At 41.1% G+C, this 144179-nt stretch overlaps 1 protein-coding gene across 7 annotated transcripts; it reads right to left on the reverse strand.

Annotated features, from left to right (window-relative positions):
• Positions 1–10316: 10316 nt before the first annotated feature.
• On the reverse strand, positions 10317–88178 carry anxa11.L (annexin A11 L homeolog). 7 transcript variants are annotated; one of them, XM_018240295.2, is made up of 16 exons: positions 87972–88178; positions 87255–87392; positions 61880–61925; positions 59773–59867; positions 51089–51496; positions 50666–50750; positions 50280–50374; positions 49384–49497; positions 47682–47772; positions 45209–45288; positions 23869–23925; positions 21439–21532; positions 19789–19884; positions 15519–15577; positions 12242–12364; positions 10317–11217 (listed from the first exon to the last, which is right to left on the reverse strand). In XM_018240295.2, exons 3-16 carry the CDS (start codon positions 61899–61901, stop codon positions 11131–11133), a joined length of 1506 nt encoding a protein of 501 aa, XP_018095784.1. In that variant the 5' UTR covers positions 61902–61925; positions 87255–87392; positions 87972–88178; the 3' UTR covers positions 10317–11130. The 7 variants fall into 7 exon arrangements, 6 of the variants coding, with proteins under 6 accessions (XP_018095784.1, XP_018095780.1, XP_018095785.1 ...); XM_018240291.1 differs by having other exon boundaries at positions 61856–61925; XM_018240296.2 differs by lacking the exon at positions 87255–87392.
• Positions 88179–144179: the final 56001 nt, after the last annotated feature.

A 144179-nucleotide genomic window follows, 5' to 3' on the forward strand; every position in this document is an offset into this window, starting at 1 on the left:
CAAAAACCTGCTCAATAACAATCTGCAAGTCCCCCTGAATGAAATGATACCCCCTATGTATGGATACACATAGAGACACAGCCACCAAACACCCCAAAACAGGGACAATGCATAATATTGGGGCTGCGAATTTATATGAGGTTCTCAACTTTTCTCATCCTAAACTGCACCTTTTCTGTTAAACCCCCACAAACCATATATTTTTGAAAAGTACACTTCATTAGATATTCAAAGGTGCCATTCTTACTTTTCTACACGGAGAATTGTGGCCGCAGTCCTTCGTAGAAGTCCGAGACTTGGCCTGAAATAAAGGAAAAAAGATATACAAAGCTAGATTTCTCCCTAAGTATCCATGGTAACTACCAAAAACCTGCTCAATAACAATCTGCAAGTCCCCCTGAATGAAATGATACCCCCTATGTATGGATACACATAGAGACACAGCCACCAAACACTCCAAAACAGGGACAATGCATAATATTGGGGCTGCGAATTTATATGAGGTTCGCAACTTTTCTCATCCTAAACTGCACCTTTTCTGTTAAATAACCCCCACAAACCATATATTTTTGAAAAGTACACTTCATTAGATATTCAAAGATGCCATTCTTACTTTTCTACACGGAGAATTGTGGCCGCAGTCCTTCGTAGAAATCCGAGACTTGGTCTGAAATAAAGGAAAAAAGATATACAAACTTAGATTTCCCCCTAAGTTTCCATGGTAACTAACAAAAACCTGCTCAATAACAATCTGCAAGTCCCCCTGAATAAAATGATACCCCATATGTATGCATAAACATAGAGACACAGCCACCAAACATCCCAAAACAGGGACAATGTGTAATATTGGGGCTGTGAATTTAGGTGCATGTATCCATATATCATCTGAAACTGTCCCTTACTGATGAAATAACCCCCAAAAACTAAGATTTCTTGAAAATAAACACCTTCAACTATTCAGAGATGCCATTCATGCTTTACTGCGTGGAGAATTTTGGCCACATTCTGCATTGTAGAACTCTGCTTTGGTCTGAAATAAAGGAAAAGATAGTATACAAAGTTAAGATTTATCTCCCAGGGAATTTTGGGACCACTTTATGGATCTGCATCTGGGTGCTACTACCCCAAAATATATTTCACTCACCTATTCGGATATTTTGTAGTGGAGTGTCTTTGAGTTCCATCTGTCCTGTGGTGTTACGATACAAATTTCTTTGCTTCTTCCTACACTAATTCGCCAATGACAAAATCTGTACCACATTTACAAATACATTTTCCAACAGAAACCATAGTAAATTTGGCCCATAAATTATGCAAGTGTCCTAAGAAGTTTAGGAATTTAGGTGGCAACAATGAGGATTGGGGCATTAGCAGCTGAAATACTCACAAATCCAGAGATACCTAAATCTAAAAAACAAATGCAAATGTTGCTCAGAAATACAGACAAAACTATAGATAACTGCGCTGATAGACGAGCTTTTGAGGTGCCAGTAAAATAAAAGACTTGTAGCATCAGCATTAGAGATGCACATCATCCCACGTATTCATCATGCACCACAAGTTCTATCGTGTGCCCTCTCGCCAACCAGCACCTCATTTTGCTATTTACCACCAGCGCAATAGAAGTGCTATCCATAACACAACTGGTCTAAAACACCATTGCTCAACACAAAAGCTGAATGCCTAGACTAAGAACAATTGGAGTAGACACTCGCACACCCGTTGTGCAGGTATATAGCTTTGCTCGGTGCACAGTGAATGGAGGATACGGTGGCCTCCTAGTAACGTCTTGTATCTGCAGGGCAAGCCCTAGCAAAGGTTTTTACTGCGGTGGCACCACGGCAGTAAAAACCTTTGCAAGGGCTTGCCCTGCAGATACAAGTCTCGCGTGCTAGTGTGGTTTTTTGATTTAGACTAAGAACAAACCTACATACAAGTTTTTACTGCTACATTGCACTGCTCACCCAGTGCCAAATCCTATATAAAAAAGATCAAAGATCACTACTATACAGAAAAAAAACTGTCATTGTTTGCCTTGTCAAACTTTTTTTTTTTATTAACAACATCTATACCTAGTTATAAGCGAAGTAGGGACCTGCCAAAATGTTAGATCTCAATAGGGGGGCTTGAATCTGAAAAACCACTCCACAAAAAAAAAACAAAAAAAGAAAAGTATCACTCTGCCAGCACACCTAAACAGCTACTGCTAGCATGTGCATAAAAACCTAGAGCATGCCAAGTTTACTATACAGATTTACTAAATCCTTTTACCACCAACAAACCCAGAGAGCCCTAACCTACCAACACAACACAGAATTCAAGCCCTCTCGTAGTGTACCACAGTGTGGTACACCTCGAAACAGGGTTGGAAACACAAAGCAGGCTTGCTAGGACACTTGGGACAAAAATACCGCACACCTTTTCTAACACCCCTGGAACGGCAAACCTTACAAGCTCTCTGGGCATATCTTTTATTAGGAGTTGGTGGAATTTGGTCAATGAAATGCTTACCCACCATTCGGGCAACATTGTCATTGCCAGGCATTTCTGGAACCTCCTGTACATCACCAAACAAAAGGGCAGGGAGCAGCTGCAGCAGATAATTGTAAAAACTCAATTTTGGGCCTGGTACTGCCGTTTTGTAAACGACATAAGAATTATAAAGGGCCATTTGGATCATATAAATTGCGGCTTTTTTGTACCAGGCCCTGGTTTTTCTGGTGGCGTCGTAATAAGTTTGGATTTGGTCGGTTTTATCGACGCCACCCATATGCTTACTATATTCTTTACAACAGAGTGGCTTTGATTTTGCGGGCCTATCACCACTTCTGTGTTGGACAACTACACTCTCATTGTGGATAGTAGTAAGCATAAAAACATTTTTGGTGTCTGCAAATTTTAATGCCAGGAGCTCATCGCTTCTTAGAGCATGTACTTCTCCACGTTTCAATTTCTTATCCACCAGTTCCTTGGGCAGTCCTCTGCGGTTACGCCTAACAGTGCCACAAGCTGGGGTGTCCAACCAGTAAAGGGTTCTGAATAAGGGGATGCTTGTGTAAAAGTTATCCACGTATAAGTGGTAACCTTGGCCCAACAGTGGAGTAATGAGCTCCCAGACAATTTTACCACTGACAGTCAAGTCAAGGGGACAGCCGGGGGGGTCCAAATTAGTGTCCTTTCCCTCGTAGATCATGAAAAAACTAGTATAGCCCGAGCTGCTTTCACAGAGTTTGTAAAATTTCATCCCATATCGAGCACGCTTACTAGGGATGTATTGGCGAAATTTTAGGCGCCCTTTGAAGAGCAAAAGGGACTCGTCCACACATTTATTTTGGGAGGGGGAGTAGACCTCTGTGAAGCACTGAGACAGGCTATCTATAAGGGGCCTCAATTTGTAAAGCCTGTCGTAACCGGGCTCATTAGGGGGAACAGCCGCTGCATTGTCGTTAAAATGAAGAAACCGCAGTAAAATTTGACGGTTTCTTGGCATAACGGCTGAAAAAAGAGGGATGGAAAGGACTGTAGTGGTATCCCAGTATGAAGCTAAGGTGTTGCGTTCTACGAGTCCCATTGCCAATGTGAGCGCCAGGAATCTTTTGATTTCATTTACAGTAGTGGGATACCACGCCTGGGCTCTTGAATACCCTGGTATAGGGTGGCTGGCAAGATACTGCTCAGCGTATAAATTTGTGTAATGGACCATGTCCTGTAGGATGGCCTCTGTGATAAAAAGATTGAAGAAATCTAGGATTTCAAAGTTAGTGGTGTCCACCTTGACGCCCGTGACTGCAGTGAATGGGGGAATTTCAGGGGCATAATTACAGGGAGGCCCCCACACAGGCGCTCCAACTGCTGCATCACCACTACCCTCACCCTCTTCTACCTCCATGGGTGCATCTGGCACACTGCCACCAGCCTCTCCCTCTTCCTCTACTTCTTCAGCAGTAAGTGTGCCGCCACTACTAGCCTCTGCGCTAATAGTGCTGCTATCACCAACCTCTGATTCATCAGTAGAGTCATCAGATGGGACATACTCCGAATCAGAATTGCTAAATTCCTCTGAGCTGGAGTCCTCACAATACCTAGCCGCTTCTGCAGCGGTATAAAACCGTTTGGCCATTGTGCCAGAAAAATACAGACCACTGCAAAACTAGTAACAACTGCAAAGCAAGAAGCTCCTAAATCCAATCCAGCAAGATTTGACCAACTGCTAATACAAACAACCAGAGGGAAAAAAAAGGCAGTAAGATCTGACCAACAGTTAACCACTGCTAAAACAAACCAGAAGAAAAAGGAAAAAAAAGAAGGCAGCCAGATCTGACCAACAGTTAACCACTGCTAAAACAAACAACCAGAAGAAAAAGAAAAAAAAGAAGGCAGCAAGATCTGACCAACAATTAACCACTGCTAAAACAAACCAGAAGAAAAAGGAAAAAAAAAGAAGGCAGCAAGATCTGACCAACAGTTAACCACTGCTAAAACAAACAACCAGAAGAAAAAGGAAAAAAAAGAAGGCAGCAAGATCTGACCAACAGTTAACCACTGCTAAAACAAACAACCAGAAGAAATAGGAAAAAAAGAAGGCAGCAAGATCTGACCAACATTTAACCACTGCTAAAACAAACCAGAAGAAAAAGGAAAAAAAAGAAGGCAGCAAGATCTGACCAACAGTTAACCACTGCTAAAACAAACCAGAAGAAAAAGGAAAAAAAGAAGGCAGCAAGATCTGACCAACAGTTAACCACTGCTAAAACAAACAACCAGAAGAAAAAGAAAAAAAAGAAGGCAGCAAGATCTGACCAACAGTTAACCCCTGCTAAAATAAACAACAAGAATAAAAAAAAAAAAAGAAGGCAGCAAGATCTGACCAACAGTTAACCCCTGCTAATACAAACACCAAGAAGAAGAAAAAAAAGAAGGCAGCAAGATTTGACCAACAGTTAACCCCTGCTAATACAAACAATCAGAAGAAGAAAAAAAACTAGAACTTGAACTCCTTCCAGAAATCTACAGAATAGATTACAGACAAGACACTGCACGTGCCCAAAATCAAAAAGAACCTTTTGGGGGCACTAAACAAGCAAACAGGGCAAAGGAACAGTCTGGAATAAAATCACCCAAAGCACTAAAACCAACAGCTATTGGAATGAAATCGGGGGCCAGAAACCTAAACCAACCAGCATCACTGCAAACACAACTTTTTTTGGGGCACTAAACAAGTAGCAAAGGGCAATGCAAATGAAAAACAGAATAAAACAACAAAATGTAATAAAAATCAGCTAAAGCAATAAAAACCAACAGCTATTGGAATGAAATCAGGGGCCAGAAACCTAGACCAACCAGCGTCACTGCAAAGGCAAACTTTTTTGGGGGCACTAAACAAGCAGCAAAGGGCAAAGCAGAATAAAACAACAAAATATAAGAAAAAAAACTAGAACTTGAACTCCTTCCAGAAATCTACAGAATAGATTACAGACAAGACACTGCACGTGCCCAAAATCGAAAAGAACCTTTTGGGGGCACTAAACAAGCAAACAGGGCAAAGGAACAGTCTGGAATAAAATCACCCAAAGCACTAAAACCAACAGCTATTGGAATGAAATCGGGGGCCAGAAACCTAAACCAACCAGCGTCACTGCAAACACAACTTTTTTTGGGGCACTAAACAAGTAGCAAAGGGCAATGCAAATGAAAAACAGAATAAAACAACAAAATGTAATAAAAATCAGCTAAAGCACAAAAACAACAGCTATTGGAATGAAATCGGGGGCCAGAAACCTAGACCAACCAGCGTCACTGCAAAGGCAAACTTTTTTGGGGGCACTAAACAAGCAGCAAAGGGCAAAGCAGAATAAAACAACAAAATATAATAAAAATCAGCTAAGACAATAAAAATAACAGCTATTGGAATGAAATTGGTGGTTAGAAACCTTGATCCACCAACGTCACTGTAAAGGCACCAAACAGCAAATAAAAGTGAAAATGCAATATAATAGATATAAAACACAAAGCAACAATGAAAATGGTAAAAAACTGCAAAAATACAATAAAATAAAGCAGATAATTATAGAACAAGAGTAGAAATAAAGTTTTAGCAAAAAAAAAAACCAACTACTAAAGAAAGCAAAGAAAGAAAGAAAAGAAAAGAAGTATAGGGGAAAGAAAAAGTGTAGAAGTGTGAGTGTGTGTGTGAGTGTGTGCTTGGCAAAGATGCCTGTAAGTGTGTGAGTGTACAAAAGTGTGCTAAATGATAAAGACAGAAGAAAAAAATATTCAAAAAAAAAAAAACCAAATTTAGAGAGATTAGAAGGAAACAAGTAAAATAAAAGGTGTAAGGGTGTTGTAGTTCAGCTCACTGAATCCAAGGCAGGCAATCAAGGCGACCAAACCAGCAGGAGAACCGCAGGAAGGCAGCAGGAGGGCTCCAACAGACACAAGTGCGCAGTAGGAGTGAAAGGGGAGGCGTCAGGAGGGCTGGATTTATTTGGGCAGCAGGAGCGCGTCACAGCCATGCGCCCTGCGTGCACCCTGCGCTCCTATTGGTTCCAGCGACGATCGGTGGGGAGACCGGTGAGTATGACCGGTTTTGCTCGTTGCCTAGGGGTTCTGCCAGCATCTAACGTGCGCTTGCGGTTTTAAATGCAACCGCTGCGCACTGGAACCCGGAAGTGCTGGAGATCGTAGAATCTACGATCTGTGGCACTTTGGTCCTTTGATCAACAGAACGTAGATTCTACGATCTGTGGCACTTAAAGGGTTAAGTATCAAATGTAAGTTATGCACCACTGGGCTATTACACTTACCTTGTCCCTTTATTATGTTGGCTTTGAAGAAGCCAACATACTGATCTACTAGTTCAGCTCGTTCTTATTCTTATTATTAGCGCCCCCCCCCATTTTCTAAACGCTACTCCTCCTACAGTTTTAGGGGTACAAGCGCCAAACTTTCCACACCTATTGGCCTTATAGCAAAGTACGTTGCTTGTGCTTTAGTAAGCGATCCCACACACTGCGCCCGTGCGGCGGACCACTGAAGACGCCTTTTTGTGTTGACTTTGACAGGGAAAATTTTCAAATCGCTGCCGCTCGTACAGTTTTGAAGCTACACTCCCCAAACTCGGGCCGCATATTGTTGGTGCCACCCCAAATAAAAATATGTATTTTGGGGGGCACCCCAAAGTGGGCGGAGCTACCAACAGCCAATGAAATTTTAGCAATTTTCTAAACGCTACTCCTCCCAGAGTTTTAGGAGTACAATTATGAAACTTTGCACACTTGTTCGGCTCATACCCGAATAGGTTGCTTGTGCTCTGTTAAGCAATCTGACCCTCCGTGGCCCTGTGGCGGCCCCCCAAAGACCCCATTTTTTCCCATAGACTTTCATTGGAAAATTTGAAACTTTTGCCACTCGTACAGCATTAAAGTTACACTCACCAAACTTGGGTCACTTAGTCATGGGGTCAACCTGAAAAGTTCTGTCACATTTCGGGGACTCCAAAAAGTGGGCGGAGCAAAAAACAGCCAATCAGATTTTCCCTATTGACTTCAATGAGAAAATGTCAAACACTGTCATTCCCACAGTGTTAAAGCCAGAGACCCAAAACTTGGCACCATGGGTCACTGGGGTTAAAATTTTGAAAAGTGGGCGGAGTCTACCACAGCCAATCAAATATTAGCCATTTGTTTAAATGGGAAAAGTTAAAACTGTCGCCGCTCTTAGATTGTTAATGGGAGGGTCCTCAAACTTGGCACAGTCGGTCACAGGGGGACTGGGATTCAAATTTTAAAAGTGGGTGGAGCCAAAAACAGCCAATCAGGTTTTTGATTGATTTTAATGGTACAATTTGATCTGCTTCAATTTTCACAGTTTTAAACCAGATTCTACCAACTTTGTGTACTCTCTATGCATCAGGGGCGACTGGCCCCAACACCTCTTGCGTTTCAAAGCCAACATCTTGTGGTTTCTTCAGAAACAACACCATCTAGTTCTCTTTGTTTTTTGCTTTTATTCACGATAACTACATATCTTTGGAGAAGGTTTATAATGTCCACATGCTTCAGACTTAGCTGGTGCCAGGGAAGACTGCAGTATGGACATAATGTATTGTTCACCTCCCCAACCAATGAATGAGGGGTAAAAGGAATGGCTCTACAGTGAATAGAACTGTGAGACTACAGATTGCATTGGACTTGACCTCCTAGAGAATTTGACATTCAGGGCCCACTCTCACTGCATTTACATACAGACAGTCATACATATTACAGGTGTAACATAAGACTAAGGTGGAAATTAAAAAGTTGGAATTATTCTCGGCTGGGGCCCACCAGAAAATCCTCTGGTACCCTGCCAGGCCAGCCTGACTCTAGTACAGCTTTTTAAAGGATATATACAGCTTTCTAAAGGGAAAGTTCATCTTTAACATTTAATATGTTGTAGAGTGACCTATTCCAACCAACATTTTAAATTGCCTTCATTAATTATTCTGTGTTATTGTTTTCAAATTATAAGAATTTCTATTTCCATCCTACATGTGAAAAAGATATCTAGTTGTTAGGGTCACTAACCCTGGCAACCAATAATTAAGGACAACTGAGTTGTTGTTCTTCTCCCAAAAATAAACCAATAGAAAAATTATCAAAATCCAAAAGCAAAAGAGGTTAAGCAGGTAGCACTACTGGCTTGCAGTGTTGGGATCCTGAGTTCAGTTCCAGTCAGAGTCCTGCAAAGAATTTGTATGTTCTCCCTGTCTCTGCATGGGTTTCCTCAGGGTACTCCAGGTTCCGTTTACTCTCTGAAAACATATAGGCAGGTTAATGGGCTCTTAATAAAATTGGCCCTGTTCTTTGTGAGTGTGATAGACTGTGATCTCCACTGGGGCAGGGACTGATGTGAATGATGTGTAATATCTGTAAAGCGCTGCGGAAATGTACCAGCACTATATAAATACCAGGAAATAAATTATTTGTCACCTTGATTAAATCAAGAGTGTAAATGCCCTTATGATTTTTTCAAGAATCATTCTAGGGTTAAATTGGCTTTGAATTCTAGAGTAAATGGTGAGACAGAATTATCTCATGATGTTGTTCCAATTAGTTTTAAAAGGAGGTACTCTCATTTTTATGTGAAAACATCATTGAGAAAATAAAGATAAATAGAATAAAAAAATTCGATCTACGAGAGGAATTTTTTTTTTGCGTCAAAAGCAAATACTATTTGCATCTCAACATTTGAGTAATCTGCCCTTTACAATACCACTGTAAATATCACATCAGATTTTTTTCTTCAGATATGGATCCATTTGAGATTTGTGATATTTTGAGTACTGTATATACTCGAGTATAAGCCGAGTTTTTCAGCATCCAAAATGTGCTGAAAAAGTCTACCTCGGCTTATTCTCGAGTCAGTGGGCAGTAGCTGAGATTGCAGTCACTTTTAATCATTGCTATACCAACAGTTCGCTTGGGGAGAGACTGCAATATCACACAGTGCCCTCTGTTGGTTATATGAAAGAATAACAGTGACTGCAATATCACACAGCGCCATCTGTTGGATATATGAAAGAATAACAGTGACTGCAATATCACACAGCACCCTCTGTAGGTTATATGAAAGAATAACAGTGCGCCCTTTGTTGGTTATATGAAAGAATAACAGTGACTGCAATATCACACAGCGCCATCTGTTGGTTATATGAAAGAATAACAGTGCGCACTCTGTTGGTTATATGAAGGATTAACAGTGATGGCAATATCACACAGCGCCCTCTGTTGGTTATACGAAAGATTAACAGTGATGGCAATATCACACAGCACCCTCTGCACATGGTAGTGGGACAGTGGGACAATGCACACAGTAATCCATTTGGCAATTCTCTGTCACCATCAACTTTGCAAAGAAGTCCGGTTGATCGCTGGGGGGGTCCCTTTGGCGGAATGTGCGCTGCTGGGAGACAGGACTGTAGTTGTGTCTAGGCTTATACTCGAGTCAATAAGTTTTCCCAGTTTTCGTAGGTAAAATTAGGTACCTTGGCTTATACTCAGATCGGTAAAATGTTACGGCCACAAATGGGTTTACAGAAACAACACCTATAGGATACATTAAAATGGATTTGTTTTAATTTATTTATAAACTGTCCATATTATGTGCAGTGCTGTAGAAAAAGTGATATATACGGAACATATAGGGATATATATATCTATATATATATCTATATCTATATATATACAAAGCAGTATCCCAATCTGTGACTTAGTCCACCGTGGACAAATCGGAAGTCTGGACTTTTTTGTTTAATACTTTATCCCAACAAGTTTGTGTAAAATAAATGGTGTATTTATTAAGCATAGTTGTTATCATTACACTGATCAACGGCATGCATTGGCTCACAAAAATAATCCATAAAACAAATTCAGCAAAAGCTGTTGGCATAAAAATTGGTGTAAACTAATATGTAGATAGCAGAAGCCTCAAACATGGCTTTTAAAGATGGCTTTATTTGAAGACAAAAATGTATAAAAATATACATTTATGCACTCTTTTTCAAGCTTCAACTTCATAACAAACTGCTCTCCCTCTGGGTCCAAATCCACCTATTTTATGTCCCTGATCTGCCCATTCCCTGCCCTGTGAAGTCATTGCCCCACCCCCACGATATCACTGCTCACCTCCCCCCAATGCTGGCTGATATCTTTATTGGTAATACTTAGCAACCCCTACCTGTTACGCAAATTTGTGTGAATTTGCATGGTTTATTTTTTTGACACAGCTTTAAAAACTTGCCCCACAGACACAGATTAGATGAAAGTGGACCATCCTAGAAGCAACTCATATATACTGAATAAGAATTGGCTCAGAAAATGAATTTAAATCTGTGAAATTAACCTATTTATAATTGTACATGTATGTTACACATGCATTATAAAGCTAGTTTCTAAACTCCTAGGCAAACAGCATTGTATCCACTTTGCCTAGACTCTGGACTAGCTACAGTGATATTGCATAGATTACAGTATAGCCAGGGTGGAGTTGAATGCCCATGAATAACTAAATGGTAACTGCAAATACACCCTCTGACATTTCCAAAGTAAAACAAAAAAGGACAAGGATTTTTTCACAATATAGAAGAAAGAATTAACAAATATTTAGTCGTTCCCCCCACAGAGTTTTAGCAGAATCTTCCTGTAGTCTCCAGATGTGTCTCCCTGTGAGAAGATAAAACTATAAATACATTCGGTCAAAAAAGATCCCCTCCGCATTGATGACATAGAAGACAGAAAACTCAGAGTTATGGAATGAGATGATTGATTTAGCGTCTGTTACAGACAAACATTTACTAAAACATATAGCTTCATTATTTAATAAATTAACATTTCAGATTTCTCAAGTTCAAATAAACAGATGCTGTAGTATATAGCTTTAGAACAACAGAAACACAACCTAATGTTTTTACATGCTCACAATGATTTTTTCCATGATAATTTTAATGTATCCTTTTGCTTCTTTCTAACCATGCCACAGTACTGTCTTTAAACTGGGTACAAGTGAGTCTAATTTTAATATGAATTGCTGAAGTTAAACCCCACTTTCAGGGACCTCAACCAAAGTAGTTACAGACAAACATTTACTAAAACATATAGCTTCATTATTTAATAAAATAAAATTTCAGATTTCTCAAGTTCAAATAAACAGATGCTGTGTGGTATGTAGCTTTAGAACAACAGAAACACAACCTAATGTTTTTACATGCTCACTGATTTTTTCCATGATAATTTTAATGTATCCTTTTGCTTCCTTCTAACCATGCCACAGCACTGTCTTTAAACTGGGTACAAGTGACTAATTTTAATATGAATTGCTGAAGTTAAAACCCACTTTCAGGGACCTCAGCCGAAGTAGTTACAGACAAACATTTACTAAAAGATATAGCTTCATTATTTAATAAAATAACATTTCAAATTTCTCAAGTTCAAATAAACAGATGCTGTGGTATGTAGATTTAGAACAACAGAAACACAACCTAATGTTTTTACTTGCTCACAATGATTTTTTCCATGATAATTTTAATGTATCCTTTTGCTTCTTTCTAAACATGCCACAGTACTGTTTTTAAACTGGGTACAAGTAAGTCTAATTTTAATATGAATTGCTGAAGTTAAAACCCACTTTCTGGGACCTCAATCGAAGTATAAAACTCAGTTGCCACATACATAATTCTGTATATTGATCCTATCTTGTGCCTTACCGTGATATCTGTGTAAAGGGATTTGCCATACATCCTTTTATATTCCGTACGGATATCAAGCAAGTCTACCTCACTACGGGAAACCATGATACGGATAAGAGTCTTGTCCTTTGTGCCAGCACCCTGAAGGAATAAAGCAGATATAATTAATAGAATAGAAAAATAAAATCTAAACATTAGGATATTAAAATGCCTTGTGTTGTTGGTCTAAGACTTTATTTGGACAGTTATAAATGATAAATGAGCCCAACACATTCTAGAAGAGGTTTGGCCCCACTGCCAAATGTTCCTTACCATTAAATGTGAAATTAAAAATAAATATTTAGTATTCTATAGACAGAAGTAACTTAAAGGAGAACTAAACCCCCGTACCAAAAAAGTCCGCCATAACTGCCTGGCATTGCCTCCCCCCCTCTCCCTATACACACCAGCAGCTGTGGTTTTAAAGAAAGTGAGTTTAGCCATGGTTTCAAAAATCAAAATTCAATCTTTGATAAATAAACCTCCACGTGTAAAAACCACAAAAAACTCTAATACAAAACTTTGGCAAGTAAAAGCAGTCAAGGTTAGAAGTCAATTGGAGTTTTGCTAATCCTGTTGGACTATTTTTTAACCATTCAGATTTTAGATGTTTGTGGAGATTTTTTTCGCTAGTAATTGTCTGAAAAACTCAAATTTTTAGAGCTTTGGGGGCGTGTCCTGATGGTGAGAGCAAGAAGCCTTTCTGTTGAGCTCCGGTGCACCAGCCCAATAATACTCACTTAAACACCCGCTCAATGGGGAAAACACACAAAACCTTACCTCCCGGATCAACCCCTAAACCTTTTGGGGTGAAAAAGACCAAGGACGTTGAAAAATTCTTTGAAAATCAGCCCGACCACACAGAGGCCCTGGGGGTATCAAAGTTTCTAGAACTGCACCTGGGCTAGAATGGTCGCGGACTACCTCCCACTATACACTCCAACTAAAGTTTTCTCTGGGCATTAAGGAACTATGGGATCGCTGAATATGCCAGCTTCTACTTCCGCCTGAAATCAACAAAGCTAGCTGCTCCCTTACGTTTATTATAGTTCATGTTATAGCTATTTCAAGTTTTATTGAGTTTTTTTCTTCTTTTTTTTAAATCCCATGGTTTGTTTATAAATATGTCCTGGTGATCACCTTTACTTTTGAGCACTGCACTCCCACTCCCAGTAGACTAAGACCACTGGGATACAAGGCCAAGTGGATAATCTGGCTTCCCTTTGCCATAGTGCCTTACTCAAGCTAGATCTAAATACTGGTGCACTGGAGTACTATCAACCCAACCCACTGCACCAGACACACCACCCCCTCTTATACGCACCTATTACAACCATACCCGCCCACAGGGGACTGTTCCATCTACCCTCCGTAGGCGGAAGTGTATATTCTCCCACTGGACTCAAGGAGGGCTCTCCCTACCCTGGCACTCTCTCCCTCTTTACCCTCTCTATACTTTCTGATCTTTTAAACTCTTCTTTTACTTTCTCTCCTCCCCTTTCCCCTTCTTCTCCTCTCATTCTCCTACCCCCAATACTCCTTTACCCCGTACTCTCTCATTTCCCTCTCTTCCTTACGACCTACATCATGCAATCTTGTCTTAACACAAGAACACTGAATTTTAGGCTGTACCCCTCTCAAAATATTGAGCCTTAATGTGAATGGCCTCAATACCCCACACAAGAAAATTCTTATCTCCTCAGAAATGACACATCACAAAGCTGTGGCCTCTCTACAGGAAACCCATTTTAAAGCTAACAACACACCCAAGTGGTCTAATAAATACTATCCAGAGATGTCTTCAAAATACAATATCACAAAGAATGCCTAGGCCCTCTGCTCCCACATATAGTTAAGGCCTTCAACGCATTACAACAGGGCTCACAATTTACACACCACTCACTTGAGGCACATGTCTCTATATTACTGAAACCAAACAAAAACTCTGAGGAACCAGGCAGTTTTAGGAAAATATCTCTCATCAACTTGGACATAAAAATACTAGCCAAAGTCATTGCAACTAGGCTACAAAACACCTAGGACAATTGATAGATGTGGATCAGGTGGGAAGAGAAGCCAGGAAGAGAAGTCAGTGACAACACAAATAAAATGATTAATATTCTCCTCTGTTCGCTTGTCTTGCGAAATTCAGGCAGGGGACACGCATTTGTGCCTGGATAAATTCACGCTACAATAGACCTGTAGCACAGGTGAGAATCAATGGCACCCTATCAGCTTACATCCAAATAAAAATGGCACTGAACAAGTATGCCCCCTTTCCCCCTCACTTTTCATACTGGCCCTAGAACCCTTTTTAGCTCAGATTCGAGTCTCCAGATGTTACGGTGGACATGGAGAATATTTCAGATCATGTCTTAGAGAGGCGCTACTTAATGTAGCCAAACTCCATATTCCACTTAAGTGGAAATCAGTCACTCCTCCTTCACCCAAGGAATGGTTGCTCAAGGTCATTGAAATCTGCGAGATTTGAGAAACTATTTTACCTACACAGTCAGGCAGAGAAAAGACTTTAGGGATACCTGGCTTAGGTGGTTTCTCTTTAAGGAAACAGACAAATATAAACTTAATATAGGCACTAAGCTAATAAACCAAGTTGGCGACCCTGTTATGACTGACTAACTTCAGCTTTCATAAGAAGTCCAGGGTAACATAGAGTAACCAATTACTATAGCTTGTCTAGACCTCCCACACTTATCATATGGGTTTGAATTTGCATAGCACAAATGTTATGTGGTTCAATTATGTACCTGATATTATATTTGTACATACTACATTCTCATTTTGTCAGTGATGGTGTGTACTTTCCCCTGCCCCCCCCCCAGTTCAATAAAAGCTATGATGCAAAACATCTTTTAGAGATATTCATGCCGTACGCGGTTTTAGAGAAATAGTTTGGTTGTGGTTTCAAAATTTTTTAAAACCACTAAAATTTTAACCTTCAATAAATGGGCTTCCAACTATACTGCATGCAGGTTACTAAGGCAGACACAAATGTATATGGAATTAAAGTTAAATAAAGCTAGAAATAGTGGCCCACATCCCTCAATAGACTGCTGACAAGCAACACAATCTGTTCAAGATACATTTTGTCAGTAAAATATTCAAACTTTGATACTGGCCTAGTGACCTATAGCAACCAGTAAACTTTCAACCTTTACAATAACATAATCTTTATTTAACAGTGTTTAATTCATACTGTAATGATATAAGGTGTGGCATTCCCTATTCAATTTACCTTCATTGATTTGTAGAGGCGCTCGGCGAAGAAGGCAGGTGTATTTTTTAGACACTTTACTGAAAAAAACAAGGTAAAACACATAAGCAACACAATTGCTTTGTGATAAGAAGAAAATGTTCATCTTGTAAATGACCATAAATGGAGGTAAAATACAGAGGGTATGGAATTCTATTACAACTTGCCTAGTTGTACTCATATGTATCTTCTAAATATAGGTTAAAGGTTAGTACTGAATCATTCTGGTAAAAAATGAATATTCTTGTAACAACACAAAAAACCAACGGCGTAACACAGACATTTTTTTTTAACAAGTGGGATCAGGATTTAAATTGCAATATGAATATTTAGTATCTACACTGGTGGTGCTCGCTTATGACTGAAGGTTCATCAACAATACAAATTATGTGTCAAAAATACGGTGCTTATAAAAAAAGTATTAATAGAGCACTGAATCAGTGTAAATTTAATTTTGTTTTTTTTACAGAAATAGACTCTTTCCTGTCAAAATGAAAACAGATCTTATTTTATCCTGTCACATTTTTTGCAGAGACAAACTAGGCTAACACAAGTAATTCTAATCACTGGGGACAAGCAGCAACAAGTCGGATGCCTTTGCATAATAACCCTTTTTCTTGCACAGGCAACATGCTGATTAATATATCCAATAAAATAAAAAAACCCTGCATCAGCAAAAGACTGGTGCTTACTGAGCCCTTACACAGAGTCTATTAAAAACAAGCAGATATTAGCTATTAATCTATTATATAAGTTATTGAATCGTACCTAGGGCAGATTTTAACAGAAAGAAATTGTTGTTTATATTAAAGTTAAATAAAACATTTTCCAAAATAAATCTGGACCAGACTTTGCACCAAAAAATTAAATACATATGGCACAATTCAAGTGTATTGGGCTCTTGCTTTATGCAGTCTTTCTAGGTTGTATATTCTCAATGTGCTTGTGTAGTCAGCAGCTATTCTAGGTCTGGAGCAACCCGAGGTGGTTCCTACGACACCCCCCCCCTGCGATTACCTTTCCTGTGCTGGAGGGGGTCTGGGGGCGCATCACTAGTGCAAAGAGCACAATTGCACTGTCTTGCTCTAGAAAAGCAGAACTTCTGGTTTAAAAAACAGAAATTCTGCTCTTAAAAGTTACCAGGAGCAGCTTTTGCCATCCCTGGTAATTTGGTGCTGCAGCTTGAGGTGCGTTTCTCTACTCGCCTGATAGTGGGAGCACCACTGTGTGTGGGTTTCCTCCACATACCCTGGTTTCCTCCCTCATTCTGACTGACCATATAGTTTGTGAATGTGGTAGGGATCTTAGATTTATAAGCTATACTGGGGCAGGGACTGATATAATTGGTATAAAATTTTTGTACACCACATATGGAATATAATAAAGAATATAACCATTTTTTTACTACTGATTACAATTCAACAATGTAACCACTAGAATTCTCAATAACTTTCTTATTAAAGTAGAATTAAGCCCCCATATATTATAAAACACAAGATGTAAATTTTCCATGTTTAAAACAGATATGAAAAGTTTTTAGGTACTGTATGTGCATACCCACTTTTAACAATACGGGGCACATTTACTAAGGGTCGAAGTAAATTCGAAGTGAATTTTCGAATTCAAACACTTCGAATCTCTAAGTAATTTTTGGGTACTTCAACCATCGAATAGGCCAAATTCGACTTCGACTCGAATTGAAAAAACTTTGAATATTCGACCATTCGAAAATCGAAGTATTGTCTCTTTAAAAAACGTAAACTTCGACACTTCGCCACCTTAAACCTGCCGAATTGCTATGTTAGCCTATGGGGACCGCCTAGAACCCATAGCCAACAAGTTTTTAGAAGTCAAAGTTTTTTTTGGAAAATTGTTCGTTTGTTCGATTATATTGTTCGAATTGTTCAATTCTAAGGATTTAATTGATCGATCGAACGATTTTACTTCGATCGCATATGGTCATATTCGATCAACAAAAACTTCGACTTTGAATATCGTACTACTGCAATTCGATGGTCGAATTTCGAAGTTTTTTCACTTCGAAATTCGACCCTTAGTAAATGTGCCCCTACATGTAGCACAATAAGAAATTCTATTAGTAAATCATAATATTGTTTGGCATACATGTTAAATGGAAAAAAAATGTCTTGAAATATGCCAATAGGTGTTGTAGAATAAATATTTCTGATTAGCAGGTTATAAAGACAGAAACACTGCACTCTGATCACTACACATGTGGTAATTAGGAAGTGAAGCATATACAGCTTGGAAAATACTTTAAAAACAGACTTTCCTTCCATAATAAACTGCACAGAAGAAAAAGGTAGGCAGAACATATCCACAAAAAATGCAAGAAAAACACAGTTACACACTAGTTCAATATAAGATTATGAAATGGAGCTTGGGTGGAGATTTTGGGGATTACCAGACATCTGAGAGCTTTCAAAAACCAGGCCAAGAGAAAAACAATGAGTATTAGTGTTAAAAACAGTCAATATAAAATTATTTGCAAATTAAATGAATGCAGCAACAAATCAGACACAGGCTTGTGGAGCATAAAATGTATTATTCATTTTATTTAGATGTAGTACAAGTGAGTAACTTTGCCCTAGTCACAAGGTGCTTACACTGAATAATGCTGAACCCAGTCTAGTCACTTATCCAATTAAGCATTCCTCATCTTGATCCTCACACATGCAATTTCCCTTATCACAGGTATACAAATCGACACCATTTTCATAAATGTGGTCACTCGTAACCTGTGAAGAAGTCACTTAGAACATATTTATAGTTTAATTACACAGCATGCAGATAGGCCTACTACAATAAATGATGCTTTTAATATAGTAAAAACTAACTATTAAGGCACAGATGTTGTTCTATTTGTACACTTATGTAAACCAAAATAATGATCTTTTTTATGCAAGGAAAGATAACTGCAGACATTCTATGCAAATAGGGTAGAGTCAAGTTGCTGGCCAGTGTGCCAGGGCTGGTGACTCACTGCTTGTGTGCTAAAATAAGGGAAAAAAAATTTAAGCACACAGGTTTAGATTTAGGGTAAGGCCAGGCGAGGAGATTCGGGGAGATTTTGTCGCCTGGCGACTTATGGCCACGTCTTTTGCGCGACTATCTCCCTGAACTGCCTCAGCGTCTTTTCCCCATAGGCTACAGCGCAAAATTGCCTGCGCTAATGCACACGCAGCGATGCGTTTTCAATAGTTGCCAAAAGTTGCCTGAGGCTACAGCGCAAAATCGCCTGCGCTAATGCACACGCGGCGATGCGTTTTCAATAGTCGACTATTAAAAACGCATTGCTGCGTGTGCATTAGCGCAGGCGATTTTGCGCTGTAGCCTATGGGGAAAAGATGCTGAGGCAGTTCAGGGAGATAGTCGCGCAAAAGACGTGGCGATAAGTCGCCAGACGACAAAATCTCCCCGAATCTCCTCGTCTGGCCTTACCCTTATAGTACTCTCCTCAAAGACAATGGGGCAAATTCACTAAGATTCGTAGTTGCTCCAGGCGTAACTTCGCCGCACTTCGCCACACTTCGCCAGGCGTAGTTTCGCCAGCGCTCCGCAAATTCACTAAAATCCGAAGTTGCGCACAGGGGTAGCGTAAGGTTGCGAAGTTGCGCCAGCGTTGATTCGCTAAGCGAAGCAAATAAAAAAAATTTTTTTGCCCTACACATGTGCCCACTGTATAGTTAAGTTGCCATGAGTTAGGAAATGTAGGGGGGAAGGAGGGGAGCCCCAAAAAATTTTTCGATCTTTTTCAGCCTATCACCCATAATATAGAAAAAACGCCAGCGTTTTTTGGGACTTAGAAAAAATTTGAAGCAATCCCTATCTACTTTATTGCGCTTCGCCTGGTCTGAGGTGGCGAAGGAAGTCTAGCTTAAAAGGTAGCGTTCAGTACACTGCGCGCGTTAGTGAATTTGCGTAGTTACGTCCGTAGCGAAAATTCGCCAGGCGTAAGGGTGCGAAGTAACACTAGCGAATTTACGCCAGCGTTCGTTAGTGAATTTGCGAAGTAACGAAAATGCCCAACGCTAGCGAATTGACGCTAGCGTTAGGCGCTTCGGCGCTTAGTGAATTTGCCCCGATATGTTATTTTAACACAAATCTCTGAGCCTAGATTAGCTGATAAGATAAAAAAAATACGGAGAAAATCTACCAACTACCATCAGAAGTGCAAAGTGTGCCCCTGTTAAGAAAATAATGGCATGAATTGTGTGTGACAGTAACTCACCAACTGCCAACATTCCACTTTCAAGGTTCCCAGACATCTCACGACAGATACTTTTCTCAATGTCCCGATTGCACATACGCTGGTATTCTGAAAATACTGAGGAGAAAAATAGCAGATGTAGAAATCACACATTTTAACATGCACAAAACTACATTTTGATGTGTTGATCTCTAAGTTCACGTGTAATAAAAATCAATGATCCTTCTACTATAAAGGTGCCGATACATGGACTGCTAAAAGCTGGACTGAGTCAGCAGCTTATTGGACAGTGTATGGGGCCCTCTGATGGACCTACCCAACTGATATCTGGCCTAAACTCTTTCACTTGGCTCCTTAATGCGCCACTCCTGCCAATGGCCAGCATTTGCCATCGTGATCCAATCATTTGCCCTTCAGCTCAAGATCATCCATGTTAAGGTGGGCATACTAGGGAAAGAAACCCATTAGTCTAGAGACCTTGCCACTAGCGGATATTGTGGGGACAGATTTATCAAAATGTGAGTTAGGAGCTTAATAAATAAAATCTCACCCACGTTCTATTCCTTCCTATGGAATTTTTAGAATTGCATCTATAAATGGTTGAAAGTTAGAACTGACCACTTTATAAATATGGTTTTAATAATCCCATAGGAATGAGTAGAATGTGGTTTACTTTTCATTTATTAAAGGGCACCCGTCACCCAAAAAAATAATTCCAAACCCTATTTTATCATGTTAGTCAAGCAACATGAACTTTAACTACACTGTAAAAATGATTTGAATCTTGTTTCCTTCCACCTGGGAATTAATAATTATAGCAAGCAGAGACATTTTGTGGAGACTGTTATTGAGACATCATCTCAAAATCTTGTTTGTGCACCAGATCGGGGTGACCTGATGTCTATCCCCATGCACCGGTTACACAATTAAATGGTTAAGAGAACAAGGGGAATGTGGGGAGTGCAGTTACATCTAGTAAGTGCTGAATGGAAAGTGAAAGTAATTACCTACCCCACCTCTATGCCTCAGGCATAGAGTAGGGGCAGACAATATTTGACAGCTGAGATTTTAAATGAGTTTACAACAGTTATGAATGCTTAAAAATATATATATATATATATTTTATTATACAGCTTTTTATGTCGGAGTGACAGGTCCACTTTAAGCTATAAACTCACATTTTGATAAATCTGCCCCTAAGTGTATCACCAGCTCTGATGAAGGAAGGTTTATACCTTTGATCTACTAATTTGGCTGATTATACTCTTTTGTACCAGATAAATAAGTAAAATGTCATTAATTACTTTTGTGTGCAAGCACCTTTTTGGTCTTTTGCTTATAATATACAGTCTTTAGGCAAGGAAGTAAAAGTATAACACTCTATCATATAGGTATGGGTCCTATTATCCAGAATGCTCGGGACCTGGGGTTCTCCTGATAAAAGATCTTTCTGTAATTTAGATCTCCATATTTTGTCTATTAAAAATTTAAACATTAAATAAACCCAATAGGATTGTTTTGTCTCCAGTAAAGGTTCATTATATCTTATTAAGCCACAAGTACAAGGTACTGTTTTATTATTACAGAGAGAAAGGAAATGTTTCCGGATAAAGCATCCCATACCTGTACTATAAAATTCATGAAATACTACAGATATATTTTCAAAATTACCTGCATTAAGGTGTGCCCTGCTGCGGGCACACAGAATGGCATTAAATTTGGATTCGTCAGTCCCCAGACGATTCTCTCCAGCAGCATACAAGTCCTGCACATAATAACATGTGTCAGGGGAAAAAATGTCTGGCTAGTGATTACTCTATTTTCCTAGTGTACATAAATCAAATTAGATTATTTCAGAGAATACTGTTATATATTCCATAGGGCTGCATAATCATAATCACTCAAACCTATCAGCAAAAAAAAAAAAAACATACAGTATATATGCGCGATACAGGTTTATGTGTGTGTGTGTGTATATATATATATATATATATATATATGGGATTTTAATATAAACAAGGGAAAGTTGTGCTCACCACTATTTTTTAAAACCATTAGGCAGGGGTGCAATGAGGCTGTGACCACAAAATACATATAGACAAATACAAGAGTCCTCTGCACTCAACCCATTATCAATATATTTAAGACAGAGACATTTTGTGCATACTAATACTGAAAAATGCCTTACCCTTTAAACAAAACAGGGATTGTTTGTCCATATATTGCAATATATTGAAGCTGGCCAACTACGTCAAAGTCATCCCATATCTGGCCAGTTCTATGCTAAATTTTATCTGATTCATTAAGAATTCTATTGCTTCATTATACATTTTACAAAGGGACTAAGTTTTACCTGCAACTTACTATCTACTTTCAAAGTAAAACTCCCAAACTTGGCTGCCCTTTTATTAGACACCAGTGGGATCACCTGACTATAGCTGGAAATATATTGCAATACATGGACAAACAATCCCTGTTTTGTTTAAAGGGTAAGGCATTTTTCAGTAGCAGTATGCACAAAATGTCTCTGTCTTAAATATATTGATAATGGGTTGAGTGCAGAGGACTCCTGTATTTGTCTATATATATATATATATATCTATATATATATAACAAACAAGGGACAGTTGTGCTCACCACTAATTTTTAAAATCATTAGGCGGGGGTGCAATGAGGGTGTGACCACAAAATACATATGGAAAAATACAAGATTCCTCTGCACTCAACCCATTATCAATATATTTAAGACAGAGACATTTTGTGCATACTGCTACTGAAAAATGCCTTACCCAACAGGGATTGTTTGTCCATATATTGTTTGTCCAATATATGGACAAACAATCCCTGTTGGGTAAGGCATTTTTCAGTAGCAGTATGCACAAAATGTCTCTGCCTTAAATATATTGATAATGGGTTGAGTGCAGAGGAATCTTGTATTTTTCCATATATATAAGGACTTGATATGTGTTGTATATTACTGAGCACAAGGCAAAGGTGCTGTCCATTTATACACATAAACATATGTGTGTGTATGTAAAAAGTGATATTCTAAGAGAATTTGCAATTGGTTTTCTTTTATTTGTAGCTTTTGAGTTATTTAGCTTTTTATTCAGCAGCTCTCCAGTTTGCAATTTCAGCAATCTGGTTGCTAGAATCCAAGTAATCCTAGCAACCATGCACTGATTTAAATGAGGGAGAACAGGAAAGGGCCTGAATACAAAGAGAAGTAATAAAAAGTAGCTGTAACTATATATTTGTAGCCTTACAGAACATTTGTTTTTTAAATGGGGTCAGTGACCCCCATATGAAAGCTGGAGAGAGTCAGAAGAAGAAGGCAATTAAATCAAAAACTATAAAAAATAAATAAATAAGGAAGGCCAATTGAAAAGTTGCTTAGAAGCGGCGTTTCTATAACATACTAAGTTAACTTGAAGGTGAACCACCCATTTAACATACCTATGCTCAAACAAATTCAGTGCAGTCACAGAAGAATGAAACAGAGAAGCACAAATGCCAGTGAGAGAAGAACAGCAGTACTTTTGGTGAAATATTGTAAAACTGTAGTGTCTCGTCTGTGTTATGTAGTTTTCATAAGTGTGCAGTGTATATTTTAAGTCATATATTAAGTATTTATTAAGTCATTTTAAACCCCCCTCCCCCCAAAACAACAATCTTTAAGCAGATCTTAAAAAATCGACTACAGGCATTTATAGTTTGCAATTTAGTACACCGTCTACTGAACAATTATATAGCAAAATGGGATATTTGATTCTTATTTTTGTAAAATTCATGTTTACTCAGGACAGTACATAGTGGCCTTTTTATCCTGAAAATAGTGCATAATTTTAAATTAGATTTAGAAAAAAATTTGAATAATTATTTTACTGCAATAACATTTAACAATTCCCTTAAAACGATTGCAAATGAATTAAGGTATACTGGAAAGTTACTTTTTCTTTTTATGAGGAAAAATTGTATTATGGCCTGATGAGGCCTTAACATACAGTAGCTACAAATACTTTGCTGGCTCTTTTGAAAAAACAAGAAAAACACATCATTATAATTACTCTCATTATGACAACTGTTTCTTTTATAACTCACCTGCACATCCCGTTGGACTAATGCCATGTCTACATTGTTGCTTTCATCTCGATTTCCCTGCAAAGAAAACAGTCACAGATCAGTACTTATAACACATAAGTATTATAATTATATTTATATAATTACTTTTAGGGTCATAATCAGGGCAGGTTTAAGCGGGTAAAGTTGGCATCTACCGAGGGCCCACTTGTTTTGGGGGCCCACTGCTGACTGGCAAACTTTGGGGGTTTTTTTACAAATTTTTCCCTCGTCCGATCCACTCTCCTTTCGCATCCCCGCCCGCCCGGTGTAAAGTTGCCAGCAAAACGTGGGAAACTGTCAAAAGTATAAATAGGCGGCGAGGAAGCACCACCTGCCACAGTCCAGAGAGGGAGTAGGAGTCGAGCATCATGTCAGCGTGTCACACACTGTGCTGGCCTGTTCCTATACAGCTGCACCTGCTGCACTTAACTGATATGAGCCAAGCCCAAACGGCCAATCGTCCTGATCTCCTACAGCGATACCGGACCGCACACCGTCACCGGGTGGGGAATCTTCTGCTGTGGTTTGCACAGCACACTCACGACAGCCAGCTGCTGATCCAGGTCCAGGCACGCACACTCATAGAGAGAGTCAGTCTCGCACCTTCTACATCTATCCAGATCCATTCCTAGGAGTGGTGAGTGGCGAATCTCATGAGTGCCCGCCAATTTTGCCACAGACTTCACTTTGCCACAGACTTCCCAATTCTGCTGCTTGACATTAAATATATTGTTGTCCCTACTGTCTGTCTGTTCAGCAGAGTCAGCTCACACTGCTAATGCTCTGTTTTTTTTTTATTACTCCTCTTTCTATTCAGTCTCTCTCCGATTCATATGCCAGTCACTTTTTTAAATCAATGCATGGTTGCTAGGGTAATTTGGGCCCTAGCAACCAGACTGTTGAAATTGCAAACTGGAGAGCTGCTGAATAAAAAGCTAAATAATTAAAAACTGCAAATAATAAAAAATGAAAACCAATTGCAAATTGTCCCTGAATATCACTTTCAACATCATACTAACAGTTACTTTAAAGTTGAACAACCCCTTTAATAAACAGGGAGTTCCACTACCTAGAGTCATATGAAAAAGTTTGGGAACCCCTCTTAATTCTTTGGAGTTTTGTTTATCATTCGCTGAGCTTTCAACTTCCTTTTAATATACAACATGTCTTATGGAAACAATAGTATTTCAGCGGTGACATAAAGCTTATTGGATTAACAGAAAATATGTAATATGCATCATAACACAATTAGACAGGTGCATACATTTGGCACCCCCACAGAGATATTACATGAATACTAAGTTGAGGCTCCTTTTGCAAATGTAACAGCCTCTAGACGCTTCCTATAGCCTTTGATGAGTGCCTGGATTCTGGATGGTGGTATTTTTGATACAGTCCCTGAACTAGCCACACAGCCCCACAGCATGATGGAACCTCCACCAAATATGACAGAAGAAAGCAGTTTTTCTTGGAATGCAATGTTCTTTTTCCTCCATGCTTTTTGTTATGACCAAAAAAATAAATTTTTGTCTCATCAGTGAAAGCACTTTGTTCCAAAATTAATATTGCTTGTCTAAATGAGTTTTTAAAAAAAATATTATTATATTTTTTAAATTAATAAACAGACAGGTTTTTCGTGTCATAAGCCTGGAAGCACTGCATCAGATCTTGTGTTTTTTCTTTAGATAGTGTTGTAATGTAGCTCTCCCATGTTTCAAAAAAAATAACCAGTTTTTCCTTTTGCATAGAGGCTTCAATGCAGTCCATATTAAACATGTGAGACAGTTTTGACATAAAGAGAGAAATGGATGGGGGCTGTGGTTTGATCCTATAATGAAGAATATTTTTTTCCCCACTGCTGTGATTATAAATAATAGTATTTTACTGCCTTTAGTTAGTTTGGATGGGAGTCTTGTTGTGAGACCTGTGGCCCATTCTGGGGAGATTGGAGTATAGTTTAAAAGATTTGCATTAGAAAAATCTCTCATCTCTCTCCAGAATTTCTTGATTAATGGGCAATTTCAGAGGGCATGGAACATATCAGCACTTTCTTGGTTGCATTTTGGGCATTTGCTGTGTTGCCACAATTTTAGTTTATATAATTCCTGAGGGGAGTAGTATGAACAGTGACATTTTTTAAAAAACATTTCTCGGTAAGTGCCTTTATGTTGCTGAGCAGTGTCTCCAGAACGTCCTCCATTCTAGGTCCGCCAACCATTGTGTCCATTTTCCTGCACCCTCCTTTCCTTTAGTATATTCGTACAGATCAAAATCTCTCTTATAATATTGTGAAGTTGTTCCCTTGCCTATACATCCCTTTTCCAAAAGTCTATCAAGAGGATTGTTCCAGTCTAAATCTGATAATTAAGTGCATTTCCTGGCCATCCCCCCGTCGACATGGAAATATATACTTATGGGTAATCTCCTACTGCTTCCCAGCCTGGACAGAAGAAATGGTTAATCTTTAAACCACATAAAGCCCACCCCTTCCTATTCCTCCTCAGTCTTTTCTTCTGTCCCAGCCTAGGATGCAGTAGGAGATTGTTCCCTCTGTATCTCAGGCAGGAAATCGTACTCACATCAGATGACCAGATACAGTTCTTAGGAGATTCTCTGTATCTGAAGCCCCTATCCTGTATGGCAACGGCGTTGTCTGGAAGGGGAGGCACGGCAGGGCTTGAAGTTTGCCGCATTCGCGGCTCCGAGTTGCGCTGGTTAGCGCGATGACGTCATTATTCAGCGACGCCTAGGATTTAAATGTCTGGCGCCAAGTATCAGCGCCGCTGCTGTTGTTGCCGTTTTTTGCCGCACATGCAAGATGGATCCAGCTGCCCCTAAGAGAGCCCCTTCCAAGATGTTAATGTGAGTACCTTCCGCATTGGATTTCAAAAAGAATCTCCCCTAAACCGTGGCTTATACTGTGCCCTTATTTTTATAGTGCCCCTGCTCCTGAAGAGCCCAGTAAGAAGAGGGACAAACAGGATGCTGATAGGAAATGTCGGGCATGTGATAATTTGGCTATGAAGAATAAAAGATTCTGCCAAGACTGCTTTGATGAATACCTCTCTAGGCAGGTTAACCCTTCGGTGGCCAGAGAGTCCTTGCAGGATATGCCTGTTCCTTCTACTTCTGCCGCTGTGCCTAATCAGCAATCTTTGATGTCTTGGATTAAAGATGCAGTGTCACAAGGTCTTAAAGAGACAGTACTCTCTACCCCAGACTTATCCGTATTTAATAGAGAATCCTCTATTCAAGAAATTCTATCAGATATCAGTTCTTCAACTGATGAGGAAAATGCTGAGGATGAAATTTCAGTATTTGACCAAAAGCATCTAGGTCCACTTATTAAAGCTATCAGGCGTACTTTAAATCTGGAGGATCCAGGTCAGCCTTCTACCTCCCTCCTTTTCTCCAAAAAAGCGAAAATGGCTTTCCCTATTCATAAAGAGGTGCAAGATTTAATCCATCTAGAATGGGAAAAGATTTCTAGAAGAATTCCAGCCGAGAAAAAGATTGAGAAATTATACCCTTTTTTGGATGATATTCAAGATATTTTGAATACCCCTCCTTCGGTTGATGCTCCGGTAGCAAGGCTATCACGGAAGACCGCGTTACCCATAGATGATATATCAGCTTTTAAGCATCCTATGGATCGCCGCATGGAAACTGAATTAAAGAGGTGTTATGTGTCGGCTGGAGCAGCCTGTAAGCCTTCTATAGCACTAGTGTCGGTTACTAAGGCACTCTCCTTGTGGGCGGAGAATTTAGAGCAGGCGGTTAAAGATCGGATTCCCAGAGAAAAGATTTTGGAAGGTCTTGAAGACTTCAGATTGGCTTCTAATTTTTGCCTTCAAGCATCTCTGGACTTAGTACAGTTGTCTGCTCGCTCAATGTCTTTTGCTGTAGCAGCTCGAAGAGCCCTCTGGGTAAGGTCTTGGGTTGCGGACACCGCTTCCAAGAATTCACTCTGTAAGATGCCCTATGAGGGTAAGAAGTTATTCGGCAAGGCCTTAGATGATATTATTTCAAAATCCTCAGGAGGTAAGAGTACCTTTTTGCCGCAAAGTAGAAGGTTTCGTGAAAACTTTAAGAGGAGGCCAGAAAATTCCTTTCGAAGAAGGGAGGATTCTAGAGGATTCAAGTTCGGAAGAGATTTTAAAACCTCAACTTGGCGCTCAGGTCAGACATCTTTCAGGTCCAAGGTCAGGCCTCCGAGATCCCCAAGGTCTTCCTCAAAGGCTCAATGACGGTCTCTCTACCCATCCTCCTGTGGGAGCAAGGCTTTTAGCTTTTCAAGGAGTATGGGCCAAGGAATGCTCAGACGCGTGGGTAGTCGCTACAATTCAAAGGGGCTACCTTTTGGAAGTTTCTTTAAAACCTACCTTAGACCATTTCGTTGTCACAGACGTACCCAGGGATCCAGAAGAAAAAGAATTTCTTTTTCATTATGTTCGGCAACTGTTGATGAAACAAGCAGTTGCAAGAGTTCCTTTTCAGGAGAAGAAAACAGGATTTTATTCTCCTCTTTTTCTAGTCTCCAAGGCCACAGGAGATTTACGTCCAATTCTGGATCTCCGAAGAATAAACGAATTTCTGAAATATCAACCGTTCAAGATGGAAACGTTATCAACCATAAAAGCAGTTATTCAGCCAGGAGATTGGCTAGCATCCTTGGATCTAAAGGATGCCTACCTTCATGTGCCCATTGCTGTAGAGCATCAAAAATATTTACGGTTTTGTCTAAACGACCAACACTATCAATTCCGATGTCTTCCGTTTGGGCTAGCAACATCGCCCAGAACCTTTACCAAGATCTTGGTAGTAGTAATAGCCAAATTAAGACAAGAGAAGATAGAGATCTATCACTATCTGGACGACTTACTTCTTGTAGCCCGAGATCCGAAGATGTTATCTGTCAACCTTCAGAGAACCAAAGTAGTGCTGGAGAAATTTGGCTGGATCATAAACACTGCCAAGAGTCAGCTGGTACCAGTTCAGAGGATGATCTATTTGGGCGCTCAAATAGATACAATTCTGGGTATGGTGTCTCTTCTGTTACTGAAGATCCGACATTTAGTTCTGCAGGTGAGTCAATTCCTGGAGAATTCCTACACATCAGCAAGGAAATTCATGAGTCTCTTAGGTCTCCTCACCTCGACAATAGGTTTGGTGAAGTGGGCCAAGTGGAGGATGAGACCAGTTCAGCTTTCGTTCCTCAAGCAGTGGAATCCTGTTGTACAGGATTGGTCTCGATCAATTCGAATCACCAGGGAATGCCGACAATGCCTTGCTTGGTGGAGAGTTCCCAGCAACCTTCGGAAGGGATTTCCTCTCGAGGAACCAGTTTGGTTGGAAATATTTACGGATGCTTCCGGTCTAGGTTGGGGAGCTCACCTTCTGGATCTTTATGCTCAGGGAGTTTGGAGCAAAGATCTCTCCAAGACTCCATCCAATATCTTGGAGATCAGGGCAGTTTTTCAAGCACTTCAGGCATTCGAGAAGATCATTCTCGGTTCCTCGGTGAAGATCAGGTCGGACAATGTCTCAACCGTGGCATATATCAAAGGCCAGGGAGGAACGAGGAGCAAGATTCTTTTCAGAGAGACGGCACCGATCATGCAGTGGGCTCAGACTCACCTCCAGAACCTTACTGCTCAACACATTCCAGGTGTTCAGAATTTATGGGCGGACTGTCTGAGTCGTCACCATTTACCGAAAGGAGAATGGGAGCTGAAGCAGGAAATTTTTCTCTGGATAACATCTATTTGGGGTTGCCCACAGATAGACCTGATGGCGACAGATCACAATGCCAAACTTCCGATATTCTTTTCCAGAGCCCCTTGTCCAGGAGCAGCAGCATTGGATGCCTTCTCCCAAGATTGGGAGAATCTCTTTGCTTATGTATTTCCCCCAATACCGGTAATACTGAGAGTCTTACGGAAGATTTCATATACGAGAATGGAAGCAATAGCAATTCTCCCCAATTGGCCCAGGAGACCCTGGTATCCTCTGTTGAGGCGCTTATCAATTGCGGATCCATTACCAATCCCTCAGACCAAAGACCTGCTACTTCAGGGCACCTGGAAACATCCCAACCCAGTCTGTCTCAATCTAACGGCTTGGAGATTGAGAGGACGATATTGAAGGAATACGGCTGTTCTAATTCAGTCATTGAAACCCTTATTAGGTCCAGGAAGAATAATACCAATTCAAAGTATCACAAGGTTTGGAGAACCTTTAATTCCTGGGCTACAAATAAATGCCTCGATCCTTTTAAACCTACTGTTGCAATTATATTAGAATTTCTTCAAGAAGGTCTTCAGAAGGGATTAAGCCTTAGCACCTTGAAAGGCCAGGTTTCAGCTCTGTCAGCGGTTCTGGGGAGGAGATGGTCCAAGGAGCCATTAATACAGAGGTTCTTTCAGGGAGTTAAGAGAATTCGACCTCCAACTAGACCTATTTGTCCTACTTGGGATCTTCCACTAGTGCTGAAAGCACTGTCGACTAAACCCTTTGAACCTCTGGAACAAGTATCACTATTGTTACTTACCTTAAAAACTTTCCTTTTGGTCGCTATTACATCAGCCCGTAGAATTTCCGAACTTCAAGCTCTTTCAGTAGATCCGCCTTACACCATTTTTCATGAAAAGAAGGTGCACCTTCGACCAGTTTTCAATTTCCTTCCTAAGGTTGTGACTAAATTTCACATCAATGAGCCAATTATTTTACCTTCATTTGAAAACCCTACATCTTCTCAAAGAGAGATTTATCGCTGGATGTTAAGAGATGTTTGGAAATATACATCAAAAGAACAGAGAGTTTCAGAAAGTCAAGAATGCTTTTTGTTATTCCCGCCGGGAAAAGGAAAGGAGAACAAGCCGCTAAATCAACTCTAAGCTCATGGATAGTCAAGGCTATATCAAGGGCATATAAGGAGCAGGGCAGCTCTCTACCTAAAGGAGTTAAAGCTCATTCGGTTCGTGCTGTAGCAGCCTCTTGGGCAGTGGAGGCAGGAGTCTCACCTGAAGAGATATGTCGAGCAGCGACCTGGGTTACGCCCAATACATTCATTAGGCATTACAGATTGGATGTGATGTCTTTTTCGCAAGCCCAATTTGGGCAATCTATACTTTCTTCTGCCTCTTCTGTATAATAAATTAAGCAGCATTATATCCCGCCCCTGTTTTTATTCTTGATTGCTTGGGTATAACCCATAAGTATATATTTCCATGTCGACGGGGGGATGGCCAGGAAAGGAGAAAATTGATTAATACCTACCGGAATTTTCTTTTCCTGGCCATCCTCCCCGTCGACATGCCCGCCCTATTGTGACTTTATAATTGACTGAGGAGGAATAGGAAGGGGTGGGCTTTATGGGGTTTAAAGATTAACCATTTCTTCTGTCCAGGCTGGGAAGCAGTAGGAGATTACCCATAAGTATATATTTCCATGTCGACGGGGAGGATGGCCAGGAAAAGAAAATTCCGGTAGGTATTAATCAATTTTCTCCTATCTTTTTTGTGTAACTTTGAAGTTGCATGAATGGCATGTTATGGCAATGTACTATTGGAGATTTTTCCCATAGTGCTTGAAAAGTTTCAGGTTTTTTAGATTGTTTGTTCACTGTATGTTTTATGGCTGAGAGACCCTACGTTTTCCATCTCTCAAAGGGGTATTAGACCCGACCCTTTTGAAATTCGCCATTCACATTACCAGTACATGTAGAGAATGATGGGAATTTAAATTATGTTTAGTTCATAGAGTATGCCATACCTGCCAAGTAGACATTATTAATGGGTTAATTAGATGGCCGCTCCAGACTCACCCCTCAAGGGCCAATGTCCTCTACTTGCTCCACTCCGAGTCCAGATTCTAAGCCCCCATCTATCTATTGACCAATTTATTAAATTAAATTTGTAACATGGTAATTAGGGGGGGTGCCACAAAAATGGGCGTGGCTACACGCGACACAACTTTTTGTCCCTCTTTTGATTTTCAAAATGTTGGGAGGTATTTCTAATATCCTTTTCATTTACAGTAGGGGGTACATTATCCCTTATAAAACATGAGTGATACTCAGAGTTCCCTGTATAACTCAGTCTGCAGCCTTGTTTTAGTCAAAGCAAAGCATTGGTAACAGCAGGCAGCTACAGAGCTCCTCTCAGTCCAATCAGCAGAATCCTTCTGAAGATTTTTCAGCGAAAGCTGTTATCTTGATATCTGCCTATTGTTCAATTGACAGGCTGAGCATACAAGGCTCTGTTTACATTACATCAGCTGGTAGGAGGGAGGGGGGTGATATCACTCCAACTTGCAGTGCAGCAGTAAAGTCTGCCTGAAGTTTATCAGAGCACAAGTCACATGACTGGGGGCTGCTGGGAAAATGTCAAAATATCTAGCCCCATAGAAAATTTCAAAATTAAATATAAAAAAATCCGTTTGCTCTTTTGAAAAACGGATTTCAATGCAGGATTCTGCTGGAGTAGCACTATTAACTGATGCATTTTGTAAAAAACATGTTTTCCCGCAACAGTATCCCTTTAAGGAAATGACACTGTTTGACCTATAAGCCTAGGGATTTGGTTCCCTAAAACTCGTAAGGCCATGTTGATCCTGTAACTGTTGGAATAAATTCTCTTTTATCCTATCCGGAGTGCCGCCTATTTGCTTTCATTATTAATGGGTTTGTTCAATATGTCCTGTAGGATTTCCTGTTTATGCAAGTGGAATACACTGGTTAGATTTAGGGGATTTGTGAAACCCCATGCGCTGTCAGCTGCTGCAACTTCAACATGCTAATACGTGTTTTTTTGCCATTCCAGAAAAAGTTTTAAAAAAGTGCAGTAATTTCTTTTAAATCATTTTGTTTTAGCATAAATGGCAGTGTTTGTAAAGGATATAACAGTTTTGGGAATGCTATCATTTTGATTAGGTTTGCCCTGCCTATGTACAAAAGAGTGTGGTGTTTCCAGCTGTTAATTTCATCCTTAAGTATGGTTATTACACTTTTTATGTTTAAGTCATATTGTTTGTGGTAATTACGTGGGATTGTTATTCCCAGGTAGTTTATGTGATCATGTGCCCATGTTAGTATATAAGGTTTGCTCCACGCTGGTATTTTGTTGCTATTGAAGGAAAGTGTTGTTGATTTTTCAAAATGTATTAGGAATCCTGATATGTCGTATTTCTTCTAGGATAGCTGGGGGAGAAAGTTCTGGATTTGATATATAAAGAAGCAGGTCATCCGCGAATGCTGTCATTTTAAGTTCTGTTTGGCCAAAGGTGATACCCATGAATGCCTGCATGTTTTGTAAAATTCTCAATAGGGGGTCAATTGACAGGTTAAAAAGAGGGGAAAGAGGACATCCCTGTCTGGTACCCTTAAGCATTGTAATGGGGTTCAGATTGGTATTATTGACAATGTCAGGAATCAAGGCGAGTCTGAAGGTATGAGCCTCCCCCACGCTTCCCACTGAGTTGCGCCCTGAAGGTTGGTACAGGACGGTCCCAGATAAGGAATAGCAGGAGTGCTAGGTGAGCCCGCAGAAATAACAGTTCGTAATAAGGACTCAGCACTTATCTGCAGTTGAAGAAGCGAAGTCAGGAACAGACCGGGTCATACACAGGAAACGATCAAGAAACAGGTGCCAATTGAGGGAAATCCAGTAGAGTAGTCAGGGAAGCCGAGGTCGAGATCAGGAGAAGCAAATACAGGAATCCAGGGATAATCAGAAGAGTAGTCAGGAACAAGCCGTAGTCGTAATCAGAATAATCATCAGTAGAAATACGCTTTGTGTCAGTAGAGATGATCACCTCGCATTGAGCCTAGGCCGGAGTGACCTTTTAACCCCAGGACGCATGTTGGCGTCAGAACGTGCGCCTGTGTCAGAACGCGCGCTTGCGTCTGAACGCGCGCGCGCATCAGAACGCGCGCGCGCATCAGAACGCGCGCGCGCATCAGAACACGCGCCCGAACTAGCAATAGGCGCCGGTGTGAGGATATTGGCCCGAGGAGACGTCGGCTCAGCTTGAGCCAGATCTGCAGGGACCTGACATTGCCCCCCCTCAATATGCAACCTCCGGGTGCATGTGGGAGCCGGCCTGTCAGGATGAGATTTATGAAACAACTCAATAAGTTGAGGAGCATGTAAATTACTCACGGGTTCCCAGGAATTTTCTTCTGGAGGAAAACCTTTCCACTGGATCAAATATTGAAGCCGACCTCGCCGGAATCTAGAGTCCAAGACAGCCTCCACTTCAAATTCCTCGACACCTTCAATAGATACTGGAGCTGGAGGACTGTGATCTCTCCCCGAAAAAGTGTTCTTCACCACTGGTTTCAATAAAGCTACATGAAAAACAGGATGAATTCTGTAAGTAGCTGGCAATTTGAGCTTGAAAGTTACCTCGTTCACGCGTCGAATAATGGAAAAAGGACCCAAAAATCGTTGACCCAACTTCTTAGACGGACACGGAAGTTTGATGTGCCGGGTAGACAACCACACCAGGTCTCCAACTTGAAACTCAGAACCCTTCCTCCTCTTACGATCAGCAAAAACCTTGAAGTTGTTCTGTGCATGAGACATTGCTTGTTGAATTCTTAGGGTATTATCAAGAAGAAAAGAAAGTCTCTCTTGAACCGCGGGCACCTCTATTCCCTTAGGAAGGTTAGGAAGCACGTGCGGATGGAAACCATAATTAGCGAAAAAAGGAGTTTGCTTGGTGGAGGAATGAAGAGCATTATTGTAGGAGAACTCAGCCAACGGTAAAAGTTCACTCCAATTGTCCTGGAGGAAGGACAAGAAACAACGGAGGTATTGTTCCAACGTCTGGTTAGTCCTCTCTGTCTGCCCATTGGATTGTGGATGAAAAGCCGTGGAAAAGGCCAACTTGATTTTTAGAGCTTTGCACAATGCTCTCCAAAATTTAGACGTAAACTATACTCCCCGATCTGACACAATCTCATCTGGAACTCCATGGAGCCTGACAATTTCTTTAATAAACACCTCAGCCGTAGAAGATGCAGAAGGTACTCCGGAGAGGGGAACAAAATGTGCCATCTTGGAGAGTCGATCCACAATTACAAAAATTGTATTGTATCCTTGCGAGGGAGGAAGCTCTACAATAAAATCAACAGAAATGGAACCCCACAATCGAGTAGGCACTGGTAAAGGACGTAGCAACCCCAGAGGTTTAACATGTGAATCCTTAAACCGAGCACAAGTCTCACAAGAGGATAAGTAATCTTTGCAGTCCTTAGCCATGTGAGGCCAGAAGAAAAATCTCTGAGCAAGATCCAAAGTCTTGACATATCCCATATGACCCGCCAATGGGTGATCATGAAGTAATTTTAGAGTCTCCAAACGAAGCGATTCTGGAATGAAGACTTTGTCTTTCAAAAAAAATAACCCATCACAAACTTGTAACTCCCCGTGTGGAGATAAAGAAGAGGACGCCTCCTTGATCTTTGACAAAAGTTCACTCTGTAGAAGAAAGAAATTCTGAGGACGTAGTATCGTATCCGGAGGAAAAGGATCCTCTTCCTGACTGTGTAACCGTGAAAGAACATCAGCTTTCTTGTTCTTAGAGCCAGGCCTATAAGTTATATGGAAATTAAAACGAGAAAAAAACAATGCCCACCTGGCTTGTCTTGGCTTAAGACGTTTGGCGGTCCGTAAATATTCCAGATTTTTATGGTCTGAAAAAATAATGATCGGGTGCAACGCTCCTTCCAACAAATGACGCCATTCTTCAAATGCTGCCTTAATGGCCAAGAGTTCCCGGTCAGAAACATCATAATTCTTCTCCGAAAGGGAGAGTTTCTTAGAAAAGAAAGCCACAGGATGAAGAGCGTTGTTATTGCCGGTCCTCTGAGATAAAATAGCACCAATAGCAGTTTCAGACGCATCAACTTCCAGAATGTATGGCAGGTTAGGATGTTTTAAGACAGCAGCAGATGTAAAAAGATGTTTCAATTGATCGAACGCCTCTTGTGCTTGTGTAGTCCACTGAAAGTGTTTAGTGGAACTAGTTAAATCTGTGATTGGAGCGATGATCTTAGAAAAGTCCTTAATAAACTTTCTATAAAAATTAGCAAATCTGACGAAACTTTGTACTGCTTTCCGGGAAGAAGGAACAGGCCAATCTAGAATAGCGGACACATTCTTCTTGTCCATGCAGACTCCATCAGAAGAGATCACAAACCCCAGGAACTCCACTGAAGATTTGCAAAATTCACACTTCTCCAGTTTGGCGTACAAACGGTTAAAAACTTTCTTAGTTGAACCTCATGGTCCTGTTCGGAGGAAGAAAAAATTAAGATATCGTCTAGATAGACAATCAAAAATTGATCCAAAAAATCTCTGAAAATATCATTAACAAAATGCTGAAAAGTAGCGGGAGCGTTGCATAAACCAAATGGCATAACGAGGTACTCATAATGTCCAAAACGTGTTCGGAAAGCTGTCTTCCACTCATCTCCTTGACGAATCCTTACCAAATTATATGCCCCCCGCAAGTCTAATTTAGAAAAAATCTTAGCCCCACGAAGGTTCTGGAATAATTCAGGAATAAGAGGTAACGGATAACGATTTTTTACAGTGATCTGATTTAAGTGTCTGTAATCAATGCAGGGACGTAAGGAATGGTCCTTCTTTTCCACAAAGAAAATACCCGCCCCTGCAGGTGAAGTGGAAGGACGAATAAACCCCTTCTTCAAATTCTCGTTGATATAATCTTTCAGGACCAACAGTTCAGGCTCAGACAGAGGGTAGATGCGTCCGAAAGGAATAGGAGCCCCAGGAAGCAAATCTACAGGACAATCATAAATTCGATGAGGAGGTAATGTGTCAGCTCCCTTTTGATCAAAGACATCCATGTAGTCCTGAAGAAATGAAGGAATAGCCTGAAAACGAGGATCTTGAGGTGAACACAAGGCAAATGCTTTAGAAGTGGTTCTGGGCATGATGAAATGAGAAATACAAGCCACAGACGAAAATTGCAATAACCCAGTGCTCCAATTTATTGAGGGATTGTGTAATTTCAACCATGGGAAAACAAGAATTAAAGGAAAAAGAGAAGACACCACATCAAAAGACAAAGTCTCAATATGATTAGAGTCAGTAATAACAATAAGTGGTGTGGTCTCTAACATCACTGGTCCAGAGGAAAGTTGGGAGCCATCTGCTGTCCTTACAAGAAACGGCTGAGTCTTGGGTCGGGTCGGAATATTGTGAGTTTTAATAAACTCTGTATCGACAAAACAACCACAGGCTCCCGAGTCTATGATGACCTTACTCTCTAGGAACCCTTGGGGCCACTGTAGAGAAATAGGAACAATGAGCATAGGCAATTCTCGAGAGATGGAAGATGAGGATGGAAGACAGGTTGGATGAATATGCTTACCCCCTGGCCGGGTAGGACAGTTCCTCAGGAAATGACCAGAAAGACCGCAGTAAAGGCATAAATTGTTCTCTCTTCTGCGAGACCTCTCCTGGGCTGAGATGGCTGTTCTAATAAGTCCAATCTGCATAGGTTCAGGAGCACTTGTCATAGAAGCAGGGGAGGAGATGAACGACGAAGTTGCAGAGACATGTGGAGACAGAGGGGCCTTAGGTAATACCCAGGATGCTCCAAAAGAAGGTGTTGCAGCTCTCTCTGCGCGTCTCTCCCTTAGACGACGATCAATCTGTACACACAGATCAATCAAGGACTCCAATGAATTAGGTATTCCTACTCTGGCTAACTCATCCTTCAGAGTAGGACTCAAACCCAAGCGGAATTGATGTCTGAGGGCCTTGTCATTCCACTCGGTGTCGGTGGCATAAGTACGGAAATCCGTCACATAATCTTCTATTGGGCGTTTGCCCTGACAAAGAGTCCTGATCATAGTTTCAGCAGACCTCTTAGGATCGTCATAGATCTGAGCCATAGCTGAAAAGAATATATCCATACTAGCCAGTAATGGACTTTGGGTTTCAAAAAGACGATGAGCCCAAGTCTTGGGTTCTCCGGACAATAGGGACATAATCACTCCCACCCTGATTTGTTCTGTAGCATAAGATTGACTTTTCAGGGAAAACATGAGTCGACAGTCATTTTCAAAAGCTCTGAATTTAGCTCAATCTCCTGAAAAGCGTTCAGGAAGTGGTATCTTGGGCTCGGGCGTCGGATGTGTGGAAGAAGAAGCTACACCCGGAAAAGCAGCCAGAACTGGGGGTCCAGGAGGAAGAGCAGCAGCAACAGTCATGTCTTGCATCTGGGTCTGCAGTTGTTGATAGCCCCCTTGTAAATCTCGAACAGCCCGAGTAAGGCCAGCCAATTGCTGAGCAACGATTTCTAAAGGGGAAAGGGCTGGTTCTTCAGACTCCATGGCGAGGTGATACTGTCAGGAATCAAGGCGAGTCTGAAGGTATGAGCCTCCCCCATGCTTCCCACTGAGTTGCGCCCTGAAGGTTGGTACAGGACGGTCCCAGATAAGGAATAGCAGGAGTGCTAGGTGAGCCCGCAGAAATAACAGTTCGTAATAAGGACTCAGCACTTATCTGCAGTTGAAGAAGCGAAGTCAGGAACAGGCCGGGTCATACACAGGAAACGATCAAGAAACAGGTGCCAATTGAGGGAAATCCAGTAGAGTAGTCAGGGAAGCCAAGGTCGAGATCAGGAGAAGCAAATACAGGAATCCAGGGATAATCAGAAGAGTAGTCAGGAACAAGCCGTAGTCGTAATCAGAATAATCATCAGTAGAAATACGCTTAGTGTCAGTAGAGACGATCACCTCGCATTGAGCCTAGGCCGGAGTGACCTTTTAACCCCAGGACGCATGTTGGCGTCAGAACGTGCGCCTGCGTCTGAACGCGTGCCTGCGTCTGAACGCGCGCGCGTAAATGCGCGCTCGCGTCAAAACGCGTGCCCGCGCCTTGAGCGTCAGAACGTGCGCCTGCGTCAGAACGCGTGCCTGCGTCTGAACGCGCGCACGTAAATGCGCGCCCGCGTCAAAACGCGCGCGCGCATCAGAACACGCGCCCGAACTAGCAACAAGTGCCGGTGTGAGGATATTGGCCCGAGGAGACGTCGGCTCAGCTTGAGCCAGATCTGCTGGGATCTGACAGACAATTAATGTGGTTTGAGGGTTGGTGTAAATTGCCTTGATATAGTTTGAGAATGTGTGCCCAAACTCCCTATGCTCCAATATGTTTATTATGTGTGACCATAAAACCTCATCGAATGCCATCTCGGCATCTAGGCTTAACAGCATGTTATTGGAGTGGCCTTGTGGAGATAGAGTAGATTTAATAATTGTTGCTATAGCTGCCTGGATTGCTTTGATAGAATGTCTGCCATGTAAAAACCTTAGCTAGTGTTTTGTAAGTAATTCTGCCAAAAGGCTTTGTAGGAGATTGTCCATAATTTTTGCAAGTATTTTAGAATCACTATTCAAAAGGGAGCTGGGACGATATGAAGTGAGATGTTCAGGGTGCTTCATTGGTTTAGGAAGGAGTATTGTAAATATGTCATTAAAATGAGGGGGAATTTCTGAATTTTGGAGAATGGTGGTGAATAAATCTGTTAATACTGGTTGTGTCTGAATTTTTAGGATTTTATAGTATTCATTGCTAAATCCGTCAGGCCCAGGGGATTTTGCATTGGAAAGATTTTTGATTGCATCACCTACCTCTTGTGTGGATATACTAGTATTTAGCATATCTATTTATTCTGAGGTTAATTTCGGCAATTTAACTTTGTTAAGAATAGTGGCGTCTGTAAGAGTAGTGGGTGTATTAATATATAGCTCTTTGAAATAGTAATGGAAGAGGTTATGGATCACCTTCAGCTCTGTCGTTCGCTGTTGTGTGTTGGGGTTGATAACGGCCAGAATGTGTTTTTGCTGTTCCATTGGTTTGGCTAATCGAGCCAGAAGATTTCCCACCTTAGTAGCTGATCTAAAAAAATCTATTTTTATTATAGTCTATTTTACAGGCAACATAACTGGTAGTGACATTCTTGATAGTTTCTTGTGTTTCTCTATATTTGGTTTCCATCTAATTTGTTGGATAAAGTACAAAATCAGTGTATGTCATTTTAACCTGGTTGTGTAAGTTGGTGTAGGTCTTCAGGAAGTCCCGTTTCATATAGGATATTATATGGCCTCTAAGGACGGCTTTGGAGGTCCCCCAGAATAGTGCATAGCCATCATAATGTTCTACGTTATCGTCCTTGTAATTTTCCCAAGAAGTTACAAGGAAGTCTCTGAACCATTCGTTTGTGGACATATAAGAAGGAAATTTCCAAGAGTAGCAATATTTAGGTGGTTTGTTTCATTTTAAATGGACAGGGACATGGTCTGAAATAGCTATTACTCCTATGGTAGCCGACAGCGCATGGAGGACCAGACCCTCCGAATGGCATTTGTGAACGTGGGAAAAGTAGGTATAATATTTTGTGGTGGGGTTAAGAATGCGGTAGGGATCTACCAGGGACCAGTGGGTCATCAGATAGTTTATGCTCTCTAAATGGTGGGGTGCGAGTGAAGTGTCCCAAGCTAGATCTGTCTGATCCTTGATCTATGACTCCAACTATTACATTTCCAATTGCATGATCTGCAAGTATTTGCACTAAGTGGACGTAAAAGGGGTGTTTGGGTGCACTAGGTGCGTATATGGTCTAAATGAGCTTTTGCATACAACAAGCCCCTCATTTGTGGTGTGAGTGCAGAAAGGGCTTCTTTCTCATCACCCTGCCATACAGATGTTCTTTGTGCAAATTGCGCTGAAGTGTAGAACAATGTACAGATACACCATCTGCAGCAAGATGTCCTTGCAGGTCTTTGGAGGTGATCTTTGGGTTGTCTGTAACCATTCATACAATCCTCTGCATATGCCGCTCCTGTATCTTTCTTGGTCTGCCAGACCTGGGTTTTACAGCAACTGTGCCTGTGGCCTTCCATTTCATGATCATATTTCTTACAGTTGAAACTGACAGTTTCAACCTCTGAGATAGCTTTTTGTAGCTTTCCCCTAAACCATGATACCGAACAATCTTTTTGCTTAGAGGATACCATGCTGTCACTCTTCAGAGGAGAGTCGAAAAAAAGCACAACTTGCAATTGGCCACCTTAAATACCTTTTCTCATGATTGGACACACCTGCCTATGAAGTTCAAGGCTTAACGAGCTAATCGAATCAATTTGGTATAGCCAGTAATCAGTATTGAGCAGTTACATGAATTCAAATTAGCAAAATTAAAAGGGTACCCAAATTTTTGCACAGGCAGTTTTTCATTGCTTCACTAAAAATCTTTGTTAAAAAAACACCCCTGGGAGTTTCTTTCCTGGGAAATGAAAGACATACCACTGATATCTATTTTGTTCCCAAACTTTTTCATAGGACTGTAATCAGATTTATGTTTTCTCAGAATTGCTTCTCTCTTGGCTCTGCCTTACTGCCAATAGCACAGATAAAGTCACAGAGATTTCTGTTCATTGCCCATGTTTTAGTAATCTAACTTGCTTGTCTGGGATCAATGGAGTGTTCATTGGCCATTTCTACAGTGATTATACTGCAGCAGCTAGGGTTAATATGCTAATTATCTATTTTTTGTAGTACCGGTAAACTGTCAGATCTGCGTTTAATATACTGATTATCCATTTAATTCTGGCATGACTGAATTATGTTTTGTTAAATGGGTGTGGTATTTGTGGCCAAAAGTGGGCATGGTTTCACAAAAAAAATCAGGGGTATAGGGTCCACCAGTTAGCTCTTTGCCCAGGGCCCACCAAGGCTTAAACCTGCCCTGGTTATAATTATAAAAATCTGAACAAAAATGCAGCTGTGAATCAATTTGACCATCAAATGTCCAATGCCAAAAATGAAAAAAAGGCAGTTCAACTTTAGCACCATTAAAAACAAAAAACACTTCTCTTCAATCCTATGGGATTTTTAGAATTGTATTAATCAAATGGTAAACTCTAACTTTCACTCAATGATAAATAAGATTATAAAAATCTCTTTTATTCTTAAACTCTTAAATGTTGCCCTAAGCATTGTTAATCAGCCAAAGCTGAAATTAATTCAAAAATTTAAATAAGCTTGTGGTACCAGTATCCACTGCGCTCTGTGTATATAGTTTTTCTTGTGCTAGTACAGACTCACTATTTAACGTGCTTAAGGTACAGTATCAGTACAGACTTCTTCTCGCTATATAATATACTTGCTAACAATGTTTCCTCTAATTTCTTCTCTATTTTGCTCTCATTTTAAACTTGTGTGCACATTTTTAAAATCAATTTGCACAGGTCAGAATGGATGCAAAAATATCAGCCCCTGTTTTCAGCCCATAAAAGAGTATATATAATTCAGACTTCTGATACACGACATTTCCCCCATAATAACTTGAACAATGAGACGTGTACATATAACTATAGTTATTTTGTATATGTCCCTTCCAGGTTCAAAATATAGATGGGATAAGCAAAACAATTTTGTCCCACCAACCTCTATGTTATAGACCACAAAGACCAGTCCTGGCACATATATGCACTCTTGTACCCTGAAGTTGAGGTGTAAAAGTTTATTAAGGCTTATCATCAAGATAAAAAAAATTAACTCTTTTAGATCTTTTTCAAGTTAGATAGAACTTCATAGAAAGGTGTGTCCAATCATGACAAAGGGTATTTAAGGTGGACAATTGCAAGTTGTGCTTCTGTTTGACTCTCTGAAGAGTAACAGCATGGGATCCTCAAAGCAACTCTCTAAAGATCTGAAAACAAAGATTGTTCAGCATCATGGTTTAGGGGAAGGCTACAAAAAGCTATCTCAGAGGTTTAAACTGTCAGTTTCAACTGTAAGGAATGTAATCAGGAAATGGAAGGCCACAGGCACAGTTGCTGCAAAACCCAGGTCTGGCAGGCCAAGAAAAATACAGAAGCGGCATATGTGGAACATTGTGAGAATGGTTACAGACAACCCAAAGATCACCTCCAAAGACCTGCAAGAACATCTTGCTGCAAATGGTGTATCTGTACTTCGTTCTACAATTCAGCACAGTTTGCACAAAGAACATCTGTATGGCAGGGTGATGAGAAAGAAGCCCTTGCTGCACTACATCAAACACAAACAGAGTCGCTTGTTGTATGAAAAAGCTCATTTAGACAAGCCAAAGTCATTTTAGAACAAAGTGCTTTGAACTGATGAGACAAAAATGTAGTTATTTGGTCATAACAATCAGTGCTTTGCATGGCAGAAGAAGAACACCACATTCCAAGAAAAACACCTGCTACCTACTGTCAAATTTGGTGGAGGTTCCATCATGCTGTGGGGTTGTATGGCTAGTTCAGGGACTGGGGCCCTTGTTAAAGTCGAGGGTCTGATGAATTCAACCCAATATCAACAAATTCTTCAGGATAATATTCATGCATTAATCACAAAGTTGAAGTTACGCAGGGGTTGGATATTCCAACAAGACAATGACCGTAAAAATACTTTGAAATCTACAAATAAGAAGTATAATATTCTGGAATGGCCATCACAGTTCTCCAAATTGAATATCATCATCGAAAATCTATGGAATGTTTTGAAGCAGGCTGTCCATGCTCGGCAGCCATCAAATTTAACTGAACTGGAGAGATTTTGTATGGACGAATGGTCAAAAATAGCGCCATCCATAATCCAGACACTCATCAAAGGCTATAGGAGGCGTCTAGAGGCTGTTACATTTGCAAAAGGAGGCTTAACTAAGTATTAATGTAAAATCTCTGTGGGGTGCCCAAATGTATGTACCTGTCTAATTTTGTTATGATGCATATTGCATATTTTCTGTTAATCCAATACACTTTATGTCACTGCTGAAATATTACTGTTTCCATAAGGCATGTTATATATTAAAAGGAAGTTGCTACATTGAAAGCTCAGCCAATGAAAAACAAAACTCCAAGGAATTAAAAGGATATACAAGATATACAATAAAGATATTGCGGGAAAAAACATGGCAAACAAGCATGTGACGAAAAAGCAAGTGTGCATATCATTAAAATAAATAAACATAAGAATGTGTATAGCCTAGGTGAGGTACATGAAATATCCTTAAAACGATCTTCTAATCGTTCTAGCAAAAATACACAATCAATTAACATTTGGCGATGTTGCCAAGAGTGGGTAATAAAACTCTTGGAAATAAAACAATGTAGCAAGTGGACACACTTTGCGACAAAGTGTAACATTTTCTAACATGTTTTTCACAATTTGACATATGATACGCTGAGACTCCAAAATTACAGACAATTTGACACACGATACGTATGCCCCCGACCAGGTTTCACCTGCCAATAGCAGTGAGCTGGTATTGCAATAGTAAAAAAGTTTCAGGCGTATTTTTATTTTTTATCTTGATTTATTTTTATTTTTCAGTTTTTGGTTCAACTTTACATAAAGATGTGTTTACTCTTTAACTTGACATCCGAATTAACTTGGTTTCCATACATCAGCAATGGGAGTGTAAATGGTTAATAACCCCACAGTATAACCTTCTGGCGTATAGGATCAGGTAGATTTGAAGTGAAATTGTGTCTCTTCCCTATTTTTTTTTCTTTATTGTTATATTTACAGGAAATGTTACACACTCTGAGCTTTGTGACAAAGTGTGTCCACTTGTTACATTGTTTTATTTCCAAGAGTTGCCAAGAGTTTTATTTCCCACTCTTGGCAACATTGCCACATGTTAATTGATTGTGTCCTTCCCTTTGTAAATCTTTTTGTTTGTTTGTTGCTTTTTCATCACATACTTATTTGCCACGTTTTTTTACCACCATATCTTATATTTATTCTGATGTTTGTGTTTCCGGGACACTTTGAAAAAGGCTGGCCGAAACGTCAGTTGTTCATCTTAATAAAATAACTCTTTTTCATCACAAGTCCTGTGAGTGCGGCTACTTTAAAAAAATAAATAAATATATATATATATATATATATATATATATATATATATATATACACATACATATAAAGCATGGATTAGTACAAAAATTCTCAAGATATGGTGCAGCAGATTAGGGTGAATGCTTCTTTTTATTCCTAGGTGTGATACCAATACCAAGCATGAATTCTAATTAGAGTGATATTTGGCATGACTACTGATTTCGATTGATGCCCTACACATATTTACAATCATGGAAGCTGCATAATACAACATTATTGCTATACATCTGTACTCAATGAAGTAATAAGGGCCTGATCAAATCCTGGACCACAAAAGGGGCTTTGGGCCAATTATGAAAAACAGTGGACTACCGGCATACAAATTGAACAGTAAGAAGACCAAATCATACCTGAGTCAGTGAAACCAGTAGCCGTAGGAAGTGACCAGAAGTGTCGCTTTTAATTGCTTGTTCCAAAGTTTTCTTATATTCTACATGAAAAGCACAGCTCTATGATATACAATTAAAATACACAAATAACCTGTACAAATTATCCTTATAAACAATAATTAATGATGGTATAAAACATGTTTTTGTGTCATAAAAGAAATAATGTACCCCTATTTTAAATAAAAAGATACTAGAAGTCATACCAAAGTTCCATTATCTGTATAAAGTATTATGGAATCCCTTAGTGATTTTACAATAGGAGCTATATTATTTCCTATATAAATTGATATATGTATTTCTTCATTATCTATACCTGCCACTTCATCCACTTGGCCAGTCTGGCTCACTGGGACACCAGGAGAAATCCTGGTGGGCCCCAGTCCAAGTAGGCACACTGTCTATTCTGGGTGTGCATTGAATGAGGTAAGCGGCAGGGCACCATGTCTTTGTGGGCTTCTTCTGTTGAGGTTATGCATATGCAAGGGGGTGGGTTGAAGGCAGACCATATTGTCTTTATAGACCTGCTGCCCAACTGGAGTGTGTGGCGGCTTGTGGTGGAATTGATGGCAGGGCAGAGAGGTCCATCTCCTACAGGTGACTGCTAGTGCACACTGCAGCTCTCCAGTTTGCAGTTTCAGCAATGTTGTTTCCTAGCAACCATGAATTAATTTGAATAAGAGACTTGAATATTAATGAAAACCGATTGAATAGAAAGATGGCTAATAAAAAAGTAGTAATAACAATAGATTTGTAGAATTACAGAGCATTTTTTAGATGGGGTCAATGACCCCCATTTGATTAGATGTGAATGGGTGAATCTGACCCATTTCGCTTCGCCGAAAATTTGCAAAATGCCAAAAATTCACAGAAATGCATTGGGCGATGGGGGACAACATTTTTTGACACACTACAAATTATGGGAAAATTTTTGATGCACAAGTTTTTTCACCAATAAAAGTCTAAGTTTTAGCGGCGAAACTCAGCGAAATTTCGCTCATCACTATTGAAGAGTCAGTAGAAGAAGACATAATTAAAAAAAAAAATAATGAAGACCAACTGAAAAGGTGATTATAACTGGCCATTCTATAACATAGTAAAAGTTAACTTAAAGGTGAACCACCCCTTAAAGACAGAAAGAAAATTAGATCAAATTTATCATAATGAAAAATATTATTGGAGCAGCTAAGGCACAAATAAGATTAACAGGGTTCAGAAAGGCATCTGCCTAGGGTGCCAGAACACGAAGGGGCCAATTCATTAACTTCGAGTGAAGGAATAGAAGAAAAAAAAACTTCGAATTTCGAAGTGTTTTTTTGGCTACTTCGACCATCGAATGAGCTACTTCGACCTTCGAATCGAAGGATTCAAACTAAAAATCGTTCGACTATTCGACCATTCGATAGTCGAAGTACTGTCTCTTTAAGAAAAAACTTCGACCCCCTAGTTCGCCACCTAAAAGCTACCGAATCCAATGTTAGCCTATGGGGAAGGTCCCCATAGGCTTGCTAACTTTTTTTGGTCGAAGGATAATCCTTCGATCGTTGGATTAAAATCCTTCGAATCGTTCGATTCGAAGGATTTAATCGTTCGATCGAACGATTATTCCTTTGATCAAAGTATTTGCGTAAAATCCTTCGACTTCGATATTCGAAGTCGAAGGATTTTCATTCCCCAGTCGAATATCGAGGGTTAATTAACCCTCGATATTCGGCCCTTGATGAATTTGCCCCCTAGTTCCAGCACTGGTTGCTGGGTACCAGGAGTTTTCAGCAGAAGGTCACTGACCAGGGTGGTGGGCCCTCAAAATCAGGTTCTCCAGTGGGACACTACCCCAGCTAGTCATTGCAATTAGCCAAGCACACATTGTAGAGACATACAAATTTTTATTAAACTAGACTAAATTCAAACATGCTTAGAGCACTAAATTTTGACCATGTTTGCTATTTATTCAGTGTTATATATATTTAGAGGTTTCAGATATACTAGCAGGTTTGTAGTGCTCATAACTGACTTTTGGCTTGAGGGTCTCAGTGACTTCAAGGTTAATGGGATACGCAGACAAAGTTTCATAGCATATTGTTTTTGTGTTGTTTTGTGTTTGAGCCCCTCACTTCTAGTCCACACTTTAATTTATATGGAATTACTAAAGTCTGATTTTACTTATTGTATACTTTTATTTTCTTTCATGGATATGCTTATGGCTGGGTAATAGCAATCACAAAGCTCAAGATCGCCATACATTGCTTCCCAATGGCACTGCATGTAGACCAGAAACTTTTACAGAAACAGCTTACTGCTATCCTCTGTGTTTTGACTGACACCACCTGTTGTTACAAATGGCACTTATGCCATATTGACTAAAACAAATGTTTTAGTTACCCATGTGACAAATTTCAAGCAAATATCCCTCTTTTCCCACTGTTTCATGTTGTACCTGTTTTGTACACAGCACATATTTCATGTATTTCTGCATTGCTCCTGGAAGCCAGAATCTCAATGAGACATTCTTCATCTGTGCCAGCACCCTGTGTAAATAACATTTTAAGATGTAGTGAGGGACGTCAACATGATTATTGATTATACCAACAGCAGAAAAGGGAAAATACATACATATCTCAGAGTGAAAACTAACATTGCTTTTGGTTTTCATTTTTTTTTTGTATTAGGAATTACAGAAAAAATATTTGAAAGATGCTTTCTCACATGTAATTCAGGCATAAAGAGAGGCTGGGATTGTAAAAAGTAGAATGTCAGCACAGAATGAGAATGATAAACAGGGATAGGACTATTTCCAACTTGAAAGGATCATTTAAAGGTGAACTCGAGTGATTGTGTGTGAATATTTATTTTTATCAAATCAATGGTTATATCTAATTTTGTGTATATTTTTTTTTTGTGTATATTAATGAAATGGCTAAAAAACAGCCTTTACCCTCTACCCTTTGAGAAAGCTTTCCACTAAATGTTTCATCATTACTCCTGTAGCGTGAGTGAGGGGTAATGTTATGTAATACGAAAAGCATGCTGGCTCCTGTTTCGCCAACATCTCATTGCAAAGGTTTGACCCTCTACTATTTTGGGAAGGCTTTCCATTAGATGCAGGAACATTATTGGTGGGATTTGCTTACATGCCTAAGTAAGAGGTTGCCCACTAGTGATGGGAGATTCTGGATGACTTACATAAACTTTTCAAATTATCCCACAGGTGTTCAAATGGGTTGAAGTCAGAGCTCTGCACAGACAGTTAAGAACTTAAATCCGATCTTAGCAAACTAATTCTGTACCAACCTTACTTTGTCCATCCTGCTAAGTTTTTCTAAATTGTTACCATAAAGTAGGTAGCGCATAATGCTCAAAAATAGCATTGTATGATGTAATGGCATCTGTGTTGGCAATGATATTTGAGTATGGCTCAAATAGCCAATTCCAATAATAAAAAGGTGTCAACATACTTTTGGCCACATAGTCTTGCAGCCTGCTTTCAGCTGAACCCTTGAGATACCAGTATTAATGCCTATTTCCATGCAATAGCAGTTGCAAGATTAAGTCAATTATTTTGCTCTAAGTAGGCTATGAGCCAGAGACAACTTTTACACCAGGAGTGCCCATATTTTACTAATGCGAGGTCTACTTTTAGTGATGTTGTCCCATTATGATCTAAATCCATAAAATCATTGTTGGCATTCTATTCCATGTAAAAAATTACTTAAATATTGATTTATGAGAAAATGTATTACTATATTAATTTAACATAATAAATATCTGAATGAAAAGCATGAAATAGGAGGGTGATTTTGACAATCTGTTTGTTGACAGTGTCTTGAGATCCCGATCTACCTTTTGGACTCCCCTGTTTTACATGCTGTGTGCCAGGCAATACTAGATCAGACTATGCATTTGTCAAAGGTGGTTTAACGGTGCATTAAAGGTGTAATCAAACATATCATAATTATACACTATTCATCTATGCAGCAAAACTCCTTAACTCCCTGTGTTTTCTAAATGCAGTGCAATTCTAACACATTGCAATGCTAAAATTAAAACAAATATTTTCATAATTATGCAAGGTAACTCTTTCAGAAGTATGTGAATTAGATAGATGTCTCTCTGTGACAGATAAGTGGTTCAAGACAAACCTTAATTGCCTCATGTATTTCATGTGCATCGTAAAGAGTTGGAGACTTTATCATTGCCAGGATTGTCTTCTCGAAATTTCCAGAAAGCTCCGATTTTAAATCCTTTGTTAAATCCTATCAATTTAAAATGAAAAATGAGGAACACTTTGAACCAGCAAACCTTATGTGTTTCACAATGCAGATCACACAGTGGACATAGTTATTCTGAGGCCTGTACAAAATGCCTAATACTGTCTAAAACTAATAGCTGGTTAACTCCCTCAAACCTGGCTATGAGGTTTTTACTTTTGACACATTGGAGGTATGCAGTAACTTTCACAGTTTGCCATTGTCCAGTAACCCAAAGCAACCAATCAGTAATTATCTTTTATGGATATGCTGCACGTGTGGATTTTAGCACATAATAAACAAAAAAATTACTTTTTGGGGTGAAAAATGGCGACAGATCTTAATGAGCAGGAACTGATGATTAAACAAAAAGCACTCATTCTGGGAATGAAAGTAGTAGATATTGCTGGCATGCTCAAGTGAACATGAATAGTTTGGTTCCTCAGTCAGCTCACAGTTTATAGATTTCTAAATGTGATAAACCAGGGATTGTTCTTCCCTAAAATTTCTGTGCAGCATAATGTTATATTAGTGGTACATGCTGTACTCTATAACAATTAAATATAACCATTATCATAACTAGTATATATTTTCAATTAGTGTGAGTGAAAAGGTACTTGGTCAGCACAAACGTTTGTTCACTTGGCTTCAGCAAAGATTTAAGAAAATAAATAAGGAAGATCCACTCTTGTGCAAATGACAGATGTTAATAAACACAGTATGATTTACATAAGCAGCACTTAGTCCATTCCAATTAGAAATTTGCTTCTGACCCTGCAAATACTTACCTTTCCATAGGCGGTTTTGAAAGAGAGGCTGATCTGTTGTCTTTGTTTGTTAGAACGACTCCCCAGACACTCAATAATGGCCTGCTCATCAGTTCCTGATTAGTAAGGAAGTATAACATAGTACATAACTAGTTTACTTATTCACAAATCTACATATATATATATTTGATAGGGAACCATGATGATACAAATGAAGAATGGGACAAACATACAGAGATCCAATGGTGTTTAAACATTTTGTATTTGATATTATGAACTGTGCTGACCCCCTGTTAATGAAACAAATGTATTTCTCCAATTAAAACATTGAAGCAAATTACATTTTAAATGCCATTCTTTTGCCATAAATTCTAATTAATGTTTGCATTTCCTTAAATGTGTCTTACCAAAGCCTTTCATGGCCTTCCTAAGAACCTCAGCATCTCTTAGCGCATCAAAGTTTGGAGCATCTGTGATGGTTCCTCGTTTCACCTGAAGCAATTAAGTATTAAAAGGAAAGTTATGAAAAAAATGAGACAGGAAAATTATTGATTCCTGACCTCAGGAAGCCAGTTAGACTTCAACGGCAGATGAAGTGGGATTACAGAGAACAACAGTTACTAAAACATATTGAATACGCTATTCATTTATATTAATTATATACATATAATTGTATATATAACATTATGTAATTCTACACTAAAACAATTATAGCAAATACTAAAGAAAGGTATATTTATCATGATTGCCTGATATATATTTACCTGAATACAACTCATTAGACATAAATGTGGAAACATTTTCAATACAAATTAGATGCCATCTATTACCTTTCCAAATGAAGGTGTGACAGTAGGTGTTGTTGAAGGTGGCATACCAGGAGATGAGTAAGAGGGCCCTGATTGATTCATTGCTGGGCATTGAGGATAACTTGGTGTAGGCTGCTGTCCAGGGTATGTCATTGGGGGTTGTCCAGGCATAGGCATCTGGGGGTGGCTGGGTGTTGGAATGGGTTGGCCTGGCAGAGGTGCTGCTGGGTATCCTATGTTATACCCAGGCATTCCTGGCTGTTGGCCTCCTCCTGGATAATGATACATGCCATAGGAAGGAGCCTGAGCTTGCCCAGGCATTGATGGTGCTCCATATCCACCTGGAGGTGCTGGGTAGCCTCCACCTGGAGGGTACATCCCCTGTTGTTGGCCCATTCCTCCAAAACCAGATGGCGGAAACCCTGAAGTCTGCAACAAATAAGGTTTTTATTTTTTTTTAAAAAAATGATTCATGCTGTTAAGGTGACGTGAATTTAATTTTTAATGGTTAGAGGTAAAAGCATAAATTAAAAAGCAAAATTTCACCTTTAAGTTAATTTTTAGCATGTTATATAGAATGCCCTATTCTTAGCAACTTTTCTAGTTGTCTTAATTTTTTATCACTTCTGAATTAATTGCCTTCCTATTCTGCCTCTTTCCAGATTTCAAATGGGTGTAACTGTCTTAGAATTTGTCGTCATCATGCTAAAATTTACTTTAACCCTTTGCCTGCCAAGCACGTACATGGTACGTTCTTTAGCAGCTGAGCTTTCTCTCTGCTTCGGCAGCTTTTGCCGCCTCCGCAGAGAGTGGGGAGAGAAGACAGCCCCCTAGGCAACGAGGCTGGGGGGCTGTCAAGACGATTGTCGCATATCCGACTTCAAAGTAGCAGACGCATCGCATGGAGTGTCTGCTACTACACTGACCTGCTTCCTGCCTGCAGAGCCGCCCAAGCACTTCCTGCTGTTCAACAACTCTGCAGACATGCTGCCAGGACTCCTCCAGAGATGACAGCAATCCTCCTGCTCCAAAAACGGTAAGTGCACGTTTTTTTACACACTTACCTGCACTTACACATACTTACAGTACATTTATACACTTACACACACATTTTAGTAAAGATTGGTATTTTTATTTTTTTATTTTTTATCTTAGCACACTTGGTCCCTTTTGTACAGTTATTTACACGTATTTAAATGTATTTGCACACTTTTATTAGTGCACAAATATGTATACACAAACCAGTGGGGTTTTTTTTACGTATTCATTGTACTGTTATCTTTTGGGTTTTTTGCTTAAAAACGTGTTATTTTGGCAGCGTGACTATTGGATAATCGATTTTGGCCACTAATTACACTGTCGGAACAATTATTTTGTTATTGCATTGATTTACGCTATTTTTGTGGTTTTATTGCAATTTTATCCCTGCATTATTGTTCCTTATGTATTTTTAGTATAGTTTTGCTGTTTGGTGCTTTGGTATGGAAAGATAGATTTTACTTACATGTGCTTTCCAAAAATATATGGGTTTCTGGGGGTCTTCTTACAGTTTGGGGGTCTTACAGCACATAATGCATAGTTGGGGCTCTCTTTTCTGCAGCTAAGTTGGCTAGCGTGAAAATTCATATGCACGTTTTTCATTTGGAGTCCGTACACGGCACATACTTTGGTAAATCTATGCATATTGGGCATCAAACTATTCATTAGACCTCTGATGTCCATATTTAGAGTGATTTTTCTTTGTACGTAGAACATTGTGTGTGATAAATGTGGCAAACTGCAAAATTTTTAGGTGATTTTAGAAATTCCTAAAAACCATGTAAATGTGTTTTAGTACCTGAAAAGACAGACCATATGGGTGTCATCGTTTTGGGGCCCCTATATGACATGTGCTTGGGTACACCTATACATATTGGACATCAAACTGTTCAGAGGACCCTAGGCTTTCATATTTGGGGTGAGTTCTCTTGATATCTAAAAGTATGTGAGACATACAATGCTGCAGGTTAGAAAACTTGAGGTGATTTTTGGAAATGTCACCAAAATTACCAAATTTAGGAATGGTTTGTGGCTTGATACTTTGGAGTACAAAGACATGCATACCCAATTTGGATTCGGGGGAATGTGTACTTTCCGAAAATATGTGGTTTTTGGGGTGAACTTACTTTCTTCTACCTTTGCCCCCCCCAAAACGATGTTATTGTGTTGATTTTGCAGTACCTGAAATGACAGACCATATAGGGGTCATCATTTTGGGGCCCCTATATGCCACATGCTTGGGTACACCTATACATATTGGGCATCAAACTGTTCAGAGGACCCCAGGCTTTCATATTTGGGGTGATTTCTCTTGATACCTAAAAGTATGTGGGAAATACAATGCTGCAGGGTGGAAATTTTGAGGTGATTTTTGGAAATGTCACCAAAATCACCAAATTTAGGAATGGTTTGAGGCTTGATACTTTGGAGTACAAAGACATGCATACCCAATATGGATTAGTGGGGAATGTGTGCTTTCCAAAAATATATGGTTTTCTGGGGTGAACTTACTTTTTTCTACCTTTGCCCCCCCCCCCAAAACAATGTAAATGTGTTCATTTTGCAGTACCTGAAATGACAGACCATATGGGCGTCTTCCTTTTGGGGCCCCTATATGCCACGTGCTTTGGTACACCTAAACATATTGGACATCAAACTGTTCAGAGGACCCTAGGCGTTCATATTTAGGGTGATTTCTCTTGATATCTAAAAGTATGTGAGACATACAATGCTGCAGGGTGGAAATTTTGAGGTGATTTTTGGAAATGTCACCAAAATCACCAAATTTAGGAATGGTCTGCGGCTTGATACTTTGGAGTAGAAAGACATGCATACCCAATTTGGATTCGGGGGAATGTGTATTTTCCGAAAATATGTGGTTTTTGGGGTGAACTTACTTTCTTCTACCTTTGCTCCCCCCCCCCCAAACGATGTTAATGTATTGATTTTGCAGTACCTGAAATGACAGACCATATGGGGGTCATAATTTTGGGGCCCCTATATGCCACATGCTTGGGTACAGCTATACATATTGGGCATCAAACTGTTCAGAGGACCCTAGGCTTTCATATTTGGGGTGATTTCTCTTGATACATAAAAGTATGTGGGAAATACAATGCTGCAGGGTGGAAATTTTGAGGTGATTTTTGGAAATGTCACCAAAATCACCAAATTTAGGAATGGTGTGCGGCTTGATACTTTGGAGTACAAAGACATGCATACCCAATATGGATTCGTGGGGAATGTGTGCTTTCCAAAAATATATGGTTTTCTGGGGTGAACTTACTTTTTTCTAACTTTGCCCCCCCCCAAAACGATGTAAATGTGTTAATTTTGCAGTACCTGAAATGACAGACCATATGGGGGTCTTCCTTTTGGGGCCCCTATATGCCACGTGCTTTGGTACACCTATACATATTGGACATCAAACTGTTCAGAGGACCCTAGGCGTTCATATTTGGGGTGATTTCTCTTGATATCTAAAAGTATGTGAGACATACAATGCTGCAGGTTGGAAATTTTGAGGTGATTTTTGGAAATGTCACCAAAATCACCAAATTTAAGAATGGTCTGCAGCTTGGTACTTTGGAGTACAAAGACATGCATACCCAATTTGGATTCGTGAGAATGTGTACTTTCCGAAAATATATGGTTTACTCGGGTGAACTTACTTTCTTCTACCTTTGCCCCCCCCCCCCAAAACAATGTAAATGTGTTGATTTTGCAGTACCTGAAATGACAGACCATATGGGGGTCATCATTTTGGGGCCCCGATATGCCACATTCTTGGGTACACCTATACATATTGGGCATCAAACTGTTCAGAGGACCCTAGGCTTTCATATTTGGGGTGATTTCTCTTGATACATAAAAGTATGTGGGAAATACAATGCTGCAGGGTGGAAATTTTGAGGTGATTTTTGGAAATGTCACCAAAATCACCAAATTTAGGAATGGTGTGCGGCTTGATACTTTGGAGTACAAAGACATGCATACCCAATATGGATTCGTGGGGAATGTGTGCTTTCCAAAAATATATGGTTTTCTGGGGTGAACTTACTTTTTTCTACCTTTGCCCCCCCCCCCCAAAACTATGTAAATGTGTTGATTTTGCAGTACCTGAAATGACAGACCATATGGAGGTCTTGATTTTGGGGCCCCTATATGCCACGTGCTTCGGTACACCTATACATATTGGGCATCAAACTGTTCAGAGGACCCTAGGCGTTCATATTTGGGGTGATTTCTCTTGATACCTAAAAGTATGTGGGACATACAATGCTGCAGGGTGGAAATTTTGAGGTGATTTTTGGAAATGTCACCAAAATCACCAAATTTAGGAATGGTTTGCAGCTTGATACTTTGGAGTACAAAGACATGCATACCTAATTTGGATTCGGGGGAATGTGTACTTCCCGAAAATATATGGTTTTCTGGGGTGAACTTACTTTCTTCTACCTTTGCCCCCCCCCCCCAAAACAATGTAAATGTGTTGATTTTGCAGTACCTGAAATGACAGACCATATGGGGGTCATCATTTTGGGGCCCCTATATGCCACATTCTTGGGTACACCTATACATATTGGGCATCAAACTGTTCAGAGGACCCTAGGCGTTCATATTTGGGGTGATTTCTCTTGATACCTAAAAGTATGTGGGAAATACGATGCTGCAGGGTGGAAAATTTGAGGTAATTTTTGGAAATGTCACCAAAATCACCAAATTTAGGAATGGTTTGCGGCTTGGTACTTTGGAGTACAAAGACATGCATACCCAATTTGGATTTGTGGGAATGTGTACTTTCCGAAAATATATGGTTTTCTGGGGGTGAACTTACTTTCTTCTACCTTTGCCCCCCCCCCCCAAAACAATGTAAATGTGTTGATTTTGCAGTACCTGAAATGACAGACCATATGGGGGTCATCATTTTGGGGCCCCGATATGCCACATTCTTGGGTACACCTATACATATTGGGCATCAAACTGTTCAGAGGACCCTAGGTGTTCATATTTGGGGTGATTTCTCTTGATACCTAAAAGTATGTGGGAAATACGATGCTGCAGGGTGGAAAATTTGAGGTGATTTTTGGAAATGTCACCAAAATCACCAAATTTAGGAATGGTTTGTGGCTTGGTACTTTGGAGTACAAAGACATGCATACCCAATTTGGATTTGTGGGAATGTGTACTTTCCGAAAATATATGGTTTTCTGGGGGTGAACTTACTTTTTTCTACCTTTGCCCCCCCAAAACTATGTAAATGTGTTAATTTTGCAGTACCTGAAATGACAGACCATATGGGGGTCTTAATTTTGTGGCCTCTATATGCCACGTGCTTGGGTACACCTATACATATTGGGCATCAAACTGTTCAGAGGACCCTAGGCGTTCATATTTGGGGTGATTTCTCTCGATACCTAAAAGTATGTGGGAAATACGATGCTGCAGGGTGGAAAATTTGAGGTGATTTTTGGAAATGTCACCAAAATCACCAAATTTAGGAATGGTTTGCGGCTTGGTACTTTGGAGTACAAAGACATGCATACCCAATTTGGATTTGTGGAAATATGTACTTTCCGAAAATATATGGTTTTCTGGGGTGAACTTACTTTTTTCTACCTTTGCCCCCAACTATGTAAATGTGTTGATTTTGCAGTACCTGAAATGATAGACCATACGGGGGTCTTACTTTTGGGGCCCCTATGTTCCACGTGCTTGGGTACACCTATACATATTGGGCATCAAACTGTTCAGAGGACCCTTGGCGTTCATATTTGGGGTGATTTCTCCTGATACCTAAAAGTATGTGGGGCATACAATGCTGCAGGGTGGACATTTTGAAGTGATTTTTGGAAATGTCACCAAAATCACCAAATTTAGCAATGGTTTGCGGCTTGATACTTTGGAGTACAAAGACATTCATACCCAATTTGGATTCGGGGGAATGTGTACTTTCCGAAAATATATGGTTTTCTGGAGTGAACTTACTTTTTTCTACCTTTGCCCCCCCCAAAACGATGTAAATGTGTTGATTTTGCAGTACCTGAAATGACAGACCATATGGGGGGTCTTCCTTTTGGGGCCCCTATATGCCACTTGCTTGGGTACACCTTTACATATTGGACATCAAACTGTTCAGAGGACCCTAGGCTTTCATATTTGGGGTGATTTCTCTTGATACCTAAAAATATGTGTGAAATACGATGCTGCAGGATGGAAAATTTGAGGTGATTTTTGGAAATGTCACCAAAATTGCCAAATTTAGGAACGTTTTGCAGCTTGGTGCTTTGGAGTACAAAGACATGCATACCCGATTTGGGAGAATGTGTTCTTTCCGAAAATATATGGTTTTCTGGGGTGAATGTACTTTTTTCTACCTTTGCCGCCCCCCAAAACTATGTAAATGTGTTGATTTTGCAGCACCTGAAATGACAGACCATATATGCAACGTGCTTGGGTACACCTATACATATTGGGCATCAAACTGTTCAGAGGACCCCAGGCTTTCATATTTGGGGTGGTTTATCTTGATACTCAATAGTATGTGGGACATACGATGCTGCATGGTGGACGTTTTGAGGTAGTGGAGGAAGTTTTAAAGCTTGGTGCTTTGGAGTAGAAAGACATGCATACCCAATTTGGATTCGGGGGAATGTGTACTTTCCGAAAATATATGGTTTTCTGGGGTGAACATACTTTCTTCTAACATTGCCCCCCCCCCAATCTATGTAAATGTGTTGATTTTGCAGTATCTGGAATTACAGAACTGATAGCTCAAATGGGGTATCTACATTTTAAGGCCCCTATATACCACATGTTTAGGTAATCCTATACATGTTGGGCATCAAACTGGTCAGTGGACCCCAGGCTTTCATATTTGATATCATCATTGATACCTAATGATGTGTGGGAGATATGATGCTGTAGAGTGGAAGCTTTGAGGTAATTTTTCAAAAAATTCACCAATTTCTATAAAACATTATAACTTTAGGAAACAATTGCAACTTGGTAGTTTGGAGTACAATGATATACTTACCCATTTTGATTCACCAGAATCTGTTCTTTCTAATAATAGGTAGTTTTCTAGGGTAAACCTACTGTTAGTGGAATCTTTGAAATCAGAAGTATGCCGTTTTGGGAGCGGTGCTTTGGAAATTTGGTAGTGTACTGCTTAGAGATTTTGATCTATACAAGTGAGAAATCTCCATAAAACTATATATATATTTGGTATTGCCACATTCAGGAGACATAGACCTTTCCAAATCGGCTGTGTACTCGAACATAAAATAAATGATGTTTCTGATATATATGTGATTGTGCTTTGTGAAACATGATTTATTTCATTTTATTAGACACTTAGAAGCCTATATTTTTTTTACAGAAGTAGAATTACATCAAAATTCTTGCATATTTTGAAACTTCAGGTAGTCCTGAAAAAAAACAATACATATTGTTTTACTGGGTAAACTAAAAGACAGCCCCAGGAAAGGTCCTTAAAGTGAAAGAGTACAAAATGTCTAAAAACTGCTTGGCAGTAGATGTTCGCATCTAGGACAAAACGGCTGTCAGGGAAAGGGTTAAAGGGGTGGTTCACCTTTAAGGTAACTTATGTTATAGAATGGCCAATTCTAAGCAAATTTTCAATTGGTTTTCATTATTTATTTTTTTATAGTTTTCTAGTTATTTGCCTTTTTCTTCTGGCTATATGCAGCTTTTAAATGGGCGTCGCAGACTCCCTTCTAAAAAACAAATGCTCTGTAAGGCTACAAATGTATTGTTACTGTTACTTTTTATTACTGATCCTTCTATTCAGGCTCTCTTCTATTCATATTCCAGTTGAGAACTTCCCACACCAGTCAGTAGAACTGAAGAAGCTGCTCGGATGAGTAGTGAAACATCTTCAATGATTCAGCAAGTCCAGTTGTTTTTAGAATTACTTATATTAGATACTGCAGTCTCTTATTCAAATCAATGCACGGTTGCTAGGGTAATTTGGACCCTAGTTACCAGATTGTTTAAGATTAATAAAAATCTAAATAAATCAAAAACCTTCAATAATAAAAAATTCAACAAATTGCAATTTGCCTCAGAATATCACTCTCTGCATCATACTAAAAGTTATCTCAAAGGTGAACAACCCCTTTAAATTGGAACTACCCCTTTAAGCAAAGATACAAAATGACAAAACATTTATTGTTTATGAATTAAGCCTTTTAAAAAAACAAATCACTTTACTTCATTAGTTGTGCTTGACTAAAGCCAACGTGTCTAATGAGCAATGTAATAACCCAGGTGCTAAACAGCAACAGTGCAGTTGTCAAAAGTGACCAGTCAGAAGTCAGCTTTAATCAATCTACTAAAAGCTAGAAAATGAAAGCGGAGGTCTACTGACTGCTGTATAAAAACTGGTGGAATTTAGCACTCATGTTAGTAAATACCCAAATCTAGTTTAAATACATTGTAAAGTGTGTAACCCTTTGTAATCAGTAGATCATAAAATATATTTCTCTGACATGATATTACCAGAGTAGCAGGCTTCAGGAGAATGAAACAGTCCCTTTACAATTTTATACAAGCTCCTCTTGAACAGTTGTGAAAGCTGAAGCAAAGTCAACGATAGAAAAAAGTATTCATGGTTCTCCTGCTCTGTCTCATATTTCACTCACCATGTACTGCTGGGGATTACATTGCTGAGAGAAGTTTGACATGTTATCCAGCCCAATAGGAGGAGGGTTGACAGGAGTCCCCCATGGGTTATTACCTACAAAAGGTACGAAAGAAAGGAATAGTGATGGACAAAGTAATAGTAAATTATTTTTAGTCTCATTTCAGAATACACGCTTAGTTTCAGATAACAAATTTTACTCCAGGGATCTAGCTTTGTACCAAATATCTTTCCTACATACCATCAGTTTGCAGCCACAAACATTGCAGCGATGTGGGAGGGTCATTTGGCTTCTGTGGACTCTTGTCACAGGTCTCCAAGTGGGCCCCACTAGGGGAGTAGGGCCCCAGGTTCAGTTGCATCACCTGTACGCCTAGGAGTTAGGCAGCTGGTATCTGGGTGCACTACCATATACACTAAAGTGTGAGATGATCAAGGGTACACTTTCAAGGATCAACATACTCTTACCAAATGGCTAGCCTGCTGGTACAGCTTACCTATATGGCCACGTGGTATCTGCTGAAATATGACAAAGTCTGGAGTAATTGCATCAATGTTAATGAATAGTTTTCAACCCAGGGTTTAGAAAGACACAGTACTTTTGTTGAGTACAGTTTGATATTATATACTATGACTTTGCTTATGTTAGGTGCCTCTACCCTCTTATTTCAAGAGTATGCAAGTACCTTTAATAATTAGTCCAGATTTACATTTGTTGGTTCAAGAATAAAATTCAAATGGTAGAGTGAATTATTTGCAATGTAAACAATGTAATTTAGAAACAAAAAAAGTAAACCATAAAAATCAGAACAGAACTCCTTTAAAGACTTACAGAGAAAAAAATAATTTTACCCCACTCAAAAGTACACCCACAACAAAGCTATTTTTGCTTAAATCTTATGATAATTCCATAAGATAATGCTACATAATATTTTTTTTTTTTGTCAACAATACCTTTGAGTGCATCTGCTTTGCAATGAGAAAATACACTGTATTTTTAACTTTTACCCTTATAAAGGCTTTTTTTTTTTTTTTTTTTTTTTACATAAGATTCATGCGGAAATACCTATGTGCAGGGAGTAGGTTGAATGGATTTTCTAGAAAAGCTCAGCATCTACAGTGTAATTGGATAATTATGTAAGACACATGAAAGGTTACATAATAAAAGACACTAACCCTTTAATGTAATAGAAGGCACTAAAATTCCCCAGGTACTGCAACCCATAGCAACCAATAAGATGCTTGCTTTTAAAGGAGAACTAAAGCCTAACTTAAGAGGTAGGCTAGAATTTTTGTACATTATTTTTTGGGTTTCTGTACCAGCCTAAGGCAACCCCAGTTGCCTTAGCAGTGAAAATCTGTGCTTCCAAAGATACCCCAGTAGCTCCCGATCTTTTTTTCTGCTTATTCACTGCAAATGCTCTGTGCTGCTGTCAGTTACTGAGCTTAGGGTCCGACACAATATATTGTATATACAGAATAGAAATGTCACAATATACTGTAAGGCTGATTAGTACTTAATACAGATAATTACTACGTGGCAGCAGAGAAACCAGTGCAATTTGCATCAGAATGTAATAATCAGCCCTGTAGCATCAGCTTATATTACAGACAAACCTCATTTTCTGCTTGTAAATTTGCGATGACCCCTAAGCTTAGTTCTCAACAGCTGCTCAGAGCCCACTGAGCATGTGAGTGTCCAGACACTTTCCAAGATGGTGACCGCCAGTGACAAGTTTGAAGTCCTGGATCATTGCTGCTATTGAGATGCTGAAACTTTAGGCTGGTGCAATAAGTTTAGTATCTTAAATATTGCATTTTTAACCATATTCATTTTTATGGTTTAGTTCTCAATTAAATAGGTGGCATGTAAATTTTACTTGCTGAGTGGTTGCTATGGTGTACTGCACCTGGGCAAATTAAGGGGCATATTTATTAATGTTGGAGACAAACATCACCAGTGATAGCTTTTTTTATCTTATGATTTGGCATCAGTCTCAAATAAACTGAAACTAGGTATGTATCTTATTGAAAATATACAATTCTAAAATACAGATGCGAAATTTAAGAAAATGATTTCTTACTTGTGGGCACTGATGGAAACCCACCTGGGTATCCTGGGTAGCTCATTTAGCTGGGATTTGATAGTCCTTTCTGAAATTATAAATTTATGTATTACAGAAACATGTAACCAAAGGGTTGTATATAAATTATATTTTAAAAATAAAATATTTTCTTTTTTTATAACCTGCATCCACACAGCAGCAGTTACACAAACTCCTTCCCCCACTCCACCCCACTTTACCTGAAGGTTGATAATGGACAGAAGGGAAATTTTAAGCTAATACATTCATACATAATTACAGTTACAGCTTTATACATAATACTCTCAGAATACATGGCAAAATAAATACAATGCTTCTATAAGAAATATCAAGCCCCTTTGACATCAGGACATCTCGAATTTTTAGAGGAAAAAAGCAGCAAAATCTGAATCTGAAAAAACTGCAGCTAAAACCTGTTGAATTCATGTAAAAGGTCCCTTTAACCATTTGAAGATGTTTTTTGCCTACGATTCTCAGGTGTTTTGGGGTGTTTGATGCTGGTTTTTGGTCGAAAACTCGATAAATTTTAAGCCTATAAACCTGAAAATTTTAAGGTATTCATAAAATCTTGAATTGTTTGAGTTTTTTTTTTTTATCCGATTTTTTCGAGTTTAATTATTAGTAAATTAGCCAAATTCGTGGATGGGAGTGTCAGGGAATTGTTACATAACCCCTAGGGTTCCTAATCTACATCTGTTACTTTCTATTTTTCACAAGGAATTTGCTATACAATTCTGTGTTTATATATAATAAATGTTCTTGTAAACTCATTGTATCAAGCTTGTCTAAACTATGTTAGGCCCAAAGAGCTAAAAAATTATACAAAAAATAACTAAATTCACTTTTTTTCTGAAGCAGTCAGAAATAACTTCTGTCTGACTCTCATATGTTTCTTTCTATTGCAGTTTGTTGGAATACATTTATTTCACCATTCATAGCTGTAGGAAAGACTATGCACTATTTCATTTTCAAGTAACAATTTACTTTATGCATTTATCGTGCCTGCCACTGTGCCTATTAATAACATTTCTGGCAATGACAACATGTATCAGCTCTAGCACAAACATCCCTCTAGGGCAGGGCACTGGCACACAACATAAAGTAAAACAGTAACACAACAAGTTTATAAACCTGTTTGTGAAAACTAACTACTAGCAGATCCATAGGAAGGCGAAAACCCATCTAAAGCGTCTTTATTTGAGAGGGAAAGAATTTTATTCATGAGGGCAGCTGGACCAGTCCCTGCATCAACTTTGTAGTGAGAGTTATTCCCACCCTCCTGTATTGTTGTAACTGCCTTCCAGATAAACTACAATACCTTGGATGAGCTTTCCTTTCAACTTCTATACAAACTTACTACTCTCTGCCATACAATGATTAAATTGCGCTTAAACCAAATCAGCTTATCCAATAATTTGGTCCCTGCCCCAAAGATTGTATAATAATGGGGGCCTATGCAGAACCAAGAGGAGAAGAAATTCCCCTGATTTTGACCCCATAAGCTGACTGTATATGATCAGCTTAATGATTGGAATTGTGCACACAGTTGACTTGTAACCATTACAAAGCCTGTATTTACAGTGAACATTCATAAAAATCAAAAGCATTTCTTCAGTGAGCATTAGTGACAATCATTAATCTTGGAAGATATATCTGAACACAGCTGAGGCTATAGAGAGAATGTCCTTGCTTTGTGTGCTAAAGCAAATAATATAAATGAACCAGGGAGTTCCATCTGCCTAGGTCTGTTATGCTCTAAGTCTGATGATGCCTTTGTGTATTAAGCACATGGGGAGTGTCAGTATGGAAATATTTCCAGCAGCTGCCAGCATTTGCACCCACGCATCTCACACGGGCAAACATGCATTCACTTGCCTAGCAAGTAATAGGTTAATTGGTTTCTGATAAAATTTATCATAGTGTGTTTGTTTGATAGGGACCTTAGAACTTGAGCTCCACTGCAGAAACTGATATGAATTAAGTACAGTGTAATAGTACGGTATTTAATCTTAAAGGGGACCAGTCACCGCAAAAAATTATTCCAAATCCTATTTCATCGTGTTGTCAAGCAAAATGAACTTTAATTAAACTATATTAATTATTTGAATCTTGTTTCCTTAGGTGTGTGAGAACTCATAATTATAGCAAGGAGGCAGGAGCCATTTTATGGATACTGTTATTAAAGGAACAGTTCAGTGTAAAAATAAAAACTGGGTAAATAGATAGGCTGTGCAAAATAAAAAATGTTTCTAATATAGTTCTTTAGCCAAAAATATTATGTATAAAGGCTGGAGTGGCTGGATGTGTAACATAATAGCCAGAACACTACTTCCTGCTTTTCAGCTCTCTAACAGTTAGTTGAAGGGGGGCCACATGGTACATATCTGTTCAGTGAGTTTGCAATTGATCCTCAGCATACAGCTCAGATTCAAAAGCAACAGATATGACCCATGTGGCCCCCCCTCAAGACACTGATTGGTTACTGCCTGGTAACCAGCCAGTGTAAACCAAGAGAGCTGAAAAGCAGGAAGTAGTGTTCTGGCTATTATGTTACACATCCAGCCACTCCAGCCTTTATACATAACATTTTTGGCTAACTAACTATATTAGAAACATTTTTTATTTTGCGCAACCTATCTACAGTATTTACCCAGTTTTTATTTTTAAACTGAACAATTCCTTTAAGGTCCTTTGCATCATCTCAAAATCTTGTTTTTGCACCAGAATGGGGGACCGGATGTGCAGTGGAACCTCAATTTTACATCCCCTGATTTTAAGTTTTTCCTAATTTTATATTGTTGTTTTGTGGTCCTACCTATATATTATGCATACTACATTTCCCTGGATTTACATTTTCCTGAATTTTACAACATTTTTTTCTGGTTTCTGAAAAACGGTATATCCTTATGCAATGGTTACACAAGTAAATTGTGAAGGGACAGTGGGAATGTAGGAAGTGCAGTGACATATAGTAAATGCTGAATAGAACATGAAAGTGATTGCCTGCCCCGCTTCTATGGGGCAGGCAATATTTGATTGACAGATGAGACTGTAAATGTAGATTGTAAATGAGTTTTACAACTATGAATATTTTAATAAAAAAAGAATAGGAGGAAGAGCGCCTCTCTGCCAACCCAACAAGCTCTCCTCACCAAAGTTAAATGGATAAGAAATATGGAAACTATCAGAGCATATTTACAGGGCAAAGACTACCAAAATGGGTTATTATGGCTCCCCTGGGCGGAATTTGAGACAGCCCAGGCAGAAACGAACTGACTCATGGACCTGGCTCCTCTGCATTCACCCTCTGACCCTCCCCCCATTTACCTCTTTCCCCCTTTCTTCGCTTCTCCCCTCTGGGAATTATAGAAAAGCACCATTGATGGATTAGGCAACACCGATCACATGACACAGATTACATAAAAGTAGGCAATGATAATAAAGACAACAACATGCTTACGTAATAATTATGAAGGTTTATTTGTTGCATAGAGTTATATTTTCAGAAATGCCTACGAATTTAACATGCCAATCTGTGATAATGTAACTAGAATCACAACTTACATGATCATACGTGTACTAATGATATGTTTGTAAAAGTTTTACAGAAAATAAAAATTTCTAAATAAAAAAAAAAAATTGGATTTGGATTTCATGTTTAATTTGAAAAGGACTTTTATTATACAGATTTTTATGTCTGGGTGACAGGTCCCCTTTAAAGAACAAAGAAAGTTAAAATCACTGGGGGAAGGGGATAATATTATACATCCGTCAGTTATTATAATCACTTACCTGATAACCTGGGCTGGTGCTCCTGTTTGCTGAAACTGCACAAGTCCAGGTAGTTCTATAGGTGCATTCTGCTTCTTCCTCTTCTTCTTTTTCTGTTGCACAAAGCCCATCACATTCGCAGTACAGCATTTTACACTACTGCGCATGCTGAGAAACAGCAAGAAGTGAAGAAGATCGTAATGTGGTGCTCATACAGAAGTACCCTAGGTCAGTGCCGTTGTATGCTAAGAGGAGCAACAGGGGCATCAGGTAAGCAATTATAATCACTGGGGGCATCCCCACCAGTTATTATAACTTTGCTTCTCTTTTAACCCTTTAAATGCCACAGAATGTAGAATCTACATTCTGTGTAAAAGTATTTTTAAATGCCACAGAATGTAGATTCTAAGCTCTGCAGATTTAAAGGGTTTTGTAACAGAGGAGCAGCTCATAAAGCCACTCGCTCCGTTCCTTATCATTCCCCAGCCCCTAGGCAACGAGCCTAGGTGGGGAACGAGTGGCCCCTGAGGTGCGATCGCCCAGGGGCTCCAAAGGTAGCGGCAGACACGTGCAATGTAGATGTTCTGCTGCCTGCGCTTCCTGCTCCTCCAAGCTCAGTCCACTAACCGAATCCAGAAGAAGATGGTGCCATCTCTTCCTCCATCCCTCCTGGATGATCGGTGAGCCTGCCACCCCAGGTTAGTGCCCCCCCCACACACACTTATTTTACCAATACACACTTATATTCACACTTTTGGGGGATCAGGGGGGTCACACACATTCACAGCACTCACACACACTTGCACACACACAACTTGACAATTGTACACACACATATACACTTACACTATTTTGTGTCTTTTTTTTTTTACTGGCATGGTCTGTTTTTTTGCCTGAAAAAAAAAAACGGTTTTATTGTCATTGCGAATAGCGCATTCGCTAATTGCACTGCACAATACCTTTTATACATTATTTTGGTGATTATATTGCAGTTTCTGTGATTTTGGTTAATTTTTAGCCATTTTATTGCATGTTTAGCCATTTTATTGCATGTTAGCCATTTTATTGCATTGTCAGCTTTGCGTAGGTGTTGTTTTCTTATTTCTGTCTGTAAAGCCTATTTAGCCATGCTAAAATATTCTTGACTTAATTATATATACATATGTGTACAGACAAATAACTGTGATATATTAATTACAAGAAATTGAGAATATTTTATTTATAAGTCAATTATAGAATAATTATAGTCTATACCCCTATAAATATTTATTTAAAAACCAACCATTTGAGCTACGTGTAAAAATGCTAATTTTTGGTGTCACTTAAGAACCGATCCAGATTATATATATACAGAGTAAATTAATTTAAATTCAATTTTTAATGGGTTTTATAACTTAATTATGTATTAAATATATTTTAACACTGACACGAATAATTCATGGTTCACCTAATCACGTTTTTAGGTGCATTTTTTTCTCTCTACACTTGTGGTCTAAAATAAGTATACACAAATATGATGTTTTAACGGAAGCATTTTATAAATTAGTTAATTATGTTTGTAATCTAATGTTTTTATCACTACAGTTTGTTTATTTATTGTTAACTAGACACTTTGATAATAATGATTGACAGGTGTATGCCACTCCATTTAAACACGTCTACACTAACGCCCACTGAACTCTGAGGAAGTGCCCGGTCATGAGGGCACGATACGCGTGAGTTTGCACACCCACCACTGTTTTGTATCACCACTGAGTATGTCGAAATAAAGTTGCATTGATATTATCTCCGTTGCCTCCCGTGGATATGTCAGACAACGCTGCCAGCGGATAATGTTGAATGCTATTAGTGGAGTACTCAGTGGAAGTTGCTGAGATACCGTGATAGCTGCAACCGACGAGGAGAGGCTGACAGAGAGGGATGAGCTCCGCCATTACCATGTCTCTGCACTTGCTGGCATAATCTTATCCTGTAGTAGCCAGAGTGGCATACGTGAGAATTCATATGCACTATTTAGATGTGGGGGTCTCTATATGCCACATAGTTTGGTAAATCTATGCATATTGGGCATCAAACTGTTTAGTAGGCCCTCTGCGTTCATATTTAGGATGCTTTATGCTGGTAATGATACATGGACGATACGATGCTGGAAAGTTGAAGCTTTGAGGCAATTTTCAGGTATTTCACCAAAACCACCAATTTTGGGAAAGCCCTGTGAATCAGTAGTTTAGAGCAGAAAAGCATGGGTACCTATTTTAGATTCGGTAGAATGTGTCATCTCTAAAAAATATATGGTTTTTGAGGGTAAACATATATTTCTGTGTTTTTACCCCACAAAAAATGCAGTAAATGTATTGATTTTTCATTAGCTGAAGTTACCCACAGGACTATTTGTATGCGCTAACTTCTTTTTGGGGCTCTAAATACCAGATACTTTGGTAAACCTATCATCAAACTGTTCAGTGGACTCCTGGCAATCATATTCACGGTGCATTTTCTTGGTGCATAATGATAAATGGGCGATATGATGTTAGAAAGCTGAAGCTTTGAGGCAATTTTCATATTTCACCAAAACCGACAAATTTGGGTAAGGCTTGCGACTTTAGATTTGGTAGAATGTGTACTTTACAAAAATATATGGTTTTGGGGGGGTAAAATATTTTCAATGATTTTACCCTACAAAAAATGCAGTAAATGTGTTGATTTTTCAGTAGCTGAAGTAAAGTCCTGGACAATTTGGATGCGCTAACTTCATTAAAAATAACTTCATAAAAATTTATAAATTTTTATAAAAAAAAAAAAAGGCCACGTTCAGACAAGCTTTGATGTTTGGTAGTTAGTAGTAGAGAGACATAGTTACCCATTTTGGAATCAGCAGAATGTGTACTTTTCAAAAATATATGGTTTTCTGTTTCAGGATTTTTTGGCCTTGTAATCTAAAGTATGCCGTTTTCTGTCTTAGCTTTCAAAATTCGGTAATATACAGTTTTTGCTGTACAGAAGTCCTTAATCTCACTAAAACTATACATATCTGGTATTGGCACGTTCGAGAGACATGAGGCTTTCCAAATAAGTTGGATTTTCAGTGTAAAGAGAGCACAAAATGTTTTAAAAAAGTCTGGCATTTCGTATAACCGAAATTTCAAATTCTGCTGGCACTTAAAGGGTTAAATGAGAGCTACAGCTTCACAAAGAAGAATATTTCAGGCTTCTGTACCATCCCACTACAGCTCTTTAGCAGTGAAGATTTGCACCTCTAGACATGCCTTCAGTAGTGATCACTAAAATAATATTCATTATACTATTGTCATAGTATCCTATTCGATGGTCGAAGTATTCAAAAAATTACTTCGGAATTGAACTGTTTTAACTTCGAAAATTCACTTGAACTTTAGTAAATCTGCCCCTTAGTGTGTTTTGAAAAACACGTTAGTTCATGTACCCTTCAGTTGCCTGGAAGCAAGGATTCAAACCCCCCCCCCTTTAATACATATGCAGTTATGATGAAGTATATGAAGTACTGAACAGCCTAACTGTTAACATTACACACCATAATAATAATAATAAAATAATATACAGTGAGGAAGTTACTTATCAACCCTGCATTACTAGGTAAACTATTTTAAAGACAGGAACCATCACAAGTTAATAATTGCCATTAATCGTTGGGCAAGGTTAGAACACCCCTTTGCTAAGTCACCACCACTGCAATGACCAGAAATGTTTTTACATATTGTGTTGGCTGCACACAATGAAGACTGTAACCTGCAAAAAAGTCTCACCTTTACATACTCATTTTTAAACAGTACATCACAAATAATAATTTTTTTGTGTCCTTCTGTTCTTTGTTTCTAAATATTTTTCTAAAATATAAGTTTTAAACAGATTGGAGTATATCTCTTATGTTTTCTTAGAAGAACAAGAAGACACTGGGGCTCATTTATTAACGCAGCGCAGCGCTAAAAAGAGCGCAGTGGCCAGACATTTGCCCAGCGCATGCGAGTATTTAATAATGTAGCGCACGATACCTTAACAGTGCGATTTGTGCGCTAATGTAGACACAAGACAGGTGCGACGTGTGAAACTGCGTATCAGCTGTCGCAGTGCTTATAATAAATTGTGCGCACAGGAAGATACCGCAAAGGTAAGGATTAGTTGTGCTCATGTATGAATGCGCTGCTTTAATTAGTTGCGTCACATATTGCGCATATTGCGTTCACTTAGACGCATCTGCATTTGTTTCTGTGCTAATATTTGTTTGGTTGCAAAGGTGTTTAGCCTACCTGATACCCTTAAAGGAACCTTGGTCAATATAAACATGTTGGGTGGAAGGCGTGGTTAATATGCACTTTACAAGGGTTGTTCATCTTGAATATACTAGCGCAGCTGGGCAGGAATGCGCATTTTGAAGAGCGTTACTATTACGCCACGAAGAGGCAGGCGTAAAAATTGTGGTGCTGTTGCCCGGGTGCAGTTTTGCACATATACAGACGCAAATCTGCGACGGCCGCAGTGCAAGCGCATTGTAGCCACGCCCACAGCCACGCCCCTAACAACCACGGCATCGTTTGCGACATAAATGCCCAATCTTTTGCGCAATGCGCATAAACAAAACCATCGCAAAAGCTCTGTGTTATGCGCAATATCACGCAAATATATTAGCGATCACACTTGTGATGGCGCAGACAATCTTTTGCGTCCACTTATGCGCTGCGTTGCTTTAATAAATGAGCCCCACTGACTTTCTAAACTGTTACAATTTGATATATGAGTTGCTACATTACAGCATATTTAGTCACTACAGAATTACTGAGAAGATGTGATTGATCCATAAGTGGCTGGCATTTCTCTGAATCTGCTGTGAAATCATGCCCTTGACCTGGCTCACAAACTTTATTTGAAAGCTGGAAAAATGAGAAAAAATAGAGGTCATTATTTGCAGTATAATATTTGAAAATGATAATTTCTGTAAAAGATGAACTTTTTTGTTGCACCATATTTCTAATTTCTAGTAAAATTAATTTTTAACCAGTCTAGAACTGGTCACACACACACAGGACTAGATTTACATTAAATGTGGTAACTGTGTAGGGTAACTACAGAAAATGAGTGTGTGTCTGGGCACTATGGGGCAAATTCACTAAGCGCCGAAGCGCCGAACGCTAGCGTTACTTCGCTAGCGTTTGGCATTTTCGTTACTGCGCAAATTCACTAACGAACGCTGGCGTAGTTTCGCTAGTGTTACTTCGCACCCTTACGCCTGGCGAAGTTTCGCTAGCGACGTAACTACGCAAATTCACTAACGCGCGCAGTGTACCTTTTACGCTAGACTTCCTTCGCCACCTCAGACCAGGCGAAGCGCAATAGAGTAGATAGGGATTGCTTCAAAAAAAGTCAAAAATTTTTCTAAGTCTCAAAAAACGCCGGCGTGTTTTCTACATTATGGGTGATAGGCTGAAAAAGATCGAAGATTTTTTTGGGGCTCCCCTACTTCCCCCCTACATTTCCTGACTCATGGCAATTTACCAAGACAGTGGGCACATGTGTAGGGCAAAATAAAATTTTGAAGGTTTTCTAGGCATTTGTAGTGCTGATACGTAGTCCTCCATTGAAATTTGAATTTGGCGCCGTATGCAAATTAGCCTTCGCTAGCGTAACTTCGCTTTACTTAGCGAATCAACGCTAGCGCAACTTCGCAACCTTACGCTACCCCTGAGCGCAACTTCGAATTTTAGTGAATTTGCGAAGCACTGGCGAAACTACGCCTGGCGAAGTGTGGCGAAGTGCGGTGAAGTACGGCGAAGTTACACCTGGCGCAACTACGAATCTTAGTGAATTTGCCCCTATGTGTTATTGCTAGTCAGACACTTGTGCAATTATACCACATCTGATCATCTAACACAGTGCTGTCCAACTTCTGTGTTACAGAGGGCCGAAATCTATCTGACCTACATGGTGGAGGGCCAATAATTGAAGCCAGTGTTGACCACTCCCTGTTTTTAAACCACACCCACTTTAAAACACACACATGTTACCACAAGACCATGTCCACATTCATGGTGGTAGTACACCAAAAAATCAAATAGTTGGTGCTCACTACAGGGATATAACTTCATATCACTCATATGTGAAAAAAGTTGTCATATTAAGATATACCCTAAATCCATATACCTCCTCATCCCCTGTGGATAACACGGCAACTCCAGCACATGATTAAACACCTTAGGGGCCCCTAACAACAATTTATTTTCAAATGCCAACAAACCCCCAGAACAAATACTATGTTCCACAGGCAGAGTATGTCACACACAGGCAGAGCAGGGCACACACATGCAAAGCAGGGCACACACAGGAAGCATAGAGAAGGCAGAACAAAGCAGGAGACAGGGAAACCCATTAGGACCACTCTAAGATGTACTACATACAGTGACACAGTGCTGGTGTTCCATTAGCATTTGAATAAGATGTGAACAGGTGAACAATGTGGGCAGTTTCAGTCTGGGTCTCACGTGTGAACAGTACAGGGCTTTAGGATGTGAAAAATAGAGGCGTCACAAGTGTGAACAATACAGGGGATTAGTCTGAATATGAGGTTTAAACAATACAGGGGCCAGTTAGTCTCTGTAACGATACCATTTAAAGTTTACACATGGTAAACAAACACAGGAGGTAGGTGGGGGGGCACACAAGGGGGCCGCCAGTTGGACAGCCCTGATCTAACACACTAAAAACCAGGTTTGCCGTTGAACTCATTAGTAGGTGTGTTTTATCGGCCAGGCCAGGGCTGATTTTTACCTGATCAATAGAATCGAGTCACCAAAAACTGCATAAAGGGCATGTAACAATTTCATTAAAAATGCTTATCCCTCTAAAAGGAATAGTAATAATGTACTGTTGCCGTACACTGGTGGAACTTATTTGTCTGCTTCAGAAACACTATTATAGTTTATATAAACAGGTTTACTGTAGTAGTCTTTCTGCAGTAAGCACACAAATTTTAACAGAGTTGGACAACAGTATACAGTAACAGTATATTTATATAATACACAAAAAGCCATTGAATATCTTGTAAATTATATCCTTATAAACGGTGAGTTCTGATGTCATCAGTTATAAATGGTGAGTTCTGATGTCATTTCTGTCAAATGACTCACTAAAATTTGTGTATTATAATAAATAAAGTACCCCCAGTTGCAAAATATGAGGATATTAGAAGTTACCTAGGAGTTCCATGACCTGTAAAAAAACACTCGGCCTTCGGCATGGTCATGAAACTCCTTGGTAACTTATAATATCCTTATAATACACAAAAGCCATGAATATCCTGTAAATTATATCCTTATAAACGGTGAGTTCTGATGTCATCAGTTATAAACGGTGAGTTCTGATGTCATTTCTGTCACATGACTCATTGAAATTTGTGTATTATAATAAATAAAGTACCCCCAGTTGTAAAATATGAGGATATTAGAAGTTACCTCGGAGTTCCATGACCTGTATAAAAACACTCGGCCTTCGGCCTCGTGTTTTTATATGGTCATGAAACTCCTCGGTAACTTATAATATCCCTATATTTTACAAAAGGGGGTACTTTATTCACTATATATTTTACAATAGGGTGTACTATTCACTATATATTTGTGCTGTTCTATTGTATTCTATTACAGAACTTATCTGTAAACAATAATAGTGTTTCTGAAGCAAACACGTTTCATTATACATTTAGAACAGTTACTGTACAAATATATTTTATTCAATACAATATTTACCAGACACACATTCTCCTATTATCAAGCTTAAAACAACTACACATTCTCCTATTACCAAGCTTAAAACAACTACACAGTTCCCTTTTCCTGTTCAATACATCAAGGAGCTGTAAGAGATGCATTTGCTGTGCAGTAGCGTAACTAGAGTGCGAAAAAACCTTCAGAGGGGCCCGGCGCACTCCTATCCCCATCCTCCCGCCCGACTCCACCCGCATCCCACCCCAACTCTGCCCACATCCCGCCCCGACTTGCGTCCCCTGCCTCGCTGGTAAGAGAGCGGCTGGGGAGGAAGGGTTTTCTTATTAGCTACAGAGGAAGCAGACCCCACAGTCCGAGCCCCCATGTTCACCGGCCCCCATGCAACTGCGGGTCTGCTTCCACTATAGTTAAACCACTGTTGCTGTGTTGGTCAACATTAGTACAGAAGAGTAGCAATGATTTATTCACACATAAGGAGTCATTCCTGACCCTGGGGGGCGCAAGTGCAAGAGTAATCAAGGGCATGCAGTGAGGACAGAACACCAATGTGAGCTGCACATCCAGCTGCACCTACCTTGCTCCTCAAAATGAAGCTCAAAGTAGTGGCGGGTAGGGGACAGAAGAGCACCAATGTGCCCCTTCCCCCCCCCCCTACTAGTTCAGTACTGACTAACACAGTCAGCACTGTTTTAGCCAAGGGAGCTACAGGTCACAAAGAACGGTGTTATGCTGGGTTTTCATTTGGAGGGGTTGAACTTGATGGACTTTGTCTTTTTTCAACCCAATTTAACTATGTAACTATGTAACTATATAATATCAGCAGTCACTATATTCTCCCACTTGAACACTCAAAAGCATCTAAATTTTGCCATAGTTCACTTCTATTTATATCCAGTTATAAAGCTGGTGAATAATGCAAACATATGACTAATTAATCAGTTTCTCAACAGTGTTAAGTCTAAGAATGCAGTACTATACAAGTTTGTCCCATATCTTCTATTAATATGTCACAATCAAAAGACAGATAAACAATATCTAAATAAATCACCTATACGGTTATTATCAAGCTGTAACAAAAACAAATGTTTACACAAATGCAGTTTTTCCTCAGGTAAAATAGCTTAAGAAGTTAAGGAAATATTTGATGCAGCAACAAATTATGAATTAGCTGCAACTGGATTTATGTTGGGTAGGGTGGATAGGCACTGACAATAAAAACATTTACAGACCAACACCTTTCTAAACCTGTGAATCATGTTTCCATCTTTTTTTCCCCAGCTGATTGCAGTCGTGTGTACAAATCTAGCTGTGTACAAATCTAGCTAGGTGCAAGTATTCCATGTCAAATATGGATGAGATGGTTGCACATCACTTTAGAGCTCCAGCCAGTGCACTATTTCTTCCAGAAAAAAATGAATTCATATATTGGCATGCTTGTCTTAATTCAGTACCATATATTATTAATGGGACAGCTTAGAGGAAATTTTACTTTGGGAGCACATTGCGAGTACATTCCAAAGACGTGCTAATCTTGTTTGTCAGGAAGATGTCATTTGAGTATGTTTCGCCTATTTACCACTCCCTGCGCCAGTCCCAGGCCACCAAACCAAATATGTAGGAAGAAAGTGTGCACATGCAGCCCCCATAACTGACTGAACAAAGATGTCAGTGCAGTTATCCGGCCTGGATATCAAGGTTAGCAATTATATTCACTGGGAGAATGCAGAACAAACTGCCACCTTTCACTAAAAGTGACTTTCCTTGTCCTTTATATGGCATATATATTTCTCTTTATACCACACAGTTCAGATGAACTTTCTCAAAACCTACAGTAATTGTATGAATTGCACAGGGCCATATTTCACTCCTATTCCAGTATTTCTATTTAATATATATGTTTAATACATATATCTTTCATTGCACATTTAGCCACAAATTTCACCAATCACAATATTGTTTCTTTTTCTTATCCCATTGTATAACTTAACCCAATAAAGGTTTTACTTGCGGACCTATAAACAACAGAGACAGTGAACCAGCAATATTCCAATACAATTGTTTTTCATTTTATGTAAATAACTCCCCACATGTGCTAGGTTACCACCTGGTCTGTATTTTAATGTCCCAACCAAATAACAAGTATATTTACGAAATTATAATGACTGCTGCCTTAATGCAACCTTATCCGTTTTAATATTCTAGTTCTATTAGTATTCCACAGCACTACATACTTCTAATTGGCTCTTTGTTCAGCTGAGAGTCTGACCATACTGTTGTCAAAACAAACAGTATTTACTTGCAAGTGGAAACAATGTGTATCATTATTTAACCCTTTAAGTGCCAGCAGAATTTGCCATTATGGTTACGCAAAATGCCAGCCGTTTTTTAAACATTTTGCGCTCTCTCACTTTAGGGGCATTTTCTGAAGGGATACCTATAGTTTCCTAGGAAAACTATACATTGTTTTTTTTTAAACTTTTATTTATTTCCAGCAGTCAGCCATAACAAAATGCACTTGTATTGCGTTGTATTCACAGTAATACATAGCTCTGTACTGGCCAATTTTACACTTTAACTTGGCAACCCCTTTTGAGAATTATAGAGTTAGATAGAAGAGCAATAAGAAAGAAGAAAAAAAAAGGGGGGGGAGAAGGAGAAGATAAAGAATGGTAGTTGGTTTTCAGGAACCAGAGTGTTAGTGGCTGTTGACACCTAATCGAGCCACACTGATTATCTTATAACATACTGGTAGGGATGGACCTAATCCACTAATTCCACTTCTCGAAAGATTTGGCCGAATACAGAACTGAATCTTCCTTGTTTTGTGACAAAAAGTCAAGCGACTTCCATCCCTGCCCTTAATTTGCATATGCAAATTAGGATTCGGTTCGGCCCAGCAGAAGGATTCGGCCGAATCCTGCTGAAAAAGGCCGAATCCCGAACCGAATCCTAGATTCGCTGCATCACTACTTACTGGAGACCTTTATTTTCTTATTTTAGACTGTGGAAGACCTTATAAATACCAATCCCACATTCCTTCCTCCCAACCAGTTACTGTTTTCAGTGCATTGTTTATCCCATTTTAGCCTACAGAATCAAGCCAATCTATAGGGTAGTTCTGCGAGTCCTGTTTCCTGTTGGTATAGGACTCGTTTCTTAAGATCCAAAGTGTCCAAATGTTGGTAAATTTAGTGGGACAACCTCTTGCCGTGTATTCCAGTATTGGAAGTGTTTGTTCCACTAAACCAATCCAGTAGTTTAGTGTGGGTAGAGATTGTTCCTTCCATTTAATGGCTATAGCTTTTTTGGCTTGGAAAAGTAAAAAAAATTGTAGAGTCATTGTTGATGTTACTGTGTCCACTAGTTGAGGAGCAAGATTGTATGGTGAAAGTCAATAGGTAGAGCCATCAATTGGGATAGGTAGGAAGCAATTTCCTTCCAGAAAACCTGAATTTGAGGACAGGTCCAAATCATATCGTAAAAGTCAGCTTTAGAGCTCCTGCACCTATTACATGCCGGGTTAATTTTGTGAAGGACATTGAATTGTATGAGCCTATCTCGTGGTCTGATTAATGGGTGCAGGGAATCTGCCAGGATTGTTTCCCATTGCTCTGTTGTAAGATCTGGTATTTTGACAGTCCATTTATTGTAACGTTCCATATTAGGTGAATGTTTACCTTCTCGTATATGATTGTTGATTTTTTTTTTTTTTTGTTGCTCTTTGTGCATAAGGTCTTCCAAGATTGATGTTTCAATTCGCAGGTTTCCGTGCGAAATTGTTGAGTGAGGGCATGCCTTAATTGTAGGTAGCAAAACAGCATCCTATTGGGTAGGTTGAATTTGTCCTTTAGCTGTTGGAAAGAAAGCAGTACACACCCTCATATATGTCCTCTATATACTTTACATTATGCTGTGCCCAGGCTTGTGGATCTGGGATTGTGAGCAGGTGTGCGAGGCTTGTATTGTACCACAGATTCCCTGCAGGTTTTTCCCTGTTCTAGTGCAGCTTTGTTTCCATGCCTTGACTACAATCCCTATCATTGGGGTACTTCTGTCATTGAAGGGTAACTTTCTATGAATAATATTCCTCAACCCTTCTAATGAGTCAATAATTTGAGCTTCCGACAACGTCACAGGATCCTCTGGTTGAAGGTTTAACCACCATCTGAGAGGTGTAAGCTGGGAGACAAGAAAATAGCCCTGTATGTCTGGTGCTGCAAGCCCCCCTTCTGTGATGGGAGGGATTAGAGCTTTGTACCTGACCCTCACTGGGCCTGGGGACCAATAGAGCTTAGTGAGTTGGCTAAGGAGTTGTTGAAAGAAAGAGGAGGGAATCCATATGGGCGAATGTATAGGAACCTGGGAAGGAACTTCAAATTAAAATATTTATTCTGCCTAGCAGAGAGAGTCAAAGTTTCAACCATCTATATATTGCCTTTTGAAGATGTACCATTAGGGGGTCTATATTGAGATCCTTATATTTTTCAAGTTGCGGATGGATATAGATTCCTAGGTATTTCATTGTACTGACTTGTACTATTGGGAGGGTGGGGTCAATTATTTCCATTGCCCCAGGATCAAGAGCCATTATGGACGACTTAGCCCAATTTATTTTGAGGCCCGAATTTAAAGTGTGGTGATTAATTAAGTGAAGGGCGTGCTGAAGTGAAGGGCCTGGGTCCTGTATATAATAGGGTATCATCAGCAAAAAGAAAGATTTTTTCCCTGAGTCTCCCCAGGTCGAAACCTCTAACCTCCTTACTATTTCAGATTAAGCATGCCAGCTTTTCCACGGCTATGGCAAGGACATCCTTGCCAGGTGCCTCTGGAAGGAGTTATGGGGTTGGACAGTTCTAAGTTGGACAAGATTTTGGCTGTGGGTTTCTCATATTGGGCTTGCAGCCAGATTAAGAAGTTTTTCCAAGACCCAAATATTCTCAGAGTTTCCCATAGATAGATATGCCCATTCTACAGAATCGAAAGCCTTCTCGTTGTCTAATGAGGCAATGATTCTAGTACCAGGGTTGTCATGGGTGATCATGAGGTTCGTGTAGAGTCTCCTGATGTTGAGTTCAGCCGCTTTATGAGGCATAAAGCCGACTTGGTCTGGGTTATTATTGATGTTATAACATAATTAAGACGTCTTGCTAGGACCTTAGCTGAAATTTTGGAGTCCGAATTAATGAGCAAAATGGGTCTGCATGAGGCGTGCAGTAAGGGATTCTTTCCTTGTTTTTAAGAGTAGAACTATTGTGGCTTCTCTGAAGGAAGAAGGTAGTTGGGCTGAGGTCAGTGTTTGATTAAAGATATCGGTAAGCAAGGTTGGAACCCTGGGACGACATGACCAAATGTAAGGAGACGTTAATTATTGCATGACAAAATATACACGGAGACGAATACAAAGGAATAAATGACATTTCATGTTGTTAAACGAGTTTATTTGTTTATTGATATGCATATTTCATTATGTTTATTTAAATCTCAATGTGACAATGTAGCTTTATGTAATATGTTTTTATGCTATGTAATAGTTCTCCTCTGTGTAGGGGAACACATGCATTTTATAAAAAAAAATTGAAATGGCTTGCCAATATTGATGGATAATAAAAAAAAGTTTTGAAAGAAAGATATCAGTAAGATGTGGTGCCAATATCATGGCAAATGTAACATACCATAGGTTTGGGATACTGTCCGGACCCGGTTTTGCCTTTAGGCAGGGGAGCTATGGCATCTAGTACTTCTTGCTCTTGGATTGGGGAATCTAATAGTGTTCTATATGTTCTATATTCTAAAGGTAAATTTGGGAGATCTAACTGTTCTAGATCAGTAGTGGTAGTAGTCCGCCAGGCTCTGGTCATTTCAAGCGGATTAGTAATTAATTCATTGTTCTCCTGTTGTAGTGCATGAATATCTGGTCTACTGAGTTCCTCTCTGGCTAAGAATGTCAATAATTTACCATTTTTGTCCCCTTTTTCATACATTGCAAATTTGTGATATAGTTGTCCCTTTTGAGCACATTTCCATTGTATTTGAGCATATTGTCTTTGTGCTATAACATGATCCAGTCTATTTTGCTCATTGGGGTTTTGGATGTATCTCACTTCCGCCTCTCTCAAAGCTACCTCCATGTCAGCCAGAGTTTGTTTAGATTGTTTACATACACGGGCTATTTGTGAAATATACTCGCCCCTCACAACTGCCTTCATAGCGTCCCAGACACTGTTCAGAGGAGCTGAATTAACATTGGTTGTAAAGTAAGTTGTTAGCATCTGCTGGATACTTTTCTGTACAACTGGATGGGTGATCCAGTAGGGGCTTAGTCTCCAGGTTTTTTGTGTAGGCTTGGGGTGTAGTCGCCAAGTTATTATAGTGGGGCATGATCTGAAACTCCTCTCGGGAGGAAGTCCGCTTTGAACACCCTGGCAGACATCTCAGTTGAGGCAAAGGCGAGATCAATCATTGACATAGCACCCCTCGAGTAACTATACATTGTTTTTTGTGGGAGAACCTGAGCTTTCTAAATCTGCCTGAGTTTTCATGTATTTCCACCTCTGCAAAAAGATTTATATCGCTAAATATCGAAAAAAATTAAAAATTCCTATTTTTCATAGTATATGAATTTATACCAGAAAAATATTTCATTTTATGCATGAAAATCCAACTGATTTGGAAAGCCTCATGTCTCTCGAACGTGTCAATACCAAATATGTATAGTTTTAGGGAGATTTAGGACTTTTGTACAGCAAAAACTCCCAGCAGTATATTACCAAATTTTGAAAGCACGAAGGCAGAAAACGTCATACTTTCGATTCTAAGGCCAAAAAATCCTCAGAAAACAATATATTTTTGAAACGTACATATTCTGCTGATTCCAAAATGGGTAACTGTCTCTCTACTCCTAACTACCAAACATCAAAGCTTGTCTGAATGTAGCGGGTTTTATAAAAATGTATCAAAATTGAGAAAAATTACTGCTCCGCATATCCCACACTGTATTAGGTACCAAGAAAAAGCACCCTGAATATGATTGGCAGGGGTCCACTGAACAGTTTGATGCCCATTGTGCATAGGTTTACCAAAGTATCTAGCATTTAGATAGTTAGCGCAACCACATTGTCCAGGACTTTACTTCAGCTACTGGAAAATCAACACATTGACTGCATTTTTTGTGGGATAAGAACACAGAAATATATGTTTACCCCCCAAAACCATATATTTTTGGAAAGTATACATTCTACCGAATCTAAAATGGGTACCCAAGGCTTTCCCAAAATCTTCGGTTTTGGTGAAATATCTGAAAATTGCCTCAAAGCTTCGACTTTCCAGCATCATATCGCCCATATATCATTACATACCAAGAAAAAGCACCCTATATATGATTGCCAGGGGTCCTCCAAACAGTTTGGTGCCCATTGTACATACAGTAGGTTTACCAAAGTATCTGGCATTTAGAGGCCCCAAAATTAAGTTAGTGTATACAAATAGTCCTATGGGTCATTTCAGCTAATGAAAAATCAACACATTGACTACATTTTTGTGGGGTAAAAACACAGAAATATATGTTTACACCCCAAAACCATATATTTTTGGAAAGTGCACATTCTACCGAATCTAAAATGGGTACCCATGTCTTTCTGCTCCAAACTACTGAGTCGCAAAGCTTTCCCAAAACTGGTTGTTTTGGAGAAATATCTGAAAATTGCCTCAAAGCTTCAACAGCATTGTATTATCCATGTATCATGACCAGCATAACGCATCCTAAATATGAATGCCGGAGGTCTACTAAACAGTTTTATGCCCAATATGTAATCAGCAGTCATATTCAAAGTTTGAATATTTTAGCATGGGCAAATAGGTTTTACGGACAGAAATAAGCGAACAACACCTACGCAAAGCTGAAAATGCAATAAAATGGCTAAAAATGCACCAAAATAAAATCACTGGAATAACGTACAAAAGGTATTGTGCAGTGCGATTAGCGAATACAATATTCGCAAAGCCAATAGAACATTTTTTTTCAGGCGAAACAACGAATGATGCAGTAAGAAAAATTAAAAAAAGCTATAAAATTGTGTACGTGTATATATGTGTGTGCAAGTATGTGTGAGTGTTGTTAATGTGTGTGAAACCCCCCTGATCCCCCCAAAAAATGTATGTAAGTGCGTGTAAATCTAAGTGTAAAATGTGTGTCTATTTGTGTGTCACACTAACCTGTGTGATGGCTGGCTGAAGACAGTTGCAGAAGGAGCTGGAGGGTCCACCATGACGAATGCGTAGATCCGCGCTTGTATCCTGTAAGCAGTGGTCCCGGAAGTAGAGGCAGCAGCAGGCATGTGCTCCTCGTGCTCCTGCTGCTGCCTATGGGGCCCCTGGGCGAACGCGCTCAAGGGCCCACACATTTCCCCCTCCTGCTCATTGTCTAGGGGTGGGGGAATGAGCAGGAAGCGAAGGCGTGGCTTTACTAGCTGCTCCTTCGCTTTCAGGGGGAGAAATGCTGCAGAACGTGTAATCTACGTTCTGTGGCATTTAAAAGGTTAACCCTCCAAGTGCCTGTAAAAGCTAAGGCCAGTAAAGTTAACTGTCTGTATAGAATCATAGTGCTAGGACAGTAAACAATATGCTTCTGGTTGGCTGTGATATATGCCACCTTAAAGTGTATCTGGCAACAACAGACAAAGCAGATCAAAGATCAGCTGGCACACAAAACCTGTGTAGTTTTGCAGAGGAAAAAACTATTTAACGTGCGTAACTTATAACATGCCAACATATTACAAGCTCTTTATAGAATATACTATATTGATGATATCAGCAATCTAATATTCACAGACATACACACTAGAGTTAATGTAATCAAAAGACAGTTAACATACAAGTATGTTTTGGCTGTAGCAGAACACATGAGCATCTGGAATAAACGTATGCAAATATGGGAGAGTATGAGAACACACATATTTTATACTGATAATGCCCAAGTCACAGATCGCAGCACTGTGAGGTAGAAATCTGCACCACTGTATTTATAATCACTTTTGTATTTTTGTCCAGGAGATAAATTCCTGGTAACCATGTAATTTCCTATGTAAATTGGCAAAAACTGTAGTCCTTTCTTGCACTCTACACCTAGTGCTAGACTGAACAAGGCTATGTGTCCTTCCACACTGGCACGAACATGCTCTATTTTTGATGGTTTACTGGGGAGTGCCTAACTTGTTTGACTATTGATTGTGAAAGCCTTGATATATACTTTCCAACTATTAGTGAAGACACACCCTGTCATTAGCACCCCTTGCCTGGGAAATGGAGCTCTGAAATTTGCTCTTTAAGGGTGGTGGCAGACAGGGAGATTAGTCGCCAAGCGACAAATCTTCGCTTCTATGGCGACTAATCTCCCCAAAATGCCTTCCCGCCAGCAAGAATACGAGTCACCGGCGGGACAGCATACGAATCAATTCGGATTTCTGAAGTCGCCAGAAGTTGCCTCACAAGGAAAGTTCGTGTGACTTCAGAAATCCGAAGAGATTTGTATGCCATCCCGCCGGCGGGATTCTTCTTGCCAGTTTGGACAATCCAGTTATGTTACTTGATGAGTTAGAATAATACTGCCTTTGTCATGGTGAGTTACTTTCTTTGTTGTAGGCTACGTGACTGTATGGTACAGTATCTATTATCCGGAATGCTTGGGACCTGGGGTTTTCCAGATAATGGAATCTTTCTTTTGATCACCATACCTTAAGACTGCTAATAACATTTAAAAACAAATAAACCCAATAGCGTTGTTTTGCCGCCATTATGGCTTCATGATTTTGTCCAGGAGAGAAATTCCTGGTAACCATGTAATTTCCTTTGTAAATTGGCAAAAACGTTAGTCCTGTCTTGCACTCTACACTTAGTGCTAGACTGAACACGGCTATAAGTATCCCTCCACACTGAACCTAACATGCTCTGTTTTTTTATGGTTTACTGGGGCGTGCCTAACTTGTTTGACTATTAATTTTGAAAGTCTTGACATATACTTTCCAACTATTAGTGAAGACACACCCTGACATTAGCACCCCTTGCCTGGAAAATGGAGCTCTGAAATTTGCTCTTTTATAATGCACAGTCTGGACAATCCTGTTATGTGACTGGATAAGCTAGAAATAATACTGCCTTTGGCATGGTGAGTTTCTTTCTCTGTTGTAGGCTGTAAGACTGTATGGTATAGTATCTATTATCCAGAATGCTTGGAACCTGGGGTTTTCCAGATACTGGAATCTTTCTTTTGATTACCATACCTTAAGGGTAAGTCCACACTGGGCGTTTTGGGGAGATTTGGTCACCTGGCGACTTCGGAAAACGAACCGCCGTGTGTGATTGGTGCCGGCATTTTTTCATTTTAGCCGGTGCAGAGTGAGGGAAGGCATTTGGGGAGATTGGTCGCAAAGACGAGGCGATTATTCGCCAGGCGGCCAAATCTCCCCAAAACGGCCAGTGTGGCCTTACCCTAAGACTGCTAATAAAATTTAAATACAAATAAACCCAAACACTCACAATTCATTCCTATTAGATTTAGGAGCATATTTATTAAATGATGAATGCTAATTTTCACCCATTGATTAATAAGCATCTAAAGATATCATAGGAATGAATAGAAAGTGGATGAATTATTCTGACGTGCTCTAACTTCACATTAGGGATGCCTGAGAAAGGTAAGAAACTGGGCAGCACTTGTTTTTTTTCCTGGGCTAGTGTGTTGTTTTCCTGAAGGAGCAGTGGACCTGGGAAAAACTGATTAAATTCACTGGTGTTGCCTAAAAAATGGGTAAATTGGTTTCCTTGTTCTCTAACAGTCCCATGCAGGTGCAATATGTAGCATAATGAGCAATGTTATAGAGATGCAGACACCAGAAAATAAACATTTTTTAATATCTATCATAAAATTATCTTGCTATTTATAATTTTGCCATAAAAGTATCTTCCTGATGCTTTTTACATTACCTTTGTTGACCCCTTTTTTCCCTATGAGGGGCTGCCATATTTGTGCAGTAGTGGTCTGTTATCATTAGGAACTCTAGCTGACAAGTTGAGAAGGGACAGTCAGGTTGAAAAAACAGTCAGGTTTAGGAACTTCAAGTAACAATTACTAACAAAAGCAGAACTATCAGCGAAAAACTATCAACATGACCTATAAGTAACTTTTCATGTAGATTAATAGTTTGAAAATAAAATTTCTAGTGTCAGTATCACATTAAATATTGTTTTGCAGGGCCCCTAAAGCGCACCCCCCCAATGGTTGCCAGATAGTGGTGTGAATACTAAAACATTACAATCTCTGTCTCTCTCTCTATATACTTTTTTAACAGTGTTTTATGATGTAAATATAAAGAAATAGCTCAAATATTAATTAAACATGTCAGATTCAACATAATATTACAATTTTTATAAAACTACTTTTTCTATTCAAAGAATGCACAAAACTTGCAAAAACCGAATAAGGCCTTCAGCTTTGCAACTCACTACACTGCCCTGGGCACTAATTACTTTCTGCAGCAAAAGGAAAGAACCGTACCTGTCCTAACCTGGCTCTTCTGTCCCTAACAGCTCCCAGCACTGATCTAACCAGTCTGCTACAGGAAAAATTGTTGTAAGTCTGGATAATGCTGACTTTGAGAGGAACAAACCTACTTGTACTATATTTAGATGATTAGACAAGAAGGAGGATTGAGTAAAAGCAGAATTTGCCCAGCTTTCCTCTTCAGCAGAAAACTGTGTACATGAGGTCACAATACAACCATTTTATAAAGCTGCTGAGAGAGATCACAGTTTTTATATTTAAAAGCCTGAGTTTCCTACATGACTGTACTAGACTGCCACTCTACAGTAAAAATTAGTACTGACCATCACATGAGCACGAACAACATTCCTACTATATTTATATCTAATGTCACACTAATCACTCACAGACATACCTTGTTCCACAAACTAGCAAAATGCACATGGCTGGGATTGTGCTAGACCTCAGAACATGTATAAGTGTACAGGTAGTTTAAATTATTTATGCAATAAATCTAAAGCACACTATACCCCAACAAAGCACTAACAGAGTGCCTCTTTGTTCTAATCCTGAGAGCACTTTCGTGCAGTCTGGCTGCACTCTGCATCTCACTACAGATAAAATATCCAGTATGAGGTGCAGAGTGTAGTACAGGTATGGGACCTGATATACAGAATGCGTGGGACCTGGGGTTTTCCGAATAACAGATATTTCCGTAATTTTGATCTTTATACCTTAAGTCTTCTAGAAAATCATGTAAACATGAAATAAACCCAATAGGTTGGTTTTGCTTTTAATAACAATAAATGACATCTTAGTTTGGATCAAGTACAAGGTACTGTTTTATTATTGCAGAGAAAAAGGAAAACATATTTAAAGGTTTTGATTATTTGGATAAAATGGAGTCTATAGGAGATGGCCTTTCCATAATTTGTAGCTTTCTGGAAAATGGGTTTCCGGATAACAGATCCCATACTTGTACCAGCAAACAGCCTAGCGCCCTAACTTGTGAGTCTAAATGAGTCTGATGGGTAGGGGGATAGAGGGGGGAATGACTACGTACTTCCCCCACTACCCCTCATGAATACAGTGCTGCGGAACATATTATTATTATTATTATTATTATTATTAACATGTATTTATATAGCGCCAACATATTGCTTAGCACTATAGGCATTGTTTTCATGTGGGCAGCAGCAAGTCTCTCTGACCTGATACAGAGACCTTCTTCAATACAACAATTGTGAATGGCAGGGTGCAAACTGTACAAAAATAGTGGATGGCTTCTGTTGCTTGCACTTTGCACCCTACTCATTTGGAGTAGATTGCCTCCATACAATCTTTAGGGCACTGGCACACAGTGATATTTGGGGCAATTTAAGTTCTAAGTTGTTTCAGTAGGCCAAAAATCCAGCCTCCTCCCCATAAACATAAATGTAATTCACTTACAAAGCACTAGTGCCAACTTTCGTCAAGCAGACCATGGTTACTTACTTACATTTATTGGACTCCTAAACAATCAGCTATAGCTGCTGTATCACTGACATCAGGTTTGTCAGCAGAGGAAAAAAAAACAACAGGCTGGAGCACCAATGTAAATAGTGTCTATAGAACATACAGTTTTTGGCCAAACCCAACATCTCTGCTACAGAAGTTATAGCTAAAAATATGTCAAGGTTGAAAGTAATAGTGGATAAGAGTAGGAAAGAATTTACTTGTTAACACTAATTTGAATGACAAGTAAAACATTTCTTTTAGTATCGACTGGACAGAAAATCAAGGTTAAAGACATCAGAAAATTGTATTAATGCACCCCCCATGCTTCATCATTCTGGCCTGAAATAACCTAGCCAGCTGGGAGGGGGTCTATGCACTGCAAATCTGTATAAGTGATATGGAATTTTGATCACTAATATTTTCCAAATGAAAAATACCACAACTCAACTACCACCTCTGACTGAAGGGGAAAACACAGAAAGTGCAATTTCGGGATAAAAAAGTGACATGTACTCAATTTTAGCCAATGGCAGCACAAGCAGACTAATACTTCTAAAAACAACTGTAGAAATGCTGCTCCATACAGTATGCCTAAATGTTTAAAATGCAAAATGTTACACTTTAAACGTGAGGTGACTAAAAGATGGGCTTGGTATTCAAAAGCAGGCATGGAGAAAATGTGTGGCATTACCCCACACACACACACACTTTGCAGCCGAAATCTACATTCTGCTGCCTATGACCCTGTTTACCGAATGCCGTGCCTTCAGCCAGCGATATTTAAACTACCACAATTTAAGTGTCAGTTGTCCCTTGTGCCTGCACTTACCCTGAGAGCTCTAGTGGAGTCAGAGGTGGCGCCTGCACCTTCCTGCTTAGCTGCTACTGCCAATTCTACTTTATCTGTTACACAGAAGCCTATGACATGAAGATGACACTGTCAACTGCCAATTTACAGTGGCTGGACCTGCAAGAGTAAATGATGTGTACTGTGAATAGACCAGGTCCAAGGTTCACTTAATCCGCTACTGTACTGTTACTTTAGGCAGTTGTTGGCAGAACAACAACCTAGAACCACACCCTCAGCAAATAGGTCTTCTGAGGTTTTACATTGTACTCTCAGAGCAAAGAACAGCAGGATTCTTCGAAAAAACACAAAATTGCTAGGGAACTTGTTAATAAACATACATTTCCAGAAAGCTCATGTGTCTGATGGCGCTTCAGTGCTTGTAATACCAGACAACCTCATCTTTTAAGAAGTGTGCATTTACTATTACTTGGGAGCTGATTTCTCTTGTAAATATAGTTTACTCTACTTGTCAAATTAGCGCCTCTACATTCATGCTATAACATTACAGAAAGTGTTATTTTGATTTACAAATTGTACATTGACCTGCCTCTAACAACCTACCGTGGGATCCCAGTCCCATTACTAATATAACAAAGTTTTGGAATACTACTGACTCAGAGCACGCTATCCTGAAACTATACCACAGCTCTTATACAAACTGAAGTCATATGAGACATCAACATAGCCATAGCTTACTTTAGTTAGATGCGATAATCTGCCGATTGCGTTTCTCCGCAGCTTTCCCTTCTGTAAGGCTGATGCCAGCACCTCTGCAAGTGGGGATTTAAAGGAGGAGTCACTGCTGGAACTAGTTCAGTCCTTGAGGTCTGAAAGCTCCAGCCTTCTAACATGCCCGCCCTGGAAAGGCAGGAATACACTGCGAGTAGTGTATACAAGACGTAGGCAAGCGTATTGCGGCGGGGCAATAGTCTCAGTCAGGAAGTTAGTAGAAGGTGTGTCGTGTTTTATTACCGCCGTCGTAGTGCGTGTATTTTCCGTGTGGAAATTATGAGCCATTTGCTTTTCACTTATGTTCTGTTATGGGCAACTAGATTTATGTGCCAAATAAACCAGTTAAAAAAAACTAAGAGTTATTGACACTAGAAAATAACCTTTTTATATCTATCATAACGTTGTTGCACACCCGAATTGTGCCATAGGACATCAGCTGCTCCCAAAAAATGCATGCGTCGAAACGGTCAATGCGGGCATGTGGGAGATCCTGGCTTTGCTGAGGCACCGTTATTTATGCGGTGATAGGGGTCCAGCAGCAGAAGGGAAAGAAATGTGCTCTCCTGTCCTATCAGGGCGACCTCATCCACTACCAAGTGACAGACGACAGGGAGCTGGTGTCACTGGACTGGGATTTAAAATAGGCTTTGCCATTTCTACTACACAGAGGCCCAAACAACCCCCACCAGCTCACTTTCTATGGCATCTTAAAGAAGCCCCTATGGCATTTGCCAGAACCCACAGATTGCCAGTCCGGGCCTAGCTGGTGGCCTGGGACAGCAATAGGCTGTTGTCTTGTTCTGTAGATAGAAATGAGGAGGAGTTTCGCTCGTTAAGGTCCAGGTGTGGCAGACGTAATTGTATTTCCCCAGTGTAAGGAAGTGTTGCACATGACTTCCTCTGACTATTTACAGCTTGGAAATGGAGGTCACAGACCCCATCTAAAAAGCAAATGTTCTGTAAGGCTACAAATGTATTGTTATTGCTACTTTTTATTACTTATCTTTCTATTAAGCCCCTCTCCCATTCATATTCCAGTCTCTTATTCAAATGAATGCATGGTTGCTAGGGTAATTTGGTCCCTAGCAACCAGATTACTGAAATTGCAAACTGGAAAGCTGCTAAATTATGCAGAAAACACAAAATTTTTTAAATCAACTGCAAATTAACCCAGAATATACTATTTACATCATACTAAAGGTTAATTTAAAGACGAACAACCCCTTTAAGTTTCAGTTTAATTCTAATTAAGTCTAGAATCAGCTTTATTTTGAACTGCATAAACTGGCTTTAACTTTCAATTGTTTTTCCAAACCATTTTGGGATATGTATTTCCTAACTGAGGTTTAGTTTCTGGGTCTGGGATACCATTTAATTGGTTTCTATCTTAGCCTAATCTTATCAGTCAATGGATTCACCTATATTAAAAACCAACAAGTAATTAAGAAAGCAGTTTATAAGGCATTCATCAAGGCAGCACTAAGCCCTTTATAACAAACAAACACCCCAACTGTATTCTATTTTTCCATTCTATTATTCTATGTATTATATTTTTAAATTCATGTCTATTATTTTAGGTCAGTAATGGTCATGGTCCAGACCACGACCGGCACGTGTGGGGGGGGGGCAGTTGTAACTTTCTGCACCGGGGCCCTTGGGTATCTAGTTAGGCCACTGGATGTGATTGGAAGAGGTCACAAGGAAGAAACATTAGTTTTTTGGCAATAAGCGTGTCTGGGTCATCGAGGCCCACCAAATTTTTACCAGTTTCCCCCACCTGCCAAGTTTGACACTGGTGACAGGTAAGTTTAGTAACTTCAAGTAAATATTACTTAAAAAAAGCAGACCTATCAGCGAAGATGATCAACATGACCTATAGATTACTTTTAATGTGCTTTAAATTCTGAAGAACATAGAAAAGAAAAAAGTAAAAAAATAAACAAATAAAAGACATGTATATTGTGTATATGTTATAATGAATACAGTTCAAAAGGGCGAGAGAGATATGTAGTACAACCATAGATTGCAAACAAAAAGTGCTAAAAAGCAAAAATAATACTGTGATTGAACATTTTGTCACAACCCCTTAAATTGGGCAGGTGGGTTTGTGGTGGCCTGAACTTTGCCCAAAACATCAGTTCGCACCTAATCCATATCCACCTGTCTGCCATCTCTCATGTATACACTAATGCCATACCCGAACATTAAATGAGTGGATACAAAAGTCATCCAGTAAATCCACACTACCATCCAATATTTAACTGCCTGTGCAAACCAATAAATATCAAGAGAAAACCATGCTAAAAAGTTACATGCAGTATATTATAACATTTACAGCGGTCCTTTGGTACATTAACCTAGCCACTAACCCAGTGCCAAGCCAGCCAGGCACCATAGGCAACCAAGCCAGCCACACACCCCTGTGCACATGCACAAATGTGCTAGCATTTTTCCAATGGGGGGGGAGGTAAATGACATAAACTTCATAGTGCCAAAGGACATCAATGGGCCATCTTGCAGCTGGGCTGACATGAGTTACTAAACACCAAACAGAAGCATTTGCAGCAGAAGCTGTTTCCAGTGTCAGACTGTCTCATCTATGGTCCCAAGTGTCAGTTGGCCATCCTGATTCTAAACATTATGCCAATTTTGTCATTACCAATTTCTGAATGGGAACAAAGAGGCAAAATAGATAGAATAATAGATTATAGTAAAGAAAAAAGAATAAAGAGGTCGAGTGTGGAGAGGAAGAGGAAAAATAGGAGAACAGGCCCATAGTCTAAGGCAGGGATCCCCAACCTTTTGAACCCATGAGCAACATTCAGATGTAAAAGGGGTTGGGGAGCAACACTAGCTTGAAAAATGTTCTTGGGGTGCCAAATACGTGCTGTGATTGGCCATTTGGTAGTCCCTATGTGGATTGTCAACCTACATTGAGGCTCTGTTTGGCAGTACACCTGGTTTTATACAACCAAAACTTGCCTCCAAGACTGGAATTCAAAAAGAATTCCACTGGGAGCAACATCCAAGGGGTTGGAAAGCAACATGTTGCTCACAAGCTACTGGTTGGGACCACTGGTCTAAGGTTTGCTTGTGGTCCCCTGGCATCCCAGTCTGACAATGGCTGTGTCTTACTTGTATGTAGGCTACTGTGCTATTCACTCCTAATCCTTATGTGTTATATATCCATAAATATATATATGTGTGTAAAAGGTAAAACCTGGCACACTCAGGGTTTGTGTACTATTCAAAAAGGAGATTTTATTCAACGTTTCGGTCCTAAACCAGGACGTTCGTCAGGAATATCAAACCAACAGAACTACCGCCAGCACCGCCAGCAAACAAACTTATACAGTTAGGTCCATAAATCTTTGGACAGAGGCAACCACAGTGCATTTTAAACAAAACAACTTAGATGCAGTTGAACTGCAGACTTTCAGCTTTAATTCAGTGGGTTGAACAAAAAGATTGCATAAACATGTGAGGAACTAAAGCCTTTTTTTAACACAATCACAGCATTTCAGGGGCTCAAAAGTAAGTGAACAACTGACTCAAAGACTATTTCATGGGCAGGTGTGGGCAATTCATTTGTTATGTCATTATCAATTAAGCAGATAAAAGCCCTGGGGTTGATTTGAGGGGGGTGCTTGTATGTGGAAAATGTTGCAGTGAACAGACAACATGTGGCCAAAGGAGCACTCCATACAGGTGAAACAAGCCATTCCTTAAGCTGCAAAAACAGAAAAAACCCATCCGAGAAATTGCTACAATATTAGGAGTGGCAAAATCGACAGTTTGGTACATCCTGAGATAGAAAGCAGTGGTGAACTCAGCAACGCAAAAAGACCTGGACGTACTCGGAAAGGTCAGTGGTGGATGATCACAGAATCATTTCCATGGTGAAGAGAAACCCCTTCACAACAGCCAAACAAGTGAACAACACTCTCCAGGAGGTAGGCGTATCGATATCCAAGTCTACCAGAATGAGAAGACTGCATGAAACTAAATACAGAGGGTGCACTGCAAGTTGCAAGCCACTCATAAGCCTCAAGAATAAAAAGGCTAGATTGGACTTCTAACATCTAAAAAAGCCAGCACAGTTCTGGAAAAACATTCTTTGGACAGATGAAACCAAGATCAACCTCTACTAGAATGATGGCAAGAAAAAGTATAGAGAAGGTGTGTAACAGCTCATGATCCAAAGCATACCACATCATCTATAAAACATGGCGGAGGCAGTGTGATGGCTTGGGCGTGCATGGCTGCCAATGGCACTGGGACACTAATTTTCATCGATGATGTGACACAGGACAGAAGCACCCACAAGAAATATTGACGTGTTCAGAGACATACTGTCTGCTCAAATCCAGCTAAATGCAGTCAAATTGATTGGGATGATTCATAATACAGATAGGGCCGGATTTACCCTCCTTGCCCCCCTAGGCCCAGCTACTGTGCCGCCCCCCCCCCCCCGCGCATTTTCTGGATGTGAATCTTTTTCCAATCAGGACATTTATGCAAAAAGTGGATCAGATGGATCAACTAGCAGTTAGGCTTGTTTGAGATATATCTATATATATATTCTCTATATATAGACACCTTTTTATACATAGATGCAGAGAGAGATGTGTCCCTTGTTTTGATAAGTTTGTCAATTGTGCTCCAGTGGGCAGCCACAGCATCAGTTAAATATTTATTATAAAATAAAAAAAGTCAAATCTTGGCAGCAGCATAATCTTTGTAGTTCCTATTTCTCAGCAGACATTATCCCTTATAATACATGAGTGATACTCCGAGTTCCCTGTATAACTCAGCCTGCAGCCTTGTGTCTTTATATGGTCACAGAACAAACCCTCATTGACTTCTAATATCCTTATCATTTACAGTAGGGGGTACATTATACATTATAATACATGAGTGATACTCAGAGTTCCCTGTATAACTCAGCCTGCAGCCTTGTGCCTTTATATGGCCATAGAACCCCTCAGTGACTTCTAATATCCTTATTATTTACAGTAGGGGGTACATTATCTCTTATTATACATGAGTAATTCTCAGAGTACCCTGTTTCCAGTTGAAAAGATAATTTACAAATAGAACAAACTGTGTCTGATGTTGCACTTGGTACTGCAGCGCAGCTGTTCTTATAAGAAGCAGTTTCTGGCCGTATCTGCTGCTGCACAAGTCTGTATGTCAGATAACAGAAAACCAATATGTTCTGCTGAACCCTGCAGCTAAGATGCAAGTCAATCACATTTTGTAAACAAGGGAAAAGTGTAAGGAAGGAAACCTAATTCTGTAATAGGTTGAAACGAAAAAGGTCCCTTATGTCGCACTCTTGTAAATTTCTTCTTAATGAAATATAATAATCATTAATTAATTAAATGGAGTAAATGGATTTAAATTAATTGAGATTTTTAATTTCATCACACAATATATATAAAATCATGTACAAAATTCATTTATCAAATTTCATATGTAGCCATTAATTTATAGCATTAAATTCATATTATTAGTTTGTATATAAATATTTATTTCATCTTGATTATCGTAGCAGTAACTTAAAGCATAAAAAGTTCTATATTAAAAATAGACTAATTGTGTAATAGAACTGAAATGGTTTTCATTTTGTAGGAAGCAGGAAAGGGACATAAAAACATCTGTAACAGGTTTAGAACACTTGTGATTCTGCACCTCCAGCAAATCTGCAAGTTGACTATGACATATTTCTCTACATGGCCGATATACAGCAGATCTGCAGGGGAAATGTTAAATGTACATACCAGCTAAGGAACAGATCAGCTTGCTGGGACACACGCAGCACAGCAGAGGCAGCAGCAGCACGAGCACAGAGAGGAGTGGGAGGGGGCGGAGCCACAGCGGGAGATAGGCTGGAGGAGCGGTCTTAAAGCCAGCCGGATCTATCAGCAGCAGCCGACTTACACAAGATGTTAGGGGGCGCCTTCTTGCCGCCCCTAACATCTTGCCGCCCTAGGCCCGGGCCTAGGGGGCCTTTCCCTAAATCCGGGCCTGAATACAGATGGAAAATGACCCAAAACATACAGCCAAAGCAACCAATGAGTTTATTAAAGCAAAGAAGTGGAATATTCTTGATGGCCAAGTCAGTCACCTGATCTGAACCCAATTGAGCACGCATTTCACTTATTGAAGACTAAACTTCGGATAGAAAGGCCAACAAACAAACAGCAACTGATAGCCGATGCAGTAAAGGCCTGGCAGAGCATTAAAAAGGAGGAAACCCAGAATCTGGTGATGTCCATGAGTTCAAGACTTCAGGCTGTCCTTGCCAGCAGAGGGTTTGCAACCAAGTATTAGAAATGAACATTTTATTTGCAGTTTTTTAATTTGTCCAATTACTTTTGAGCTCCTGAAATGAAGTGATTGTGTTAAAAAAAGGCTTTAGTTCCTCACATTTTTTTGCAATCCTTTTGTTTAACCCACCGAATTAAAGCTGAAAGTCTGCAGTTCAACTGCATCTGAGTTGTTTTATTTAAAATTCATTGTGGTAATGTACAGAACCAAAATAAGAAAAAAAGTTGTCTCTGTCCAAAGATTTATGGACCTAACTGTATACCTCGTTCAAGATGGCTGCAAAAAACACTTGCTAGGCAGCAGTGTGTATGTATAAAATATATATATATATATATATATATATATATATATATATATATATATATATATATATATATATATATATATATATATATATGTAAAATATATTATGGGTATATATATATATCAGGGAAAATAAGTATTGAACATGTCAAGGGTTCTCTCAGTAATTATATTTATATACATGTTAAATATATTTATATACATGTTCAATATTCAATGTTTCAGCCTGTGGGACCTTTCTAACAACAGTGCAATCAAGCCCCACCCAATCCAAAATACCTTCAGAAATGTGCAGAATGGTTGTCCCAAAACAGCTTCATGTCATCATTATAAACAAAAAGAAAATACAAAATAAAAATAAAGCTAAAACCTAGACATAAGTTAAAAAGCTACGGGCCCCAGCAGTGTTAGTACATATCTTACTGATATATTGCAACATTGTATCAGAGAAAATACTGTGCATAGAAAGTTCAGAGAAGAGTACTGGGAAAATACAAATTTTATTTGAATTACAATGTGACTGCAGTGATAGTGATTAGTGAAAGATAAAACTGGAAGACTGTCTCTCCACAGCCAATAATCCAGGTACTGCACACTCACAGCACAGGAGATTTCTAGTTCAGTTACAACAATACCGAAGCTTCAGTGTTTGTGTATAAACAATACCCACAACAATCAAGTAATACATTAAAGGGATGGTTCACCTTTAAATTTACTTTTAGTATGTTATAGAATGGTTAATTCTAAGTAACTTTTCAGTTGGTCTTCATTTTTTCTTTTTTATAGTTTTTGAATTATTTGTTTTCCTCTTCTGACCATTTCCAGCTTTCAAATGGGGGTCACTGACCCCATATAAAAATTAAATCCAGTGTAAGGGTATAAATTCATTGTTATTGCTACTTTGTATTACGCATCTTTCTATTCAGGCCTCTCCTATTCAAATTCCAGTCTCTTATTCATATCAATACATGATTGGGTAGGTTAGTTACTAGGGTAATTTGCACCTAGTAACTAGATTGCTGAAACTGCAAACTGGAGAGATGCTGAACAAAAAGCTAAATAACTCAAAAACCATAAACTATAGAAAATGAAACCCAATTGAAAATGGTCTCAGAATATCACACTCTACATCATACTTAAAGTTTATTTAAAGGTGAACAACCCCTTTAAATATACTCTACTTGAATTATGAGCAAGATATATCCACAGCCATAATGCAATAAGAACATGTAAAATATCAAATGCAGATGCAAGTGATCATATTGGTGCATAGCCTGTATGGAACATATTAAAAAGCAGGACTTTATAATGTGACCAAGGAAACTGAAAACTGGAGAGATGCTGAACAAAAAGCTAAATAACTCAAAAACCATAAACCATAGAAAATGAAACCCATTTGAAAATGGTCTCAGAATATCACACTCTACATCATACTAAAAGTTTATTTAAAGGTGAACAACCCCTTTAAATATACTCTACTTGAACTATGAGCAAGATATATCCACAGCCATAATGCAATAAGAACATGTAAAATATCAAATGCAGATGCAAGTGATCACATTGGTGCATAGCCTGTATGGAACATACTGCATTAAAAAGCAGGACTTTATAATGTGACCAAGGAAACTGCAAACTGGAGAGATGCTGAACAAAAAGCTAAATAACTCAAAAACCATAAACCATACAAAATGAAACCCATTTGAAAATGGTCTCAGAATATCACACTCTACATCATACTAAAAGTTTATTTAAAGGTGAACAACCCCTTTAAATATACTCTACTTGAATTATGAACAAGATATATCCACAGCCATAATGCAATAAGAACATGTAAAATATCAAATGCAGATGCAAGTGATCACATTGGTGCATAGCCTGTATGGAACATGTTAAAAAGCAGGACTCTATAACGTGACCAAGGAGTCCAACGTACAACATAGCAAATGGGTACAACCAGGGCAGCCATCAAGGGGGGAGAGTTGTAGGGGGCCCCGGGATTAAGGGGGGCCCAGCCGCATGACACTTTCTTGATTAGCCAGGCCCTCCTGCTTTCTTAGAGCTGCTGATTCCGGGAAGGCAGGGCGGGAGCAAAAGGGGAGGTATCTTCTGTTCATTACTTCCCCTTATTGGTCACTGAGTTTAAGTCCCGGTTGAGATGCTCAGGGATTGGATAGCTGAGGTTTGAACTTCTCCTCCAGCTAATCCAATCACCATGCAGCTTTACCAGGACTTGAAATTCTGTGACCAATAAGGGAAGAAAATGCTGTCACTGGAAGAAGATGCAGCCACCTGTGCTCCCCTCGTCCCTTCTGTAGTTGGCAGCTCACTGACAGCAGGTGGGCCACACTAATGAAGTAAGTGTAACATGGCAGGGCCCCCCTAAAGGTAACCCTTTGTGGTCCCTGTTGTGTGGTGGGGCCCTGGGCACCAAACATTTTTTTAAACCTCTGGGGGGGCAAGTTTTTTTTACATGGACGTTTAAAGGGGGCCCTGGCCACCAATTTTCTTATAACGTGGGGGGGGCCTGGCCACCAATTTTTTTTATAACATGGGGGGGGCCCTGGCCACCATTTTTTCCCCATGTGGGGTCCTAGCCACAAATATTTTTGAATGGGGGGCCCTGACCACAAATGTTTTTTTAATGGGGGGGAGCCCTGACCACAAATGTTTTTTTCAATGGGGGGCCCTGACCACCAATATTTTTTTTTATTAGCATGTGGGAACCATAGCCACCAATGTTTTTTTTTTGTTTTTTTATAGTGTGTGGTGGGTGGTGGACCTGTGGTGTGGGGAGGGCAGACCTGTAGGTGGGGCTTGTGGTGGGCGCAGGAAATTTTTTCGTATGGGGCCCTGCGATTTCTGATGGCAGCCCTGGGTACAACCTACAACATAGCAAACCAGGGCCATCAATTAGGGGCCTTCAAAATAAGGCGAGTAGGACTGGTCATAGTTTTGGCACTATTGTAATTCATATAGCAATTTGGCACATACAAGCACCATATGCCCTGGCACTATTTAATTATAGAGAAGACAAACATGAAAAGCTCTGCCACTATATCAGTAATAAAGGGATACTGTTGCAGCAAAACATGTTTTTTTTCCAAAAAGCACCAGTTAATAGTGCTGCTTCAGCAAGAATATGCACTGAAATCCATTTTTTAATTTAATTTAATTTTGAAATTTGGCATAGGGCTAGTTTCCAACGCAGGAAACCCCCTGTTTTTTTCCTGCTTGGGTGCTGTTCTCATGTCTACCACTAAGAAGCACTTTTAGCACTGCAAACATGACCCATGTTGTGGTATAATACAATGGGAAGGGGAGAAAAAATAGCTGTCTCAAAGCAGTTCCATCCTGAATTGCGGGCTCCTTCTCAAAGCTCAGGATCAGACAAAATGCACAGAGATAGCTGCTCCACACCAATATTACAGCTAAAAAAATACATTTGTTGGTTCAAGAATAACATTTTAAATAGCAGAGTGAATTATTTACAATTTAAATAGTGTAATTTAGAAATAAAAAGTTAACCATACAAATCATTACAGAATCCCTTTAAAAAAACATGGTAGCAGCACCAGGCCAGTACAGACATCAATGTACACTAACACCAGGCCCCTATAGTGTGTGTAGCCAGGCATTTATCCAATTTATGTGAACCAGCCCCACATGCCCTGTCTTGGAGGCCCAAAAGTGATGGCCCCTTTTGCTATGTGGTATGTGCTTTTTGCCTGCTTCTATACCTGTGCCCTCCGGATTCCTGTTGAGATGTTTTGTTCAGGCTGTGCCCTCACATTCTAGAGAGGCACTGTGATCTCTTGGATCACAGCCTAATATCGCAAGTTGAGTATATTAAAAGTACTGCTTGACTGCTGTGGGTTTGTATATCCATTTGTATACTTGATGTTTGTGGTGTTTATACAAATAAAAGGACCCCGGAAGCGCAGGCGGGCCCGTGGGACCGGCGGGTTTACCCACGATTCGGGCGAGTTCAGGCCGACCCCTGGATAAAATGCGCGGGTCGCGGGCCTAGTGCTGCCGGCTTCCGGCTCCGGAATTTATAGACTTCCGCCTGCCCCGCCCCTTTTGTGACGTCGGGGCAGGTGCGGGTCTATAAATAAAGGGGAGCACATCAGTACTGTAGATGTCACTGTGCTCAGACATACTGTGCATACTTCCTGGACAGCTTAAAAGTGAAAGTTACTGTTGTGTAATGCCTGCATGACTCTGCTAATAAAGCACTGTTATACTCTGCTCATCCTCGGCTACCCAAAACATAACAATGTTCCACCATAAAATTGCAGGTTGAGTATTTTGTTGCAGCTCAATACACAATGCATGTGCTGTGCATTACCAAGAGATTTGGCTGTTAAGGGGCAGCCTTACAGTTATTCCCGATAGAGTTTTCAATATCACTAGTAATTATCACTTCAGTCACTATGTAATTAAAGGAAGTGTTTTTTGCCTTTGTTTTTCACCTTTTCTCTTTTCTGTACTTTCTGTGCCCATTGTTTTGATATAATATTACAATATACGTACCACTGTGTACTGGCCCTTTTGATATTTCTGCACTTAACTTAAAGGTAAACAACCCCTATAAGGGGGTATGATAAATATGTATACATATATAAGTAATAATTTCTCTAATGCTTTATTTACCAGTAGATCCTTTCAGCAGACACAAGGGTTAGGGTTAGAAGATTAGAAGAAAGGAAGTGTCACATCAATATTTGGAAAGGGTTTTTTTACAGTGAGAGCTGTGAAGTTGTGGAATTTTCTCCCTGAATCAGTTTTACTGGCAAATATGTTAGAAGGGGTTGGGTGACTTTTTAGGAAGTGAGGAAATACAGGGTTATTGAATATAGTTGATCCAGGCACTGGTCTGATTCAGCAATATGACAACAACGCACCAGCCGAAAAAATCTTCGGAGGAACCTGGTGCCTATAACTTCTCCTGACCACAACTCCACCTCCCCTGCAAGGAATTTTAATAATATAGAGGAAGCTGGCCCCATGGTCCAGCCCCCCTGGACTCCCCCGCAACGGGGTCTTCTTCCTCTATACTTACGTTAATGGTCTGATTGCCCTCTTGAAGTCAAGAAGGAATTTTTGATCCCTCTGAGGCAAATTAGAGAGCCTTGAGAGGGTTTTTTTTTTTTTTTGCCTTCGTCTGGACCAACTAGCAGTTAGGCAGTCAACTTTTATATAAAGGTCGAACTTGATGTGGTATGGGGGGGAGTAGGTGAGGTTGGAGCACATGTGTGATGATTGGGGCTTGCCTTGAGTGATCATATGTGTTGACCTGGCTCTGCTTCCTTATTTGAACATTTTTTTATATATTTATTATATATTTAGTAATATATTTATTAATTATATTTTTGTAATATATGTATTAATAATATTTTTATAATATATTTACTAATTATATTTTTGTAATATATTTAGCTGTTTGGTAAAGGGAACGGCCAGAAAATTTACTGTATGGGTTAAATTTGGGTTTATCTAAAGACTACTGTGAAATTAAATGGTGTAGCTTAAGAGGTGCAAACGGTGCAATTACAATGTTGACTCATGTGGCAGAGACATAGGGATAGCCAGTTATTGTAACGATACACATGAGGGGGAAATGATTTGAAAAGGAAAGGACCATAGATTTAATTAGAGATGATAATAGGGATTTCTTACATTTAAAATTTCCAGACATATTTATTTAGTCCAAAATCATTCCAAGTTGTATTTTGGTTAAAGGAAGGGAATTCGGGGCCCGTAGAGAAATACAGAAGAAGCTAAACTATAAAGTTTTGTTTTATTTTATAGTTCAGAGAAATTTTTAACTGGAAAAAGGGGGGGGGGTATTTTAGAGTGGATATGACACATTGTCAGATATAGCATCAGATAATTTGAACATAGAATTACATGATGGTGGGAGAGTGCTTTAGATAGGTCGGGGAGTACCATGACCAATCTTTAAGAGATGATCTTGAAGTGGAGGTAGGAGTATTTTAAAATGGTTATATCCCATGGCTGGCAAGGTAAGGCTGAGTGGCTGTGGTAGTTATCAGGGGCTGGCTAGTAGTTTTATTGTATTAGGGATAGGTATATCTATGGATTTAATCAACAAATAAAGCTGTCACCTCTCTCCGCCTACTATAGCATGTGTGGGGTTTTATTTTGGTTGAATTGTAAATAAAAAAAACTCTCGCCACCCAAAACTTCCTGAGATGTTTGATGGCAAAATAATCTACTGTATATATATTGTGTGTAAAGACATTGGCACACAAGGGCACACAATGCCAGACTGACATTAAAATTGCAGTATCCAAAAAGTTGTAATGAAGCAAAAATGCTTCTTTCTGCATTTGCTCACAATTGTGAGTATGGACATGTGGTGAGTTGTGCTGTGCTCTGTCCATCTTAAGGTATTTGCAGCATGTATGGTGCTAAAAAAGCACTGCATAAGAGTAAAACTGTGACTGTGACTGTACACAACTCGTAGGATCTCAAAGCTCCCTGTGCTATTTTCATCTTCTAGGCATATGGTGAAGGAATTGTGTACAGGCTGTCCTCATAAGGATCTGTCATCCCTATTTTTAGCTGCATTCATGCTCCATTCACTTATTAATTGAGGCAATTCAGGGCCCACATGAATGAAGGTACAGCCACCTGTAAGTAAATGCCCTAAAAAGAGTGCTTCATATCTGATATGCTAAGTGGGAATGATTCTTAAAACTGCATCATTTAAATGTCCACTTTTCACAAATTATAATTTTGAGAGAGAAATTCCGTTACAATCATAAGGATTTTTATAATCTCACATTCTTTATTTTTATATTGCCAACATTATACTTTGCTTTACAGACATCCTGCAAATCAGACACTGCCCTGTATAGCTTCATGCAACTTGAGTAGTTTCGTAGTTTTAAAAATTTGGAACATTTTCAGAGAAAATAGTTGGAATCAGCCTCAGTTGGCAACTATGCAAATGTTAGTTCTTATTTTTTCTTTAGAAATCCAATGTGTCTATTCTTAAAAAACACTATGTACATTTTTACATAATGAAAGAAAATATAATTTTAAGCACTTTTTCAGGATACATTAATAAAAATTAAATAGCTTTAGAATTATTTGTAAATGGAATTGCTATTGGTAAAAGCATTTGACTTTGTCTCTTTCTATTCTCTGCCCTGCTGGTTCTGACTCTTGAAACAATGGGGCATATTTGCAAAAGGGTGAAATCACCAGTTTACCAAAGGAAGAGAGTGACAAGTTTTGGCAATTTAAATTCGCATTGGTAAACATTGTTTTTGCATTAGCATAAATTTGTCCAGGTAAAATTTCTCCAATAAGTAGAGCAGCAATTTTTCATCTCATTATCTACAGTATGTCACCTCCTCCATGCTAATATCAAATAACTATGATTTTCAGTAAATATACGATTGGTTGTGAAAGTAAACGTGGCAAATTGAGGCAAACTTTGGTGAAGTTAGATGATGACAAAATTAACTATAATATTCTTTAAATATGCCCCTATGTAGTAGAAGCCAACACATTTAAAGACCTGTGAAAAAGAATATATGCAAGCTGGAGTCTTGGCTGGTAGAGAGACGGCCTCAACTACATAGTAGACATCACACTTGACCTTGCATCCAGTAAATTGGATATCATCATTGATGAAGTGTGCCAGAAGTGACACTATTTGCACACAAATATAGTAAGTTGCACTTGAAATTGTTTAGCAGGTGCCTGAAATGTCGCTGGAATTCTGTGGGATGCTGTAATGCATGTGCAGAAAATTGCACTTTGCAAAGACTACTGCTTTAGTATAAATCTACGGGGTTATATAACACATTAAATAACCTACAGTAACCTACCATTAAATATAAGGATTGTTTGGCAATCAACTTGGATTTATGCTAGATCAGTTGTTTGTTTAAATAGGACAATACAGGACATGCCATTGCTGTATTTCAGAGCTTTCTAAATTGCAGATCCCACACCCTTATTATATCACACACATCTACATAGACTTACAAACATGTAACAAGACGTCCATGTAAACACTGACCACAGTCAGTATTTTGGGATATGTATTTCCTAACTGAGGTTTAGATTCTGGGTCTGGGATAAGATTTAATTGGTTTCTATCTTAGCCTAATCCTATCAGTCAATGGATTCATGTATCGCTTAAAACCAACAAGTAATTAAAGTGGACCTGTCACCCAGACACAAAAATCTGTATAATAAAAGTCCTTTTCAAATTAAACATGAAATCCAATTTCTATTTTTTATTAAAGCATTCATAGCTGTTGTAAGCTCATTTAAAAATCTCAGCTGTCAATCAAATATTGTCTGCCGTTCCTCTATGCGGGGCAGACAATTACTTTCACTTTCCATTCAGCCAGACAGGCCTTGGAGATGACATCATGGTTCAGGGATAGAGGTTACCCCCGAGAGGTGTTGAATACACATTATATTAAATTACAGGAGAAAAGCAGAAGCGATCTACTATCCCCTACTAAGAGGGAAACCAAAAAGGGGGACAGGCTTGCATTTGTGAATAAATACACCACAGCTAGCAGACATGTAGCCAATATCATACGCCGGCAATGGCATATACTACAATCTTGCCATTTGAATATACCATCTTTCCAACAGGTGCCCTTATTAGCATATAAAGAACCCAAAATTCGGGACATTTCCATGTTTACATTGTGCTCGATGTAACTCAATGATAAAGGGTGACTGTTTCAATCACCCACATCGGGGAAATAAATATACTATCAGCAAATATTTCACCTGCGATTCATCATATGTAATATATTTGCTTAAGTGTCCCTGCGGTTTACTTTATGTGGGAGAGACCACACAAAAGATACGGGACTGTATCTCTAAGCACAAATCTACAATACGGAGAGAACTCACTACATTACCAGTGCCTGCGCACTTTCACGCTGCACGACACTCCATTAGTCATCTTAAATTTCAGGTGATTGACACTGTGGAGATGCCCAGAAGAGGTGGCAATAGGCTACTAATGCTAAAGAAATTAGAAATGATGTGGATCCATAAATTAGACAAAATCTGGCCCAGAGGCCTGAATAGAGATTACACTCCGGGCTCATTAATTTTTTAGGTAGCTAATAGTCTTTTATGAGCATACATGGATGTTACATATATCATGTTACAGAGTTTTGATTTTAATGATTTTTTGCTTTTTCTTCTTTTCCTTCTCTTCGGGTTTTAGAAGTATTTCTTGGTGATCTGCATAGAACACCCTGAGTGCCGGCAAAACATCTAGCATATCTTGGAGTGCCTCAGGAAAGTGTTGAGTGCGGTATGCAATGTTCGTCATGTCGGCGTCTCAGGTATGCAAAATCACCTTATCAATGGTTAATAGTTCTTGCAAGTTTTAAACTGATTTAAGCTTCAAACTACAAGGTCTTGTCATCATTAATGGACTCTTTGAAAATCAATGGACTCAATTGATGAACCCACTTTTTGTGATCCATGTTGGACAATTTATTCTGTGTTTGGAGCAATTTTGAGTTTAACTTTTTATTAACACTGTTTTACTATTATCACATTAAGAGCTGAAATCACTGGGATTGAATGGTTGGGATTTAATATGTAAATAATATGTGTTTTTATTGGTAACTCATGGGATGGGATGGAGCACATGTACACGCCCCATTCCCTCACTTTAAAAGGATTGTTTATGGTGTAACACTGGGCTTGATAAAGGGCCTGGTAGGCTCGAAACATTACCTTTATGTATGCTATGGGCTAAATAAACTCTGCATTTGAGTACTTCTGCAAATTCAACAGTGTGCTACTGGATGTACTGATGTGACCCTAGGACAGGATTGGGTCTTCCGGTTCAGCACCTGACACAACAAGAGTGTTTGATTCTGGGAGGTGAGCTATTTTGTGACTGTGTAAGATTCCCTATTTCTTAGGAAGAATAGAGTATAGTGTCACGGACATGGTACTTCCAACCGCAGGTGACTTTAGGTGTGGCTATCAGTGGTCACTCACTCAGTCTCTCACCCACCTTGCACACAGGTTAGTTAGACTAACACAAAAGCACCCCAAACACCAACCAACACCCACAAAACTCGCCACCATCTATCATTCACAGGCGATAGAAACCTAATGTGACTATTCCCCTGTTCTCTTTTACAGGTAATAACTCACAATACACCAATTCATTAAAGGAAAACTATACCCCCCAAACAATGTAGGTCTCTATTAAAAGATACTGAGTAAAACAGCTCATGTGTAAAACCCTGCTTCATGTAAATGAACCATTATCATAATAATATACTTTTTTAGTAGTATGTGCCATTGGGTAATCATAAATAGAAAATTTCCATTTTAAAAAATAACGGCCGCCCCCTGAGATCGTACGATTCACTGTGTACACATACATGTAAGGTCACATGAGCCAATTAACAGACAGAGTTCTGCCTTTTGCTTCCTCACTTCTTCCTGTTACAGTTAGTGTTGTAGTATTTCTGGTCAGGTGATCTCTGAGGCAGCACAGATAGAGTCACGAAATGGTGGTTCAAGGCAAGAGATGTAAAAGGGCAATATTTATGTAAATATATAATCCAGTTTGGTAAGATTCTTTAATATGTCATTCAATTTGATGTAAACTATCTGTTGCTTAAGTATTCATTTTGGGGGTATAGTTTTCCTTTAAACACTCTCTCAGTATAGTCAGTTAGTTCCAACTGACTCAACAAGTACTTCAGCATGCAGAGGGTTAAGGCTCACAGTTACACTCTTTCAGGCTAGGTTCGTTTAGAGCACCAAAGACAATCTTATTAAATTCTCTTTAATATTATAAAAGGTATAACAGTGCAATTTACAAAAAGATGTTACAAAAAGAGACATACATTCAATAATACAATCACAAACAGTTGTAAAATAAAAGGGAAAACATGGAAAACCTATACTTAACTCCAAAGATATAGAATTCCTGGTTCTGGAGGCAAGGGGAAACAAACGGGATAACTTCCAATCGCAATTGGTCCTCCAAAGAAAATCCAAAGTTTAGTCAGAAGAGCTGACTATTTATTAGTGATTTCAGGGCATCAGGTAACTGCACACTCCCACCTCCCTCAGGAAAGTAAGGGGGCGTGGCCTAGCAGGACACAGATTTTTTTATGACCTCCTGTGAGTAGGAACTGGACCACCGTTGGGCTTCGGGAGGAGCCCTCAGCTTACTTGGGTGCCACCTGGACTTAATGAGGGGTACAAGGCGAGATGTTCTGGCTAGCAAAGGGGCACGGCTGTTAGCAGAATCGTAGTCAGGCAGGCTGGGTCGAGGCAGGCGGATAGCAAGGATCGTCAAACAGGCAAAGGGTCAAAACCGGGTGATCAAACAAGGGGTTAAACAGAAGAGTAGTCGTAAGCAGGCAAGGTCAGGATCCAGAAGTCAGAATAGTCAAATAGCCAGGCAAGGGTCAAAACAGGAATCAAACAGGTTCAGAATGAAGCAAACAGAATAGCACAAGGCTCAGAAGCACCAGGAATACAATCCTATCACGGGCACTGAATAAAACTAGAGATCCCTTTAAATATCATTTGAATTTTGCGCCACTGCGCGCTGACGTCATCACGTCAGCGCGCATAAAACCCAGGAAGAGGCGCGCGCGCCCTAACTGACCGGCGCTTGCAGTGAAACAGAGCGGCGGGCGTCCCCGCCGAGGGGGCGGCAGGCGTCCCTGCCGTCCCCCCCACTAGACCACCAGGGTAAGATTTTCTCACATTACCCCCCTCTCCAGGGGGGCCACTGGACCCCGAGGCCTCTCAGGAAACTTAGTATGGAATTGCCTCCTGAGGCGGTAAGCCTTGATGTCATCAACTGAGACCCAAGAGTTCTCCTCAGGACCAAAGCCCTTCCACCTGGTAAGATATTGTAACTTACCCCTCACGAGGCGGGAGTCGAGGAACTCTTGGATCTCATACTCAGGCTGAACTTCAACCAACACTGGGGGAGGAACAGACAGATGACGAGAATTATTGTCAGGCTTCAAAAGAGAGACATGGAAGGAATTAGAAATTTTGAAATAAGGGGGTAACTGAAGACGGACAGAAGATGGATTAATTACTGCAATGATGGGGTATGGACCAATGAACCTAGGACCCAGTTTAGGAGAGGGAACCTTCAACTTGATATTCTTTGTCGACAACCATACTAAATCTCCCACCTTGTACTGGGGTGCTTCCCTATGGGATTTGTCAGCAGATCTTTTCTGAGCTAGGGAAGCTGCGGATAAAGAATTATGAACTTGAGACCAAATTTCGGAAAATTTCAGGACAGAAGAATTGGCAGAGGGTACAGGGGAATTAGAGTCAGAAAAAGAAAACGCTTTGGGGTGCAAACCATAGACAACAAAGAAAGGAGACTCTCCTGAGGAGGAATGGGTAGCATTATTGTATGCAAATTCTGCCCAGGGTAGCAGTTCGGACCATGTGGACTGGTTATCGGACACATAGCATCTGAGATACTGCTCAAGGGACTGGTTCACCCTTTCGGTTTCACCGTTAGTTTGGGGGTGATAGGCAGAGGAAAAAGACAATTCAGTACCCACCAAGGAACAGAAAGCACGCCAAAATCTTGAAACAAACTGAACCCCCATGTCAGAAACTATATTTTCAGGAAAACCATGAAACTTAAAAATATGAGTAATGAATAAGTCAGCCAGGGTTTTAGCAGAAGGGAGATGTGGAAGAGGAATAAAATGAGACATTTTACTGAACCTATCGACCACCACCCAAATCACTGTCTTACCCTGAGAAGGGGGCAACTCCACAATAAAATCCATGGAAATGTGAGACCACGGTTTCTCTGGGACGGGTAAGGAGTTTATTAGACCCTGGGACAGATGATGAGATCATCATCATCATCATCATCATTTATTTATATAGCGCTGTCAAGATACGCAGTGCTTTACTGCAGTTATAGCAAACAGGGAATAAATGGTGGCTAACAGACAAGGATTACAGAGTACAATGGGGTTTACAAACTAAAAGGTTAGGGTACAATTGAAACATTAGGATTATATAAACACTTTGTCATTTTTGATACAGCAATGATTAATTAAGGTACAACGAATAGGCCTCTTTAAACAGATGGGTCTTTAAGGAGCGCTTGAAAGTTTGGAAGGAAGGAGAAAGTCTGACAGCTTGTGGCAGAGAGTTCCAGAGAAAAGCAGAAGCCCGAGAGAAGTCTTGTAGACGAGAATGGGCAGAAGTGACCAGAGGAGAAGTGAGGCGAAGATCAGAAGCAGAGCGTAGGTTTCGTGAAGGAGTGTATTTGGAGATTAGAGATGAAATATAGGGAGGGGTTTCATTATTAAGGGCCTTGAATGTGAGTGTAAGTAATTTGAATTTGATTCTAGAAGAGATTGGGAGCCAGTGAAGGGACATACAAATGGGAGCAGCTGATGTTGAGCGGCGAGCTAGATGAATGAGTCTAGCGGCCGCGTTTAGAACAGATTGGAGTTGTGAAAGGTGACTTGTTGGAATACCTGTGAGGAGTAAGTTGCAGTAATCAAGGCGGGAGATGATGAGAGACTGAATCAGTGTTTTAGTTGATTCTGAACTGAGATAGGGTCGTATTCGAGCAATGTTGCGCAGTTGAATACGGCAAGATTTTGCAAGTGTTTGAATGTGTGGTGAAAAAGACAGATGAGAGTCTAAGATAACTCCTAGGCAGCGTGCCTGTGTGGTGGAATGAAAGGTGGTGTTGTTTACGGTGAGTGATATCTGAGGGACAGGGGAAGATCTTGGAGGAAATATGATGAGTTCTGTTTTAGAAAGGTTCAGTTTCAGGTGGCGCTGTGACATCCAGGAGGAGACAGCAGAAAGACAGTCTGTGACTTGGGAAAGGACAGAATTAGAAAGATCAGGAGTAGACAAGTAGAGTTGGATGTCATCAGCATAAAGGTGATACTGAAGTCCAAATGACTGAATGAGTTTTCCTAGTGAAGTTGTATAGAGCGAGAACAGCAGGGGGCCAAGAACAGAGCCTTGAGGAACTCCAACAGAGAGTGGGAAAGTAGTAGAAGTAGAGTTAGAGAAGGAAACTTTAAAGGAACGGTCAGACAGATAAGATGTAAACCATGAAAGAGCAGTGTCCCGAATGCCAGCTGAGTGTAGAATGTCAAGGAGGAGTGTGTGGTCAACTGTGTCAAAGGCTGCAGAGAGATCTAGTAGAATTAGAATGGAATAATGACCTTTAGACTTTGCCAATAGAAGATCATTGGTTACTTTGGTGAGGGCAGTTTCAGTCGAGTGTGATGGGCGGAAGCCAGATTGCAAGGGGGCGAGGAGGGAGTTGTGAGTGAGATGCTGGATCAGGCGTTTATAAACAAGCCTTTCTAGTAATTTGGAGGCGAATGGAAGAAGGGAGACCGGTCGATAGTTAGTGGGAGAGCTGGGATCAAGGGAAGGTTTTTTGAGGATAGGAGTGATTAGTGCTTGTTTGTATAATGATGGAAAGGTACCAGTAGAGAGTGAAAGATTGAATAGGTGGGTAAGTGCAGGAGAGAGTGTATCAGAGATTGGGTGGAGAAGGCAAGAGGGTATGGGGTCAAGGGAGCAGGTGGTGGGTTTTGAGCTGGCTAGGGCATGAGATGACTTAGACCTTTGGCAGACTGGACAGGAATTGACAAATGTTTTAGTATCCTGTTTGAAGGAAGACCACCAGACATGACGGGATAAAAGAGAAATGGTTTTTGCAATACCTGGATGACCTGCCACTTTAGAATCATGAACCTCTCTTAACACTTGTTCCCTAAGCTCCTCAGGAACGAACCATTTACCAGATGGGGTTTCAGCAGGAGCAGATGACTGTAAAGGGGACAACAAGGAAGAGAGGTCAGACTCCAAGGTCGCAACAATTATTTCCCTGGGAATGATGGGAGTGCACTCACTAGAGTCAGAGGAAATGGATTCAAAACTCCTAGAGAGTGCATCCGCCTTGGTATTTTTGGAACCAGGCCGAAAAATAGCGAAAAATTTAATCTAGAGAAGAATAAAGCCCACCGGGCTTGCCTTGGATTTAGGCGTTTAGCTGATTCAATATACAGTAAATTTTTATGGTCGGTATAGACCGTCACCAAATGTTTAGCACCTTCTAGAAGATGGCGCCATTCCTCAAAGGCCAGTTTGACAGCCAACAACTCCCTGTTCCCTATGTCTGCAGGTAAAAACTTCTTAGAAAAAAAGGCACAAGGATGTATTTTGTTGGTTATCGAGTGTCTTTGAGAAAGGACTGCCCCAGCTCCTACCTCAGAGGCATCTACCTCTACAATGAAAGGGAGTGCGGAATCGGGGTGTTGGAGGATAGGGGCAGAACTGAACTCTTTTTTGAGGGTTTCAAAAGCTTGAAATGCTTCAGGAGACCACATGCTGGGATCAGTGCCCTTCTTGGTTAAATTTGTGATGGGGGCAACAATAAGAGAAAAATTCTTGATGAATTGACGATAATAATTGGCGAAACCAAGAAACCTTTGAACTGCTCGCAACAAAAGGGGTTGGGCCCAATCCAGGACAGCTCTCACCTTGCCCGGATCCATTTCTAGACCCTTGCTGGAAATAATAAACCCCAAAAACTGGACAGAAGAGACTTCAAAGGTACATTTCTCTAGTTTCGCATACAGATTATTTTCCCTTAGCCTTTTTAAGACTTCACAAACATGATTACGATGTTCACTTAGATTAGAAGAGAAAATAAGAATATCATCAAGGTAGACCACTACGAATACCCCCAGCAGGTCTCGAAAGATGTCATTGAAAAATTCTTGAAAGACTGCGGGGGCGTTACAGAGCCCAAAGGGCATTACTAAATATTCGTAGTGGCCATCCCTGGTGTTAAAAGCAGTTTTCCACCCCCTCTCTGATACGAATGAGATTGTAGGCACCTCTAAGATCAAGCTTGGTATAGACCTTGGCACCTTTGACCTGGTCAAATAACTCAGAAATTAAAGGAAGGGGGTAGCGGTTCTTGATCGTAATCTTATTTAAACCCCTATCTATACAGGGACGAAGACCACCGTCTTTCTTACCAACAAAGAAAAACCCAGCGCCGGCAGGAGAGTTAATGTCAGGGAGCCGGGAGCTCCCTCCAGGGAGGTAGTCAGGATCGGATAACAGCAAAGTCCAAAGTCCAGGCAAGGGTCAGGATAATAATCAGGAACAAGATTTTAGCAATAGTAGCTCACAGGGAACCCAGGATACACTCAGGGAAAGTTTCCTATACTTGGGTGCCATTCTGGCGTCTTGGTAGCGTTTTTATATTAGAATTTGGCGCCATTGTGACGTCATTGGCGTCCTTGTGCCGACGTCGGCGCGCTGACGTCATCGCGCCAGCGCCACTACCCACGTGGCGGCCATGGGCGCCGCCATTTTGGGAGCGACGCCGGCAGGGGAGGACGCGCCGCCCGGAGCTCCTGGAACTGCTCCGGGCGGCGATTGTGACAGTACCCCCCCCCTCACGGGGGGCCTCTGGACCACCAGGACTTGGCTTCTGGGGAAATTTGGAGTGGAAATCCCTCACAAGACGAGGAGCATGAACATCAGAGTGTCCTTCCCAGGAGCATTCTTCAGGGCCAAAGCCCTTCCACTTGATGAGGTACTGAAGCCCCTGGAGATTCTGGAGTCAAGGATCTTTTCCAACTCATATTCTTGTTGACCATCCACAGAAATAGTAGGAGGGGAGACTGGTTCACAGAAAAGCGGTTGGAGGTAGCGGGTTTCACCAAAGAGACATGAAACACGTTGGGAATTCGCATCTCAGGGGGAAGCTGAAGTCTGACAGCCACAGGATTGATCACCTTCGAGATGGAGAATGGACCCACAAACTTCGGACCCAACTTAGGAGATGGCACCTTCAACCGAATGTTCCTGGAAGACAACCAGACTCTATCACCAACCTTGTAGGGAGGAGAGGATCTACGTCTACGATCTGCAAACGTCTTGTGAACCAGAGCGCTCTTCTCCAAGTTCGACTTGGTTGCAGCCCAAATAGCAGACATGTGGGCTGCATGGTCATCAGCAGGGGAATGAAATGGGCCATCTTGCTAAAGCGGTCAATCACAACCCAGATCACAGTGTTTCCACTAGAGGGGAGAAGTTCCACAATAAAGTCCATTGCTAAATGAGTCCATGGACGAGAGGGGATAGGCAATGGATGTATTAACCCACTGGGGCGAGAATGGCTAGGCTTGGATGTGGCACAAACGTTACAGGCAGCAACAAAGTCTTTGACATCTTTACGAATAGTCGGCCACCAGACTAAACGTCTAAGGAGTTCAAGAGTTTTTTCAGGACCAGGGTGTCCTGCTTGCTTGGAGCAGTGGGTTTGTTGAAGAATAGGAAGACGTAACTCGGAGGGAACAAAAGCCATCCCAATGGGGGTATCCGGAGGAGCAGAAGACTGTCCAGCCAAGATTTGTTCGGCAAATTGGGGAAACAGAGATGCAATAATCTTGGCGGGGGGAATAATTGGTTCAAGTCTTTCTGGAAGACGATCACCCGGAGTGAAACTTCTGGAAAGCGCATCAGCCTTCCGATTCTTGGAGCCAGGATGATAGGTCAGAACAAAGTTAAAGCGGGAGAAGAACAGGGCCCACCTGGCCTGACGAGGATTCAGTCTCTTGAGAGAGTGTATGAACTCCAAGTTCTTATGATCAGTATAAATCGTGACCGGAATTGAAGAACCCTCTAGAAGGTGACGCCACTCTTCAAGAGCAAGCTTGACTGCCAGAAGTTCTCGATTCCCTACATCGTAATTCTGTTCTGCAGGAGAAAACTTTCTGGAGAAAAAGGCACAAGGGTGCAACTTCCCATCGGCAGAATATGTCTCTGGGATAGGATAGCCCCAGCACCTACTTCAGATGCATCCACCTCAATGCAAAAGGGTAGCTTAGGATCCGGATGACAGAGGACTGGGGCAGAAGAAAATGCGTCCTTTAGGGACTGAAAAGCTTCTACAGCAACTGGAGGCCAAGAACTGGGATTACCCCCTTTTCGGATGAGAGTAAGGATAGGTGCAATACGGGATGAGAACCCCCTGATGAATTGCGGTAGTAGTTGGCAAATCCAATGAACCTTTGAATAGCCTTGGTGCTCAAGGGAAGGGGCCACTCTTGGATTGCTGACACCTTAACGGGATCCATCTCGAAACCTTCTGGGGAGATGATATAACCCAAGAAAGGAATCTTAGACACCTCAAAGACACATTTCTCCAACTTGGCGAAGAGAGAGTTCTTCCTCAAACGAGAGAGTACTTCTTTCACTGGGAGCGATGAGATACAAGGTCTTTCGAGAAGATCAGGATGTCATCCAGGTACACGACCACAGACTTTCCCAAAAGATCCCAGAAGATGTCATTCACGAGCTCTTGAAAGACAGCGGGGGCATTACAGAGGCCAAAGGGCATCACGAGATATTCATAGTGCCCATCTCGAGTGTTGAATGCCATCTTCCATTCGTCCCCTTCACGGATGAGGTTGTACACCCCACGGAGATCTAATTTAGTGAAAATCTTAGCCCCTTTCAAAGAGTTCAGCAATCAGAGGCAAGGGGTACCGGTTTTTAACTGTGATCTTATTAAGGCCCCGGTAGTCAATGCAAGGACGTAGGCCTCCATCCTTTTTTTCCACGAAGAAGAAACCTGCCCCGGCAGGAGAAGTAGAGGGGCGGATAAACCCCCGCTGGAGATTCTCCTGAATATAGTCTTTCATAGCGGAAGTCTCAGCTGGAGAAAGAGGATAGGTGCGACCCCTAGGGGGCATGGTTCCTGGCAGGAGATCGATAGGACAATCATATGGTCGATGTGGAGGAAGGAATTCTGCAGACTTCTTACAGAATACATCAGAGAATTCCCTGTAAAAGGAGGGTAGAGTCTTCAGATCAGACATAGAGATATTCACCCTCTGGAGGGGTTCAGCAGGAAGACAGTGCTGCTGGCAAAATGGGCTCCAACGGGAAATCTGTCCTGCGGACCAATCAATGGTGGGATTAGGAAAGGCGCAGCCAAAGGAGACCCAAAACAACTGGAACGGATGGGCAGGAAATAATTAGGAACGATAGTCTTTCTTTATGCAGCGTCCCAACCTGCACAGGCAATTCCCCAGTCGTCATAGAGATAAATTCAGCCTCCAGGGGTCTGTCGTCAATGGCAGTGACACGAAGAGGAGTAGACAATGGGAATAAGGGAACTTCCATGTATTTGGCAAAAAGAGCGTCCATGAAGTTCCCAGCAGCTCCAGAGTCAATGAAAGCTGAGCCAACAATGGTCTTAGTGGCTAGACGAATCTGTAAAGGAAGGAGAAACCTATGAGTGTTCTCTTGAGACTTCGGAGTAGTGCCCCCTACATGAGTTACCCTAGATATACCTCGGGGAACAGAACTCGTGGGCTTCACCGGACAAGAGTTCGCAAAATGAGACTGTCCGCCACAATACAGACATAGGCCAGCCATTCGTCTACGGAGCCTTTCTTGTTCAGAGAGACGAGCTCTTCCAACTTGCATCGGTTCCTCCGGAGGAGAAGTAGAAGCTTGAGTAGCTGGAGTATGCAAGAGAGGTCTTTGGAAGCGGGGTGCCAACAAGGGTTGAAATCTTTTACAACGCTCCTTCTCTACTTGATGCTCTCTGAGACGAGTGTCCACCTTAATGGATAGTGCAATCAGATCTTCCAGCAGATAAGGGAACTCCCTGGAGACAAGATCATCTTTAATGCGAATAGACAGACCTTGATAGAATACGGCCTTATAGGCATCGTCATTCCAGGAAGTCTCAGCCATCAAAGTTCTAAAGTCAATAGCATAGTCACTGACACTGCGGTTCCCCTGCCGGAGTTGCAGAAGATGAGACGGGGCATTAGTGACCCGACCCGGGGCATCAAACACAGTACGAAATGCTTGAAGAAAAGCCTTGGCATCAAAAGTCAGTGGAGAATTCTTCTCCCAAAGAGATGTTGCCCACTCAAGCGGTTTGCCCACCAAACGAGACATCACATAGCCCACCTTGGAACGTTCATTAGGGAAGTGCGAGGGTTGAAACTCGAACTGGATCTGGCACTGTGTAGCGAAACCTCTGCAGGCCTGTGGGTCCCCACTGAAGCGAGGAGGAGGCGGAATACGAGGCTCACCAGACGAGAAACCTGTGGTAGACGAGACGACCGCCATGGGAGGATTTACAGCAGCTTGGGAAGCAGGAGGCGCTGGAGGCACTCGAGAGAGAAGGGTATCGAGTGCCTGTCCTATGCGGTACTGCTGGGCTTCATATTCCTCCATGCGGGATGCCAGTCGGCAGAGCACTCGTCCGACATCAGGCGTAGCTTCCTCAGTAGGATCCATGGCCCACGTATAATGTCAGGGAGCCGGGAGCTCCCTCCAGGGAGGTAGTCAGGATCAAGGAGGAAGCCCTCTTGAGGGAGCAAGGTCGCGGTGTCCAAAGGGTTAATCAAAGGAGTAGTCAGAATCCAGGCAAGATTTCACGGGCAGGCGGATAACAGCAAAGTCCAAAGTCCAGGCAAGGGTCAGGATAATAATCAGGAACAAGATTTTAGCAATAGTAGCTCACAGGGAACCCAGGATACACTCAGGGAAAGTTTCCTATACTTGGGCGCCATTCTGGCGTCTTGGTAGCGTTTTTATATTTGAATTTGGCGCCATTGTGAGGTCATCGCGCCAGCGCCGCTACCCACGTGGCGGCCATGGGCGCCGCCATTTTGGGAGGACGCCCGCAGGGGAGGATGCGACGCCCGGAGCTCCTGGAACTGCTCCGGGCGGCGATCGCGACAGAGGGACGGATAAAACCTCTTTCGAGGTTTTCCTGGATATATTCCCTCATAGACTGGGCTTCGGGTAAAGAAAGAGGATAAGTACGAGCACGAGGGGGAGAGGAACCTGGGACAAGATCAATAGGACAGTCATACTGTCTGTGTGGGGGTAAAGTTTCTGCAGCCTTTTTGGAAAAGACGTCGGCATATGCCGAATAGGCTGCAGGCAAACCCTCTAGTGAGGCAGTTGCTATTACTGGAGGAATACAGACGCCCCCACACCTTGTACCCCACTGAGAAACCTCCCCAGTAACCCAATTAATATGGGGGTTATGAGCCTGGAGCCAGGGCAACCCCAAAATGAGTGGAGAGGAGGCACCTTCGATTAGGAGGCTATCTCCTCACTATGAAAATTGTTAATACACAAAGATAAGAAGACAGTCTTCTTATTCACCACACCTGACCCTAGGGGTCTTTTGTCCACCGCTAAAATTCTCATGGGGACACCCAGAGGGACCACAGGAATGCTATGATTGGCTGCAAATGTAGCATCTAAAAAATTACCCTCTGCCCCGGAGTCCACGAAAGCGGACAAATTAACAGAGCACGTAGGCCAGGTCAGTTTAACTGGTAGCAGAACCTTGGAGGCAAATTGGGGAGAGGAAACGCCTGCACCCAAACGGAGCTCCCCTTCTCCGTTTAGGCCAGGGCGTTTCCCGGCCTCTTTGTGCATTGTTTTGAGAAAATGACCCTTATCCCCACAATAAATACATAGCCCAAGGGTACGCCTGCGTGTCTTTTCCTCAGGAGAGAGATGGAATAGGCCTAATTGCATAGGCTCCTCCTGAGGTAGAGACACAAAGGAAACAGAAGACTTAACATTGGTTACTAAGTCAGGTTTTACACAAGTAACCCCTAAGAAATTAGAATTACCCTTTTCACCCCTTCTCTCCCTTTGCCTCCTATCGATCTGAATGGCAAGAGACATGAGATCATTCAGATTGAGGGATAAGGGATAATTCACTAGGCTATCTTTAATAGTATCAGATAGCCCAATATGGAACTGACTGCACAGGGCAGTGTCGTTCCACCCAGTTTCTACTGCCCACTGGCAGAACTTGGTGCAATACACCTCCGCATCCCGTCTCCCTTGGCGCAACTTACGAATCGCCGAATCGGCAGAAGATGCGCGATCCGGGTCATCGTAAAGGATTTCCATGGTGTGAAAGAATAGATCTAGGGAGAAATGGGCAGGATCAGAGGGGGGCAGTCTGAGAGCCCAAATTTGGGGATCACCCTGAAGCAGGGTCATAACAAATTTTACTTTTTCCTCACCAGTTGGGAAGGAGTGTGGGAAAAAGCCTAGGTATAACTGACATGCCTCTTTAAAGACAAAAAACGTGGTTCTGTCTCCACAGAATTTCTCCGGAAAGGCAATTTTGGGTTCTTGGGGTCTAGCGGTGTTACCCCACATGGCAGAGGAACCCACAGGAGGAGATGGAACAGAAACAGATGGCTGCTGTGGAGACTGCGGATTCTCCAGTTGGCGGGTTAGGTTAAGAAAACCCTGCAGGACATACAGTAGTTCTGCTTTTGCTCCTGATCCTCCAAGCGCTGTAGCAGAGCAGATAGAAGCGCTTCCGTAGTAGTTGGAGTGGGAGGAGCGGCAGCAGCAGCAACGTCATCGTGACCTTTGTCCTCCATGGCCCGTGATAATGTCACGGCCGGCACCCAATACCAGAACAAGTGCCAAGTACCCTGGTCTTGGCTCGGCTTCACCAGTAGTGTGACCACCGTTGGGCTTCGGGAGGAGCCCTCAGCTTACTTGGGTGCCACCTGGACTTAACGAGGGGTACAAGGCGAGATGTTCTGGCTAGCAAAGGGGCACGGCTGTTAGCAGAGTCTTTTTGGGTCGAAGGTTACGGTACAAAGGATTAGGCAGAATCGTAGTCAGGCAGGCTGGGTCGAGGCAGGCGGATAGCAAGGATCGTCAAACAGGCAAAGGGTCAAAACCGGGTGATCAAACAAGGGGTTAAACAGAAGAGTAGTCGTAAGCAGGCAAGGTCAGGGTCCAGAAGTCAGAATAGTCAAATAGCCATGCAAGGGTCAAAACAGGAATCAAACAGGTTCAGAATGAAGCAAACAGAATCAGAAGCACCAGGAATATAATCCTTAAAATATCATTTGAATTTCGTGCCACTGCGCGCTGACGTCATCATGTCAGCGCTCATGCACATAAAACCCAGGAAGAGGTGTGGGCGCGCGCCTTAACTGACCGGCGCTTGCAGTGAAACAGAGCGGCGCGGCGGGCGTCCCCGCCGAGGGGGTGGCAGGCGTCCCTGCCGTCCCCCCCACTAGACCACCAGGGTAAGATTTTCTCACAATAACTCTCCATTGGGACATAGGAGAGAGATGATATTATATTCATTGGTTATTAATTCTCTCATGGATTCCATAGATACTAAACATCAATACTGTGTGACCTGCCCCTGCCCAGATATTCACATCTGATAAACAGAGTACCAAACCTAGTCATGTTTGAACTCGTTTGAAATCTGAAATTGCCTTGAACCCATCACCAGTTTTTTGATGGGTTCTGTAAGGATAAATATATTTGAGTATACATTATATGTGACCTTCACTTCACCTTTGAGGGTCTTGCTGGGAACTTTAAGTTCTCACTCCTTGGGCTTCCCCCTCCCCATGGAATGGCTCTTATCAGCCAAGGCATGGAGGAGGGCATTACAGTTCTGACCCCTCTGACCATAGTGAAAAGAGGCCTGTTATGTGTCTGATTTAGATGCTGGTAGAAATATGTCTCATGATACCTTGGCCTGTTTTAACTATTACAGGCCTGTATCATGACATATAGTAAGTAGATATAAAAGACTTGGAGAATAAAGAATTAAGTGAAGAGAGGAAAAATAATAGCTTGGAAAAAGGGCCCATGGTCTAAGGTTTTCTGGTGGGCTCCTGGCATCCCAGTCCGACTGAATAAAGCAATACCAAAAGTTATATGACTATCTTCATGGAGGAGAACTTAAATATTATAACATCATCAAGTCAAAAGGGAATGCTCTAGATACCCACTACAAAGCAATTGATTAATAGGAGAGCCCTCTAAATTTGTATTGGGATGCGTTCAGTATACTCATATACAAAGGACATGTAATTGTGGCTTGTTACCAAAATCCAACTTGTGTTGGTGTGTTAGATGAAACTATGCCCATATCTACTCTTTTGAGGGTGATTATAATACGTAGTATTCAACTTTGGATATTTTCTGAACTATATAAACACAAAATAGTAGACATAGGGATCCAGGGTCACCACCATGGACCAACAGCCATGGGAGCACAATAATGCAATAAGAAATGCCAGGTTTTATTAAAAATATTCTTTAGGTCACCTGTTAAAAAAGAAAGTTAAAGTGAATTAAACAAAAATTTAATTATGTTAAATGGGTTGTTCACCTTTAAATTAACTTTTAGTTTTAGTAATTTGCAATTGGTTTTGAGAGAATTTGCAATCTGGTTGCTAGGGTCCAAATTACCCTAGTGACCATGCATTGATTTGAATAAGAGACTGGAATATGAATAGGAGAGAGTCTGAACAGAACAAGTAATAAAAAGTAGCAATAACAATAAATTTGCAGCATTACAGAACATTTGTTTTTAGATAGGGTCAGTGATTTTGAAAGCTGTAGAGAGTCGGAAGAAGTAGGCAAATAATTCAAAAACTAAAACTAAATAAATAATGAAGACTTGAAAGGTTGCTTAGAATTGGCTGTTCTATAAGAAACTAAAATTGAACTTGAATGTGAACCATCCCTTTAAGGTCAGGTGATTAAAATGAGGCATCTGCCATTTCTGGCACCAGTGGCATAATCTACCACTTTTGAACAGAAAATGTAGCAATAACATAGTTCCCAAGCTATGATGCTCTTCTTGGAAGACCCACTTTAGGTCTAAGGAAATTACAAGCAACTGTGTGGCTGTGTAGTGTAGGCAAACTAAGTCAGATGAGTAAATATTGTACAGTACAGATAAAACATTAAGTCAAAGCACTCTTTTGGTTCCAGGTGAAAGTACCATATAGTGACTGTGCAGAAATATTTGTATGTCAGTATGACCATATATTCATAAAATAATCATCTGGCTAAAAGTCTAGAAGTTTACATATTAACTCTTGTGTAATAAGGTGTAGAAAGCATAGGATACGAGACATAAAGAAGAATTATATATTAGTTAAAACTTCTAAATAAGCTTGATTTGAATTTAAATTTTCGAGTATGGATTTGCAGAATAAGATAAATGTGCACAAACTCAACATTCAAGGTGTATAAAAGTAGCATAAAAAGGGACACCTCTGACATTTAGTAAATACAAAAGGTAACCCTGATTGGTACTATGGACTATGATGTAAATATTGCAACAAAACACTATACACATATGTAAATTACATATTTGACAGGTGACAAACCAATGCCGTTTGTGTTGCTGATTTGTTTATTTGTTATACATGCAAGCAGAGAAAAGCTGATGCCTCAGCCTCTGTGCGCCATTAGCCTTATAGTTGCAGGCTCTTCTCCTATCTCAACCAAAGTTACTCCCACAGCAACATAGGCATGACAGGGGTAAAGCACAGCAAATTAATACAGAAGGAGCATGACCACATGATTTCTAAAGTACAGTAGTCCACTCAAATATTTATAAATAGTGATGAGCAAATTTGTCCCTAATCGCTTTGCTGGTAAATTTGCAAAACTTTTTTGATGCAAATATTTTGTCGCATAGCAACATTTTTTGTCACGCATCATTTTTGTCACTACTACATTACAGGCTATGGGCTTTTTTCATGGCATTGTGTTTCTGCTTTGGGGCTACCAATGAAAACTGGGAAGGCAAAATGTATTTTATACAGTATACTGCTACACACATGCCCTACATTGTTAGAGGAGGTCCTATCCACTAGGCTACAACTATTGGACAGCTAAAATGGTTGTGGGGTTAAATAGCCTGATGGCGAAAAGAAATGGTATGCAGGGGAAATTACATGAGTCATAACTCTGAGCCAATGTAACCATCTTTATCCACTTTACAAGCAAATCCATGCTTTGGGCACACGCATATTAGCAGGTGAGTCAGTGCATAAGATGCAATGGTCAGTAACCTTAGTTTTTCTTACTTACTGTACATACTTGCATCGACTCACACACTTGTACATATAGTCTCAGACTAGTGAGAAACAGTCAATCTGCTGGAATCCACTCACTTTTGCCTCTTCATTGACAGGCACAGTGTCAGCCTGGGTACATACAAACATGCATTAGTGCTGAAACCCATTACGTGTTTCTGTACCCAGGCTGACACAGTTCACTCTTAAGGCAGAGACAAAAGCAAGTGGGTTGAAGCCAATAAACATCATGTGTGGCACCAGCCTGAGAAGGAAACACCTCTACATGTGGAAGAAAAGACCTGCATTGTTCGGAGCAGACATTCAATTCATTCTGCAACACGGTCCCCTCTGCATCAGAGCCCCACCCCCTGCCCTTTCTCCACCGGGCTAAAAGTTGGCAACCCTAAGACACAGTGCCAGTTTTAAAGCTGATAGCTCAGATCACAGGGGAGTAGTTGTCAGGGGGCCTAGCGGCTTCCAGCGGGAGATGTCCGGACCAAGGAGGAAGCTTTTGGGGTCAAGGTCCAAATACACAGTACAGGCAAGGTTAAAGAATATAGCGTAATCCAAGTCCAGGCAGAAATCAAAAGGCAGTCAGCATAAACAACAGGGTCAAAGTTCAGGCAAGGTCAAGCGGAATCAGGAAACTATATAACACCCTGGTACGCCCAGCAAATGGAACCTATAATTGGGCAGGGTTTTAGCGTCATGGGCGCTCTTTTATTATGAATCTTTGGCACCAATAGCGACATCATCACGCCCGTGTCACTGCGCCAGAGTTCACGACGCAGCACCCATGCGTGCTGTATGGGCGCCGCCATCTTGCCTTCGTCGTCGCCACCAGAGGACGCACAGATTGACGCTCATGACAGTAGTGATTTGTGGGCCGGCCCAATACCTGTGATTGGTCGTGTAGGTTCGGGCCAACCTCGCACCCCCATTTGCCATTCTTCCTGCTCTCCCTGCCCGTCACCTTACACTGCTGGCTACCTTATTAATAGATGCTCGCCCTGCCTCTTTTGTGACGTCATCGGCAGGGCTGGCGGGTCTGTAAATGGAACCCGGAACTTGGGCTCGTGTGGAGGGGGTGGGTTAGGGTCGGGGGCATATCACTACAGGGGAGAATAAATAGGGTGCAGGTCCTGCTGGCAGTGTACATGGGCTCTACACACACACACACACACACACACATACGTATAGGCTTATGAAGGCACTGCAAAAAAAGCACATGTAACAGGCACACTTACACAAGTAGAGAAATTGTGACATTACTTAGCAATAATACACAATTCATTAGGCAGCAGCACAAAGAGATCTGGGTCAGGTCCAGACAAAATGCAGAATCAGATATACTAAGTAACACACACACACATACATGGCAGGCACACACATACACAAAACATTAGAAGATTAAGACAAATCTGGAGCTTTCACTGATGATAAACTTTAGTGCTATTACCTTATTCCTGTCAGGCCCGAAGGCGCAGTTGCAGTGTGGACCAAGGAGGAAGTGGTGGAAGCCAAAGTTCGAGGTACAAGGGGTTGAGCAAAAGAGTTGTCAGTTCAAGCAAGGTCGGTGCAGGCGGCAATCAGACGTGGTCAAGAAACAGGCTGGAGTCAGTTCAGGCGGCAAGACAGACGTAATCAGAATTCAGGCAAGGAGTCGTAAACAGGAATCAATCAATGCAGATAACACCCAGGAACTTATCAGGAGTAAGACCTATAATCGGGCGCAGAGTGGAGCATCAGACGTCCTAAAATAGGCAGAGTTTGGCGCCAAAACGTGAATCACGACGTCATGCGCCATGCGCCAATTGCGTGCTGACGCTGCACGTTTTTTGACGCAAGCGTCAATACGCAGCGTCAAGTTTGACGCATTCGCGTCAACACTGCGCGCGGATCGACGTGCTGGCGTCCGTCGACCGCGTGGTCCCCTCTGGGCGCCGCCATTTTGGACTTGGCGGCCCTTCTGGACGTGGCGTCCGATATTGTCCCTTACAGTACCCCCTCCTCTACGGGGGGCCTCAGGACCACCACGATTGGGTTTAGAAGGGAATCTTCTGTGAAATCTTTGAACCAGAAGAGGAGCATGAATGTCCGAATGCTTGACCCAGGAACACTCTTCAGGCCCGAACCCCTTCCATTTCACCAGATACTGGAGGGAACCTCTAGAAATCCGAGAATCCAAAACAGTCTCAACCTCAAATTCTTGGTACCCGTCGACGGATACAGGAGCAGGAAAGGGAGAAGAGTGACCCGCCACGGCTGGTTTCAGAAGAGACACATGAAAAACGTTTGGAATCTTCATCTCCGGAGGTAACTGAAGACGGACAGCCACAGGATTTACTAGTTCAATTATGGGAAAAGGGCCAATGAACTTAGGGCCTAATTTAGCAGACGGGACCTTGAGGTGAATGTTCTTAGACGAGAGCCAAACTTTATCACCGAGAGCATACTGAGGGGTTGGAGAACGCTTCTTATCAGCATGAAACTTCTGGCTGGAGGAACTCTTCTCCAAGTTCTTCTTAGTGGTTTGCCAAATGGCGGACATATGAGAAACTTGATCGTTAGCAGCCGGCACATCGGAGAGAAGAAAATCTTGAGAAAAGGCCAAGGGGTGAAGTCCATAGACACAAAAGAAAGGCGATTGGTCCGACGAAGCATGAAGAGAGTTATTGTGAGCAAATTCGGCCCAGGGAAGCAATTCAGCCCAATCATCTTGACACAATGAGACATGACATCTTAGAAATTGTTCAAGAGCTTGGTTAACCCGCTCAGAAGCTCCATTGGATTGAGGATGGTAGGCAGAAGAAAAATTAAGGGAAATATTGAGGGATTTGCAAAGAGACCTCCAGAACTTGGAAATAAACTGTGAACCTCTGTCAGACACAATCTCTAGAGGAAAACCATGCAGACGAAAAATGTGTAAAATAAACAGTTTAGACAGTTCCAATGCAGAGGGTAGTTTACGGAGCGGAATGAAGTGAGCCATCTTACTGAATCTGTCGATCACTACCCAGATGACTGTAAAACCTTGGGAGGAGGGAAGTTCCACGATGAAGTCCATGGCCAAGTGTGTCCAAGGGCGGGAGGGAATGGGAAGAGGTAACAATAATCCCTTGGGAGAGGTATGACAAGATTTGGAGGCAGCACAAATGGAACAGGAAGCAACAAAGTCCTTAACATCCTTTCGTAAGGAGGGCCACCAGACCAGCCGAGACAGCAGATCAATCGTCTTCTTAACCCCGGGATGACCGGCCTGCTTGGAGCTGTGGGATTGAAGCAAAATAGTCTGACGAAGATCTGGGGGTACAAAGGCTACCCCAAAGGGAGTATTGGCAGGTGCTGAGACTTGAGCAGACAGAATTTGGGAAGCATAGGAGGAAATAAGGCAGCGATAATTTTGGCGGATGGAACAATTGGTTCTTCATCTTCAAACGTGGAATTCACGGAAGAAAAACTTCTGGATAAAGCATCCGCCTTTTTGTTCCTGGAGCCAGGTCGGAAGGTGATGATAAAATTAAAGCGGGAAAAGAACAAGGACCACCGTGCCTGTCCGGGATTCAGCCGCTTAAGGGTTTGGATATATTCTAAGTTCTTATGATCCTTAAAAATAGTCACAGGAACAGTGGAACCTTCCAAAAGATGTCTCCATTCTTCCAGAGCCAATTTAACTGCCAGAAGTTCACGATTGCCAACATCATAATTCCGTTCAGGCGGGGAAAATTTCTTGGAGAAAAAGGCGCAAGGATGAAGCTTCCCATCATTGAGTTGTCTCTGGGAGAGAATTGCACCTGCCCCAACATCAGAGGCATCAACTTCTATGAAAAATGGAAGAAGAGGATCAGGATGTCTTAGGACTGAGGCGGAAGAAAAGGATTCCTTCAGGGATTCAAAAGCTGCTTTGGCTGGAGCAGTCCAAATATCAGGCCTTCCCCCCTTGCGAATAAGGGCCAAGATAGGAGAAATTCTAGAAGAGAATCCTTTGATGAACTGCCTGTAATAATTGGCAAAGCCAATAAATCTCTGGATGGCCTTAGTACTGGTAGGCAAAGGCCATTCTTGAATAGCAGAAACCTTGGTTGGATCCATCTCAAAACCTTCAGACGAAATAATGTAACCCAGGAAGGGAATCTTCGGGGTCTCAAAGAACATTTTCCAGCTTGGCGTAGAGGGAATTTTCTCTCAAACGTGAAAGGACTTCTCGGACATGACCTCTATGCTCGTCAAGATGCTTGGAAAAAATGAGGATGTCGTCAAGATAAACAACCACACACAGTCCCAAAAGATCTCTAAAATATCATTGACGAACTCTTGGAAAACTGCAGGGGCGTTGCAAAGTCCGAACGGCATGACGAGATACTCGTAATGTCCATTCCGAGTATTAAATGCCGTCTTCCATTCGTCGCCCTTCCGAATTCGGATCAGATTGTATGCCCCTCTGAGATCCAGCTTGGTGAAGATACTAGCCCCTTTAAGTCGGTCAAAGAGTTCTGAAATAAGGGGTAAAGGGTAACGGTTCTTGGCTGTAATCTTGTTAAGGCCCCGGTAGTCAATACAAGGTCGTAGAGTGCCATCCTTCTTCTCAACGAAGAAAAACCCAGCTCCAGCAGGCGATGAAGAAGGACAAATGAAGCCACGCTGGAGATTCTCTTGTATATATTCTCTCATGGCCTTAGTCTCGGACGGAGACAGCGGATAAGTCCGGCCACGAGGGGGCATGGTGCCAGGAAGGAGATCAATGGGGCAATCATAGGGACGGTGGGAAGGAAGGGTTTCTGCGGATTTTTTACAAAAAACATCACAAAAGTCCAGATATGCCTGGGGAAGTGAAGGAAAATTTATTGAAGAGCAGGACAACTTCATAACAGCATTGGAAGGTAAACAACTCTGTTGGCAAGACGAACTCCACTGAGAAATCTGGCCTTCCGACCAGTCGATGACAGGATTATGGAGTTGAAGCCAGGGTAGTCCCAAAACAACAGGTGTGGAGGGGCAATTAATAATAAGAAAAGAAAGTCTCTCCACATGCAGTGCCCCAACCGTAACGGAAAGTTCTGTAGTGGCATGTGAGATATAGGCATTGGACAGAGGTCTGTCGTCGATGGCCAATACTCGGAGAGGTGTAGGCAATGACTTCAAAGGAATCTTGTGCAGAATGGCAAATGACTGGTCCAGGAAGTTCCCAGCAGCCCCAGAATCCAGAAATGCTTGCGAAGAAATCTGCTTAGTGTTTACTTGAAGCTGTACAGGAAGCAAAAGACGTTGAGGGGTCTGTTCAGGATAAGAAACAATTCCACCCCAGTGTGTCTCCCCACACTTACCAGGCGAGAAAGATTCTCTTGCTTCACAGGGCAGTTAAAGGCGAAGTGTGCCTTGCCTCCACAATATAGGCATAGGCCGGCAGAGCGTCTGCGGAGCTTCTCTTCCTCGGTCAGGCGTGCCCCCCCGATCTGCATGGGTTCAACAGGGGGCGAAGCGGAAGAAGAGGTAGTAGGAATGATGGGCTTCTGAAAATGTGGAGCTAGGAGAGGCTGGAATCTCTTGCTCTTATCTCTATCGGACAGATGCTCCCGCATTCGAGTGTCCACCTTGGTGGCCAAGGTAATGAGATCTTCCAAATTGTCAGGAATATCACGGGACACTAAATCGTCCTTCAGACGAGTGGAAAGTCCTTGGTAAAAGACCGCATGGTATGCATCGTTATTCCAAGTGGTCTCGGCCGCTAGAGTACGAAAGTCAATAGCATAATCACTGACTGGGCGGTTGCCTTGACGGATCTGCAAGAGACGAGAGGCGGCAGTAGTGACCCGCCCAGGAGCGTCAAAGACTTTGCGGAAGGAGTGCAGGAAAAGGTCTATATCGTAAGTGAGCGGTGAATTCTTTTCCCATAAGGGAGATGCCCACTCCAGAGCTTTTCCTTGCAGGCGGGTGATAACGTACCCCACTTTTGCCCTCTCGGATGGATACTGAGTAGGCTGGAGCTCGAACTGGATCTGGCACTGGTTTACAAATCCTCGGCATGCCTGCGGATCACCATGGTAGAGAGGAGGAGCCGGCACCTTGGGTCCAGTACCCTGAGCAGAAGCAGCAACGACCACAGGAGAGGAAGCAGCAGCGGCAGCAGGGGATTCACAGACAGTTTGTCCAAGATTGCCTCCAGGGCTTGCCCAAAATGGACCTGTTGACTCTCGTAAGACTCCATACGGGAGGCTAACCCACGGAAAGCTCTTCCGAAATCCAGAGGAGGAGTCACTTCCTCAGTGGGGTCCATGGCCCGATTATACTGTCAGGCCCGAAGGCGCAGTTGCAGTGTGGACCAAGGAGGAAGTGGTGGAAGCCAAAGTTCGAGGTACAAGGGGTTGAGCAAAAGAGTTGTCAGTTCAAGCAAGGTCGGTGCAGGCGGCAATCAGACGTGGTCAAGAAACAGGCTGGAGTCAGTTCAGGCGGCAAGACAGACGTAATCAGAATTCAGGCAAGGAGTCGTAAACAGGAATCAATCAATGCAGATAACACCCAGGAACTTATCAGGAGTAAGACCTATAATCGGGCGCAGAGTGGAGCATCAGACGTCCTAAAATAGGCAGAGTTTGGCGCCAAAACGTGAATCACGACGTCATGCGCCATGCGCCAATTGCGTGCTGACGCTGCACTTTTTTTGACGCAAGCGTCAATACGCAGCGTCAAGTTTGACGCATTCGCGTCAACACTGCGCGCGGATCGACGTGCTGGCGTCCGTCGACCGGGTGGTCCCCTCTGGGCGCCGCCATTTTGGACTTGGCGGCCCTTCTGGACGTGGCGTACGATATTGTCCCTTACAGTACCCCCTCCTCTACGGGGGGCCTCAGGACCACCACGATTGGGTTTAGAAGGGAATCTTCTGTGAAATCTTTGAACCAGAAGAGGAGCATGAATGTCCGAATGCTTGACCCAGGAACACTCTTCAGGCCCGAACCCCTTCCATTTCACCAGATACTGGAGGGAACCTCTAGAAATCCGAGAATCCAAAACAGTCTCAACCTCAAATTCTTGGTACCCGTCGACGGATACAGGAGCAGGAAAGGGAGAAGAGTGACCCGCCACGGCTGGTTTCAGAAGAGACACATGAAAAACGTTTGGAATCTTCATCTCCGGAGGTAACTGAAGACGGACAGCCACAGGATTTACTAGTTCAATTATGGGAAAAGGGCCAATGAACTTAGGGCCTAATTTAGCAGACGGGACCTTGAGGTGAATGTTCTTAGACGAGAGCCAAACTTTATCACCGAGAGCATACTGAGGGGTTGGAGAACGCTTCTTATCAGCATGAAACTTCTGGCTGGAGGAACTCTTCTCCAAGTTCTTCTTAGTGGTTTGCCAAATGGCGGACATATGAGAAACTTGATCGTTAGCAGCCGGCACATCGGAGAGAAGAAAATCTTGAGAAAAGGCCAAGGGGTGAAGTCCATAGACACAAAAGAAAGGCGATTGGTCCGACGAAGCATGAAGAGAGTTATTGTGAGCAAATTCGGCCCAGGGAAGCAATTCAGCCCAATCATCTTGACACAATGAGACATGACATCTTAGAAATTGTTCAAGAGCTTGGTTAACCCGCTCAGAAGCTCCATTGGATTGAGGATGGTAGGCAGAAGAAAAATTAAGGGAAATATTGAGGGATTTGCAAAGAGACCTCCAGAACTTGGAAATAAACTGTGAACCTCTGTCAGACACAATCTCTAGAGGAAAACCATGCAGACGAAAAATGTGTAAAATAAACAGTTTAGACAGTTCCAATGCAGAGGGTAGTTTACGGAGCGGAATGAAGTGAGCCATCTTACTGAATCTGTCGATCACTACCCAGATGACTGTAAAACCTTGGGAGGAGGGAAGTTCCACGATGAAGTCCATGGCCAAGTGTGTCCAAGGGCGGGAGGGAATGGGAAGAGGTAACAATAATCCCTTGGGAGAGGTATGACAAGATTTGGAGGCAGCACAAATGGAACAGGAAGCAACAAAGTCCTTAACATCCTTTCGTAAGGAGGGCCACCAGACCAGCCGAGACAGCAGATCAATCGTCTTCTTAACCCCGGGATGACCGGCCTGCTTGGAGCTGTGGGATTGAAGCAAAATAGTCTGACGAAGATCTGGGGGTACAAAGGCTACCCCAAAGGGAGTATTGGCAGGTGCTGAGACTTGAGCAGACAGAATTTGGGAAGCCATAGGAGGAAATAAGGCAGCGATAATTTTGGCGGATGGAACAATTGGTTCTTCATCTTCAAACGTGGAATTCACGGAAGAAAAACTTCTGGATAAAGCATCCGCCTTTTTGTTCCTGGAGCCAGGTCGGAAGGTGATGATAAAATTAAAGCGGGAAAAGAACAAGGACCACCGTGCCTGTCCGGGATTCAGCCGCTTAAGGGTTTGGATATATTCTAAGTTCTTATGATCCGTAAAATAGTCACAGGAACAGTGGAACCTTCCAAAAGATGTCTCCATTCTTCCAGAGCCAATTTAACTGCCAGAAGTTCACGATTGCCAACATCATAATTCCGTCCAGGCGGGGAAAATTTCTTGGAGAAAAAGGCGCAAGGATGAAGCTTCCCATCATTGAGTTGTCTCTGGGAGAGAATTGCACCTGCCCCAACATCAGAGGCATCAACTTCTATGAAAAATGGAAGAAGAGGATCAGGATGTCTTAGGACTGAGGCGGAAGAAAAGGATTCCTTCAGGGATTCAAAAGCTGCTTTGGCTGGAGCAGTCCAAATATCAGGCCTTCCCCCCTTGCGAATAAGGGCCAAGATAGGAGAAATTCTAGAAGAGAATCCTTTGATGAACTGCCTGTAATAATTGGCAAAGCCAATAAATCTCTGGATGGCCTTAGTACTGGTAGGCAAAGGCCATTCTTGAATAGCAGAAACCTTGGTTGGATCCATCTCAAAACCTTCAGACGAAATAATGTAACCCAGGAAGGGAATCTTCGGGGTCTCAAAAGAACATTTTTCCAGCTTGGCGTAGAGGGAATTTTCTCTCAAACGTGAAAGGACTTCTCGGACATGACCTCTATGCTCGTCAAGATGCTTGGAAAAAATGAGGATGTCGTCAAGATAAACAACCACACACAGTCCCAAAAGATCTCTAAAAATATCATTGACGAACTCTTGGAAAACTGCAGGGGCGTTGCAAAGTCCGAACGGCATGACGAGATACTCGTAATGTCCATCCCGAGTATTAAATGCCGTCTTCCATTCGTCGCCCTTCCGAATTCGGATCAGATTGTATGCCCCTCTGAGATCCAGCTTGGTGAAGATACTAGCCCCTTTAAGTCGGTCAAAGAGTTCTGAAATAAGGGGTAAAGGGTAACGGTTCTTGGCTGTAATCTTGTTAAGGCCCCGGTAGTCAATACAAGGTCGTAGAGTGCCATCCTTCTTCTCAACGAAGAAAAACCCAGCTCCAGCAGGCGATGAAGAAGGACGAATGAAGCCACGCTGGAGATTCTCTTGTATATATTCTCTCATGGCCTTAGTCTCGGACGGAGACAGCGGATAAGTCCGGCCACGAGGGGGCATGGTGCCAGGAAGGAGATCAATGGGGCAATCATAGGGACGGTGGGAAGGAAGGGTTTCTGCGGATTTTTTACAAAAAACATCACAAAAGTCCAGATATGCCTGGGGAAGTGAAGGAAAATTTATTGAAGAGCAGGACAACTTCATAACAGCATTGGAAGGTAAACAACTCTGTTGGCAAGACGAACTCCACTGAGAAATCTGGCCTTCCGACCAGTCGATGACAGGATTATGGAGTTGAAGCCAGGGTAGTCCCAAAACAACAGGTGTGGAGGGGCAATTAATAATAAGAAAAGAAAGTCTCTCCACATGCAGTGCCCCAACCGTAACGGAAAGTTCTGTAGTGGCATGTGAGATATAGGCATTGGACAGAGGTCTGTCGTCGATGGCCAATACTCGGAGAGGTGTAGGCAATGACTTCAAAGGAATCTTGTGCAGAATGGCAAATGACTGGTCCAGGAAGTTCCCAGCAGCCCCAGAATCCAGAAATGCTTGCGAAGAAATCTGCTTAGTGTTTACTTGAAGCTGTACAGGAAGCAAAAGACGTTGAGGGGTCTGTTCAGGATAAGAAACAATTCCACCCCAGTGTGTCTCCCCACAAAAGTCCAGATATGCCTGGGGAAGTGAAGGAAAATTTATTGAAGAGCAGGACAACTTCATAACAGCATTGGAAGGTAAACAACTCTGTTGGCAAGACGACCTCCACTGAGAAATCTGGCCTTCCGACCAGTCGATGACAGGATTATGGAGTTGAAGCCAGGGTAGTCCCAAAACAACAGGTGTGGAGGGGCAATTAATAATAAGAAAAGAAAGTCTCTCCACATGCAGTGCCCCAACCGTAACGGAAAGTTCTGTAGTGGCATGTGAGATATAGGCATTGGACAGAGGTCTGTCGTCGATGGCCAATACTCGGAGAGGTGTAGGCAATGACTTCAAAGGAATCTTGTGCAGAATGGCAAATGACTGGTCCAGGAAGTTCCCAGCAGCCCCAGAATCCAGAAATGCTTGCGAAGAAATCTGCTTAGTGTTTACTTGAAGCTGTACAGGAAGCAAAAGACGTTGAGGGGTCTGTTCAGGATAAGAAACAATTCCACCCCAGTGTGTCTCCCCACACTTACCAAGGCGAGAAAGATTCTCTTGCTTCACAGGGCAGTTAAAGGCGAAGTGTGCCTTGCCTCCACAATATAGGCATAGGCCGGCAGAGCGTCTGCGGAGCTTCTCTTCCTCGGTCAGGCGTGCCCCCCCGATCTGCATGGGTTCAACAGGGGGCGAAGTGGAAGAAGAGGTAGTAGGAATGATGGGCTTCTGAAAATGTGGAGCTAGGAGAGGCTGGAATCTCTTGCTCTTATCTCTATCGGACAGATGCTCCCGCATTCGAGTGTCCACCTTGGTGGCCAAGGTAATGAGATCTTCCAAATTGTCAGGAATATCACGGGACACTAAATCGTCCTTCAGACGAGTGGAAAGTCCTTGGTAAAAGACCGCATGGTATGCATCGTTATTCCAAGTGGTCTCGGCCGCTAGAGTACGAAAGTCAATAGCATAATCACTGACTGGGCGGTTGCCTTGACGGATCTGCAAGAGACGAGAGGCGGCAGTAGTGACCCGCCCAGGAGCGTCAAAGACTTTGCGGAAGGAGTGCAGGAAAAGGTCTATATCGTAAGTGAGCGGTGAATTCTTTTCCCATAAGGGAGATGCCCACTCCAGAGCTTTTCCTTGCAGGCGGGTGATAACGTACCCCACTTTTGCCCTCTCGGATGGATACTGAGTAGGCTGGAGCTCGAACTGGATCTGGCACTGGTTTACAAATCCTCGGCATGCCTGCGGATCACCATGGTAGAGAGGAGGAGCCGGCACCTTGGGTCCAGTACCCTGAGCAGAAGCAGCAACGACCACAGGAGAGGAAGCAGCAGCGGCAGCAGGGGATTCACAGACAGTTTGTCCAAGATTGCCTCCAGGGCTTGCCCAAAATGGACCTGTTGACTCTCGTAAGACTCCATACGGGAGGCTAACCCACGGAAAGCTCTTCCAAAATCCGGAGGAGGAGTCACTTCCTCAGTGGGGTCCATGGCCCGATTATACTGTCAGGCCCGAAGGCGCAGTTGCAGTGTGGACCAAGGAGGAAGTGGTGGAAGCCAAAGTTCGAGGTACAAGGGGTTGAGCAAAAGAGTTGTCAGTTCAAGCAAGGTCGGTGCAGGCGGCAATCAGACGTGGTCAAGAAACAGGCTGGAGTCAGTTCAGGCGGCAAGACAGACGTAATCAGAATTCAGGCAAGGAGTCGTAAACAGGAATCAATCAATGCAGATAACACCCAGGAACTTATCAGGAGTAAGACCTATAATCGGGCGCAGAGTGGAGCATCAGACGTCCTAAAATAGGCAGAGTTTGGCGCCAAAACGTGAATCACGACGTCATGCGCCAATTGCGTGCTGACGCTGCACTTTTTTTGACGCAAGCGTCAATACGCAGCGTCAAGTTTGACGCATTCGCGTCAACACTGCGCGCGGATCGACGTGCTGGCGTCCGTCGACCGCGTGGTCCCCTCTGGGCGCCGCCATTTTGGACTTGGCGGCCCTTCTGGACGTGGCGTCCGATATTGTCCCTTACAATTCCAAGCCTGCTGCTGCCTGCACAAACTGCTCATCTTCCCCTCAGTCTAAGTCCCAGTACAGCTGCACAGGGATTGGCTAAACTGCAGCGTTAAACCTTCAATTCTATGAAATCATGTACAGCTGCACAGTGATTGGCTAGACTGTTGGATCAATCCCTCTAACCTATGCAATCAATGTTTAGCTGTACCGGGACGTAGACACTGACATACCCTCTATTTGTGAACGCCCATGTCTGGGTGCTTTGTATCCCACATTAAAGCCATTATCCGGAAACCTTTTATCCAGAAAGCTCTGAATTACGGAAAGGCTGTCTACTATAGCCTCCATTTTATCCAAATAATCCAAATTCCTTTTTCTCTGTAATAAGAAAACAATACCTCCTAACAAACATATAATTGATCCTTATTGGAAGCAAAACCATTTATTGATCCACTTCAAATTGCTCTCCTGCTACAATAAAACTCTATCAATAGCTAAAGAACAGTACTTCTCTTCTTTAATCTCCACTCTGTCCTCTAAACCACATTGACTGTTTGCCACATTTAACTCACTCCTATGCCCCCTCCACCCTCTTCCACCCATTAATATAACTGCCCAAGATCTAGCTCATTTCTTTAATGAAAAAATCTATCTGACAACAATCTCAGAACTTGCTGTAAACTCACATCCACTTTCCACTCCTTCACCCCCGTAACACTAGATGAAGTTAGCAAACCTCTAGCCTGCTCAAAACTCACAGCCTACTCCCTTGAGCCCATACCCTCTCGCCACCTTTATCCAATCTCTGATACACTCTCTCCTGCACTTACCCACTTATCAAAAAGGCAGAGAAGGGTTCCCAGGTTCTGTAGTTCGCTCCCTTAGCCGGTTAAGAAAAAATCCGTTCTCCCTCGGATAGGTAACAATATGTATAGATAAACCAGCGCTAATAGCTCGGGATAAATAAGAGACAAAAAAATTGATATATAGTGTAGTATTTCTTTAACACATAAGACACCCTTTGTGCAGTTAAGATTGGTCTTAGGTAAAGTGTCTTTTTTCTTTCACCTGTGGGTGAAATTTTACCCTTTAACCTTTTAATATAGACGAGAACAGCACCTTCTTAATGTAATAAAAAGGCCTTTATTCAAACATGGCACAGACCAATAGTAGCAACGTTTCAAGCCATCTCTGGCTCTTTATCAAGCTAACACACCTGGTCACAGAGATTTCCTTTTAAAGGGATACTGTCATGGGAAAAAAAAATTTTTCAAAATGAATCAGTTAATAGTGCTGCTCCAGCAGAATTCTGCACTGAAATCCATTTCTCAAAAGAGCAAACAGATTTTTTTATATTCAATTTTGAAATCTGACATGGGGCTAGACATTTTGTCAATTTCCCAGCTGCCCCATGTCATGTGACTTGTGCTCTGATAAACTTCAATCACTCTTTACTGCTGTACTGCAAGTTGGAGTGATTATCACCCCCCCCAGCAGCCAAATAAAAGAACAATGGGAAGGTAACCAGATAGCAGCTCCCTAACACAAGATAACAGCTGCCTGGTAGATCTAAGAACTACACTCAATAGTAAAAACCCATGTCCCACTGAGACACATTCAGTTACATTGAGAAGGAAAAACAGCAGCCTGCCAGAAAGCATTTCTCTCCTGAAGTGCAGGCACAAGTCACATGACCAGGGGCAGCTGGGAAATTGACAAAATGTCTAGCCCCATGTCAGATTTCAAAATTGAATATAAAAAAATCTGTTTGCTCTTTTGAGAAATGGATTTCAGTGCAGAATTCTGCTGGAGCAGCACTATTAACGGACTCATTTTGAAAAAAAAATTTTTCCCATGACTTTAAACAAGTAAAAACAGCGCCATCTATTGACATAGTAGCAACAAAGTAACAGCAATTTGTATATAATATAAAGCATACTTGTATCCATTTTATATGTAGCCACTTGGCAAAAAGCTATTCAGCTTTTCTTCAATAGTATGCACAGAGGTCAATTACAAAAACACAATACAACAATAAAAGTACTATAAAAACCAACTGGATGTCTTTTTTCATAAAATAGTATGTAGCTCATACTCTCTAGGCCATAAGGCGTGAGGGTTTCAAGGTGACGAATCCAAAAGGCTTCCTTCTTGAGTAGCCTTTTCGCTCTGTCACCCCCACGCCGTAATGAGGGGACATGGTCCACCACTTGAAATTTAAGCTGGTGTATCCCATGTCCAATCTCAACAAAGTGGCCCGCAACAGCTTGATCAACCTTTTTCGTTTTTATTGCCGATTTGTGCTCTCTAATTCTATCTCTGACCTGGCGAGTGGTCTGTCCTACATAAAGAAACCCACATGGACACTTTATTATATAGACAGCAAACATGGTAAGGCAGGTGTAATATCCATTAATACTAATCGGGGTATCTTTTCGGGGGTGGTAAACATGTGGGCCTTTGAGGCAATTCGTGCAACAGTTGCAACTCAAGCAGGGAGAAGTTCCATGTTTTTTAGATTGTAGTAGCAACTAGATATCCTTTTTACCACCAATGTCAGATTTCACCAAGGATGACCCAATTGTACGGCCCTTTTTATACGACATCATGGGGGGTGATTTAAAGCTCGGGATGTTTGGGATCCCGTCCCTCAATACCCGCCAGTGTTTGCGTAGAATATTGGCTATCTGTGGGCTTATACTGTTATATGTAGTGACAAACAGTATACAATCCATCGGCTTACGAGGACGTCCCTGTAACATATTCTCTCGACTAGAGAGTTCAACTTCAGAACGCTGTTGGACCAATAATGAAGCGGGATAGCCTCTATCAGAGAATTTAGATTGCATCTCATCCAATCTACGTTGGCATACTACCTGATCACTTACAATTCGTTTCACACGTGAAAATTGTGCTTTAGGAAGAGACTTCTTCACCTGAATCGGGGGAAACGAATTAAAATGGAGTAAGGTATTTTTATCCGTGGGCTTGGTGTATAAATCAGTCAATAAGTGACCAGACGTTATATATATACCCTGGTGTCCAAATAGGGTATATCACTCTCACTGACATGTATAGTAAATTTAATATGCGGTGAACATGAATTGATGGACTCAAAGAAACTATCCAAAGACGACCGAGGTCCCACCCAAACCATGAACACGTCATCGATGTAACGAAACCATTGAAGACAGTGCTCATGGTACTGTGTATTGGTGTAAATGTATTTCTCCTCAAATTGATTCATGTAAATATTTGCATATGATGGGGCCACATTCGACCCCATCGCTGTCCCTCTAATTTGAATGTGGATTTGGTCCTGGAATAAGAAATAATTATTGTAAAGGATAAGTTGTAAGCACTCTAATACAAAAATTTTTGTGAGCCCTCCAAAGAATCATCTCTGGTCAGTTCGATGCGAACCGCCTCGACACCCCTATCATGTGGGATGGAGGTGTAGAGGCTCTCAACGTCAAGCGTGACCAAGAGAGTCCCAGGGGCTAAATGGTTAATTTCACGTATTTTTTGTATGAAATCCCCAGTATCTCGTACGTAAGAGGCATGTTGTTTTACATAAGGATTAACTATTCGGTCTATAAAGCAAGAGATAGGAGTCAGGATTGAGTCTACACAAGAGACAATAGGACGCCCAGGAGGGTCCTGTAGTCTCTTGTGGATTTTAGGTAAGACATAGAAAATGGGGTCCACAGGGTGTTCAGTTTGTAAATACATTGCTAAAGCATTATCAATAATCCCCGAATTCAATGCAGACTGCACCAACGTCTTAATCTGTTTTTTGATCAAGGGTAGAGGGCTGGAAGTAACTTGTTTATACGTCATGTCATCCGACAATTGACGATTTATCTCCTTTATATATGATGCTCTATCCATAACCACCAGCGCCCCACCCTTGTCAGCAGGTTTTATAATTATTTTGTCATTAGACATTAATTCTTTTAGTGCCAAATTTTCTTCATGGGTTAAATTATGTGGAGTATAATGACTTTCCCCCTTCCTGCATCTCTGCTCCAATTCAGCCAAATCATTCATCACATTCTTAATGTAAGCCTCCACAAACACATTGTTGAGATCAGGGGAATACTGACTGGGTCTTTTTAAACTCAAAGTGTGCCCAAGAAATGTCCCCGGGGTAACTACAGGGGTGGGTTTTTCCCTGTCTGCAAATTCAACCTTTAATTGTAGTGTCCGAAAAAATTTATGCAAATCAATATCCAATTCAAAAAAGTCAGGCATAGATGTCAGTCCGAATGAGAGTCCCCGTTCAAGCACCTGTAAATGTAAAGGGGTTAAAGTCACTGAAGAGATATTTACCACCGTTTGGGTCTGCGTCGGTGATGTGGATATCTGTCTTCTTGTGCTTACGCCCTCCACGCTTTCTTCCTCTGAGGTGGCCGTTGTTTGCGACCCACCTAAAAAAGACGTTGAGGCAATAGAGGCAGGAGATGTTGGAGCCGACCCAGCACGATACTGCCTCTCGTTCCGGCAGCTCCCTACTCATTCTCGGCACATATGGGGTTTCCGCTCCCTTGCGTTGTCTTTATTGCGCTGTTGTTTCCATCTGTAGACGGTATCCGCCGTATAGTCACCGGCGTCACGCTGGAAGTTGCTGCGCTTCCGGGATTCTACCTCTGTGCGGAACTTTGCCAAATGGTCCGTCAGTTTAGTCATCCCACTGGAGACCGTTGGTGCAGGGAATGCGTTCCGGATTGATTCTTCCATCTTGCTCGTCTCCTCTTTAATATCAGGTAATGCCAGCTGTAGATGTTCCATTGTTAAAAGCATTAAATCCAACGAGCATTTATTCACATTCGCCTCCCATTTGTTACGATACTCTTGCTTGTCTCTCACAACCTTTCATTCCACCACACAGGCATGTTGCCTAGGAGTTATCCTAGACTCACATCTGTCTTTTTCATCACACATCCAAACACTTGCAAAATCTTGTTGTATTCAATTGTGCAACATTGCCCGAATACGACCATATCTCAGTTCAGAATCAACCAAAACACTTATTCAGTCTCTTATCATCTCCTGCCTTGATTACTGCAACCTACTCCTCGCAGGTATTCCAACAGGTCTCCTTTCACAACTCCAATCTGTTCTAAATGCTGCTGCTAGACTCATTCATCTATCTCACCACTCACAATCAGCTGCTACCATGTGCATGTCCCTTCACTGGCTCCCAATCTCCTCTAGAATCAAATTCAAACTACTCACAATTACATTTAAGGCCTTTAACATTGAAGCCCCTCCCTATATTTCATCTCTGATCTCCACATACACTCCTTGACGCAACCTTCGCTCTGCTTCTGACCTTCACCTCACTTCTCTCATCACTTCTGTCCATTAACGGGCACCCCTAAGCCTGCTGCCATTCGTCACCCCTGTCCCCTCCTCTTCAATTGTGCATAATTTTCATCATCAGTTCACACTAGGGATTGGCACATGGAAAATTTAAAAAACTATAATATATTCTGCTTCTGAACCAATGCGAATGTGGTTGGGCAGCATGCCGTCCCCTAAAATCCTTCCTCTCTAGGCCCGGGCCTTTGTGGCCTATCCACAAATCAGCGGCTCTGCTTTATCATGGTTGTCATTTTCTAACTATATGCAAACCCTCAGCATAACAGTTTCTCCACCTCTCCTCTCCACCTGTTGATCTCGCTGTTGGGGTGCCCCAAGGGTCTGTCTTAGAAACTCTTCTGTTCTCTCTTTACATTCTCTCTCTTGGTGAACTCATCCTATCCTTTGGCCTCTCCTATCATATTTATTAAGAGACAACAGGGAAAATTCGATCATAATAACCGTAATTTTCTTTTCCTGGACTGAAGCATGGCAGTAGGCACTAATGGGTTAATTCCCTCACACACAACCCCCTTAACCCATCTCTTAACCCTGTCCGAGCTTAGGTACTGAGGGGGGGGCATCGTGCCTACTGCCATGGAAAAGAAGATTACGGTAATTATGATAGAATTTTCCCTTTTTTTCTGTCCTTCCTCATAGCAGTAGTCACTAATGGGATTTATCCTCGCAGTGATCAGACTCTTCGGTGGGATGAATTAATTATTATACTGAACTTAGGAAAGGACTTTCTGTCCAAAAGAGGCTTTCTTTGCAGAAACAACATCTAGTTTATAATAAAGAACAAAAGTATATAACGAAGACCAAACTGCCGCATTGCAGATTACCTCTGCCTTGAGCTTCGAAAGCCCAAGAGACTGCCACAGCTCTAGTGTAGTTAGCCATTGGGGACAACACGGGGAGCCTGCATAGACTTAATTAAATACGCTTTCTTGACACATCCTTTTATCCAGCTCGCAATCACACGTTTAGAAGCTTGCTGCCCCATAGAAGAGCCCTTGAACAGCAGAAGGAGGTTATCACACTTCTTGCATGAGTCTGTCCTATGGAAATACACAGTCAAACACCTCACCAGATCCAAATTGTGCCATTTCTTTTCCTCTTCTGTAGAAGGGTTGGGAAAGAAAACTAGCAACACCACTTCTTTACTGGCATGATACGAGGAGTCTACCTTTGGGAGAAATTTCTCTGGCAACCTTAAAACAGCTTAATCTTGCAAAATGAATATGAAGATTTTCATTCATCCAGGTCATGGTATATCTAATATAAGTAATTATAAAAAATCATTACTCAGCAAGTCCAGTTGTTTTATAATTACTTATATTAGCTATTTATCTTGCAACATTTTCAAATATGGTTCTCTCCTAAGCAATGCTTGGATTTCAACCACTCTTCGTGCTAAAGATATACCTATTAAAAAAGCCGTCTTCATGGACAAGAGATCCAAGTTAATAGAATCCAAAGGCTCGGATGGTTCTTCCATGAGAGCCTGAAGAACCAAATTTAGGTCCCATGACGGCAGGATAGGTCTCACTTGCGGTCTCAAATGTTTGACTCCTTGAATGAACCGGGCCACCAAAGGATAATATGCCCATTTGACACATGCATCTTCAGAGTGGCTAGGCTGAGATCTTTCTCTAAGCCTGACTGGAGGAAATTCACTACTGCTGACTCGCCTGGTGATGAAAAAGAATTCCCTGACCCAGCGCATCACTCCCTGAATCTTTCCCAAATTCTGTGCTTTCCGTAAATACAAAAAGGGGGTTGTGGGAGCACTCACATTGCTAAGTAGAAATGTATATAAGTATAAGGGAAGTGCTACTGACATAGCCAAATGGGTCAGTGCACATTCCCTGGGTCCCTGTCTTAGTAATTCAGTAGATGTGCAAATGCATGTGTTCACAAAGACAGGGGTTTTTAGTTACAAAGTTATGATCATAAAGGTGAAAAACCACCATACCACGTCAAAGTAAACCCCATATGGCGGTCCCTAACTTGTTTACCTTCAGTCATAGTATTGAGGATCCTATGCCTTTCTGCATAATAGCATGAGTTGAAGTAGAAATCTGCTGAACCTTGGTTTCTGTCTAAGGGCTAGATCCTCCCCCGCTGCTAACTTGCAGCTTTTAAGAGAGTGATTGCCCAAACCAACGCCCTATGTTTTTAACAGCACCAAATCACACTTCTAACACCCATTTACATTCACTAGATCCATTACTACATTTATTTAATTTGTCCTTTACTTATTTTAGTTCACATTTTTTTTATGTATACCTGTACTAACACATATACATACACTTTCTAAGTATTCACTTATATATTTAATTTTACTTTAACTTTATGATCATAACTTTGTAACTAAAAACCCCTGTCTTTGTGAGCACATGCATTTGCATATCTACTGAATTACTTAGACAGGGGCCCAGGGAATGTGCACTGACCCATTTGGTTATGTCAGTAGCACTTCCCTTATACTTATATACATTTCTACTTAGCAATGTGAGTGCTCCCACAACCCCCTTTTGTAGGTGCTTTCCGTAGACAGCTTTCTGGCTGCCAAGAGTGTGTCAATAACCGTAACCTCGAGACCTTGCTTTGTCAATTTTTTCCGCTCAAAAGCCCATTTTTTGTGGGTTTGGTTGGAACACTTTTCCTTGTGACAGCAACTTCTGCTGACAAGGTAGCCTGAACGGATTGTCTATTTTCATCGCAATGACAGTCGTCTGGTCCTTTCCGAATTTTGTTCAACACTCTTGTAATAAGAGGGATTGGCAGAAAAATGTAGGCCAGCTTGAATCCCCACTTCAGGCTGAAAGCATCCCAACACAATGCTTGCTTCTCTGGGTACCAGGAACAGTCCTCACCTTCCTGTTCCTGGATGTACAGTAGCCATAAGGTCTGCTTGAGGAAGACCCCAACAATTCACCAATGACTGGAAAACTTCCTGAGCCAATTCCACACTCCCCTGGGTGGAATGTCCCTCAGCTCAATAAATCCGACAGAATATTCTGATGGGCTGGAATATAAATTGCTGACAAATCCAGGCGATTGCTCTTCACCCAGGCAAAACTTTTCAACATGAACTTCAACATCTTCTTGCTGCGGGTCCCTCCTTTTTTCTTGCTGTATTTTACAGTCGTAATATTGTCGGACTGGATGAGGACTGCAGAATTTCGAAGGTGGCTCTTGAAGCTTACCAGTGCTTCAAACAGGATGAGGACTGCCGAATTTCGAAGGTGGCTCTTGAAGCTTACCACTGCTTAAAACACAGCTTTCAAAGCTGGACCTAATTAAAATTAACTACCATCAACATCTACGATTAACCCAATACACAAAAGGCAATAAAGCATCAAAGCTGCTAGACAATATGTTTAGACAGAAACAGAAGACCCAAGCTATAGATCACATACTCAATAAAGACAATGGGAAAATAACCAACCCCAAAGCAATAGTGGACAAATTTGCAGAATACTACACAACCCTTTACAACCTAAATATGAATACAACACAACCAACACAACAGGACATCGACACTTTCCTAACGAAGGCATAACTCCCTCAAATAACATTGGCACAGCTAAATCAACAAAATACACCTATCCAACCAAATGAAATTCAGGAAGCGATCAACACAACCCTATCGGGAAAAGCACCAGGGCCAGACGGGCTAACAGCCTCCTACTACAAACTATTTCAAACCATATCAATCCCTCAGCTGACCCAATTATACAAACACATACACCAACAGGGAACGCTACCAGAAGAAATGCTGACAGCAACTATATCAACCATCCCTAAACCAGGTAAACCCACAAATCATTGTATTAACTTTCGGCCTATTTCACTACTAAATGGAGACACAAAACTGTATGCAAAGGTACTAGCAAACAGACTAAAAGAGATCCTACCAAACATCATACATAAAGATCAATCAGGCTTTACTACGGGAAGACAAGGAACAGATAACACCAGAAAAATGATATCCCTTATAGAAAAGGTCACATGCCAAAAGACACCAACAATTCTACTAGCTGGCTATATATGGAGAAAGCCCTACAAGCATTTGGATTTCAGGAACACATACTACACTCAATACTAGCGATAAACTCAAAACCATCAGCACAAGTTAACAACATGGGATTCCTCTCAAAGCCTTTCCACATCACATGACTGTTTACAAGGATGCTGGGAGATAGGAAGCCACCAGGAACCGGCAGGCCGGGCCAGCACAAGCAGATAGAACAGTCAGACAGGCCAAAATCAGGATAGAGATCGTAGAATAGTCAGAGGACAGGCAAAGGTTTCAGGATTGGAGAGGTCAACGTAGTTTCAGACAGGCAAGGTCAGGATTGGAGAGATCAGAGTAGTAGCAGGCAGGCAAGGGTCAAACACAGTAGATCAAGACAGGAATCACAGTAATAACACCCAGGAACAAGCTAATTGAACCTAACAACGGGCAAGGTCCTGTAATCTAAATGGGCTTTATATACCTTTGAATTTTGCGCCAATTGCGCGCTGGCGTCATCGCGCCAGCGCGACTGCGCCTTTAAATGACGAACGTGCGCGGCAAGGAAGGAGCGCAACGGGCATCCACCCCGAGGATGCGTCGTGGACCCCGCTGCCTCTAGACCACAGTAGAGTAGTGACAAACCAGTAGTGTAGTGTTCCTTACACTACTACAAAGCCTCTATATTAGAACAACTTACTTTATGGAACCTTTACCACAAGCCACAAACACTGGCTGGAGATAGAACAAAACAAACACTCCCATTAACACTTTGGCAACTAATGTGGACCAAATCACTGTTGCACTAACAAAAACAAACACTCTGTACCATACGACAACAACGGTTTTAAGAATATGGAACCAAATTAAACTAAGCAAACATATCCATATATTTCCGGCAAAAAATGTACCCACTAAAATACTGGAAACAGAAATTCCAGACCTCTCCCTAAACAATTGGGAAACACTCGGACTTACAAAAATAGCACAGATGTTTTCAAACAACAGTCTGAAACCATACACAGAATTACAAACTGAGTTCAACCTCCCTAAACATGACTTTTAAAAGTATCTGCAAATAAGGCACTTTTTAAACCCATACTTAGGAAATATTTCCAGACAACAAACATCTTTTGAGCAAATCTGCTTTCAAAGGGCAGGAAGGAAGAAAGGCCTATCTAAAGTATACAAAGCCATCTTATCAGGTCTAAGCGAAACAAAACCGTTGCACATTCATGGGAGCAAGATCTCAATATTGAACTCACATTATCACAATGGGTCTTAACTGGCAAACAAAGCCTTTAAATATACAAAATGTACAAACCACAAGAACCACAAGAAGACACTATTCAGATGGTATAAAACACCCTTGGCACTCGCCTCCTAATACCAAGACAATAGAAATCTACAGAAATACCCAACAGAGAAAAATTAACTAATCTCATAGAATCCAACCTCTCATATGAAAAACATGCAGCAACAACCCTTACCCAAATAGCTAGACCTACCCACCTACAAACTATGGGAAAATGGAAATATAAGCACCAGGAATCCTAAAGCAAATATAAAGAACAAGAGCCAACATAGCCTACAAGGAATGGATTTCAAAAAAAACCTCCCCCCCTCCCAAGTTATACCTCATGGACTAATGGACAATATTTCTCCCAAACCCTCCCCTTACCCCCCTCCTTCCCAGTTCCCTACTCACCTTTCTGGTTTTAATGCTTGTTCCTCTCTCTCTCTTATTCCTCTTTACTGAGATTGTATGTATTATCTGAAAATCAATAAAAACTCAAATTATAATTACAAATTATTATTAACAACACAGCTTTCAGCTCTCTGAAATTTGAGGACCATGTCACTGCTGACCCTGGGCTGACAGTTGTAGGATATGAGCCCCCCACCCTATGCTGCTGGTATCTGTAGTAACTGTTTGCCAAGATGGGCAATCTACCTCCATCCCCCTCCTTGCCGATTCTCTTATGCTCTCTCTATGCGCCTGCAGCCGACTGCAGCCAGGTACACATGGCACGATCTGCTGG

Source organism: Xenopus laevis, chromosome 7L, assembly GCF_017654675.1.
Source record: "Xenopus laevis strain J_2021 chromosome 7L, Xenopus_laevis_v10.1, whole genome shotgun sequence".
NCBI lineage: Eukaryota > Metazoa > Chordata > Amphibia > Anura > Pipidae > Xenopus > Xenopus laevis.

Bases quoted from the DNA above. Each gene is read 5' to 3' on its own strand.
- anxa11.L (XM_018240291.1), bottom strand. From the start codon at position 61,901: ATGAGCTACCCAGGATACCCAGGTGGGTTTCCATCAGTGCCCACAA. The intron at 49,498-50,279 runs GTAAGTATTTGC...TTAAATTGATAG, and splicing joins TCAAAACCGCCTATGGAAAG to GATTTAACAAAGGATTTAAA. The intron at 15,578-19,788 runs GTGAGTTACTGT...TGTTTTTTTCAG, and splicing joins AAGTGGAATGTTGGCAGTTG to TAAAGTGTCTAAAAAATACA.